This window comes from Puntigrus tetrazona, chromosome 15 (assembly GCF_018831695.1).
Source record: "Puntigrus tetrazona isolate hp1 chromosome 15, ASM1883169v1, whole genome shotgun sequence".
NCBI lineage: Eukaryota > Metazoa > Chordata > Actinopteri > Cypriniformes > Cyprinidae > Puntigrus > Puntigrus tetrazona.
In genome coordinates, this window is record NC_056713.1 from 14,146,724 (window position 1) to 14,275,869 (window position 129,146).

Below are 129,146 nucleotides of genomic sequence, written 5' to 3' on the forward strand. Positions count from 1 at the left end.
CAGAACAGGGATGTGACGGAGAGGATAAAGGGGAGGTGGGACAGGGTAAGGAGGAGGTGAGAGAGAGGACAAGGGCACAGTAGGGAGAAGAGGAGGAAGAGAGAGGGATTGTGGGAGGAGAGTGATCAGGGTTCCCATGCCCTGTGAAGAGGAAATGGGCTTCAGAGAGGCCAGACTGCATGTGTGAATAAAGAAGGGCGAGGGTGTAAGGGTGAATTGACAGTGATATGTGCTTTATAAGTACTAATAAACAGTCAGTTTGCCAGTAATATTTCAGCTGCACAAAAAGTGGGATGAATTACACATAGAAGTCATCAAATGTTCAGTGACAGCAAATCGCATGCAACAAAGTTCAGCCACTGATTTTTTTTTACCAATGTATTTAGTATGTTTCTGTTTTGCTGTTTTGTTATTTGATGTATATTTCTATTGTAAGTATTTATTTCTACATTTAAATACATTTTCTATCTTATTTGCACAGTCTTGGAATGCACCAAACTAACATTTCACTACAAGTTGTACTTGTACAAAATGTATGTGGCAAATAAAATCTTGAATCTGTCTAAGGATGATCACATAGCTCTCAGATTTTATCAAAAATACCTTAATTTGTGTTCCGAAGATGAACGGAGGTCTGACGGGTTTGGAACGAAATGAGGGTAAGTAATTTATGACAGAATTTTTATTTTGGGGTGAACTAACACTTTATACAATATCAAATGACTTTATTTTTAATGTGGCACAATTTGACCACTTGTCATTTTTTTCTCACACACGTGTGCTTCTCATTTAAATCTATCTCTCACTACATATGACACTCAGGGTCTGTTAGAAACCGTTAAACATGAGCAGTGTTCATGAGCGAAGGGAAACACTGACAACCAATTAGAGCGTCTGAGTTATGAGAGGTTCAGGGCTCTGGATTCTGGGAAAAGAGAGGCAGGTCTTGCTTGTGTCCTGTCAAGGGGAGGTTAACTCTAGCCCAGTGAAGCCCACAGAGGGCCTGTGATAAGCAAATAGCAATATGAATGACTTCCTGTGATGAGGGTCTGGACTGTGGCATCTGTCAGAGAGGATCTGCCGCCTTTGTACATGGAGCACAGACCACCGCAGCCCACTCGGCATACATTCACACGCACACTCACAGCCCTACCCAGAAACTCCCTGGTGACACTGATCTGAATAACATGCATTAGATCTCCCAGAGCTGGCCCCTGGGCACTGCCACCCACATAAACAGTCCTGCTGTCTCCCAGCATGCTTCACTCCCACAGCCAGGAGGAGGGGAGGGGGGGGCGTTGATATTGGCAGCGGCTCTGTGATGGCCCCACACTGGAAACTTCATCAGTGAATCATGCTCAGCTCCACTGTGCACAAAGAGAAAGGATAGCAATGAACTTCCTCCCTATCTCTCTTTCACAAACACAACACACACACACACACACACACATACAAACAGACAGACACACACGATCTGGTGTCCTCTGCATCAAAGTTTGCACTAAGAAGAAAAAACGGAAAAAAAAAACTTACGGGGAAAAAAGTTCTGCCACAGCAACAACAAAAAAATACCCCTGCTTACTCACTCTAGTACTCTCAAGTTCTCTCTTTCTCACACTCTGATATTCTCAACTGTAAGAAGAGGCCCAGTGAGCGCTGAATGCTGACACAATGAAAACGATCATGTCTGAAGATGGGAACCAATACAGCATGCATGAAAGGAAAAAAAAAAAACTAAATGCTGATGATATGAAAGGGATAGTTTATCCAAAAATTAACACTTTCGTTATTGACTCACCCCACGTTATTGCAAACCTGTCCTTCAAAACTGTTTTCCACGTAATGAAATAAAAAAAAAACCCTCAAAAGAATCATGAAAGTGTTTATAATCACATTCTTCTGAAGTGGTTTGTGTTAGAAAAAATATGTTTTTGACCCAACGTCTTGACATCTACTAAAGTGGACTCTGTCGAGCTCATGAGAAAAATCATTTCAAAGGAATCACTTGCAAAACTGGTATGGAATGATTCATTCAGAGTTTTTTGACCGTTTCTTGACTTCAGATCCAGTCACACTGCATAACTGTTCACTAGAAGGGTTAAATATCTATAAATAATGATTTTTTTTGTCTGTTCATCACACAAACTGCCACGCGGCTTTTAACACGCTTGGAACAGAATGCTTAAAAGCATGATGATATGGAAGAAGTGGAAGATGTTCTTTGCAGTACTTTGTTTTATCTGTTGATTTTATGATCAAAGAACAACTGTTTGCATCGCCAGAGAAAAGTCTTATATTTTCACTGCAAGACTGTTTTATGACAGTCTGATTTAAAATTACATGTTAAAAGATTGAAATGTCGAAATGTAATTTTATGCTGACCTGAAGTCAAATTAACCAACTATCTTTGATGCTTTAATGCTCCAGTCTCTATTTATGGTAACTGCACATGGAAAAATGAACAGAACAAACTATAAAAATTGTCTTTTGCTTTAAAAAGGCAAGTAAACAAAGAGATAATAAAAACGCATGATTTCTTCAAAACAATCAGAATGAACAAAAAATGTTCTAAAATATTGACAATATTTCAGCAAACAGCCCGGGAGACAAATACGAAACCTTGCCCAAACGTTGAACGGGGTACAGCAGCAAGAACATGCTTCCTGCCACTCTATAAATACAAAATGTGAGCTGAGAATGCAGTTTCTCACGGTTGTATTCTGAGCTAAGTGTTTACAGCACAAGCTAGGTTGCAAAAGTGTGTGTATATGTGTGAGTGGCTGGAGGCAGGTAGCTGGGTGCTGTGTGGTACGTGTTTAAAGACGGGCGCGTACGTGCCGACCTGCCCGTGTTGAAGTGTGTGAGTCTGCTGGTGCGGTTGGCCTGATACGTACGTGACCACAGAACATCATACGACTCTGAGAAAGAGAGCGAGAAAGAGAGAGAAATAGAAAGACAGAATGAGAAAAAGAAATAGAGAAACAGCAAAAACAGCAGCACAGGATCCGGCGTGTGGCGCATAATTCAGCGTGGGTACAACATGCAGCCCAGAAACCCACACACAGGTTTCACTTCTGCCTGCTGTGGCAGCAAGTTCACACTTCACACACCGGGTGAAAAGTTCACATGGAGGTCAGGGTCACAGCCGTGCACAAACACGGATGACTAGATTGTGTCACACTCAGAAAGAAACCTTATTTGACGCATAAGAATTGCACATGTATACACTTTAATTTCTCACCGGGAAACAGAAGTTTCTGTGGGTTGCCTTAAATGAACTGGATTGGCAGGAACTGAATTAAACCGTGGGCCTGCTGAGACAAAGGGAAAAAGAGACTTCCAGTGTAAAATGATTGGGAACAGAAGCTATCGCTATATAGAAGTTACTATAACAGTGATAAGACATGGCATTGTTTTTTCTGTATTAAATGTGTATGCGTTGCATTTAAAGAGAACTTATCGGGGGGGAAAAAACCCAAACAACCACTTTGGTGGGCCACAGAGGAAAAGGTTCATATCAAGAATCTATCATTTAAATGTTATTGCTGCGTGTGTGTCAGAGCGGCGCTCAGAGCGAGAGCAGCAGAAGGCAGCTGGGTTTGAGGGTGAGGGGGGTTGAGTCTTTCTCATGGCCTCTCGGCCTGCGCTGGCCTTTAATTCAGTCGTGCTATTGGTCAGAGGAGCTCAGTGACACAGTCACCACCACACACCCGAGACAGCAGCCACACAGGCGTTCAGGCATGCTGGAAGATAGCGAGAGAGAGAGAGAGAGAGAGAGAGAGAGAGAGAGAGAGAGAGAGAGAGAGAGAGAGAGAGAGAGAGAGAGAGAGAGAGAGAGAGAGCGCAAGATGTTGAGTGTCAGTGTACAGTGTTAAATGAAAGTGTCAGAAACTCATGCACCAGTGACTTAGCCAGCCAGCAGAGCGATGAAGCACGGAGGTCCACCGCGGAGACGGACATAGCGCCAGGCTGTTCTGCTAAAGGAAGAGTCTGCCCTCTGCTGGCGGAGATCAAGCCTGCAAGCAATGAGACAAGGCCATGTTCTGAGCTCATTCGTGCGACTTCTAATGTTTTTGAATCGTATGTCACTCGACGTTTGCATCGCAATGTTATATAGTTGTAATGACTTAAGCATGAATTTAAAGGTTCTGCATAGATTGCATACAATTCGCTTTTTAATGATGGTGCCAGCTTGACCTATTAAGAATATGGGAAGCTTCAACCAACAGCCTTGAAGAATTCTTTAACCTATTCATCATTTCAGATATAAAATTATAACTGAGTAGAGTTTGCTATATCTGTCCTGTTTGCTATTGCAGATTTGTGGACATTACAGAGTAAATAGCAAAGAAGATGTGTCTTTCCTTATGGGACGGTAAACATTAGCTATTTTAAAAAAACAGTAATTAACTGAATTCTACTATTCATAATTTCATATATAAATACATTTTGTGTACATTTATTTTACTATTGCTAATTATAATTATACCTTACGATTAACAATTAGTCAGTATCAAAAAAATTAACCCTGGCATATTGGCATACTGGCATTAAACCTATGAAAAAACACCAAAAACATACTTTTTTTTTTTTTACCAAACCATGAACCAACATGCCCACTCTAAAAATGCAACTTTGGGAAATATGAACTAACCTAACTGTGGGGTTAATTTTTTAAAATTAAAGTAGATTATTTGACCCAAAGACGGGTTGAAACAACCCAGCTTTTTTAACTAGTACAAATATACTATAGCAATATATCACCTTATTTCCTATCTAAACTATAGTCTGCTGTTCCGAAAATAACGCACACAAAACACACATAAAAAAGGTAAAGCGCCATTAAAATAAAAGTATGTTATAAAAATTGCCCTAATAACTCAATGTGAAATGAAGCATAAGTTTGCTTCTCAGCAGTATATCTTGAGTCTGATGGAAGGAAGCAGAGTCTCTGGGTGCTGTTTGAGCTCTGTTTAACGATCAGACCACCCTCACGTTCCTCATCAGTGTCAGGCTTTCTTTATATAAACCAGGGAGAAGTGGGCATTGGACCTTTGCCAAAGCAGCGAAGCTTTACAAGACAGTAGTCAGGTGCGCCGGCGATCCAGAAATGACTAATAGCGGCTACAGTGAATGTAGTCCTCACATATAAATACAGGTTTTTAATGGCTGCGACCCAGAACAGATGATTACAGTGCAGTAAGTGCTCTGGCTGGGTACAGTAGCACCTACTCATCAGTCATAAATCACCTCAAGTACTAACAAAGAGATAAGAGTGTTTCTCCTTATTATACACACACAAGTGGGCTGTATACATAAGCCCTTTGTTAATTATGAGCTGCATGGCTGTTTATCAAACGAATCACCTGCTAATTCCCGTAATGGGATTCCTGCAGCCCAACAAAATTCTGCTGTACATATGAGGCCCCCAAACTTTAAAAAGCACAGGTATGGCCGACAATACATTGTACGGGTCAAAATTTTGTGTTCCATGAAGATATCTGGTAAATTTCCTACCGTAGATATCAAAACTATTTTTTGTTTATTTGTAATATGCATCGTTAAGAACTTCATTTAGACAACTTAAAAGTGGATATCCATAATATTATACTTTTCCCAAGGATTATTTGTAGCTATCTTACCCAAATATTGTCTTTAGCTTTCATACAAAGTATAAATCTCAGTTCCACTTTGACTGGTTTTGTCGTCCAAGGTCACATCTAGCTCATCACATGAACAACCATTTAAAAGCCCAAACAGAGTGATGCAAGTTTTATAAAGTTAAAGCATAGCCTACGTACGGCTAAATGAGAGAATCAATTTTGGAATCAGTAGTGGGTGTGATTCAAAAGGTGAGCTCAATCTTGGTCAAAGCGGTTGTCTCGAATTATTTCGTTGAAAGAACCGATTCTTTCGAATCATTTGCTCGGCGTGTGCCGTTTCTTCTTGTGCGCGATGCAGCTCTGACGAGACGATCCCCGACGAAACCGCAAACGCCTTTCAAGACAATTCTAATCGCAGCCTCTTTATGAGAAGCATCTAAAAAAAAAAATAAATCGCACACATTCCCCTAGCAGAGCTCAAAGCCCATTGCAACGTGAGAAAGGGACGGTCGCCACACGACACGCCGTCTCAACGGTCTGAATGAAGCACGCGCGTCATCCCACTGCCCTTTCTAAGAAAACTCGCTCGACATAGCTGAGGACACCACACACCTCAAAAAGCATACCGGCTTTGTTCTACCAGAACCGTTCCCACACGGGGGCTGCGTGCGCTCGTGCGTGCGCATGTGGCGAGCGCTGACGAGCAGCGGTAACCAAGGCAACAGAGCGACGATAACTCCCTGCCCACCGATACCCATCTCTCTTGCTTTCACCTCCAGCAGTTGGAGTGAGTCATGATGATGCATTCACTATTTCCTGTGCAGAAACTCTCTCTGACCTCCGCTCAGACTTTCTTTTCCTGTGTCTGTTAAATACGGTGTTATATTTTTGTCTTTTTGCGCGCTGGGGGAAAAAAAAATCCCTATATCGATATTTGATGCTATGCTTATTTTTTCATCCTATTAGCCGTATTACGAATGTAACGACATCGCAATGAACCGCAGAGGTTGGGCCCTGTTGAGTTTCTTCATCCGATCACAACCACATCATTCATGAAGAATGCGAGTTAGCAGTCTTACTGAAAGCAGTTTTAATCATTTTTCGTATTGAAATAAAAGAGGCTAATTGGAACTGATATAATGTTAGAATGAAGTGACAAACAGCGATGCGACCTTGTTTTTTATTCCTGAATAAAATGTGAATACTGAGTTGAAGGGTGGGAACATTTCTATTTGGCCAGTGCGAGTATTTTCAGGTCCTTATACTGTGGGAAGACGGTGACAGAAAATAACATTAGGGGAGGTCCTAGCAGACAGCGTGACAGTAAGACAAAGAGATGTTCAGACAAACATCGAGTGACACTGGAAGGGGTGTGAGACAGGGTTACAGTGTTTCATTTATATGACTTATTTAGTTCAATGCGTATTGTATAGTGACCTCAGAATGGGAATCCAGGCCTGGCCCATCTAGTAGATGTCTACAAACTTTATCAAGCTTCGTTGTTCTGCAAGCAAAGCGAAAAACCTAGCATTGCATTTAAAGACGGTTCTGTAATTACGGTATAGACATATGTATGTACGACAGTCTTTTGTTCCTTGTAGCAGTTAAAAAACAAACGAGGGTTATCACATCTTATGATAAGATCACACACTCAGATTTGGGCAAAAACAACCTGCCACACTTCTCAGTCGCTCTAAACAGTTACAGATAGCGGACCAAGACGTACACAATGGTGACTGAGATGGTTGATCTTACTAATAATACTAGTGCTTTGCAGAACTTTGAGCTGATGCAGACTTTCTTTACACACATAAACTTTAGAAAAGAATGAGCAATGAACAAGCAAAGCTGGCCTTTGAATTTTTTGTAACGTCATAAACTTCAGAAGACCAGATCAAAGAGTAGCTATTTGAACCTTCTGGTGAACTGATGTCTAATTCGAATAAATTTGAATGATTCATACTCATTTATTTTTTGTGTTGTGATCTGCTGGTTGGTTTAGATTATAAGTTGATTTTTTTTTATGTTTTATTTTTTAATTTTTATGGGTCCGTATGAATCACATTGCAGGGTTGCTAGGTCTATGTAACAGAACCAGCTCAATTGGTAGCCAGCCCAATCACAGCCAAAACTAGGCCAAAGGTGTAATGGGGGAAATGGCTGTAAAATGTGGTCAAAAACAAACAAACAAAAAAAAAAAAATCACATTCCATGGTTGTCCCACCTTGGTTAAAATTGCGTTGCAGGTGGGCAGGGGGTTTCAGTGCGCTAACTACATAAACAGCCCGTAGAACGGTGTAAAAGTAGCCCAATTCGGCGGGAAAACCACTGACCTGGCTAAACCGTCACATCATCCAAATTCATACACTTCACATGTGATTGGAAACAAACAGAAGAGAAACTGGTATTTATAAACATTATTGAGAATGTTTCTTCATGTACGGATATGACTGCAATCCTATGTAGCAAACACAGATGTGTCAAGCTGCCATTTTTACACAGACAGGCACTCAGGCATTCACTTCCCAAAATTATTTGCATGCTATCTCTCTCTCTTTATCAAACACACACACACACACACACACACACACACACACACACACACACACACACACACACACACACACGTTTCCATTTTTTTATGGGGACTCTCCATAGGTGTAATGGATTTTATACTGTACAGACTGCATGTTATTGTCCTACATCAACCCTACACTTAAACCTACCCATCACAGGAAACTACTGGCATTTTTAGATTTTCAACATTTTTTTACTCTGTATGTTTTATAAGCTTGTTTCCTCATGGGGACCTAAAATGTCCCCACAAGGTCAAAATGTACTGGTATTCCTATCCTTATTCCAAACGTGATAAATACCAGATGCACACACACACGCATACAAATAACAGCCATAATAAGTTTACCAATAAGTATTGACTCAGTAAACATTAAAAACTAAAAAATATGGCCAGTTACTTTTCAATGCTACAAAGTCCTATACACAAAAAAAAAATCTGGTTTAAATTCCAATTCATGTTCAAATAATACTTATCTCTAACTATAAGATATAACAAGAAGCACATTATATAGCACAAAAAATAATTCATTTTTTTTATTTTATTTGACAATTTAGTTAAACATTTTTAATTAAGCATGAACATTATAATGAAAATTATAAATATTTCCTGTAGTAGAAATAATGAAATATGATAAGATGATATGAAATGTTTAATCCGACAAAAGCCCCCTTTTAAAGTAAATAACCAAATAAATATGAATAGCTCTTGACTTAATTATCGTTTTATTTTGCTCTCAACATTTCATGTGCTTACAAAACTGATTTAATTATATTATAAGCAAATGAAAATCATATTTCAGAGAACTATTTTAAACTCTAATTGGCCTGCTATTTCATTTCTTGTGAACTGCAACCATAGCTCTTCAACCAAGTCATAATTTCAATAACAAAGAGCCAGCAAGAGTTAATTATATACAAATGACACTTGTTTTCTTGAAAGATATGATTAGCACTGTGCCTGCTCCAAAAAGCTCCACTCCACAGAAGATAGGACACATGACAAGAGCGGCACTGCCTCTTTTAGATCATATCATTTGGCTCCAAATGTTCATATATCTTCTTAAAGAGTACTGTGACATTTACTGCAGGAAGGAGGCCTTCCAAAGGTTTGAGGGCATGGCAGAGAGTGTGAGTGGGAATTGGTACGCCGGCCTGGAACCAAGTTTTTTTCGCTTTGACAAGATGCAAAGGGTTACATAGAGACAAACAGTCCCCAAGATGACGTTTATTAATACACTAATCGCTCTCTCGAAGCAAAGCAAACATTCATCTTGATTACAACTTAAGTGATTGCTAAGGAAATGGAGCTTTATATATGCCATATATGTGTCATTTAAAATGATAACATAACATGCCTTTATTGCGAGACTGTGTTTGCTCTATATAGCTAATTCAGGTGATTACAGTGGAGCCATCTACAGAGACTGCTTGTTGTTGTTGGTATAGCGACGACTGTTAAAACTCTAAGCATGACATTTGTCTAAAGCTGTCAAGAGTCCGCCGAAAAGACAGAGGTATTTCAACATACGATATTGCAAACCGCTGATCTCACACAAACTTCTACATCCTCTAAAGCAGAAGTTTTAGTTCAATGTGGTGAAAAGAACCAAAGACAAATAGGAACAATAAACAGGGGAGATGTCTGACATAAGTTGATACGTGCATAAAATATGCTTCCCTCAATATTTTTAGACCAACGCACATTGCATGAGAAGTATCTTTTCTAACCGAAATCGGGTTAATTCTGTCCAGCAGCAACTGGTAAGTGGAAGCAGGAGGAACAGAGAGAGTAGGTTTCATCTGCTGGCAGCTGGTACATTTTCAGTTCACTTTTGTCACGTAAATATATTGGTAAGCTGGCATTTACATGTACTCAGAGGATGAGAAAGGAGTGTGGGTTAGCTCAAAAATCACCTAGATGCATACACATACACACACACATGTAGTGTTTCCATGTTTTATGGGGACTTTCCATAGGTGTAATGGTTTTTATACTGTACAGACTGCATGTTATTGTCCTACACCAACCCTACACCTAAACCTACCCCTTACAGGAAGCTATTGGCAGTTTTAGATTTTCAAAAAATTAAATACTGTATGTTTTATAAGCTTGTTTCCTGATGGGGACCTTAAAAATGTCCTCACAGGGTCAAAATTTACATGTGTTTACTACAGTAATAGCAATAAACTATGCATAAATACATATAATTACATATCAACTAACCCTAAACCAAGCTCTCATCCTAATCCTTACCATATAGTAATTAGATCATTAATATTGCTCAGTACTGAAATCTATAATTATACTATAGCAAGGACACCTTAAAATAAAAACTGTAATATTAATTAAAATCTAAAAACAAACAAACAACCAAATATCTGTTAACATGCATGTGTTCCCATGTTTTATAACAATAGGATGTCTGATTTAGAAACGGTTCTTTATCATTTTTTTCCATCAAAAAGATTCACAAAACAGCCTTAAAAAAAACTGATAAATTTGGGGTGAGCATTACCATGTATTACACACAAACTGTATAATGACCTAGATATCACTTTGTAAAGGTCAAAATAATAAGTGAAGCTGGAAAACATAATTTGCAAACATTACTAAATAAGATAGAAAATTCAAAGTTGGATATGCATGGGTTCAAATACATACGGTGACCTGGGGTCACTTTAAGTGTCTATGGTCTGTTTAAAGGACATTTCGCAATCACTAACATGAGTGATCACATCATCTGAGAAAAGGTCCAGAGGTTAAGTGAAGGCACAGAGTCTAAAACATGCCATGGATGAACTGAAACTTGTTAAGAAGATCACAACACCACAGAAGGAAGCAGCGATAGGTTGCGACCTCTGGGTCAGCTGAGCAGCACTGTGTGTGTATGACTGAAAAAACGTATCAGAAACCCCCACCCTACACAATGTGTTTGTGTGGCTTCCCTCTCACTCTTGGTTCCTTGTCTACAGGGGAAGCGGGACAGTGCCAGGGTGCAAAGTTTTATGAGTTGGTCTCGACCGAACTCACCACATTCCCACCGTCCTGCAGCCGAGGGACGTGACTCTAGCCACGCCGGAGCTGCAGCCAAACCACAGCTCACTTAAGGTCACACACAAAAACTCTCATGCTTTTTTTCCCCCCTCTATGCATATATCTGGCATTTTGACCAACATGTGTTGAGAGTCTCAACTTTCATAATCAGTTCTACGTTGGTTAACGATGACTCAACAATTCGAGTGAACAGACAATACAAAAACAATTAACATGCAAACAGAACCACTTCTGCAATATTTGGCAATATTGTGTAAAATACATTAATATCACAAAACAGTACAATACAACAATATCACTACCTTTTAATTTATCAGATGGTGGTGCCCAACCGAACAGTAGACATATATACTAAATTGTGCACAAAATGAGCTTATTTCAAATTTGCCTGCATCGTGCTGTTGCGATAAGCTGCAGTATGTGGTTTTGTATTGTCCTTCTGAAATACACAAGGCACTCTCTGAAATAGATGTCATCCGGAGGGGAGCATGTCTTCTTCTAAAACCTTTACATACCTTTTAGCATTCATAACGCCTTTCAAAATATGCAAGCCCATACCATCAAGAGACGCTGGCTTTTGAACTGAACACCGATGACACGCTGGAAAGTCTCCCTCCTCTTTAGCCCGGAGGACACGGTGTCTGCGATTTTCAAATTTGGACCCATCTGACCATAGAAAAATTTTCCACTTTGAATAGAACTTCTGGACCGTATTCACATATGTCTTCTTTTTGCATGATTTAACTTATTTAATTGGCAGCGACAGAATAATGCAGATGAATGGCGCAGTGTCGTCTGAAGGCTCGAAGACCACGGGCATCCAACAAAGGTCTTCGGCCTTGTCGCTTACACGCAAAGATTTCTCCAGTTGTTCTGAATCTGATGATGTTATACACTGTAGATGATGAGATTTGCAATACGACATTGAGGAACATTGTTTTTAAAGTATGCTTTAGCTAATCATGTTACAAACATGATAAATTAAATGATTTGCTAGATGTTTTTCCAGCTCCCTGGTAAAACTGGTGTAGAAGGACACTTCATAGTGACCATATCTGGCAAACTGTCCAAAAAAAAATGTCCAAAGACATGAGGCTAAAAAAAGTAATATTTCGAGTCTTAAATGTAATGCAATACACCTGTGTATGTGGGAAAAATAAAATAAGATTTTACTCACGTTCATATGTCATACAAATCTACTAAATAAACTACTTAACTTTTGGTTGTTTTTTTGCCATTTTTGAAAAAAAAAGTGTTTAGTAACAGCATACGGTTTTAAAACAAAATGAGGATGAGTAAATGATGACAGATCTTTAATTTTGGGGTAAACTACTCTAAATCGAGCAGTGTTCTCTCAGGGTCTATGAGAAGGTGGGCATCTGCTGAATCATAAACAGTCAAGCATGAATGCTGACCCCTTGCTGCATCATGAACGTACCCCCACAGTATGACTCAGATGATGCCGTTAATAAGCTGTTGGGTCTCGCTGGCCGAGACTGCTCACTTCTTTCGCAGGACCAATCCCACGCTTGGATCTCTCACCTCACTACGCCTGCAGAACGGCAATCCAGCGGGTCAGACTCAACGAAACCAACCTGAGCCTGCTTAGCTTCCGGAGCTACCAATCCAGATACTGTGGCCAAAAGAAAACTACAATAACGTTGCAAAAATGTGGCAGCAATACGACCCTCAAATAGCTGGAATCACATTAGCTTGACAAAGGCCAAGCAACGGTTTTCTCAGCCAACTTCAGACTCTGGGTTTATGAGAGCGGACATGAGGAATGTTTGCGGCTATGCATGCATGATTTACACACAATTAGTGGTGACTAATATAAGCATGCAAATTATTATACATGTAGATTAATATCAGATTTGCTGAGGCCAACATCTAAAACTGATTATCTGGATTTGATCTGTTTGAGACGGGCCATGTGTTTAATGATACATTGGCATATGCTCCCAGACTTTCATCAATGAGAGGTTTGACTTTTGAGGTGTGACTGTCAGCCAATGGCAGTTTGGATCATTATATTAAATTACAATATATTTGGCATGTAAGTGTTCCAAACCTAATTAAAATTCCCTGTACTACCCTATCCACAGTGATTTACGGTGTCCCCAAGGGCAGACATATTCGTCTTCATTAAAGAAGATACATATATCACACTTACTTCTTTATTGGCCAAGTATGCAGTTAGTACTCTTCGCGTCCTCTCTTTTTCCACAGGTGTAAATGATGATGAGTTTAAAAAGCTGTGCGTTGAGATGTTGTAGTTGAAAATAAAACTCCATCTTTCCAGTAAACTGACCGCTAAAGGGGGGAAAAATCAGAAAAAAAAAAACCCTCAGGAACCTGTTAAAATGTCACGAAAAGGACTTCCTTTTCCTTTCGCGCGATTAGACCGCCATCTTGTGGCGCCGAATGTCATTACTTAAAAGTACCGAGCTATATGATGAATTTCACCGAGACCTGTTGAACAACGAAAATATTGGAAATCAAAACCAAATATAATTTGACTAAGTGTACGCTATGTTATGGCCAGCTTAGGTAATTAATAAATACTAGTTGACCAATAAAGCAAAACCGTTTTTTATTAGCATGCTTTTATGCTACAATGCAGGCCCGTGCAAATATATACACATAATTCAGAACTTTAAGTATATTTATATTTAGTATCTTTATGTATAATTAAGTATCTTTAACGTCTAAATAAATATAGCCTGATGCCGTTAACAAAAAATACACGGATGAAAAAGAACATGTCTAAAAAATGTCTAAACTGCACGTAATAGCTTGAAATATAATGAAAAGAAACAGAACTGTTCAGTCATGAGGTAGCCGGTATGTCACGTTATATTCTACAAGATAAATTTACCACTTACTGTCAATTCATTCCTCAGATGAGCATTTTGAAAAATTGTATGTGTGACTCAGTTTTTTCGAACAAATCTGTAGATACACTTTTAGATCGTAGAAGCAGGCTATTTATAAATCAAAAAACAACAGAAGTCCAGAGAATGCCCATTTAGGTAAAGCAAACGTTGTTTATGAGTTGCTAATATGCTACAAATGGACTACAACAAGTTGTTAATTTGTCGTCAAGAATGCAAACACATCCTTTTAGTAATTTATTTAGCAATGCAGGCTATATTTTTAACAATACACACTGGCAGCAAAATTCTAGTTTGAAGTATCACTATGTAATTAGTTAAAGAACAAAATCTGAAGCAAGGCCTGCGTGAGGCCTGTGGTTCACATTATTAGAAAACCACCCTTATAAAATCCCATAGGAAATTCAGGAACCCAAAATGCTAATTATATAGTTTATAACTGCAAAGTGTGTGTGTGTGTGTGTGTGTGTGTGTGTGTGTTAAAATAGAACTGTAAGGAATTTCTATTTATAATAATTATAATACCCCATTACTTAAATTCATATCAAACTATATCAGTTTAAACATACATCAGTAAAAAAGTATACCTATTTACTCAAACACTTCAGTGTTGACAGAGGCCAGCAGTTATTCCATTTCTCTGAATCAAAATAAACCAGTTACGCCATGGACTGCAGGGTACCCTAAATAGTAAATATTTTAGGTCTGTCTGCGGAATATCACTAGATCTTACCTGGAGGTCCAGAGGAAAAGCCAAGTATAGTGGTAAGAAGATCTGGGTTTCTTGACGCCTAAACAAGAGCCTATAAAGGCCCTTGGGGCACAGCAGCCATCCTCTGTTTTCCCTTTAAGAATACATTTTCTTCAAAAAGAAAAATATCAATTGAATGATTCTTTACTAAATTACTTTTGCAGCAGAAATGTGGTTTTCCAAAAATTACAAAACGTATTTCGTGTAAACCATTATTACCTCTCAATGTTGATAAAAAGGACATTTGTTCTAATTCCCACCTGTCGGAACATGCACATTTCTCCTTATTTCCATTTATCAATACTATAGCACACACACAAATATGGAGATATAATTTTAAAAACAAATATGTAATTGAAAGAAAAAAAATCTTCGTCTTTCTCCATCTTTGTCCCGGTTAGACATGGATATAATACAATGATGTGTAGCGTGTGTGTGTGTGATAGAGGAGGGAAAGGGGATGAGTCACTCCTGTGAGTCATTAGTTCTATGGGGACAGCAGCAGCACAATCAGTGTGTGTGTGTGTGTGTGTGTGTGTGTTTTATAGGGGAGAGAGAATTTAAGATGCAGGGATGCACAGCTGATCGGGGACCTAAATAGATTTCCTAATTTTAGAAAGCATAATGTCTTTAGGACAAATAATATGCGATTTCCATGCATTATACAACATATTAATATCTAAATATTTGAAACAAGCATTAGGTTGTTAGGAGTTTAGTTGAAATGACAATTTTAAATCAAGATGATCGGCATTATTATAAATTCTGACCTAAATGGAATAGCCTACAGAGTAGCAATAGAATGGGTTCTGTCAAACCTTAAAGATTTAAAGCTCTCATCCACAAATCAAAGTCACGACTGTATGAATTAGATATGAAATCAAGAGAAGATAGCTTGGAGCAACATTAAACCTTTGTGGAGTGACAAAAAAAATCAACAAGTGGAGGGAAGGCAAACAAAGACCCTAACATACCAGCCCGTGTGGTGGGTGTTTTTTTTTTACGCCATGGCCACGGGCCTCTCATTTGGAGGATTGATATGCCATATAATGGCAGAAGCAGAATCAAACAGGCATTGGTATATCTTCTCTGCCTACGTAAGAAAACGTTTGTTCCAGCACATTCATGACTCACAAACCTGCCGCTGCATTCAGAGACCTCAGCATACGCAAACCCACAACGCACCAACATTTCCAGCCAATAGTGGTAGAGAAATATCTTACAATTAGGCAACACAACTGACATCTGCTTAGAAAGCAGTTAAAAATAAGTTATTTAATTGTTGAAATCAGTTGTCAGTTGAATGAACCTTGAGCTCATTTTGTGGCATATTTTATTTAAAATCTATCTATCTATCTATCTATCTATCTATCTATCTATCTATCTATCTATCTATCATTAATTACATAATTTATAAAGATTATTTTTTAATCTCAAAAAACTGTATGGAGTATGCCTTATTATAATACCAGATTTCTTGAATCTGATATACATGAAGCTCATATGGATTTAAACATAGGTTATACAAATATTAATTCACATATTTACTAATAAACTAACATATTGTAAATGAGTTAAGAAAGTACAACATATGACATAAAGCATATACAATTTATCATTTGTACTATTTGTAAATGTGGTATCCAGCATCGCTTCAAATCAAAACCAATAGAATATGCGATCTAACAGAATTAATGCATATTTATGACTTGCAGCTTTAAAACATGAGCCTTTTGAATTGTTTACTGGAGCTGTAGACACAGCAGATCTGAGTGAATTGAGATGATAAAAGTGGTTTTCATGGTGGAGTAAGTCTCGTTACTCCATGGTGCTTTTCCCGGACCTGCTCCTTTGCGCGCTGGCCCCTGGAGAACAGGTTAAGATGAAAGACTGACGCATTTCCCTGAAGCCTGAGATACGGCTTTGCATCTGCCTCTTGTTTTACGCTCCTTAACGCTTTTTTTTTCTTGATAAAGCACATCGCCAGTGACGCATTCTGTCAAGCTGTTTTTTTTTTTTTTTTTTTTTATTAACCAGAGTAGCATTTAAACTGATGTATATAATGATAAACCATTATGAAGTCAATGTGCTTTAATGCATGCTACCATTTCACCACTCACTAAATAAATGAGTCAGTCCGAAGGTTTTTGTAGTCAGGCAGTGAGTCATTAGAAAATGTTTTTTTTTTTAATAGTTTTTTTGGAAAGTGCTGTGCGTTTCATGAGACAAGCCAATAACACCTACACCAGCACAGGATGACATCCTTTCCAGAATGTCTTTGCTCAGAAAACATGATGACTGATGGAAAACTTCTGAATTAAAAGCCATAAGTCACAGGAAGATGTATGCCACTTGCGGAGGCACGTGCAATGTGTTTTCGTATATAAAAGGGGACACATGCACGGCTGGTTATCTCCTCAAGTGCCTCACCGTGGATGAGAATATCCACTAGGCTTTATAGATTCTGGAATCAGTAGATGGATTTCCGATGGTGAGTACATCTATAAAACATATACTGTATTTTCTTCTGTTAAAAATAAATAAAATGGTTTCTAATATCAACACACTGCAAATGGAACATTTTGATGCTCAAATTTCAGAAATCTCAAAATGTTTAGGTGTTTATGATTGCTGTGGAGTAGTGAAGCTCCATTTGTAGTATAATGTTAATTAGTAAAAAAATATTTTTATTTGTCCCTTCTAAAAAAAAAAAAAAAAAAACCCAAAATGTTTACACATGTACTGTTTTAACAGTATAGCCAAAAAATGTAGATTGTATGCATGTGACTGGAATTTTGGTGTCAATACATATCTGTTTTTAAAACTTAATCACCACAACATCATTAACTCTAAATTTACCAGCATTGCGGCTCAAATAATACACTATTTTAACAGAAATAAACTAAAAGCAAGCATTCTCCTTTTAAATCAAAGTGGCACAATTTACTATTGTAAGTGTCTCCTTTGGCCTAAATCTTTGCCATGCTTTTTTTTTTTTTTTTTTTTTTTTAAGAAAGCAAGGGATCACTCAAAATTACATTTTCTTTTTGTGATAAGCAATATTATGCAAAAGATACCATCTACTAAGCTACTGGAATATTCCTTTAAAGAACACTATTTTTTTTAAAAGGCACAGAAGAGACAAGGCACAAAAAGGAATGTAATACAGCTACAAATGCTATTCAGATTGAATTATCCACTATTTGTTAACATGAAAACATGATTTCTACTTTGTAAGACATGACTATTTAGGTTTCCCCGGCACAAGTCAAATCGTGTCATTGTTCTTTGTCTTGTAAGTTCAACAAAGCATCGCCAACTGAACAATATCAAATGATCCGACAGTTGTCATGCATGTTGTCTGCGTGCTGCGCCGCATGTCAATACATTTCAGATAGAGAGGGGATGCTCTGCACCACAAGGCAGATTGCACCATATCTGTCAGAGGAATGCCTCAGTGCGGCTCAATTTATGCCACGGCTGAGGAGAAGTGAAAGAGGGGGAACGACAGAGCGTGAGAGGAAGAGATGGAGAGAGAATACTGATGACTGACTGATAGGGGAGGAGGAGGCAGAAACTCTGCAGGTGGATGCTGAGCCCCATGGAGCCTCTCTGACAGATGCTGGGGCTGCATGGTGGGGAACCGGGCAAGCCTGCTCGGAGTGCTTTGGAGACAGCAATCCACAAAAGACACAAAAAGAGTGGGTATAGAGAGCGAGGCAAGGGAACATGCTGTTTAAGTAGGGCAGAGACTGGGGCAAAGTGAGGGAGATCAGGAGGGATGGAGGTAAGGCTCTCAATGACGTACTACTATTTCATATTTAATTCACAAGACTAATTATGCCCCGCTAGAGATGGCGGGAATCAATGGCTGCCTCTGGATCAGCATGACCGTGATTGCTTCAGAGTGCACATCTTTTATTAATGGCACTCTCATAAGTTTGCATAGCTCATGCTGCGTTTCTGCCTTGTTTTCCAACACGATCAGTTCGCAGCTACGGGAGACTCGTCTTTGAAGAAGTCTGTGAAGACTGAAGAGAATGGGGACTAAAGATTGCTGGGTTCTAAAACTACATCAGTTGTGCCGCCTTTGACAAAAAAAAAAAAAAAAACGGTCTGGTTTAAATGTATATTGTTACTATAATTGATGTCAAAAGGGCCGTTCATGTTCTATATGTAGAAATGTATACACACAAATGTTAAAACATATAAAAAAATGTATAAAAAGTAAACCAGGAATACATTTTTAGGCCCACTTACAGTACTTTTAAGTAGACTCAAAAGTATATATTATATACAAGTCTTCTTTGTCTACTTATACACACTTGTACAACTTCAAAAACCATGTATGTATTGGATATGTATAGATTTATAATTAAAAAAAGGTATAAAATGCATGCAAACACACACACACACACTTTTATAGCAAATTTTTCCAATTTACACACACACACACACACTTCACTGAAAGTTGAGAAGCATTACAATTACTGCTTTTATGACCTATACCTATATTAACGCAAAGAATTAAATTGAAATGTTGGCGAATGTGAACTTTGAAGAAGGCAGAACTTTTAAGAATGTCAGAATTATGTGGAGTAATCAGTGAAAATCACAGGTGATTCATCAGAGACGTATGCTGTGTGTGAGCGTAAGACTCCAATCCCAGGTACAAGGACGCAAATGAGAGCAAATAAATCTAAGTGTCAGGGAAGAGGTGAATGAGGTGGTTGTATGTGTGGGCGATCATGTTTAGCAGAGAGTGGGATCAGGAGAGTGTGGGTGGAAGTGACAAGAGAGGAGAGAAAGTGACAGGGGAAGTACGAGGGATTGGCATTGCCGACGAGAGCTGAAAGCCAATCGGTGTGAGGTGAATCATAGTGAGCAAAAACTTCACACCGACAGGCTGCGTGTTGGGCAAACACACACGCCATTCCCAATTCCCATTCTCTGAACGCCCGGCTGCTGCTAAACTCTAGTTAACGTTCAGAATCAGAATCAGGATATGAGACATAATCTATAACCTTCATAGCTGAATGAGAAAGAACAATACATTTGATTTCAAAACAGGGTGATACAAATCTGCTTTGAATCATATATGGTTTAAAACGCTTCTAAAAAAAAAGAATCCTATTTGTGATATTAGTTTTATTATATTTTTTTTTGTAAAATGCTCATGACCTGTTCTACAAAAATTGTATATAATAACTTTTAAAAAGTCCAGTAGCCTATGTAATAAAAAGTATTAAAATATGTGTGTTTTGAATGGATGTAACTATATATAATATAAAAAAAAGTTATTTTTACATTTTATAACTAAGAGGCTTAAGTTTTTATGTCACATGGCAATATAATGCTTTTCAATAAGTATGTTGGACGTTTTTCAGTTTTTCTTTCTTTTTTGTTAAAAATACTTAAAATATCATAATCCAGGACTGCTTCATTGCTTTAATTTTCCTTTATTGGCATACTCATTATTTTTATTTTAAAAACTTCAGACTTTTTTATCTTCCTTTTTTAGTCTTTAGACAGTTACACTACTTAGACATGCTAGTAAATATTCCAATTGATTTAGGTTCAAGAACATGAACAAATACACGTTTATGATAGAATGCACTCATACACTATACAAAACGCCGCATAATAGCTGAATTAAACAAATATTCATAAGATTGCTACGCGTAGTTCACCAAAAGACTGTAAATTCATTTTCCATTGCAGACCTGTATGCTTTTATACACCGAGACGCAAAAAATGATTTTTTTGAAAAATATCTGTTTTTTGTTCACACATCAGAAGACAATGAACAACTGAACCGTTGTCATTCCATAGTTCTTAAAAACATATTCTTGTGTTTCACAAAATAAAAAAAATAATCATAAAAGGTTAGAACGACCCGAGTGTGTGTAATTGGTCAGAGAATGTCCATTTTCTGGGTAAACCATCCCTTTAAAAAAAAATAAAAATTCCCCCCCAGATGCCATAATCCCACTCTGTTAGCGCTGTGACTCGTGAATAATTCAAATAAAAAGAATATTCTTCGTATCATCTGTGGACCCGAGTCGTGAAGGTCTTTTACGCATTTTCTGTGTGACCCTCTCCATCCAGCACGCGCAGCCCGCCGAGTGACGTCATGCAGCACGTCCGAAGCGCGAGGCTGCTGATGTTTTTCAATGAATGAGATCCCCCTCCCATCTGCATTACTATCACTACAGGCTGTCTATAAATTGCGAACGATGGGAGAACCCGTTAAATTTCACGAGTGTCATCGACGGCAAAAGAGTGAGTGGATACGTCCAGCGGAAGACGTCGCACCTGCCATTCGGCGTCGTTTCTCGTCGGCAGAGGTAACGAACGAGCCGCCGAAGTTGACAGGTAACGCGGGTACTTCGGCGATGCTAGCCGAGAAGTTTCTTGAGGTGCGTTCGGACCGCTTTAACAAGAGGTAAGTGACTTTTCTGGCGATGAATGCTAGGGATGGGATGAAACAAAAACAACGATTCTCACGTTGTCGTTTTTTGAAAAACGAAATAATTCAGGACGTTAGATATATTGAGATATATACGAGATTTGTGCTGTGTCGATGGTCTTTCCGGTTATATTTCATGGATGTGAGCGACTGAAAGTTACTGCAGTGTGACTCACTTTTGCGCACATGTGCAGTGATAGATCAGAAACCAGGGAGTCTCTTAGAAAGTCAAAGACACGTCTAGTCCTGCGTTAAGAAACCGTATCGTTTCATTGTCTAAATTGTATTTTTAATTCTTCGTATTCTTTAAAAAAAGCGTTAGAACTCACATCAGCCCTAACAAGACAACAAAAACTAACGACTTGCAATCTGAGCCATATATTTTTTTTTTTATCATACCAGTATAGGACTATTGTATCACACGAATGGTGGATGCATTAAATGTATTTGTTAAAGTCGTGATGTAGCCTACGAGGAACGAAAAAACGAGTCAGGGAAATTTTCAAGGTTGTGCGCTTTGGATGCTGTATTACTAAACGTGAACACGAACCAGTGCTTGAAATGTACGAGGCGGCCAAATGTGATAAATGTCATATTTCTAAAGCACTAGAAACATCTCTGTACAAAAAAAGATATTCGTATTTGCCGGCTGCTACGGGCTTATTTCACAAAGACCTTAAATAAGCGCAAATGATCGTTAAATAATTTCAAAACGTGAAATGCGTCGATATATTACATGCACTAAGATAAAGCGCTTAAATCTCAATCGCGTTCATATAACGCATGCATGTGGCCAGCTGTTCTTTTCCGCGCGACATGATTCGTGTTATCTAACGCTTGTCACTTGCCATTTCCGACTCGCACACACTTCCGTCGAGGGGAAAAAAGACGAGCCTATGTCGCTCTGTGCCTCTCTCCAGCTTCTTAATTTTGAATTTACAATATCGTGACGTACTTTCAGATGAAGTCAATCCTGCGTCATTCCTGCGCACACGCCGACGATTTCCAGCAGCCCGTCGGGATCTCTTAAAGAGGCAGCGCGCGTGTTGCGCATGCGCAGCTGTCCACCTAGCGCCCCGAGAGGGGTCGCATTGCGGGAGGTAGGGGGTTTCTGAGGGGGTGGGAACAACGTGGAGAACATCCAAAACTCTCCACACCAGCTTTGCAGAATAATATGGCTTTGAAATCACGCTTTTGCCATTATCTCCTCACTGGCATCACGCAGGGATTACCCCTCACGCTAAATGAACAGGAGACTGTATGAGGGAAAAGGCTAAAAATAAATCTCGTGATGGGTTCTAGTAACGCAGGCAAGCACAGATAAGTCGCTACTTGAACTTACTTCATTTCCAAAGAATAAAATTAAAGGAGTAGATTTAAAAGAACATCAAAATTTAAACTCAATCGCTTCCTCTTACTTCCCTCCCTCTGTGCATGTGCCACATGGTTAATCCTGACTAATCAAACGGACTTAACAGGGTTTATATATTATTATTATTACTAATTATTTATTATTTTTCATCACAAATGTTTTAAAGTGGTACAAATCTATTGCAAAATGAATCCCAGTCAGCACCATGGACAGCGCACCCAACATAAGCACTTCAAGCTGAAAAACAAAAAATAATCTTCACTTGAACCTTAAATGAATAGTTTACCCAAAAATGAAAAGTCTTATCAATTACATACCCTCATGCCGTTTCAAACTGGTGAGACTGTTTTTTTTTTGGAACATTAAATAAGATGAAATGCTTCAGTGTTTTTTGTTCCTACAATGGAAGTCAATGGTAACTAAAACATTTCGGCTACATTCTTTACAATACCTTCTTATATGTTCTGTAACATTCCCTCAAAAAGTTTTGAAACGACTTGAGAGCGAGCAAACTCTAGCAAAACTTCCCCCAAAACGAAACACTCATTCTCAGGTTCTGTGGCTTGCTTTCAAAATTACTTTTGTGGCAAAATAAAAGTGAATGATGACTGCCTCACATCTGTGTCTGTTCTACATAAATATACTTTTGGGTTTTTACAATGGGTTTGATTTGAAATAACCTCAAGATGAAGCAAAAAATCTATTATTGGCTTACTATTATACTTTAAAAACTGATTTAACCAGCATATAGAGAAGTCGCATTGTTTTCTGTCAACTAGCAGTGTCTTTCGTAAGTCATGTTTTTTTAAAAAAAAATCCGCAATGCAAAAGTGTTCTATGACTTGACGGCACTTTAAACCGCTCGCCTGTTTGAATGATGCAAATGAAGGCCACTTATAAAAGCTCACAGAGTTAGTCACAGTGCGTTGCATAAACAGAAATACTGAATAACACAACAGCGACAGCAAAACAATTCTATATAATGACTACGGGGTCAAAACCAAGCACCACCTCTAAGTGACACTTTAGTTTTTCCTCTCAGCTCCGGCGGCAGTCGGTTTATGATGTCACGACACATAACATCAAGAGCCCGGACGTCAGAGCGTGATACTGAATTAGGCTTGCATAACCCCTTACCATCACAACCACCAACAGCTAATATCCTGGGAGTGAGTCAGTCCGATAATCTCCACTGCAATCAATACAGAGTTGTGGAAGCAGGCCATGCCATTATGGACTCTCTGGGCCAGAAAAACTGCTTTCCTATTTATAGCTGCCATCCGAGATGCCTCGCTTATTGTTTAGAGAGATATACAGATAGTTATAGAGCTCTTTTGTGGATCGAAATGCCTCTTCTCTGATTTTAAAAGATTTTTTATTTGTTTTTAAGGCTCGGAAAATCAGATGGATAACAGTAAAAACATGCAAAAAGTACAATCGGAAAGCGTGCATTCGTTCAAGGTCAGTGCATCAATACCTTGGCTCTAGACTGCTTACTGCTAAATGTGTCTGAAAGTACAGTAACAGTCTACAGTCATGGCTACTGACGTCTGGCAACCTTCCACAGGCTATTCAGCTGTTGAAAGAATATGGAGAACCTTGTAAAGTCCGCCCGGGCCTGGTTAGTACAGCTTTAAGAACGCTGAGCAGGAATCTGTGTCATCTACCCTGGAAACCCCTGTGCTGAATATGTGAGCCGTGTCGTAGCCAGCCAGCCAATCAGGTTAGCTCGTCTACAGTTTCCATTGCAAACCCTTCTTTCCTCTCTTGCTGTCTCCATGGCGACCGTGGCATTAGATTGTTACTGTAGCAACAGCACTTCTGGTAACAGTCTACAGCCATGGTCGCTAGGGGGCAGAAACCTCAGCATCTCACACATCCATTCTCTAAATGTTTTATAAGCCACAAATGATCTCAATTCTGCTAGAAATGTGTTCTTGTTAATTGAAGTAATTTTTTGTCCTGTATTTAATACATTAATACATTCAATACTGTACAATAATGTATTTTTTTATTTACTCAATTCATACCAGTGTGAATTATGTATTTTATTTTATTATATTTGACTTTATTGTTATTTGATAGATACATCTTTCTATCAACTCAGACACTTGGTTTGATTTTTTTGACTTTTTTTTCATTTGTTATTTTAATTTTATCCAGTATTTAGAGCATTACTAAATTCACACTAGGGTGTGGTATTGCAATATATATATATATATATATATATATATATATATATATATATATATATATATATATATATATATTTCCATTAACTAGTGTATTTCCACACACTACACACAAAAGAGATATGAAAGTACTTATTTCTGAGTGCATATTAAGGTATCCCCAATGTAATGTAATTTTGCATCATCCCACTTAATTAATTTGTAAAAAAAAAAACACCAACTGACCTTTGACATTCTATTTTCATCATACAGTACATGACCTAAATGTAATTTTGCATATTAATTAGGATGGGTAGTGTGAGAACTGGGACACAGCCAGAGTGATCACTTGGGCGGTCAGCTCCTGCCTGTGTTAAGGTGCTACTTTCTGCTGTATATTTTGTTATTTAAAGGTTATTTACAGTAAAATGTAACGTTAACTCAAACGCCAAATCTTAACTCCTCAGATTTGGTCGCATATTTATACATTAAGTTCTGGAAAGACATTTATATATTATGAATATATATTACACTAATATACTAAAATTGCTACATGTTTGCCGGTTGTTAAATGGAAAAGTGCAAGTGTACAGTGGGGGCAGAAACATGGCATTCTGAAGTAGACATATTGAAATAATATTTTATTAGAAAAAATCTTTAATAATTGTTAAAAAATATTTTCTACTCAAAAATAATAGAACAAATACATACGTAAAAAAAGTTTGTTTAGAGCTGGAAGTAATATCTGTGGGACAGTGGCCTTCCCTGAGTTGCCTGTTCCCGATATAAGGAAGTAACTGTCTGATTTAGTTCAAATTTGGCCAATTATCAGACCACTACGTTTACTTTTTTACATACTGTATATCCAGCACTTAACTATGTTATCTGAATGTTTTGTCTATAGTCTATTTTTCACATGCACAATGTATAGAGTCTTTGCATGCAATAGATTTAGTTATATGAACTGTACTGCAATGTATAAAATACATGGTTATAATAAATAATTTCATAATTCAATGACATTCAATGATCTCTTTTGTTAATGCACAATTAATGATCAATTTGTACAGCTAGGCGAAGTAACCCCCTGTGAAGCAAATGTCAACATTATGCTTCAGAACACACACACACACACATACACACACACTTTTCTTTTATATTGAGCTAACCAAATGTTCTAAACACAAACAATTTTTAAACTGTTTAGTGCGTTTTTGTAAGCTATTTGGTTAATGAGAACACAGTGTTTTACACAAACACACATTCACATACACACACAACTGTGCTTTAAATGTGCTTCATAAATAAATATGAATCATCTTACAAGATTATTCCAGGGAAAGGGCATATTAATAAGCATTTCAGTAATATTAAAAAAAGAAAAGCATTTTGGTCTAATCCATTTCACTGTTTTTCATTAAACTAAAAAAATTGTAATTGGTTTTGACATGCATTCTGTATTTCTCTGTTAACTTAAGTCAATTAATTAAAGTCAATCAGAGAGAGTGAGTTTCTGTGAATCTGCATATTAAGTCTGGAGCGAATGGCCATAGGCTTTTTCATTAGTATGTTTAAGTAGACGCAGCAAAGGCATTTTAGTGAATTAAAATGAATAAACATGGTTTGAGATTACCGGGTTTACTACTTCTGCACCCTTGGAGGAACAATTAATGTTAAGTATAATTAGATGCGGTTGTACTGTATTCAGAAGTAAAGTCAAATCTGTAATATATTAAAATATATGTCAAATTGCATTTATATCTGTCTTGCAGGTGTTTTTCTACTAAAATGAGTATCTGAGATAAAGGTCATGCATTCTGCGTGCATGGAGCAGAAAAATCGCCAAATCATGACCAACCAGGGATGCAGTATTCGGATCGTCCTTCAAAAAAGCATCAAGAAGGATTGTTAACAGAAATATGCACAGTTCACCAAGGTAGTATTTCCAACAGCTGGCGATAATGCAAAGGGAGATGGTAAAGGAGAGAAGCAGCCAGCGGTGCTCGCCACTCAACTCTAGTACTGTTTGTTGGATTGTGGAGAGGTGTTTTTGGCCGTATCATACAGGACAGACTGACCTCCCACACATAATTACTCATCTCCTTTCAACACTTGATATTTCTCCCTCACTTTCACAGTACATTTTCATCATCTCCGACTACCCTCGTTTCAGCTCTATGCGTTTCACTTTAGCAGATTACAGTTGCTCTGAAATTATAACCCGAGGCTTCAGATCCCAAATCTAATGTTTCCTTTCATTCCTAACTGGACTGTCCTTTTGGTCTCTTTTGGTCCTCTAACTATATGGGGTAGAATTTATTTCATCCTTCTATGCTGTAAAACTAGAAAACAATGTTTCAGGTTTTACAGCACCATGTAGTTTGCAGTTCACGGGCCTATAACTAACTAAGGCCCAGATTTAATATGGATTCAAGATGGACTGAATAATGGCTAATAAACATTTATAGACCGCACACAGTTGCATAAGAGCAATACTATTGACATATTACCAAAATAAAATGACACAATAATGCATATAACTTATTGTAATGAAACACCACACTATTAAACACTACTTTAAAATTACATGTAGTATCATATTAAACCTAATGAAAAAAAAAGTATTATTTTGCACCTTAGAAATGTAATAACTATAGTTTTTCAGCCTGAATTACGGACTAGCTTTACTTTAGTAATGATTAAAGGGAACCAATGCGTTAGTTCACTTTAACAGTTCATTTATATATAGCAAATAAAACAATAAAAACACGATAACATAAAAAAACATTACATTTCGAAAATGCATCATTTACAATATACTTCAATGCATATTCAATAACACGTTTCACTGAGATTTTATGTATGTACTGGGATACATAGCCCACTATTATGCTAATCAAGTCTCGCTTCTGATTAAATAACACGGCAAATAACGATTCCCACTGGAAACCTTTATTGCCAAGGACATGGATTCATCTGATTCCAGGAAAGTGGTCTTAATTGTTTAACGGATAATTTAATGAGTCTGGAGTGCAAATGAATTGAGATGAAGAGTGGATCTAAAGCGATGCTGATGTTCAGCGTGTCTGCGGTCAGGTGTATCCCTGCTGAGAACGCTTCTGTTCCGCACAGTCACTGCGCTATGTCTGACAGAGATCCGGTTAATACATCCATTTTGTTCTTGTTTGTGGGTGGGTGAAGTGTGTGAAGATGAGTATACAATTAGGACATGGACGGTATACAAAAGAGGGAAATTGAGAAAATGGAAGCGAGCAAGACTAAGCTCAGAAACATGATAGCGACAGAGGTGACTCAGCGTTTCCTGTAGCAGGAAGATAAACACTTTGCCAGGCACTTGACGAAAGCGGCCCGCTCTCGCTCGAATCCGATCGCAACGGAGACAAAAGCCCAGATACAGATGTACACAAACACACACGCTGCACAATAAAACACACTCTGCCAAGATATAGGGCTTTTCATAGGCTAAGCATAGGCTGGATTTAAAAAAAGAAAGACTGGTTTTATATGAGTCACAGCTTTTACAAAAGCCATCATTTCTCTATTGTTACACTTACTGTCACATTGCTGGCACAATCGGCATAGTGTGGCGTCTTCCTGGCCACAACAGTTTCAGATATAGGGCTCTATTTCTAGAGACTGTCCTTATATAGGAACGCATGAAAAATCGACGGTCATATTAGAATTTTACAATAAAATTTACTTTTTAATGTTATCGGTATCAGTCTGACAAGTAAATAGTGCCAAAGTATTTGAAATAGTTTGCATTCAAAACATTTTTATCAAATGTTTAGTTAATCAGTAGGGGCCTATACAAAATATTTTCTTACATTTAGCATTTAAAGAAAGAAATGACTATATAATACTTTTAATAAAAAGTAACATTTACATGATGTTTTCTTAAAAAAAATTGTTATCAGTACTGATAAATTATAACTACACAATATTATATACTAGTAACTGTATAGTTTCTACATTATATTTTTAAATAAAGTTAATAATATAAGCGTCATACACACACACACACACACACACACACACACACACACACACACACACACACACACAGAATTTATAATATTATTAACTTAGCTTATTTAAATGGAAAATATACTAAAAAATGCAGAAACTAAATGCATTTATGTAATTACTGTACTGGTAAAAATGTCCATATTGGTGCATCTCTAAATAGTAGCATGATATTAGTATGTTTTTTGAAAATAAACCATAAACCTTCCCCACATCACATACAGAAACATAATAAATGTCTGAAGCTAAAACATGCTAAACAATACATGCAAAGAAAAAACCCTAAAAAGAACAAAATGAAAAAGCAGATAATTTGTGCAAATCTACTCAAGAAGGCTTGTCCTCTGAGGAACAGATGCACATATGGTAAACATCATGAGATTCTTGATGAACTTTTGCTAGTCCTCATGAGCTTAGCATGCATGCATTGGCAGAGAGACAGAGAAATCCGAGCATCTCTCGGCTCATCCTGTCAATTCTTGTGCCCTTCCCATGAGACAGGAAATGAATGCCTACAGCCACAGAAATGTGAGAGTGTGTGTGTGTGGAGGAAAGACGTCCTCATCACATCTGGAAGTGATCGCTACACACCAGCAACTAAAGCACATTGGGTTCTCATACACTGCCATGCAAAATAAAGAAATAAATCAATCAGCAACAGCAAAGAAGCAATGGCTGGACTATCAGGTAACACTGACATTATGATCAGGCACACAGCATCACCTAGTGGACATTTATAAATTGGAATACCTAACCTAAATAAAAAGTAAAAAAAGCTGCATTTAACACACAAGAAATCAAATAAAAAGTACTGAGCAAAACCTCCACTGATCCCTGCAGAACTTCAGCAACAAACTAGTCTTCCCTGCCTGTGGACGTGTTTTTATTATTTTGGTCAATTCTATTAGGTTAAAATACTACTAATAAATTACTACAAAATGTATGCAATGATAATTATTAGTAATAGAAATAAGTTTGATAACAAAAACAAGCATATTAAAAATATATAAAGATAATATAACTATTTTACAATTAATTTATTATGATTATTTATAAATTAATAACTAATAAATAATAATAATATTCAAAATATGTTGGACTAATTTAAAATAATAAATTAAAAAACAAATATAGTACAATTGTAAAAAAAAAAATTCCTATTCATTATTTTGAACTAATTCATAGCTAATGTTAACTATTCAATTATTCATATTTTATTAGTATTGTTGTTATTAATTAGAAATTAATAATGAACAAATAGTAAATAATAATTCTTAACAACTACCTTGGTATTAAAAATAAATAACTTAGGGATTCATTCAGGGAAAAGATGTAATTAATAGTGAATAGTGTTTCCTGTTGTAAAGTGTCCCCTTATTATTATTGATACTGTTGTTGCAATAAAAATGGCGACCAAATAAATGTTAAATCTACTGATTAGTAATCACATCCACATATAATCTTCTATTTACAAATCTCTTGATTTGAAAAGACAGATTAAACAAAAAACATATTTTTTACACATAGCATCTTTTCTAAAGAAATAATAAAGGAGACTGATTAAGAAAAGAAGACAACTAAATGGGGCTAAACTAGTTTGACAGAAGCCTGCATTGATAGTCTTACACGGAGTCAGCATCTTCAGAAACATGGCTTCTTTCCTGGACACAGATCATGTTTAGTCTCAGACTATGAATAATCACTACTGACAGCCAAAGTTCGTCCAAAGACCGTCTAATCCGCTTCAGGGAAATCGGCTCCATGTGTTTCAGTTGACCGCTGATCCATCCTGGATTTCATTGTTCAGTGATGATTACAAAAGACAAAATACATACTGGCATTCCTACAGCAGCAGTTAATCAAAGTCTGACAGCAAATTGTAAACATGTAATTTTATTTTGGGAGTAACTAAAACGCACCCTGCACAAAACATTCAAAAAGAGCTCCTTTCGCTTGGAGAACCTCTCATCCCGGCATAATGGGAAATAAAAAAGTCAGAATTGGAATTCAGAATAAGTATTATCTTCCTCCGCAGAAGAATAATTCTGAACATGCTCTCATTTCCCGCTGTAATTTTGAAAGGATGAAGGTCACTTATGCAAAGTGGCTGGCAGCTCATTTCTAAGTGAGGGACAAGATGATTACGTTAAACTAAAACCACCCACCCAGACATTGTGCATTCAGGGTCAGCGCTTCTTTTTCAACGGATTATGTCTGTCTTACACACACCAGTGACATGTCAGTGCACTAAACACACACACACACACACACACACACACACACACACACACACAGACTTCCTCACATTTTTGCATTTCTCTCTCTCTCTCTCTCTCTCTCTCTCTCTCACACACACACACACACACTTATTCTTTCTCACTTCAGTTTTTCCGTTTCTCGCCGTCTCGTGTCATAACGAGGGATGTGAAGTGTTGGGCTGGGATGTCAATAGTGAGATCTGATTGGCTCGCTTGTCTCCTGCAGATGTCCGCATTGATCAGTGGTTGGTCGTGCTGAAAGGGCTGCGTTTATTCCGGCTGGCAGCCGCAGGGGGCGCTCTTCTCAGGGCCACAGCTCCTCACCTGCTGACCGGCATCTGAACCCGCCTTCTGTGAGGAGACAAAGAGAGATTACTGGAAGTCCAGGAAAACTACAAAACAGAGGGTCATCGCCCCGCGTGGATTAAAAGACTCACACCGTCTTGTTTCTGTTGTACTGGTTTCTTGCTTTCTGACTAAAGCTATGATCTTGAAATCCTAAGCTGATTCTAGGTAATGAAAAGAAACGGCAGAAATGAGTTTGTCGCTGAATTCCCGGCAAATGCAACAAACTTAAAAAATGCAATTTTGTCACTTGAAAAGATTTTGTCACAGAAAGGCACTTGACCGTAGAAAGCAATGCCTTTGAGCTAGAATGCAGAAAATGTACCGCTATTAAATTCTGTCATCATTTCCTCGCTCTCATATTTTTTATTTTTATTTTTTTGGATATCCTTGATTTCTACTGTATGGACAAAAACAACTTCTTCTTTTATGTTCCACAGAAGAAAGAAAAGCATACAGGTTTGGAATGACATGATTGTGAGTAGATGATGATAATTAGCTCTCTTTAAGAAATTTAACATTTGTAAATTGTTAACACCTAATTTATGTAAGACACTGATAATTAACTTTAAACAGGCACTAACTGAATTAAAATTTATTAGAATTCATTTAAATTGAAAGAAGCTATTAAAAGCTATTCCGTTGAATTACCCTTTACCCAAATGAATTTACTACAGTTCATAGAATCCAATCTTTAAATGAATAGTATTAGTAAGACGGTGGTCACAACAAATAAACCATGGCCCTCATTACCATGCTTATGTGGTTTTTAAAATAAATAAGCAATAACAAACTATGGAATTTGTCATTAAAAAAAGTTGTAAATATATAGAAACTACTATTAAAAGTAAAATATTCCTCAATATTTAATGTCACTGTGTCACTATTTCCTATATGTCCTTACCTTTCTGGGCTCTGAAAGCGGTAGTTGCATTACTGTTTATGCAGGATCAGAAAGCTCCTGGATTTCATTAAAAATATTGTAATTTGTGTTGAAGATAAACAAAGGTCTTATGGGTTCAGAACAACATGAAAGTGGGTAATTAACGGCAGAATGTTCTTGTGAACTGTCCCTTTAAGAAATGTGTCAGACTATCTAATAAAGAAAATATCAACACTGACATCAGCTTTTCCAACACGAAGCATATTAACAAACCAGCTTGATGCTGAACAGTCCTATTAACAATGACCCTTCAGTATTTTAAGACAGGTGTATTTCACACATCCTGCTGCTTCTCACTGATGAGCCATACAGGCCTTGAGAAATCAATAACAATAAAAGTACCCATCTACACAAGCTCAAAGTGGGTTTTACTGCAAGAACAGATGCCCAGATTCTCTGTTAGCACGTCTTCACTAGGTGGCACTGTGATATCATTTTCATACAGAACAGCTTAGCATCAGGGACTATGTCTTGAGCTCAGCATTGTAGATGTAACTATGAGAATCTTTTATGTTAACAATAACAATTTACACACCTAGGTGGGGAACATTTGTGAATACGCATATATGTGACTCTGGAGCACAAAACCTTGCGTCTTAAAGGAGCACTCCACTTTTTTGGAAATAAGCTTCTTCTCCAAACTGTAAAACTCAACTTATTAACTCTGGGGGAGTTGGAGAATGAGCCTATTTCCAAAAAAGGGGAGTGTTCCTTTAAGTAGAATGGGTATATTTGAAAAAACAAAGAAAAACTCTTTTTTATATATATTCACAAATCATGCTTTTATTAGGCGATCATGTTTTTATTGTGTTAGTCAGCTGTATTTATCCAAATCAAATTAACCCAACTGCAGTTTGAATAAGATTAATAGAAATATACAATGAAAAATCTGTAAATCAACTCTTTATTTGTAGCAATAACTAACAATACATTGCATAGATTTAGTTTTTATGCCAAAAATCTCAAGCTCAAAGTAAAAACAATGACCCAAAAAGATATTTAGTAAATATCGTAAATATATCAAATTTTTTTTGATTAGAAATATGCATTGATGGTTTTTTTGCATCCCCAGCTTCCTGATTTTAAAATATTGTTCTTTCCTAACGAACAATACATCAACGGTAATCTGCTTATTGTAGACGTATGACATTGCAATTTCTCAAAGGAATTGACCTTTATGACTTGTTTCGTGGTCCAGGGTCATCTCTGCAAATCTCTCACAAAACATTTCTCTGCATACACACCTGCATGGGTTTGCGAGAAGGCCTTTTTGGTTGGTTGTCTGGGTAATTAGGAGTCCAGGCCCCCAGGCTCTGATTGGAATAGAAATCCATAGGATACACCTCCTGCCATCCCACCTGCTGCAGCGCTACTGCTGCCTGTAAGAGAAAGGGATTTTTAATTAAAGACATCAGACTTCAGCATCAAACGCTGTAGCTGCAAGCCAGAGAGGAACAGCGAGAATCTTGAGGAAACAACATGGCAGGGCTGCCAATAGCTGACGGGTCGATACACACATCAGCTATGAGCGCAATCGGATATCAAGGGAGCTCTAGTCAAACACGGCGCTTCTCGTCTAAGAGGGCAAGTCAGCTGACTCTCACACCGTATACCATCTCCCGGAAGGCTCCATGTATTACCGATGCACAAAGATCTTCCCCACTGGTGAAGCGCAGCAAGCGGAGCCTCCGAGTCGAGGTGAGATCCGTGCTGTTCCATGTGACCTACAAATGCAGACGAATACATCAGCGGGCCTCCAGAGGCATGCAGGAGTTCCTCGTGCATGTGGCTATATTACATAAACTCCGGCAGGATCTCACCCGTCAGACTGAGCTGCTTATATGAATAATCAATGTGCCGTGTTCGTCTCCGCCCGTGGGCACGTATACCCACTTCACAAGCAAGATGCGCTGTAACGTACGGCTCTAATACCGCGGGAGAAATGACAAACGCCCCCGCCTCCGGTGAAAGACTGTCTCTCTCCGCTGACAATACTACAATACCTCACAAACAAACGCTTCTTCATAAATCTCTCTTAAATACCCTTCAAAACCTAATGCTACAGTCACTAGCTTTTATTGACTGGAAAAGCGACAGTCGAGAGTTTCTTGCCTGAATGTTTTCTGTAGAAATAGAAGCTTCTGAAACATAGCAGGCTATGTATTTAATAATTTAGACTCTATTTTATTAACCCTGCATTTTATAATATTATTTATAATATTAAAAAATTTACATTTTATACATATATATATATATATATATATATATATATATATATATATATATATATATATACACACACACGTATAGCATATGTTTTATGACATAAGTAGATGTAGTGATCAAAAAATAAAACTATTTATACATTTGCAATTCACTATAAAGTCTGTAGAAAATAGTACAAATATATTTTTATTATTTCAATATTACACTTTTGTATCAAATATTACTAATTATTATTAAAATTAACTTGTTGGTCAATTTTTGTTAATTGTTAGCTATATGAATATTATTATTATTATTATTATTAATAATAATAATCATAATACTAAATTTATAATAAACCAGGAAATGAAACAAATGAAAGAAAAGGAATTATGCAGGGACCAAAAAGTCAAGAAATGTATAAATGAGCACTATTGAACTACTTAAATTTGTTTATGAAAATAAATAAGCATAAATATTTAATTCAAATGACTGAATATTATTAAAATATAAGTTACACTATTCAAATAAAATAATTAAATATTATTTATAGAATATAAAATAAAATAGGAGCTGTACATTAGTATTATTATTATTATTATTATTAACACTGATGTTAAATTATCTCAATAACATGAAATTAATTTATATGAATTTCTGTGTGAATAAAGTCAATTAGCAATGTTGAAAATGATGAAAAAAAAAGATGACATAATAAGATCTTGGATGAGCTGTTTTCTCTGCTTTGGATGTGCTGCCAACACCAGTCTTTCGTTCCCTCTTCTTCCATCCATCCTGTTCTTATTAACCCTGGCACATCCATCTCTCTTTCACTGGCTTTTCATCAGAGCTGTGCATAAGCCACCTGCTAATCCTTGCACTGACATGAGAGGCAAGTGTGTCATATTGACTATAAATATATCATGAGACACGCTGAAAATGACTGGCCTCTCTCTCTTTCTTCATACTTCACTTTCACACGTCCTCTCATTTCTTGACTTCACAGAAAGAGCAAACACAAGCAGAGATGCATTAAGGTAGAGAAGACTTTTCCTATGAACTCCATGTTTAAGCAAACCGGCTGGGCAGGAACACTGTTACCCCTTTTATTATGGGCTGAGCCTTCACAAAACATCAGCGTGTTATTGCTGCATTTTAATGTATTCTCATAATGCCATATTTGCTCTACGCTTCTACGACACCAAATGCGCTGAGCTCCGGCGTGGGCCAAGCGGCAATGAAAATGGATTACGGTGACGCGTAGAATATGAGAGCCACATATGATTATGCAGTGCTTCAATATGGCTCTACTGAGCATTATCATTATTCACTGAGAGATATGATGCCATAAAAACTCAACATAAATGAGCTGCTCCTGGTACATTGTTGCTATAGACCGATATATCGGGCAGGATGATTAATAGGCTGATATTTAGTCATTTTGAGAGGCGTCGGCAGATAACCATGCCTGCTTGGCCGATAAACTGAAGACTCCCCTCACGGCGTTTTCAAAATACTGCAAGTCAACAACATTGGATAGCGCTCAAAGTAAATATTACATAAGCTCCGCAAAAAAGATCTTTCTGTTGTAACTGATTATGTTTTAGGATTGTGGACGTAATGCTGCATGTATACAAATAATATAGTCATTGAAATTAACTTTCCTGTTTCAATCAAAACATAGTAATCCTAAAATATGAAACTGCAAATTTTTAGGTTTAGGTTTTTTTTTTTTTACATTCATTTAGGTTTTATATTTTTATAAATTATATACGGTTACACAGACATATATTTATTATATACAATACCACTTCAATTATACATTATGCAAATACAAATTTGTGGTCGACCTTTTAAAAATGTTAAAATAAAAAAAGCTACATTTTCTTAAACGCATAATGCTGCATTTGTTTGCATTTATTCGAGTAATATTGTCAAATATTGTTTCCGATTTTCTTCAGTGTCACACGATCCTTCAGAAATCAGTGCTCAAGCAAAAAAAAAAAAAAATCAAATCATCAATGTTAAAAACAGTTTTGCTGAATTGAACATTTATTAAAAAAATATTTTTTTAGCACCGTCAAAGGATTGTGATTAATCCCATTCAAAATGAAAGTTTTTGTTTACATAATAAATGTGCGTGTACTGTAATGTAACTACACACACAAACAGTATACATTTTCAAAATGTACATACATGTGCATTTCTATATTTATATTAGATTTTATATAATATATAAATAGATTTCTTATATAAACATGTATTTACATTTGCATAATAAATATACACAGTACACATTTTTTATGCAAACAAAAGCATTAAATTTGGATGTGATTAATTGCAATTAAACATTTGACAGCACTAGTACTTTTTTACTGTCACTTTTGATTTGTTTAATGTGCCCCTGCTAAATAAAAGTATTAATTTATAGATTTTTTTGAAACCCAAACTTTTAAACAGTAATTTATAACATTAATTACAAAACAAATACCATAAATTACTACCGTTTTAAATAATGTTTATACATTAAAGAGTAAACACAAATATTGTATATTAATAAATAAGACCCATCACTCCAGTCTACTAAGAATGTGCTAATTGGTACTCGAGAAACATTTTAATAGAGCTGAACATTTTTGTCCTGCTTAATAATAAAAGCAAAAAGTTGTTTCTGTCAAGTCACTGTACAGTATCACATTTTAGTTATAAAACAGACCAAACACAAACATATTTCAGAAATCTCATCAGTATGTTGTTCTTTTAAGAGATGAAGACTATTTCATGCACTGCTGTCTTGCAAAAAAGACAGCAAACTGGATCAATTTAGGACAGAGAGGGAAGAAAACAGCCCATGTGCACAACAAGAAGAGGACAAGCACATCAGAGCCTCAAGTAGAGTCTCAGCTGGCAGCTTCATTGAACAGTGCACACTAAACACCAGCTTTTGGCCTTTAGGCAGAGTTTCAAAGAAAAAGCCACATCTGACATTGGCAAATAAGCAGAAAATGGTAGATGGGCTAAAGAACATAAAAATAACACATGGCAAACTATTTTTATGGACGGGTGAATCTAAGTTTGAAATGTACTGGAAATGGCTTGAACTATTATTATGGATGGGTGATTCTGAGTTAGAAATGTTGTGGATATTGTTTGACCATACAGTAATTCAATCACACTTCAAAGTCTGCAAAACTGCTTTTGATGCAAGCTGGGAATTCGCTGTAACATTTGGAGAATACAGTATGCTTATTTTTTTTTATTATTTGTAATGAAACGTACTGTGACAAATATAATGCACACTTAGTAAATAAAAGCAAAGAAAACAAAAAAATAAAATAAAAAAATATTAAATGACATTGAAATGTAAGACGAATTTTGATAAATATGAAGCAAAACAAATGCTATTTTAATTACAACTGAATATATTTGAATAATTTTTATTGGATTTTATAAATAAATACATGTGTACTGTGTATATTTATTATTTATTAAAAATACACGTACAGTACATATAAATATATAAATATATAAAAAATAGTATAAATATTACATAATATAATATAAATATAAAATATAATATAATTATAAAATATAAATTATAATATAATATAATAATAAAATATGATATAAATCTAATATATATATATATATATATATATATAATAATAAAATAATTTTATAAAATTTTGTGTATAAAATTATATATTAATTAATATATTACATTTTCAACACTTGAATATTATAACAAATTACAGCGAATAATAATTGATGAATAAAACTATCAATTTCTTTCAAAATCACACAAAAAAAAAAAAAAAGGATTGTATCAGCTATCGGACAAGCTCAGCTCCAGATATCAGTATTGATTTTTGCATCAGCCACAGAAAACCCAATATCTGTCGACCAATGGTATATATTCCTCACAGACTAAGCAAGAAGAGTAACAGGCATCCTAATGAGGTCTATCTTCAGATAAAAATCCGCCAGATGTTTCTGTTTTGCATCTGGGAATGGGGAATAGGGATTTAACCGCGACACCTATCCCAGGAAAAACGCTTGGTGTGTGATTCTGGCTAAGTCCTGTTTTGGCATGACATGAATCGAGATGCGCTCTCGCTTCTAGTGATGAGAGAGACAGAGAGAGACAGAGAGAGACAGAGAGAGAGAGAGAGAGAGAGAGAGAGAGAGAGAGAGAGAGAGAGAGACATATGTTTGGAGAGGCGCTGCATTTAGTCGGCCATTGGGAGGAGCTACTGTTCCACCCTGAGCTGGACGAGTCTTCATGTCTGTCTCTGAGGAGAAGACACAACGAGTAAACAAACCCTGCTTCTTCACTAACATTAAAGCGTGCGCGTAGATGTTTGTTTGCCAGCACAAACACATACATGGTGTTCACATAAATGCATACACAGGCTTTATGCCCCAAAGGCACTCAGACACTGCCAGAAACGCTCATGACAAACATGACTGGCAGCATGTGGACTGACGGGGCAGAGGTGAACACCTGCAGCGTAAGTACAGCTGTGTGGCGTGTGTTAAGGAAAATGGGCAATTCTTAAGGTCTGGTCTATTTTTATGGTAAAGTACAGCAAACGGAGGGTCATGTATGCAAGACTTGTGTACCTCGTATGGAGACAGCAAGGGTTTGGAGAAAGCCGTTCCCCAGTCGATGGAGAGACGAGGACAAGCGATCTGCACCCACCTATAAAGGAAGATGAGTAAAGAGAGAGACTGAATCAAATCGAAAATTAAAATATTTGCAAGCCAGTGTACTTTACTGAGATATGTGATTATATCAGAGATGTGACAAAACGTAGGGTTTTTTACTCAGGAGGAAATGATTGGATGATTGGAAAAGTTGTCTCGGCAGGGTGAAAAGATACTGACAGAGTGGGTGAGCTATAAAACTTCATCAAAAAAATGAAATATAAAGCCTCCATAGGGAATTTTGTGATCAATAAAAAGGGGCATGATGTCTTTACTACTGTGACCGGTGTAGGACAAGGTTTAAAAAATTACATCAGACAAATAAAGAGTTTAAAGGTGTGAATATAACTGTTTTTCTTAATAATAATAATATGCACTGATGAATCAAATCACAATAAGACCAGGCATTAAATTAAATTAAAATTTTATGTTCAATGGAATTTGCATATTATTGCCCTTAATTAAGGATGTTCAAAATTATTTTTTTCAAATAAATTTCTCTGTATGAAATAAATTAAAGCTAATTGACCACTGTCACCCATTTGTGAATATTTAAAAATGTAATAAAATCATTGTTATTTTAGTATTATTTACTATTTACTGTAGCTATTCATATTTGGAATTAAATTTCATACAATTAAAAAATATAAATAAAATTTTTACAACTGTATTTTTAGTTTTAGTACTTTTGTTATTATTTATTTACCTGTACTTTGAAGTAGGAAAAATGTTTTTTAAGGCTGATGCCAATACCAGTTATTACACATTTTATATTTATAGCTACTTCAATTTGCTAATTAGCAATGATTTTTAATAGTATTAATTAACAACAGGTTTATTTTGATTTTAGTTAACTAAAAAACATTTTTGTAAAATTAAACAAAACAGGTAAAATGTTAACTAAAATAAAATGTAAAAAACCTTTTCTTCATCTAGTTGTCAAAAAATAATAAAATAAATGAAATAAAAAAAAAAACCTATATAAATCTTAATATGTTTAAAACCAATAATAGTATCTCAATGACACAAAAATGACATTGCTTAACACTGAATAAAATGTACCTTTTGCTATTGAAGATGTGTAAAGGAAAAGCAGGCCCCCCACACCCACACACACACACACACACACACACACACACACTTGAGGAAGCAGAGCACAGCTTGGCTCGCAGGGAGAATGTGAATGTGAATATGAACTGCATTGATGTGCAGTGCTGATGCTCTCTCCTGTAAATATGAGAGTAAATCTGCACTGGCCTAAAGCTTCCCTGCAAAGCATTATTATTTAGACAAGCATAGAGTCAAATAAAATAAAGAAAGAGCGGGGAGAGGAGGAGGAAAGAGAAAAGAGGAAAGAGGGTTGAGGTGAGAAAGAGGCAGCGATAAGAAAGGGTAGGTGAGCAAAAACAACTGCACTGCAATGCCCTAGTCTCCACGGAGCTACCCTACATAGCAGCCAGACTGGGCGGCAGAGAGAGAGAATAAGAAAGAGAGAGCGCGAGAGAGGAGGGACAGAAAAGAATAACAGTGACATGAGAGGTGAGGGAGGGCTCAGAGAGTCACATGAGGAACAGTATGAGTGATCGTTGGCAGGCAGAGCTAGAGAGTGTCTAGAGAAACTGCATTTGTCTTTTGAATGTGTGTTATGAATACAGAAGCGTCGGAGCTGGAGTTGTGGGTATTCGGGTGCCTAATGCTAAGTAAGAGAACACTCACTGGGCTTTGCACACCTGCAGCTAAATGCCAGACTGGGGGAAACCGACAAGACAGCATAAATGTATTTTAAGTGGGCTTTAGCAATGCATGCAGTCTTGAAATAAAAAATAAAAAAAATAAGCAAGATGTACACCTCTTACAAATAGTCATTTCACACATCATAAATATATTCATGTAAAATGTTTCTGTTGGGGAGTAACTAGTTACGTTAAACGGAATTATGTAAATAATTACAAAATAAATGTAACCGTAATCTGTTACGTATTTTAAAAGGACACTCCACAGCTGTCATGCTTTTATACTGTACAAACTGTAAGTGATATCGTCCTGCACCAACCTTACACCTAAACCTAACTCTGTGCATTAAAAAAAAATTAAATTACATTAAAAAAATTCTTTCAATGCACTGTTAGATTTCAGTGTTTCCTCTTATAGCTATGCAAACTTTTGGGGTCAGTTGCATAAACGTAGCCACCATGTTAAGACTAAAAACTAGTTTGATCATCTAGCAGTTTCCAAGAGGTAATTAGTCTTCCTTTTCCAATACAACAAAGAACAGTGAATTTAAAAAGTTAGTTGACTAACTTTTTAAGACTAGTCTAAACAGTTTATGCAACCGGCCCAAACACTATCCACCAGCATTACCACGTTTGGAAGACCCAGGATAAATTGTTAAAAAAGTCATATACACCTTCAACTATAGCATAATTTTCATTCCTTTAAATCATGGACATAACCTACTGTTTCCACCAGAATACATTCCAATTTTCTAGGCCTAGAAAATTGTAACTTCCCTCTCTCTTTCTCTCTCTCTCTGTGCACGCTATGGCTGAACACAAAAAAACGGTGCACGAGTCCCGATTTGACTTATTCATCCGAATGGTCTGAAATTGCTTGAATGTGTAAATAGGCAAGACAAAATGCATGCAAATGATAACTTTCAATCTATGATGGATGAACTTAACAGTTAATCCGCAAATCATATGAGTGTCCAACTGCGGGGATTGGCCCGTACGGATCATGGATCATCTATGATCTGTTGCACTCCTCATATGTAGGCTATATGATGTATAAATGCAAACAAAATCCCTACATTTTTAATTACTTCTATTTCTAAATGTTTATAGAGGTTGAAGAAGCTGCGTATTTTATCTGGATTGTCTGGCAGGTCTGTAGCTTTACTTGGAACCCTTATAACTGGGTTAAGAATGTCTTAGTGAGTAATAGATCCATAATGCAAATCATAGCATTGCTGGTTTGAATGTCTGTCAGTTGGTGCAAAGATGTTTGCAAATGCAACTGGTCCTCGTGACCCCTGTAATCTCAGCCTCGAGCGTGACTCTTAATCCTTATTTGCTCCAGGGGGTTGCATCATGGTACAGTTTACCCATCGCCAAATGATCCACACACCCTTAAGGCAAATAAATGAATGGCAGCACATTAATGAAATCCTTTCCCTGGATCAAGATTTCTTAAAAAGAAAAAAAAAAAAAGAAAAACCTGATTAAACGATGGACACATTTGTTTTAATTGGCCACGGACTCATGCAACAGCTGCCTCACTTGCCTACTGTGTGTGGGAATTTGGTTAGTTTCACAGTGCCAGACATTTGATCAGTCTGACCCATATTCTGCCTCAGGAGGATGCCTGATGGACATGTGAAAGACCAACCACAGTTACTGACGTGATGTTAGGCAATGCACACAGATCCCAGCATAATCAGGGTCATCTGACACTGATGGGGTCAAAGTTTAGCTGGTTAACTACATTATCTGGACTTTGTTTTTTTTCCACTGACAGCGATTCAAACAGGCAGAACACAATTTGCTTGTAGTTCATTATACCTGGATATGTTCGACAAAACAAATCAATCAATCAATCAATCTATCTATTAATCAATCACTATAGTCCTCCATGTAATATAGACCTCATAGGGTGGTTTTTAAGAAATCCCAAGCAAAAATCATGAAAAACAGAAAGCAGCAAAAAGCAAAGGCAGAGAGCTAAAGGCGACGGGAGTCTTCCTCAGAAGTCCTGTTCCAGACACACACAGACAGAGAGAGAAATGGGCGGTAAATGCAAATATGAACTTCGTATCTGCAGCAGAATCGGATTTCAAATATGCAAGAGGGCTGAGGCTGCATCGGGAACCTCAGCACGCCACCAAATTCAATTTACAGGCTTATCAGAGCCAGCATCTGTCCCCTCGCCAGAGACAGCCCTCGCTGCAGGGAGCCATACGGGCAGAGACACACTCCTCCGTCTGGCCGCATCAAGCCCATTCTCCCAATCCACTTCTGAGCCGAGGAGAAGAGGAGAGGTCAAAGACATGTAATGATGCCTGTTTTGCTTTTGCTGAAATGGCCCCATCAGCATGTGAAGGCAGACCTGATGAGGGCACGTTCCTGCTGATCCCCTAACCGTCGCCTGAAGGTGGGGGGGCCAAACTTCACATCAAAGAGTCTAATTGAAGGAGGAAGATGAACGGGAGGTCTGCGGTGACTGCAGGGGGGTTTTCCGCATGCTGGAGGGAGCAGAAGCCCCAGTCGACTCTCCTCTCTCGGAGTGGAAATAATGGATTTTAATTAGCCACTCGACCTGCAGCATACAATAGCACAATTAACCTTTTCGATCCACGGGGAAATAGGCACCGGTGCCTCCAAACATCACTTAAAGCCGACAGAGATGTGTAATTACATTAGGCTTACAATAAAGGGCACGTATATGCACCGGCAAATGCTGGATGGAAACTTTATGAAGTTTTCCAGAACACAGCCATCTGGATTTGCTTTAGATGTGCGAGCAAGTAGATGCAGGTTAGCTAAATCTTGTCTTAAATAAACACAATAATGTGTGATAATGAAATCTTGGATCCTAATCAAAGGTTTTTGCCCTATCTTGATGAAATAAAAAAAGCTAAAACGAGCCTAAACTGCTTGGCTGGTCTTAGCTGGTCTCAGCTGGAAGTAGCTGGTTTTACTTGGACTCCCAGAAGTGGTCAAAACCCCCCTAAAACCAATCTGCAAATCAGCTATGACCAGCTTATGTTGGTTTTAGACTCTTTTTCAGCAGGGATATCCTCAAATGCTAATAGCAAACATCAGTTAGTATAAAAATATTGTGAAAGGTAATCTGTTCTGGTGTGTTACTCCCATAGATGCTAAAATGTAGCCGTCTATAAAATCAGAACAAAATTCTTTCACACTGCAGTACAAAATTTTAGTTTTAGTTTTAATGTTAGCAGCATGCTAAGCTACCTGGCTTGCTCAGTAACTGCAAGCTAAAACAATGTTTATAAATGTCCAGATTGACTATTTATAGCAGGGTTCCTCAAATCATGCCATGGAGTTCCAATAAAACTCATCTACCTGAGATTTTCTAATGATCCTGCCAACACTGATAAACATGTTCAGGTGTGTTTGAGTTCAGGTTTTGGTTACAAAATGTAATATCGTGTATATATATATATATATATATATATATATATATATATATATATATATATATATATATATATATATATATATATATAATTATATAATTCTGAAGTGGTCTCGTGTCTGTGCATGTGTGGAAACACGATTCTTCAGTGTGGGCTGCCTCACACAAGCTCTCAGTTTCTGAATATATCTGAAATCCATGCTCACAGACAGTGTACAGTATACGTGCTGTTTTGCACTGCTGGTAAGATCAAACATCCAATACAAGGTATCTTGGCCCGACTGGAGTGACATTCCAGGATGTATATCTCTGTCTGCCTGGGCTGCCTGTTCTCAAACAAAATGCTCAGTGCAAGATGCTGAGAGGGGCGAGAGGAAGAGTTCAGAGCAAACGGGTCATTCTCCTCACATTTCTTTCTAGCATCTCTGTTGAACCCTAGCTTCAGGCTCCTGGGCCAATCCTGTTATGCAGCACATTTTTATGATCAAAAAGTACACTCCTACCTTTTACAAGTTTGGAGTCAGTATTTTACTTGTTTTTGAAAGAGGTTTTATTCAGCAAGGATGCATTAAATTGAGGGGAAATGCCAGTAAAGACATTTATACGTGGCAAATGATTTCAAATAAATGCTGTTTTTAGAACTTGTTATCCATCACTTTAAATCACGGTTCACACTAAATGTTTAAGAATCAATAATAAGAAGAATTTTTCTTTCATTGGCAACTTAAATCATATCAACAATTTTCGAATGGTAGTTAAACATATACATATATATATATATATATATACATATATATATATATATATATATATATATATATATATATATATATATATATATATATATATATATATATTAAAGGAAACCATGGTAGATTAGAATAATTTCACTGGTTTCAATAGATTTTCTAAATGGATCCACTGTATGGACAGATTATATAAATAGATATTCTATTTGTCTCAAAACGTCATATTCTGTAAAATTACTAAAACACTAAAAATCATACGATGAAAATTTCATACGGTGATGAATACATCACTCATCTTTATTTCTTTTTTTTATTTTATTTTATTACCATGCTGTCAGGCCATTGTGCAAATAGCTTATTAATAATATTTTAAGTGCATCAACTTGCCAAGAGCACACTATATTTCTGAATGTCTGGTCTTCCCACCTCCATATATTACAACACAGGCATATTCATTTTTCAAAAGTTACATGGTTCAAAAGGCACTGCATAACAGGAATGACCCTCCTGGCAGACATCAAACACTTCACACCAGCCAGAGGATCCACAAACACCTTACAGTATTAAAGTTGAATTGTATTTTCAAGTGCTGCGGTCTGCCGGTTTAGCCTCCACATTTCCAGGCCCGACATAAGCGCAAAAGGCCTCGCTACAAAACATCCAACTGAAGTATTAGAGCTGTACAACCTGACAACATTCACAACCACCGATTATTTCCCTTGATGCCGTATCTGTAATTATTAATTCAAATAAACAGAATGTACATTAAAGCGTTTATTTTATGTCCTGTTTTGATGCTCCCGTCTCGTTATAATCAACAATGCTGTCTAGTCAGTGCTTTGTTGATAATAACGGGAGCAAAGCGGACTGAATAAAGCGAATCTAAAACAGTTACAAATGATTGATTCTGAATATCTCATTCTCATTTTCAAACAAGCGGAAACCTTGCTCATTAGGTCCGTCTGTCATTATTATAGATTTTTTAGTTTTTCCATTGCGCAACGTACACGGGTGTGATTAATTCATTTGTTAATTAGCCGGGCAGCCCTACCAGGAATCATACTCCGGTCCACTCCTGTCTGGTCTCGCAATTCAACGCTGGACATTTCGATTAACCTTCTCATTATGGTGACGACTGCTGGCAGACCGCAGCTCCGTCCCTTATCTTATCGTCTCCAGGACGTCATATACATCATCAGTGCAGCATTAATCAACGCTCACGTTACGCTCTGAAATGTCTTCCTCTGCTCGGATCCTCATGTTTCTGCCAAGATGACACCAATCCGCAGCAGTCACAGCATAAGCGACTGACATTAATGGAGGAAATGAGAGAGGATAGATAGAGGTGTAACTTTCCTCTGGTCATGGTTATGGTTCGATTACATATGCGATGTCATTCACGTGGCAGGAGAGCGGCACGACTGATGGGGGCGGTTGATCTTCTCTCTCGTGCTCTCTTCGAGTTGTTTCACTCTCGTTCCCTTTTTTAACAGCCTCCACGCTTTCCTCCACCTCCTCCTCATTTTCTCTCAGACCTTTCTGTCCCTCGTTCACCCACTCATTTATTTTAGGGGGGCTTCGTGTCCGTCTCCTGAATTCAGATGCAGAGGGGCAGGAGTGTGTACAATACAGGGCTCAAACCAAATAGGAGTCAGCGAAGGCATGTTCTCTGTTAAATATAGCTCAAATAGACAACCGGACTGGTGAAACTTCACGACACTTAGAAAAAGAAAAATGTCATTTCAGTGGTCTGATTCGCTGCAAATGTAAATGATTTTACGAAGATGGAAATAAATTTTTTTTTTTCTTAAATGGTACCAGCCTATTCAGCATGAGTACAGTAACCGCCCCCAAACCAAAAAACAGAGCAAAGCAAAGCAAAAGACAAAACAAAAAAAAATACAAAAACAAAGCAGATCAAATAAAAAAGAGAAACAAAGGAGAAAAACATACAAATAAAAAAACCCTTCCTAGTTTTGGAAACATTTATGGAGCCTTTATAGTGTTGACTAGTGTTTATTTTTTTAATACAATTTAATAAAAAAAATCTTATTTTAAATTCTTCAATTATATGAATTTAATATTTTGGTAACACTTTTAAATATGGATAATTTTTTTTCTCTATTACCTGTTTTTCTATTGACTGTTTTTTGGATCCCATTGACTTTAATAAATGAACAATTTTCAGAATATCTTTTTTGTTTTATACAATATATTTATTTTATATAATACACTGATAATAAAAAATATAAACCTAAAACCATACATATATATTTTTTTAATAATTGCATTTTTCCATTTCTTTTCCAAGCCTCAAAACGACCATTTTAAAATTCCCTGATATTTGTTTTCCATGACCAAGGGAAAGCTCAATTGCACAGGTACATACATTGAAACAAAAAGCCCATAGAAAATTCCTTTCATTCCACTGAACTTCAATAATCTCAAAACCCACCACAGCAATAAGACTCATGCCACAAAGGAGCAGCTCACTAACAAAACCTGTGACCCCGTCTGATATATTTGCCACCGTCAGTGATATTTTTGTCGATCCTCGCCTTGTCCTCAGGGTGTGCTGAGACTCAGATTAATGTGCACCTTATGGATGAGAGTCTTCATATGATGCACAGGAGTTGATGTTTAATTGTGTGAAATGGAGAGCGTGACTGTGCATGTAGATGGGGGAGAGACTCACGCATCCACGTCTGCCAGAAGCTCCAGCTTGCCGGGGAAGATCTCAGACAGGAGCACACGTGTGAACGAACGACCCAAAGACTCCAACCGAGACTCTAAGTGCTGAAGAAAGAGAGCGAGGTAAAAAAGGATAGTAGTTGAATGCTGAACATTACACATATTTACATAAAAACAACTAAATTTCATGCACAAGGCTCAAGGTCACCAAGCACAGCCTACATCAAACAGATTTGACAGTGTAGGAGGAAAGCGAGCTGAAAATCATTACAAGCAAGAATTTTCAAAATCTACTGAAGAATAAGAAAACCGCTTCCTATCGCCTAATGAAAAATCTGAACGTGTGTAAACAGCTTGTGTAAACCCTTCATGTTCTTCAAAGCTTTAGTAACCACCATCAGCTCTGTGTTTCTAACATAAATGGCCAGTTTAGCTCAATTTTACTGCATTTACTGCATTAGTTTCCCCAAAGAAACAATCTACTGTGTCAGATGTGGAGGAACTTGACTGGTCCTCGTAAAGACCTGAACCCCACTGAAAACATTTGAGATGAATCAGAAGTAGGTACGCACAACATTTATTAGTATCTTTTTCATTTATCTGTATCACATAACATTTGCTTGCATATTTTATCGCTTATGCTCATTTCCTCTATGTATACATTAAGATTCTTTTTGCCACCATTTAACACTCTCGTAAATCGTTAATCTTTTATGCGCTAATAATTAACACTGTTAAATGCAGGCTTTAGCTGATCTCAAAATTAATGTTTCTCATACAGTACATCATAATGCTGTGATGTATATATTGACATTTACCATGACTGATTTTTTTAAAAATGGACAATTTTAGTAATTTTAGTAATTTTTTAAATCATAACAGTACAGATGGTTAGTATGTCAGTATTCTAATATTCTAATATTGATGCATCTCGAATTGAAACAGTAGCTATGTTTTCACGCACCTATTTTTTTGGGATATAACATCAAAAAAAAGAAAAGAAAAAAAAGTTGGATAGAAATGCAATGGTGCACATAACTTCTGCACATAAAAAAACTAAAACAAAAGCACAACATGCGCAAAAACTACAAATAAAAATAAAATAAACATAATTCCTTAATGCGCATCAAAAAAAGTCATGACTTTTGCCATCGGACTGCATACAACTGAAATGCTAGTTAGTTTGTCATTATAAAATGATTGAGCACAGTCTAGTCAAAGTGCTTCATTATAATAAACTCCCAGAACCAAGTTCCTAAAGAGCATGCTCCGAAAATAAGATAACACCGAAGCTCATCATTTACTGTATACAAAGAAATGTTAGTTTTCTTCATGATATTTAGTTAGATATTAAGTCAATAAGGAAGTGACTATTTTGTTCTCTTCAGCCCACTGGATGGAAATAGTGCTTTATTTCGCAAATGATTTATGTGATTCCAATTTTGCACATAAATTTAATACATAACTTTAGATGGAAATATATCTACCGTATTGTGGGAATTTTCTGATTGTTAATGAAAAATGCTTTCCTAGTCAGTATAACATAGATGTTTTTGATATATCATGTACAACCAGAGACTTACAGTGATTTCCAACTGAACATTTCCCAAAGCCCATATCATCTGATCATGATCCAGCTCAATTTTTGCCCAAGCCTGTAAAGCACATTGCTGTCCTGTTTAGAAGATCTGTCTTATCTGACAATCTACTAAAAATTATACTGAGATGATTCGCTTTCTTGCAGTTTGTCAGACAAAGGCATTTCTGATGTCATTTCAATTCCTACTTTGGTGTCACTGTGATAATGTCACAGCTGAAGTATAGAGATGAGGACAAGATGGACCACTGGATGGAAAATGAATAAGTCATTTGTAACTATGAATAAGACGCTTATATATACACACATTGTCAATTGATTTTTTTAAATAATAAAATGTAAAAATTAATGCAAAATAATTCAAAAAATGACCTGCATGCGCATTTTGTAAAAGTGTAAATCAAGCTGCATGCATAACAAAAAAGAACGAAGATTTTAACGGTTACTCATATAAGTTTTTGACACCCTTTCTTTGCAAGTTTGTAACATTTCTGGCCGTATTTAAGAGGAAAGAAAAGTGTCAAGTGTAAGCGTGAAAAAAGGAAGTCCTAGCTATCATAATTTTCTGGTAAATAGTTCCCTTTCGCAGATATCTGGTATTATTTTACCTTTAGGAAATCTACAAAATAGATGCTAAATTGTGAAAATTATTGTCAAGCACAAAGAGCGCTGTTGTGAAAACTTACTCCACTACCAGTGATGCTAGTGGTACAGAAATGACACACTTCATCATTTATTTAACAGCAACCGAAATCATAGGAGTTCCTTCCTACATCATGAAAACAAATGTGCATTTAAATAAATAAACACATTCTAATGTGCCTTTATTTGTTCATTAACCATCTATGCTAATTATTCATTCCCTAGTGATAGGCAGGAGGAAAGTGAATAATAACACGATTCTTGCTCACTTCAGGATAAAGTAATGCATTACCAGACTCTCCCCACACACTTTGAAGTGTGAAACCCAGTGGACCACAAATATTACCAGCAAAAACCTCCAGACATCAGTGAGGGGGTGTTCAGGTGAATGGGTGACTTCAAAGCACAAAAAAAAAAATGGGGTTGGGGTTTCGGAGACGGCAGAATCTACTCTTCTTCACCAACAAAAGTGTATTACATTTTCTGGCTTACAAATGCTCTTCACTGTTAAGCCATATGCCAAATACATAACATGCAGAAATGTGTTTCATAGACCCAGAGAGATTTCTTAAATAAAAGCACTTGATTTACTACTCTGCTTTTCAGCTATATTTTCTAAAACTGTGGCATACAGTATATATATACATATATATATATATATACACACATGCACTCATTGTATGTATATATATATTATTTCATATACATAAAAACAATAATAAAAATAGCTTTAGTGATGGAAAAAGCTTTTGACAAGAGCTACAGAGATGTCGCCCAGAATCACCATCCACTGTCTGTTTGTCTAGGTGCTGAATTCATCTCGCTCGTCTTCTCTATGCATACCAATTAAAAAAGGATGAAACTAGAAAAGGGGAAAAATCTGCCAAAACAAAGTCCAATCCAAATACATACAAATGAACAGATGAAAAGAGACAGAGAACAAAGAGAGAAGGATTTGAATGTGAAGAAGCAAAAGAAGAAGAAGAAGAAGACGACGAAGAAAAAGACGACCCTCCCCTCCCCAGCAATCGATTAACGCCCCTGGTGATCTCTCCTCCCGGCCAAATGCCGCAGGGTGTGTGTGTGTGTGTCTTTCAGCTAAGGTGCAGAAGAGAACAAAGCAAGGAAGACAGACATCTTTCTACTAACAGAAAACATATTGTATGATAAAAGTTAGCAGACGGTCTTACCTCCAAGATTTTGGGGTTGCCCTGACGGCCAAGGGTGCCGAGGATGAGGCCCCATCTCTGGGCTGAGCGGGCGCTCTCTATAGCCTGCAGTCTGGTGGCCCGCATTGCCTCATGGTCATAATACTCTCGAGAAAATACTTTACTGTATGGGTCATACCTACAGATATGAGGACAACACAATTACTAAGATACTAAGAAAACAGAAAAACTATCATAAACCAGATTTGTAACAATTTTCTGTAGAAAAAATTATAGTAGGATGTTGCTATTTTTGGTCCCTATTCAAAATTAAAATTTTGATCCATATTAATAGCTTGGATCCTTCTCTCCATGGCATTTATTTCATATAAATTTCATATACATTTTTTGTACATTTGTGTTTAAAATGTTTAAAGTTTAAAATGAACAAAAATGTATTACGTATAACTGTAACCAAAAAGGAAATTCCACTGAATGTTTCATTATCTCTCTACATTAAAGGGTCACATTTTAATGTAGAGACCTCAACTACTATGTGCTTGCATCAAAAAATAGGTACAATGCACTTATTGCGGTCATATTGTATTGCAAAACAGGTAAGGTTAGGGACAGGTTTTGTGGTCTCTGTAGGTTTAAGGGTTGGTGGTGCAAGGAATGGGTCAATAGTGTAATTATAAATGTAATTACCAAAATTAATTACAAATGTACATATAAAGTGAAACCTTAAAAAGTATTAAATCACAAGATGTTACCAAATGATTTGATTCAACAATAATAATGCATAATATAATATAATATAATATAATCATATTAAATGAAAACAATAGTATTATTTATTTTATTCTTATTTATTTATTTATATTATAATAGCAGCCAAACAGATGTCTGGTCTAAAAAAAAAAAAAAAAAAAGTGTACATTTTTTTAATTGTTTCATTGTGATTATGCAACGAAACATGCAGAATTATGGGAATCTCGTACGAGCTGTCACACAAAGCTTGCGCTCATTATTCCCAGCCTATAATTCATTCAATCACTGTGGCAGGTATTAGATATAGTATTATATGTTATTAATGGGATTAAGATTAAAAAAGGTTCAGTTTAAAACATTTGTAGACCAAATATAAAATGGTTGAAGGCTATTATGAGCTACAGCAATAATGATGCTTGATTTAGGAAAAAAAAAAAAAAAACTGCACAATTTCAAATCGGTTTACCTGTATGCAGGTATATCTGGGTTGGCAATCATGATGGATTCCAAATGAAATCTTCCGTCTCCGAGATAACTGCAGATAGAAACAATTTTATTAGTTGAGAGACTGAGTGGGCAGAAGGAAAAAACTCTGCTAACTCTGGGATTTGCGTAAGAAAATATAAAGGCCAATGGGTCTCGGCCTAAAGGACTCATAAACCAGATCAGAACCGTCCTAACATTCAGCAAGCAATCAAGACGAGACCTACTCGCTCCAAAGTCACGGCAACATTAGCCAGGCGGAAAGCGAGTCATAGACACGGAGGCTGATGGGCTACGATCCAGCTACTCCACAAATAAACCTGCGTGATATGATTAGGTCATGACGCGGACGGCACGCAAGCAGAACTCAACACGCTGATTATCCTCTGCTGTGCCGACAGGAGAAGACCTGCCATAGTTAATGGGAGTATAGATTAACCTGGCAAACCTGATGGATGCCCTGGGGAATGCAGCCGCAATTAGAAAGGCTAATTAAGACACGTTTATGAAACACTACGGAACATACTGTGGGTGGGATCCCCCTGGGCCCACCGGAGCAAAGGCTAAAGCAGCCATCTTTCACTCTCACACACACGCAGCGGCAGAAAAAACCCGCTTTTTATCATTCATTCTCCTTGTCCCTCAAACATACCGGCTGCGGTAGAAAAATCGCATTATAGTTGCAAAGGGAAACAAATAGTAGGGATGCACAATATATTTTCACTATATCAGCTCTCAGCTAATGATAGATATTATTGGATTAATTTAATATTTAGAGCAAATGTATTGTTTTACTTCGAAATAATCTTCAAAAACACTAATAACTTAATGACACTGTTAAATGCAATCTATTACAAATCTCATAGTGATATATTATTATTATTTTAATGCCTTAATTTTTCTTGTACTATTTAAAATGACTGATTAAATTTTAGTTTTATTTTATTTTCAACAGAACAGTTGTTTTTATTGGTTTCAAATGTTAAAACAAAATATCTTTTTTTCCCCTTTAGAAATTTCTGTTCGATAAAAGTTTGTAGCTTGATATTGAAAAAAATCATAATAATTATATAACTGTCCATCTTTTTTCTGGTCTGGAAATTCCACATTTGATATTTCCTTATTTCCAATAAAAATAAACACAGTTCCCAAGATAAAATAACAATTGTTGAAAGAACTAATTAAAATATAGATATTTTTTGATTTTTTGTTGTTTTAGCTTATTTTAGAAGTTGTTTTGTATATTGTTTTAAGTATTTTAAGCCATTTAAGCCCTTGGAAGTCTGCTGCGAACTCCAATGGTGGTGGTGCCTGCCTGTTGGTAAAGAAACACTTAAGTTAGAAAAAGGTAGAAACGGAAACACATACTAAAAAGGTGAAACAACTGACTTTTTTCAAGATCTCTGTCAGATACCATTTTAATTCTTTCCACCAACCATAGAAGCAAAATCACTGAACTATGGGCTACCTTTGAAAATGAATGCCTTTCTATCTCCTAGTGCAGTATAGTGCACTACCCGCAAAGGAAGATTTTTTTTTCCTTTTTTTTTTTTTTCTTAGCTGTTGGACACAGTCATTCACCCAAAAAAATTCCCCCTTCACACAAATTTTTCATTTTCCTTTATATGTTGCCATAATAAAACACAGCAATTTTCCCGGATTACTGCACTGTCTCTTTCAAGGGCCTCTATTACAAATATTGCATTTATAGCGAAGGCATTAAACGCTCACGGGTTTTCCGGCTCAGCTTTTAACAGTATAACTTAAACGACCACAAATTGATGCATTTCGTGGAGATGGCACTTTTGAGAATACAAGATTAGAAATGGCCCAATTTGCAGTTCTTAAAACCGCTTTTCGCAGCACCGACCCATTCACCCACAGTTCAGTTCATTATGCCTTCGGCAATGAGACGGAGCTCCCTCTTGTTTCAGAAGAAATCCCGAGTGGAAACCAGAGGTCTGCGTGAAGAGCTGTGGCGTTCGTCAAATTTGATTAAATACAGAGCCCTCACGGTCCGCCCAACTCAAAAGAGACTTTATGAAGGTGCTGCTCGGCCATGAACCGGTGTAATTTTTCAACACAAAGCTGCAATCATCTTCACCATGGGACTTTATTCAGACCCCCGGCAAACATATTACCTCTTATGAGAAAGCCAGGCTCTGTATAAGCTTAATTAGCTGTTAATTATATGGTGGCGATTCGGCTTTGCAATATAACATCACATTACTACAACGTAGGTGTCAGAGAAAGTTTTTAATTTGATCGCTGAGGGTGAGGACAAAAGTAAATGATCTATGAAAAAGGCTATTTGCATAATAGCCGTGTCATTTTGGGGGTCAGTGACATGACCACTTGTGTATGTCTAATGTTGACAGGCGCCCCGACGAAGAGGTGATGGGTGAAAATTAAAGTAAACACGCATCAATTCTCTTCTCCTCTCCCCAACACACACACACGTACTAACATTCATCACAGACTCTGCACGCTGGATTAAGAGGTAGAAAGCACACACACACACTGTACAGACAGGAGGCTTCCCTCTATCTCACAGGAGCAGAACTTGCTGCTCACAGCCACTGTGTGATACAGAGAATAATAGATCACACACACACACATATATCTGCTGCCTAATGTCTCGTCTGTGTTACAACAGCACTTGACACGCTTCTCATTAAAGACAGCTTGAAACTGCATTCGCAACGCATTTAACTTACGCAATGTGACATTTCAGAGAGAAACAATATTCCACAGGTAATAATGTGAGGCGGGTCTTGATGTTATCCATCGGAATTCGATTGGGTTTTGATAAGAAGCATATAAGATTAGTGGTTAGTGTTATTTTGCCTACACATTAAGGCCTTGGTCAAATCAGCGGTTTTAAACAAAATGAAAATGATTTTGGTGAGAGTTTACGTATTTTCTTGTTCTCTTGAATAACATGCGCTATTAAATGTGTGCACAATAAAACCAGTGATACGTATTAAAGAAGTAAACAGGGTCAATATTGCTTTCATACTGTATATAAAGGGCCATGTTTTATTGTGAATACAGGCTGTACACAATGTACACCTGAAATGATTTCAGCTGTAACCATACCAACAATAAAGCATAACCTTGAGCACCTTGGGGAAAAAATGCTGGGGACTATTTCAGGCGCTGCATAATATCATTGCGCCTGCAACAGCTATAGTACTGCAGCAAAGTTCTTTGCTAAGTTTTATTATTAGAACATCCTATTAGCCTGTTAGAACTGTTTTACTTACATGATGGCATTGACATGCTTCTCCAGACGAGGTGACGTGCATCCGAGGATCTCGCCAGGAGAAAGTGGTCGACACTGAGGTACCAACACCTCATAACCTGGCTTCAACTCTGCACTGGCTGCCTGAGAAGAGAAAGGAAAGGGACGCTGAGAGCAAGGAAGCAACTTTTTTTCCCACCAAAAAGGTGCACAAGCCTGTGCCCAATCTGGAACCAAGCCACGGGTTTTCACCTTTTTAGAAAAGGTGGTTCTTGGATGGAATATCCATAAATCTGCAGTTACTGAACCAAGAAACAGTAATGTCAAAGGTCCGAGGGCAGGGTTATGTTCACACTGAATAAAGTTTTAATTAAAGGGCAGACTTAATTTTGGCATTTTGTAGAGCAATTTTTTGCTGACGATTTTAAATGTCCAAATTTAGTCAAACACTCTCTCTCTCTCTCTCTATCTATCTATATGAAATAGGGTTAGTGATTTTTATTATTTAGGCTGCATTTACTTGATCAAAAGCACAGTGATAATTGTAATAATAACATATTATTACAATTAACATTTTCTATTTATTTAAAATACATATATTCCAGTGATAACAAAGCTGAATTTTCATCAGCCATTACTCCTGCCTTCAGCGTCACATGATCCTTTAGTAATCATTCACATATATAGTGCACGTGATATGAGAAAATGTTCACTTGGTACAATTGTATAGCCTGTGACCCTAAGCATTTTCAGAAATTGAGCCATTGCAAAAATCCCCCCATGGTTGCCATGGCCACCGTTTTACTTTCTGCCCTAACCAAATTATGTATTTTGTGTTGCATCTCCTAAATCAAACATTATAACATAGACAAGGTGATGTATACACCTATGTTTGAGGGTCAATGTTTACAATGAGACCACAGACAACAAAAAAAAAAACTGTTCGAGTGAAGAGTTATTGGTGAAATCAGCAATGAGAGCAAAAAAATGTGTTTTTATTGTGAGTGTACTCCCCAAATAATAGACATTTCAAAGTCATTTCAACTGATGTATTAGACTTAGCAGTATGATGCAAATCAACTGAGAATTTTTAATGTCTTTTGCACTGATGAAAAAAAGAAGCTGGTTACGCTGGTGTGATTTTCGACCCCTGGGAGTTTTAGTCAATAATACATTAAAAGATTGTTTTAAAGATATATATTAGTGGTGTCATAATTAGTGTGTTAATGCGTACGATTAATTTTTTCAGATTATTAAAAAATTAATTAATGCGATTAACAATGGCGAGGGGCTAGTAACCAAATAACTCACAACTGCTGCTTGTCACTTTTTCTCTTGACAAGAAGTGCATTTATTCAGTTGCAGAACGTCTTTACGACCACATCAACTGGGAGACATTTCAGACGCGAACTTCACTTCAGGGCCAGCTGCGAGTCAAAGGAGAGCACAAAAAACGGTACTGGTACGCAGTATGTGCTCTTCATCTACATGCACAAAGATACCAGGGCGCACTTTAGCCTGTATCCTTTCTTTTCAAAGTGCGGAATAAACAATGTGCATGCAATTTCTTGGTCACTTACATCATAAAGCTACCAAAAAGACAATTAAATCAGGATTAATATTTATGCGTAGGGAGTGGTGAGGGTGTGGGCCAGACCGTGATAAGCACATGTGGGCTGGGGGTCCAACAACCAAGACCAATTTGACTCTGTACACGCTGAGCAATGTAGCCAATTGCACTGCCACTCAATGACAGCTGTAGTGATTATATTAAAAAGAGCGCTCTTTGCTTGCTTTCTGTATTTAATCGGTTCACAATTTGAACAAAATTTTAAACACGTGAGTTTTGTCTACCTCATGTAGGAGATGCAATGTAAGTGTCAAATAGGTCGGATATGGGATTAAATCAGTGTTGTTGTCAGGTAAACACTGACACCGTTGGGTGTTCTGTTAATTACTGCAATTGTGGGAAGATTATTTCACCAGCCAGGAAAGGTGAACGAAAATAACTCTCCGTGATGTATTGTTTACTTATAAATTTCAGGGTTCTGGAGGGGGTGTACATTCATAAAAGTGAGGCAGAAGTAGGAGGACCTGTGGCTGTTTTGTAAGCAAACATTAATGTCTCGAACTTGATGCGAGCCACAACCAGTAGTCAGTGCAGGTAGATAAAGAGGTGTAACATTGGGCTCTTTTGTCTTGTTGAGGACCAGTTGTGCCGCTGCATTCTGAATCAAGAGCATTGCAATAGTCCAGGCTAGATGACAAGGGCCTGGGAAAAAACTTGTGCAGCATGCTCCATTTGAAAGGGCCTGATCCTCATGATGTTGTGCTATGCAAACCTGCTTGATTGAGCTGTCTTTACAATATGGTACTTGAAGGTCAGCTGGTAACCAAAAAATATTTTTTAATGAAACTAGGATGATGAAATAATGCTGTAGAGTTGAAGTGGCAGGGAAAACGAGAAGCTCTTTGCCAGGTTGAGCTTCCTTCATCTGTGCCAAGATGTTTAGCCTTAGATCATTGCAGCCACTATTGGATTGTATGAATTTGAAATAAATGATAGAGCTGTGTGTCATCAGCATAGAAATGGTAAGAGAAACCACATGCTTAAATAATGGGTATCAGTGATGTAGTGTATGTGGTGAAGAGGAGGGGTCACTACATACACTATATCACTGATCCCTAAGGAAACCCTGTGACCAGTTTATGTTCTTTGGATACCACTCCTCCTCAGGAGTAGGATTCAAAGCAGTGGAGTGCTGAACTGGTAATGGTAGACAGAAGAATCAGATGATTTACATTGATCTAGCAGAATAAGAACTGATTATTTGGAATCAGCTTTTGTTGTCTTCAGGACTACAATGACCGACAGCAAGGCAGTCTCAGTTAAATGGCTGCTGCTAAAACCTGATTGGTTAAAGTACAGTTGGTCATTCTGTGAAAGAAATAAAGGAATCGTCTATGAAGGCATGAACCAAATAGTCCAGTCCATTAGAATTAAATAAACATATTACGAATATCTTGTTGACTGCAGGATCTCCAGCGGGAAGGTCATAACATTATTGTTTTCTAGCACTTTTGTCTTCTGGTATAAAATGATATCCCACAGACAGGATTCACAAAGGTTAAGATTGATTGAAGGAAGAAATGCTAACATCACTCCTGAAAAACTAGTAAGATATTGTCTTAACAAGAACTTAAAATCAACCATAGAGGTGTCAGTTGCTGTATTTAGATCCAGAGATCAGGAATGGGTGGGTGAGGGAAGAGAGGGTGACACTACACAGAAAAGACACAAGTGTGAAAGCGTGCACAGATAGTAATATTTAGGTTAAATTTAATAAAGAAATGAGCAGAGATGTCAAGAGGTTTCATATTGTCTGTGGTACAACTGCATGCGTAAATTAAGTCAAGCTGGTTGCCTAAAGTGGAAGGCTTCTCCAGATGGATTTCAAAGTTACCAAAGACTACAGGTGGACTTTCATCCACAGAGAATGCGGACAGAAGCCCATACAGCTTCTCTAATAAAGGTCCCCAGTTGACCATGAAGGTGATAAATCATTACAATATGGAATTTAACAGGAGCTGTTTCCATAATAGCATGAAACTCAAAATAATTTTTATTGAATAGGGAAGAGTGGGTTGAATTTTTCCAGTTATTAGAAATGAGAAGACCAGTACCAACCTGATGTCAACCTGATGGTGTCCTGTGGGGGGTGCTCTGGGAATATGGGGTAAGGGGCCCTTTGCTAAGGGCTGTCCAATCCCTGTATGATCAGAGCAGGAGCTTGGTTCGCATTGCCAGCATTAAGTCAGACTTGTTCCCAGTGCATGTTGGACTCCGACAGGGCTGCCCTTTGTCACCGGTCCTGTTCATTATTTTTATGGACAGGATTTCTAGGCGCAGCCGGGGGCCGGAGGGGGTCTGGTTTGGTGACCACAGAATAGCTTCTCTGCTTTTTGCTGATGATGTTGTTCTGTTGGCTACATCTGGCCAAGACCTACAGTGTGCGCTGGGGCGGTTTGCTGCTGAGTGTGAAGCGGCTGGGATGAGAATCAGCACCTCCAAGTCTGAGGCCATGGTCCTCAGCCGACAAGGGTGGCTTGCCCCCTTCAGGTTGGTGGGGAGCTCCTGCCCCAGGTGGAGGAGTTTAAGTATCTTGGGGTCTTGTTCGACGAGAGAGGAAGGATGGAACGAGAGATAGACAGACGGATCGGTGCAGCTTCTGCAGTTATGCGGTCGCTGTACTGGTCTGTCATGGTGAAGAAGAAGCTGAGCCGCAAGGCTAAGCTCTCGTTTCACGGTCGATCTTCGTTCCTACTTCACCTATGGTCATGAGCTTTGGGTCATGACCGAAAGGACGAGATCTCGGATACAAGCGGTCGAAATGAGTTTCCTCCGTAGGGTGGCTGGGCGCTCCCTTAGAGATAGGGTGAGGAGTTCAGTCACTCGGGAGGAGCTCGGAGTAGACCCGCTGCTCCTCCACATCGAGAGAGGCCAGCTGAGGTGGCTCGGGCATCTGTTCCGGATGCCTCCAGGACGCCTCCCAAGGGAGGTGTTCCGGGCATGTCCCACCGGGAGGAGGCCCCGGGGAAGACCTAGGACACGCTGGAGAGACTATGTCTCTCGGCTGGCCTGGGAGCGCCTCGGTGTTCCCCCGGAAGAGCTGGAGGAAGTGTCTGGGGAGAGGGGAGTCTGGGCGTCCCTGCTTAGATTGTTGCCCCCGCGACCCGGCCCCGGATAAGCGGAAGAAGAAGAAGAAGAAGACAGCTGACTGACAATTCCAGAGACCCACAGAAAATGATAGAGATGATAGCAGCAGAAGAGGTGCAGATAGGATGCAGCTTAGAAAGATTGCGTTACCATCTGTGTGTGATGTTAAAGTTGAGAGAGAACAAGAGGGTACATACTACTGTATACACGACTAAATGATTGTATTCGTGATAATCTTTAATTGTACAGCTGAATGGTAAAATATTAGTTAAGCTGGTGTGTGGTGGGCATCCTGGACATGATTATTTTTTGCCTAAAAGTAGCTGACCAATAAAATGCAGGTATTGCACATAATCGTCCAATCGTGGCGTTTTGCGCTGAGAAAGATCAAAGTGATGCAAATACATGAAACTGTTCGTTCGACTTGAAGCTGCATACCAATCACTGTATGACACCAAAGTACCACAAGAGCGATTTGAAATCATAAACAGCCATCTGCTCTGCTCTCTATAGCTCTCGTGAAATAATGTCATACAACTATCTATCTGCACAGCTAACTGAAGTAAGCCTGGCTAATTTGGGAAACTTGTTTTATGAAACAGGACCCTAAACTAATACTGATTTGTTGCTCAAGAAACATTTTCAGTGCTAAAAACAGTAGTGCTGCTTCATACTTTGTAATATATATTTTTTCAAGATTCTTTGAATAGAAAGTTTCAGTATTTACTTTAAATAGTGAGATTTAATATTTTGTTACATATTTGTCTTTGCAATCCCTATCAACTGAACGAACAAACTAATTTTCTTTTGTGAATGCTATTAACTTTCAAATGCCAACTTACACAGCATGTGAACGGACTGTTATGGCTTTTATTCATTATAATGCTCCTCATGCCATAATACTGCTGAATCAAACTACTCCTGATGTTAAAATATATTCTTGAACTCAAGACTCGTAAACAAAGGCTGTTTGTTTGTGTAGTAATATAGTCAGTTTTGAGAGAAGCTTGCAGATCTGGCTAAGCTCTGGCTTTGGAACATATAACAACACCTTTTCAGTGGAAGGAAAGAGAGACAGATACAATCGGAGAAACAGATCATCTCCCAACACCTACAGGCTTTCCTTTTCAACAAAAAAAGGAAGCAAAGAAATGGTGCCAAATAAATTAAGGCAAGAAAGCCGCAGTAATGTGACGGGGGCGGAGACATTACGGTTAAGATTTAGTTTTTTGATGAGCAGATAAAATAACAAAAACACATAAAACCATGTGCAATCACACCTCTCTGACCCCCAGCACCCACCCAGAGCATGGGAATGGGCCTACACACACTCGATACACAGGCCGTGCTATTTCCAGGAATAGCATGGGTCATTTTTAGGCAGGAGGGTGAAACCGACAGCGAGGAGGAGAGAGCGAAACAAGAAAAAAAAAAGGAAGGGAAGAAAATCTCACACTTATGTAAGGTGGAGTGCTGAGTGCAACATGACTTCTGATAATTCCTCCTCTTGTGCAGTTCAAAATAACTTTAACTGCATTTCACACCCACATACACAAACACACACTATTATAGGAGCAAACACACACGGCAAGCCTTATATGCTGTCAGAGACCTTGAAGCAGGAAGGTAAGTGATAGAGAGAAAGAGAGACAGGAAACGAATCAGAGAACATCTTTAACCGCAGGGAAAAGTTATCATTGAGTAAGAAGCGGGGGTCAAAGGTCACCTGTAAAGCAGCCACAAACTGGATGGTGCTGACGAGGGCGAGCGAGTGGCCAGGGGGAAAGTTGAACCTGAGTGTGTCCAGGAAGTGGGCAGTGTCAATCTGGATGTCCACAAACACGTACAGCATCTTGATGCCCTCTGTTGAGTCTATAGGGACTGAAGACACAAACAACATTAGCATATTTCACTCATCATATTCGTAGGTTGACTTCCCATTTTTTCTGTAACCTGAAAAATCTAAATTTGGCATTCAACATTGCGCTACAGACTCAAATGATCCCACAAATCAAATGGTGCAATCAAGTCCCTCTGTCAAGTTTGTATTCATGATTTTGGAAGTCGCAATTAGGACATCAGATGCACTCAAATCACTTTGGTCCAAGAAAGATCTGTAAATGCGTAAAATTTTTTATATATATATATATATATATATATATATATATATATATATATATATATATATATATATATATATATACACATACACATATATACACATATATACATACACACACACACACACACACACGTGTTATAACGCTACCTCTACAATATGTGCAATAAAAAATTTTCATCAGCTATGCTTTTTTGCTTCTTTAATATTATTTATTCAATTAATGGAGGTAATGTAAATTTAATTTCTTAACTGCAATGTCAGTGGGGTCCAAATAATGCTCCACAGAATAAAGAACTCTTTGGAATGCCATTGAATGAGTAAAAGATCCTGGATATAAGAACCATTCCTTTTTAAATCCATCTGAAATTGCATACTGCATTTCTTGAAAAATTTGTCAACCAGTATGTAGTATAAATATATAGCATATATGCTGTATATATCAGTATACAGTACTAGATCAAACAAGCACGTAATAGCTCATCGTCATAAACTCTAAACTTACAACAATGTAAATAAATGTCTTGAAAACTCAGAAAAGTTAGTTCTAGTCAACCTACCTCTGATTTACCGATGACAGTAACTGAAGAAAAGAGAAAATTGCACAATTGCTATTAATGCCATTCATTTCACACCCCATTTAAAAGACAGCAGAGCTGAAAGAGAAAGGCGGGCTTCAGTCTTCTCCCATCTACATTATCATTTACTGCTGATGGTCATAATTGCTGCTCTTCTTGTAGCATTCTCTTTAAAGCCCCTGCTCTAATGGCCATTTCACTGCTATTAGGCAAATGCCACCTTTAGGGAATGTTTTAAACACGGAGCCCATATAACTATATAAGAACAGACGGCAAGAAAAGGAAGTAAATTTACCTCTCAAAGCAGTATGATCAACAGAGACGTCTTAGCAAACGCACATTGCTGAGACATCTATAAAAGAGTCCATATCTTGAAAAGCACTGCATATTTTAAAAGGAGTAATTTAACTGAAACTGAATAATTTTTATATAGTTAAAAACCTGTATGACTTTTTCTTCAGTGGAACATACAAGTAGTATGTTCTTTTTTTACCCAATGGTAAACAAAATGTTGTTTCAAAATCGCTGGAAAATAAAAATTCTGATTATATAGTAATATGCAATTTCAGTACTTACAAGTATTGTTAAAGATAGTTCAGTGTAAATACAATTTTTTATTTTATTTTATTTTTTTTTTTTACACAAAATGTTTGTGTGCTGTGATATCATTATGCTTTTAGAGTACTGCACTGTTAGCTTAGCGCCATGCTAACATCACAGCTTGACTGAACTGCATGTCAAGCTGCTTCTTTGAGCTGTTACCTATGTAGTGCCTCGAATATGTTTCTGTGGCAGTTAGGATGATCCCTTAGAAGGCATTTGCCGTCATAGGCAATAAACAATGAGGCAGCTAACGAGGTTTAAGAACAGAGCTACTGAATAGATGTCACAGACAATGTTTACAGTTAGTTACTAAAGAAAGTGGCTGAGTGGAGAAAGAGAGAGAGAGAGAGAGAGAGAGAGAGAGAGAGAAAGAAAGACTTCTGGGAGAGAGATTTTACAGACTGTGGCAATAAAAGTTTTATTCTTGAAAGTTTTGTACTTAAGTGGGTCACTGTCAGAATGCACATACATACAAGGCTATTTTCATACACGCATGAAACACACAAGAGGCAATAACCTCTTTCCGCAGGTGCTAGAAAACAAAAGAAAAAGACGTGGATGGGCCAGGGGGTTGAAGTTAAGTGGAATCGATCCATTTCCCTTATCCAATTAGCACAGCAGACTGAGAGCACTTACTCACTGCAATTACAGCTGTTGTCAATAAGAGTCATGAATTCAGTCACCGTCTCCATCCCCTTGTCTCCTTCCTTTCTCTATTGTTTTCTTAAATGGTTAGTTCACCCAAAGATGAGAATAAAGCTGTGATTAACTCACCTTTAAAGTGTCCTAGGTGTACGTGACTTTCTTCCTTCAGACGAATTCAACTGAAGTTAAAAATTGTCTTGGAACCTCTATCATTGCAGTGGGGTGGTGGTTTCCTTTCAACAGTTCAAATAAATAAAAAATAAATAATGCGCATGTAAATCTAATAAAACATCCCTCACATGGCTCTGGGGGAGCCGTGTAAATAAAGGCCTTCTGTAGTGAATCCATGTATATTTGTAAGATAAATATCCGTATTTCAAGTGTAATAAACATTCTTCTTTTACTTTTGCTGGTAACCGGAAGCAGTCCCAGCGAATGTCGTAGGACGTATGCCTGGGAAATGTAGTAGCAAAGGAAACAAAGTTTCTTTACTTTAGCAAATGTAAACCTCTTGGGTTATACTGAAACATTGCCACATTTTTATTTTGTTCTCTCTCCACACTCGTCACTAATCATGCAACGCAATACATCTTATGTCATCCGCCGGGACTGCTACAGTCAGAGGAAGTGAGAAAAAAAAGGTGTTTATTAAGTTTGAAATATGGATTCTTATTTTACACAAAAAACACACATTCGCTACAGGAGGCCTTTATTCACCCCCTGGAGCTGTGTGAAGGATGATTTTTTTTTATGGATGGTCTTCCAAAGTGTAAACAGCCAACACCAGTTTATCTCCATGGAAAGGCTTGGAGGGGACTAGACAGTTTTTAATATAACACAGATTGGATTCGTCTAAAAGAAGTAAGTCACATACACCTAGGATGCTTCGAAGATAAACACAGTCCAATTTTCATTTTGGGGTGAACTAACCCTTTAAGGAGGTTAAATATAAGCAGATATGACTGAGGAGCTTCTTAAAATTGTAAAAACAATTACAGAATTCTCAGACACAGTGTTTTTTTTTTCATTATGAAACCACAATTAACCACAAGCATATATACAGAAATGCGAGTGAGGTGGATCTCATGTTGGTTTGGCTTTCAAATGCAAATGGTGATCAACTATTCAACATCATTTTGATAGGATGTGAATATCTATCAATATATAAAATAGACTTAAATCAATATGTAGGTACTATAAATCACTGACAATATTTTCTTAGTGACAAAATGAACACTATTTTTGCTGCTTTATCACTTGCCAAAAAATCATCATACAAAAAATAAAAGCTAACCTTTAAGACTTGATTATTTAAAAACAAGAAAACTATAAGTATATGTCCCATACGTCAATCACCTGTATTTATATAGCGCATTTAACAGTACAGATTGTGTCACAGCACTGAACAGTATCAAATTTGGACAATAGTGTGTCAATATGACAATATTAAACACTCAATTTTCAGTTAAAGGCATTTCATTAATGAATGCAGAGACTTTATTGTCTAGATCAACCCATTTTAAATAGGATCTTTGTAATCAAATCTTCCACAAAGATTTGATTATTTTAAGTAATTCTGTCAGGTGTATCTCACTTCTCGGTAAATATACATTTATATACACTATGCACAGCATTAAAGCAGTTACACTATTATCATTTTTAGCAAACACTGACAATTAGCGTTTGACTGTGTATAAGTGTGCATGCTCAAGTTTGCAGGAAGCTTTGGCCCTCAGATGAAAGATTAATATTCCTTTGGCCAGCTCTGGTATTTGGGAGGATTGATTTAGCATTTCCTCTACTGTATGTTGTGCTGCTGACGGGCAGCAGGGGGTAAGAGAGCGGCTTCCTCTAGGCTTGCACGTCCAGGCCTTTTAAAGGACACCCTTAATGCATGTTCACTATTGATCTGCTGAGCACACGTGCAGGCAGGCCCATTCAAAACATCTGCTATCCCTTACACATAACGGCTACCATACTGAGCTATTGAGAGGAGCTTTGCAAAGCACTTCAAGAGTAAATCTATACATCTTCACTTCTCCTAACCCCGGCCGACTGTCTCCAACCTTTGCTCTTAGTAACTCCCACTGAGATTTCTTGGTCTCTTTCTGAATTATTATTTTTTTCAAACGTTCAGTTGCCCGTCAGTGAAAGACCCTGAAACCGCAGGAACATGGAAAGATGATAGATGAGATATCTTCTTTTATGAAAATTAATTTGTGGGTTTGTAGTCCATAAATACATTAAGGAATAAGGAAACATTCTAAAACCGAGCTACGAAGAATCCAAACATGTTTGCTACACTTTCTTCTACAGAACACAAAAGAAAAATTTCACACCTCTCTTATTTTATTTTTATTATTTATACATATTTAATTTTTATATTATTTAAACATACTTCAGTTTTATAGGTTTCTTAATTTTGTTCGGTGCTTTTGTCATTATTTGTTTTGTTAATGCATGGTTTTTATTTTAACATATACATACATATATATATACATATATATATATACACACACACACACACACACACAGTGTCAAAGCAACCATTCTGTCTTAAAATGAAAGTTAAACCTAAGCAAATCAGGCTAAATACAGGTTTGGAATCAAATGAGGGTGAGCAAATGATGGCAGAATGTTCAACTTGGGTGAACTGTAACTTTAATTCCAACTCACTGAGACAACTGTGTCCATAATGCACCATGAAGTCAGCTCCCAGTGCCCGGGCAGTGAAGTCGTCTACGCAGCAGGCCCCATATGTCACATCTCCCATCACCAGAGTGTCCGCCTCTGTGAATCTGACAAACAACACAATCAACCAATCAATGACCTTGATCACCACCCCATTGCAATTCAGATCAATCAGGATGTAAATAAAATGACGGTTCCACACAGTTGCCAGATCAATCACTCTCAAGCGGAAATGTCACTCAGACATCCATGTCTCCAGTTAAGTGGGTTCCCGCTAGCCATAAACCTGATGCACTCTGTGCAGTCTATAAAGAAAAAACAAACATCTAGAATAACCTTCAGAGATGACAGAGCACTGGACAATGACTAACAAACATTCGTTGATGGTAAATGTACCATGTTAAGGTTAATAGCTATGTGTGCACACTGTTCTATAAAAAAGTAGGTAAAATGGTTATTAAAAAATTCAAATGTAGATGCAAACCAGAGGTAATCTTTGAGCCAATGTGTTTCTTTATGGCAACCATAAAAGTCTATACAAATGTATTACATTTACAATTATATTTATATAAAAAAATAAATAAATCTGTTAGCATGTTAGTATTCAATTTATTGCAATGGCACTTGTGGAGCAAAATTACAATGTATGACAGTTCACGATTTCTACTTGCCCTGTAAACATTTTTACTGGAACCAAAGCAAAGCTAAGACAAAAAAAAAGACAAAAAACACTTTTAAAATGTATACTTTTAAATATATAGCCTATTTTGAAGATTTATTATTTCATAATTTTATTCAAATTAAATAAAAAAACGGATTATTAAAGTACAACATCCATAATTCAAATTATATATATATATATAAACTCAAGCTTACTTCAAAACCATGGCTTACAGTAAAAAAGATTGTTACTGATTACTTTGCAATTTTAAACTCCTTCTTACTAACGCCTTCTTACTACCTTCTGACAATTTCAACAAAGCTTATGTTAATGTCAGCAAGATAAAAATTTGCCTAGCAGACGATTTTAAACAATTTACAGAATTCACAGCCAAGCGTCGTGAAAATGGTTTGAATCAGCATAAAAATGAACCGCACATACATGATCCAAAACTGTGAGATACAGCGGTAACCCAACAGAGCAAGTGACTCAAAAATCCCATTCTGTCCTGCGTTCTTAAACAAATCACGGTCATTAAGAAATATTTAGTACAAATGCATTAATTCACCTGTTACTAGCAGGTGTGGCAAAGCTGTAGACTCTGAATATAAGAATTTAAATCTGCAAAAACATGTTTTACGACGCAGTGGAGGACATTACTGAGCCACCATCTCCAGCACAGCAACTCTTAAGAGACACTGCTACAAATTGTCCTTGGCTTCCTTCCTTTGCTTTGTAGGACAATGACAAGCATTCCAGCGAGGTGGATCTCTAAGGAGCTGTTTGAAGAACCAACGATCTGTTTTTGTTTGCTTCGGCAGGGGTCGTTAAGTGTTAGCACTTCTATTGACTGGCGTACTGCTGCCGCCTCTCCTCTGTGTGAAATTTAAATGCAGGATAAATATGAGACAGGAGCACATAAATTATGAGTGAGAAAAAACGAGAGAGAATGAATATGCGAGGAGAAGAAAGGAGGAAAAAGAGAGTAGTGGCTGTTGTATGGGAAGCTGGCTGTCTGGAAGCAGACATATTTAGGACAGGTTTTATTAATAGAACACAGGCACATTTTCTCTGCTTTTATACACACATACACACACTAGCACTTCACCCTCCACCCGATTCACCTTCTAACCTCTCATTCAGAAAGTGGCCAGTACAACTCCATGAAACATGGTACAGTCTGCACAGATCACTTTGTCTGGGTGCTAGCCTTTCTTTTTCCTCGGTTTGTCAATCTACGATAGCTCTGTTGTGAGCCTTTTTCCACAGCTAACTAAATGATGGGACGAATATCTCGAAAAACATAAGGCTAAACTGCACTTTATTTCTACATTTATTCTCAGTGGTCCTCTGGTCCCTGAGCGTATGTGCTTGTGGCACTGTAGTCAAGCACATAATCGACAGAGAAAAACATTTATGTGGATTTATAAGCTAATAAAGATCTAATTAAATGACAAAAAAATAGATGAATTACATTTATACTTCCAATGACCTCCTTCCAAAACACCTTGTTCTGCATGAATCTATATATAAATATAAAACCAAAAACATATATTTTTTTGCAATCTAAATGGCAAATTTTGCACATGCATACAAACTAGAGATGTCAATTTATTGTTGATAGGAGATACAACCGATTAGCTATCAATGGTCGATTAAGCGGTGTCATTTTGGGGTGCATGCAGCTCAAGCGCAAAACACGTGCAAACAGCTGTAAGTGACGGGCTGGATCTACGAAAATGTTGTAGTAATGTACAAACTATGCCTTGCACCTAACTTGCGTCATAATAGTCACATCAAAACTCAGTGTGAGTATTATGACGTTTTTTATAGAGATGTATTATAAAACTCAGTGTGTTTTTACATAGCACCACCGGTGGTTTTGGGAGCAGATCCCTGACCGTACACCACACCTAATTTTGAACTTGCATTAAGGTTTATAATAGTCACATCAAAACTCAGTGTGAGTATTATGACGTTTTTTATAGAGATGTATTATAAAACTCAAGAGTAAGGAAAAGAGTGTGTTTTACATAGCACCACCGGTGGTTTTGGGAGCAGATCCCTATAAAACACTGAAAATAATGTGACCAAAGGGACATAGGTGTGTCCACATCACACACACGCGCCTATATATAATAATTTGTTGTTTGGGATCAATGCAGTGAATGCATTTTGCAGTATTAAGGTTTATGATTAATCAATTAATTGACGATCAATTGTGGAAATTATCAAAATGTACATACACACATACACATCAATTTGATCATTCATATATATATATATATATATATATATATATATATATATATATATATATATATATATATATATATATAGATCATTTCAACAATCTCAAGATTGTCAATTAAATTAACACACACGGTTTAATAAATACATATATGTTAGGCCTGTTAACCTCAAAATTAATGATTTCTTTGCAGTTAAATTGTAAACAAAGACCACAACAGAGCTTTTTAAAATTCTAAATCCATTAACTGTTTCAAGTGCATCGAGAATCATTTAATTCAGACTGAGGCTTCAAAGTATGTATCATAAAAATCATATATATATATATATATATATATATATATATATATATATATATATATATATATATATATATAGGGTGGCACAATATGTGTATTTGTTAGTGCTGTGAAATGATTGATCACAATTAATCAGTTTTTGTTTACAAAATATGTTTATACTAATATATATGAAAAATACGAACACTTGCATGTATATATTTAAGGAAAAAGGTTACATATTAAATATAATCACAGAATTTAAAATATAATACGAATATATAAATGTAAAAATGTAAATATAAAAAAAAAATTGGAATATTTAATTATACACAATACTAGTGATCACACAAACACACACACACACACAAACACATCTTCCTCATCATAACGCACTCCCTGTGTTTGTGTCTCATGCATGGCTTACTTCTGTAACCCAGTGCCCTCAAACACAGCCTCTCCCCACACACAGTTATTCTCATGTGAAGGACGCAGGCAGGCAGCCGTTGCTTGTAAAGCAGAGAGAGATGGATGAGGAGAGCTCATCTGGTAAATAAATATTTGCAGTGGTAGATTTGATTCGCTCATCCTTTCTCTCATCAAAATCCCTCTCTTTCTGCCTATCTGCTACACATTTGCACATGCACATAAATGAGTGGGTGACATCATCACCGGTCCAAAGCGTTGAGACAAAACACGAATGAGACGGTTCAACACAACACATGTAGAATGGCCCCAAAAGTATTAGGGAACCAAAGTCACACTTAAAAATTAATGAATGTCCTTGCATCACATAACAAAACATCAACAGTAGCACTGCAAAGAGAAGCACAGCCCACACTAAAAACTGACTGCACCAAAATCCCTCTGCTCATGTTAAGCATCAAACATAAATGAGCAGACGGTGATTCCGGAAGCTGAGAGGTCTGTATTTTATGACAAATCCCAAAATTCGCAATTTGATATAAAAAAAAAAAAAAAAGTTAAAAAAGAAAGCACACACACACACACACACACACACACACACACACACACGTGTTTATCTGACACACAACTGTGAGCAAAAGTATTGGAACATGTGACTGACAGGTGTATTTTGTTGCCCAGGTGTGTCCTATCACAATGATTATTCAAACAATAACTAGCACTAAATATCTTCGCTCAGTTTCAGACTTGGGTTTTGCCTGTTCAGACTGCATTTATAGGTAAGAGGTGAAAACCAGAACATGAAAAATCACTGGTTTACTAGATAACAGGTAGATCAAGAAAACTGCAGTTAATGACAGAAACATTGTGAGACCCTAAAACAACTGTAAGTGTGCAACAACAACCTCCAGAGAGCAGTAGTGAAGGTATCACAATCTACTTTTCGCAGAAGACTTCAAGAAGAATATGAAGGCCAGGCTGGAATTTGCCAAAAAGTTCATAGATGAGCCTCAAAAATTCTGGGACAAAGTTTTATGGACTGATGAGACGTAGATTAACCTTTACCTTTAAGTGATGAAAAGGTTAAGTTTGGAGAAAGAAAGGATCTGCTCATGATCTGAACGTAGAAGCTCATCTGTGAAACACAGTGAAGGTAAAGTCATGGCTTGGGCTTTTTTTTAGGTTCTTCTGGGAACGGCACATTCATCTTCATTGATGATGTAACACATGATGGCGGCAGCAAAAACTCAGAAGTTTACAGAAACATTTTGTTTGCCAATTTAAAGAAAGGTGCAAACAAACTTACTGGGAGATCCTTCATCGTGCAGCAAGATAATGAACCAAAACACACTGCCAAAACAACAAAGGAGTTCACGAGGGGTTAGAAGTGGAAGGTTTTAGACCGGTCAATCTCCAGACTTAAAGCCTTCTAGAACATGCGTTTTACCTGCAAAAGAGGAGACTGAAGGAGGTAACCCCCAAAATGCCTGGAAAAGCATCACAAAAGAAGAATGCAACAGTTTGTTGACGTCAATGGGTCGCAGGCTTGATGCAGTTACTGAAAACAAAGAATTTACAACTAAATAATAAGTCTTACTTTAATCTATGTTCTATCTCACTTAGATTAAAGCATTCAGTTTACTTGATCAAAATGATTTCAGGCTTTTCATTCAATGTTTAATTCAAAGTATTAATTTCATGACTAGGAATTGAATTTAAGACCTTGGCATCAATAGACAGAAATTCTAAAAATATATCCATTCTTTCAATCTTTGAAAAATATTTTTTTTAACTTAAGACAGTCAAGCCAGTAGTTGAAGTTTATGATTCTTGTTAAAAATGGCACTTACAGTCATACATTCACTTAGATTTTGACGCATTTGGTTTGAACAGCTTAGGAAGATGTAATGAACAAGTGGATAGTTTATTTTTAATGGCACCCTGGATTGTGTCAGAGGATTGATCGGAGCATTTTGGAGCATAAGCAAGTCACAGTGGCATGGAGAAAGAAAGATGAAGTGCTACTAGATCTGACTGCAGCTGCCATAAGTAAACGATTTCATAATCCTCTGTCTGACCATTTTATTTTGATTTTGTTGTTAAAAAAAACACATGCAGTAGTGAGGAGGAGTTCATACTGTTTCCTCTGCTAAGATGTTAGCTAATCATTACAGCGGCCAATCACTGGGAGTCTATAAAACAGGTCATTTCAAAGAGAGGTTCAGAATGGGCATTTTTCAACATATTTATTTGTTTTGTTTATTTTTTTTGTGGAAAAAAAATATTAGGATAATAAGTAAACCACAAGGAACATAAAAAAAAAATCCATGTCATGACCCATTTTTTTTAATCCTGTTTGTCATCTCAATTCAAATTCAAGGCCTTACACACAAGATCCATAAGCAGGATGCAAATATGAAGCGCCTGTAACGATGACTACCCTAGCCTGCAGTGACAAAACACCTGCAAAACCTCATTGTCAGGTTTCCTTATTTGCGCAGTATATCCGATTAACACCAACTAGAAGGGCTTGCGGATGAAAAACGGAAATACATTCATATAAACTCTGAGCGTCAGATTACTGGAGCTTGTGCCAGAGAGAGAGAGATAGTACTCAATACCTGGGAATGGTGCTGTAATTACGAAGCAGGAGCGTGGATCAAGTTCGTGCTCCCACTGGGACTAAGGCTCAGAGCGAGTAAGATGAGGGGTTTTAGTCGTGATTAGTGCTTTGCACGCCCCTCGAAATATTGACCGCAAGATGGAAGAGTCAGTGTCACATATGGCCTGGTCTGCTTGTTACTGTAGATCTGCTCTTCTCCCGCTGAAATCAAACCCACCGTCTCTCTCTCTCTCTCTCTCTCTCTCTCTCTCTCTCTCTCTGTCATGCTATCTGGCTCCAGCTACAGCATCTGAGCTGAAATGTCATTAAGATGCAATTAAGATGTAAAAATGTCTGTGATCTCAATAACAGGGCTTGTTAATTAGTGTCTCTGTAGCAGCCAGCTCGCACAAAACAAAGTCACACTCACACAGAGCAGAAAAAATTATAAAATTAAATAAAATAAAAAATAAAAAAGATAAAATAAAATAAAAATAAAATAATTAAATTAAATTACATTTCTGAGATTTTCAAAGTGGTTTCAGTCATACAGATTTCACTGAACTCAACCGAGGCCAGGCTCTCCCTGTCAATGCGACTGTTTTTGAATGGTTTAGTTCCTTTCCCTGACAGATTCTCATAAACTCCACAGACAGTTCATGTGTCTCTCTGTCACGTCTCTCTCGCTCCTTCAGAGCAGTGAGATAGAGTCGCGCTCCTGCAGGACCGGTCAGCGCCTCTGCGTGTCTCTCACTCTCTCAGTTAATGAACATTAGGATGTGCTGTGTCTGGAAGCGGATCCATCCGTTTCAAGCTATTCCTCCTGTCTCTCAGAGGTGAAATCTTTACTTGGCTTTGACAGGACTTTCATCAAAGCTCAGCGTGAGCGAGGGGCTGCTGGCTCAAAGCTCTCCTGTTTGTGAACGCTGGAAGAAAACAGATCTTTCTTTTTGGCCACTTAATCAAAGCCTTCAAAAGCAAATGATTTCAAATAACATGCTTTTTTATGACTGCTAATTGTCTGGAATAGGGCAGCCAAGCAGAGTTAGAGAAGTGGTAATTATCATTATAAAAAGATGTTTCAGAAGACATGAGAAATAGAGCCAAGTTATGATTTTATAACTTGCACACTGAAGCTTAAAGATCTCAATCCCTGATTATTAAACATTCAAATATTGATTATTGATTTATGTTTACAACAGGTCACATACAATTTAGAATACAGATTAATATTATGTGTGACTGGTAAAAAGATATAATATAGCCATTTGCCAGAACAGCTTTTGATCAGAGTTCCATTTTAAGATCCGTGGTAACTGCTTTGCTCTTATTTATATCACTGTCAAACATGATAAGAATTGTAATACAATTTTACATCTTACTAGAACAGCAAAACAGCATTTGGTTGGAACAACTTGTACAACATAATAGTATTTGTATAATTAAGTGAAACTTAAAAATATATGCCTTTGAATTAGCAAAATATCAAAGTGGCAAGTGTTTTATTAAAAGACACATGCACACTCTTAAACACACATGCACACAGATTAAAACAATGAAACGTAATGAAAAACAAAACAATACAAAAATAGCACAAACAAAAAAAAAAAAAAAAAGAAAAGAAAAAAACTAATCAAAACCGAAAGGCATCAAAACAAACCTAACCAAAATATTCCTGGTAACTTGAGTAAATACACCCACTAAATATTACCATTACATCAGTGGGTAAAAAGATAAAAATGCCTCAGAAAAGTGAAACTAGTTAAAAAAAAATAATAATAAATTAAAAAAATGTCAAACTTCATTTGTTTGCACATGCCAATTGTTATTTAATTTGAATATGATTTGAATTTTAAATGTAATGATACTGCTAGTATTTTTTTGTTTCCAAATATTTTTGGGGCCACCATGCACATCTTCAAATACACAGCCAATAAGAACAAAGCCTTTTTGTTGTATCAGGTTGCAGATGAAAGCCCAGGACATGAGACTCTGAGTGATTCAATGCTGTACCCTCTACCCTGTTTCAGTTACTCTGATTGTGTGTGTGTGTGTGTGTGTGTGCATGCCCCTCACTTGACTGAGCTCAGTTAACACAAAGACTAATATTAGATCAGCAATGAGGGCTTGTCACAGAAAAGCCGTCCCTTCGGACGTTCCACATCCCAGTCCTGTTTCCCCACAGTCTACAAACTACTCCTGAACCACTTAGCAGAGCACAAAACACACCAGCCCACACAAATCACATTACCTGTACCTTCTCAACCTACACAACAGAAAAACAGCCTTAAATCTGGTCTGCAAAGCCATAAAGGTCCTCATTAGCAAAGCTTCTATACTTCTTTCTTCTTTTCGCAATGATACAAACCCACTGATGTCAACATGATTTATGAAAGGGAAAAATATTCTAATTGTCCAGCTGTGTGCCTCTGTGGATTGAGGTTTTCCCTCAGACTAGCTCAGAGGTTGCGATAATGTGCAAGGGTGTGCGAGATGAGCTTGTATGTGTTCCGCTCATTTGATGAAAAGCCTGAAAAGCTGGCCTCAAAAACGCTTAGTGGTTTTCTTCTTGTGTGAGCAGGTCTCAGTGTCTGGAGGGGATGCAGCATTGGCTGTGTGACACCGTCTATGAAATCCTGTTAGTCCACTTCAGGGCAGAAATCAGCCCAGGAGAGAGAGAGAGAGAGAGAGAGAGAGAGAGAGAGGATGCCCAACACCCTCAGGTCTCTCACACACACTACTGATATTGAGGCATGACCTGAAATGAACTGTGTCTGAGCAATTATTTAAGATTTTTTTGGTTGAGTCCAAGAATTTGTTAGTTTACCTGTGAAACCCAAAAACGTCCTGATATTTTTAGGCTGCTTGACTGATTTAAATTTTAATGAATAATTTTAAAAAGGTATATAAAGTGTAATACATAATTAACTAAATATATGGTATTAATAAAAACATACATTAATAAATGCATTGATTTTTTTTAAGCAATTTTGTTTTAAAATAAATGTAAAAATTGCATAACTTTGGAAATGTTGCAGGCCAGATTCAAACTTATGTCATCCAGATAAACATTTAGTGTTAACCACTAGTCCACAAACTTTTTTTTTTATTATCTAATCAGACATATTTTTAGACTTTTCAATTTGATGTAAATCTAGTCAAGGCAGTGTGCATTTATATCACCTGGGGGCAGCAAAACAATGTGCCAATGCTGCATCATTTTTACCACATTTGCCTGTTGTTTTTTTTTATTTTTTTATTCCTATTCACCCAAACCTGTAGATAAGGCGAGCAGAGCCTCCTCCCGTTACCACTACAGGATTCCAGCCAGGTCTATGACACGCATCGGATATCTGAGAGCTCTGTCTCTCTCTCGTTTTCTCAGAGACAGTAAAAGTGATGCATCATCCCACGAGAGCAGTAAGAGAGAGGCAGGTGAGCAGAGTAGAATAGAAGTGCTCTGGTGCATCTGTACGTGAAGAGCTGTCACGACATTCTGTATCTTTCACACACACACACACACACACACACACACACACACACACAAAGACATCTCCACGCATACCATTATATGCAAACAAGACACGACAGATACTTGGACATACATACAGCCATTAGTGCAGATACTGAAAGACTTACAACAACCTCTTGAGGAGTAATGGAAATTCTGTAATTATTCACCATCGTTTCAGATCTGTAAGATGTTCATTCTTCCACAGAACACAATAGGAAAGATTTATCAAGAATAACCTTGACACACTTGTACAAATAATGAAAGTCGAAGTCTAGAACTGTGTGGGTGAGAAAATTATTATTTCTTTTATACTTTGAAGGTAAAAATTCAGGTACACTTTGAAGATATATTCCAGCTACCCAATTATTCCAACTTATTTTTATATATATATATATATATATATATATATATATATATATATATATATATATATATATATATATATATATATATATATATATATACACATACACACACACCTACTTCAAACACTAGCTATGGCTTAGTGCTGCATTCTATTTATGATGTACTGACGCAAGTTTCAAATGATTTTCAATGGTCGCGTTCAGGACGGGCGTGAACAATGTGAGATTGGTTTGATGAGAGAAAGAACATTAAGATGGGCCAATCAGAGGCAGAGTAGGGCGGGTAGAGTAGGTTCCTATGCCAACAGGGGAAAAAAAAAAAACACTACAGGTGATGCGATACAGACAACTCTCAGATTAGTGCTGGGTGATAAAATGATTTAATCAATTAACTCGAATGTCTAGTTTACATTGACATGATCGAAAGAAAATTGTTTTTCTGTTTAACATCCGCCGATGCTCTCCTCTGGGCTCCCATAGTTCCGTGTATGGAAAGAAAATTATGTGTACTACAGAGCTCCTTAAAGGGAATAAATAAAAGATGGGAAGAAAATATATATTTTAACACTTTCTATCACAGTTTTATCATTGGGTAATCATACTGTATATAAAAGAAAATCGCTGGCATCAGGGAGCTGCTATTATGCCTGGCATTAAAATGCTTTTGAACAATCATTTTTTGGTTTCACTTTGACGATTTGCGTGGTTTCACATGCTATTTATATTACGGAGAGTCAGTATTTACCACACATTTTACAAGATTAGATGTTTGTCAGTGGTTCTCAGAAACCGCAAATCATTCATCACTGTCCTCATTCATCTCTTTTATACTAAGTATGAAATCTAACAAGTGAAATCTTATGTACAGTAATATAACTGTAACAAACAACCGTAAGCAATCTTTACTTATTCTTTCTGAATCTTACGGATTCACTGTTTGGGCAAAAGTATGTTTTGTTATGTTCTAAATTATATTTTCACTTTTTACAAATGGCAGGGCCCGCCATCTTGTCGTCTTTTAGCTTTGTTGTTTCTGATTGCACTTCCAGATCAAATCCCAGTAGGGAAAAATCTAAACAAAATAAGTTCAAACTTGTTTTGAACAGTTTCTTTGTCATCTGTAGATTTATTTTAAGCAGGGGGGAAACCTTAGTTTTTCTTAATTATGGTTTTATGTATATGGTTTTTAATGATATATATTTTTCCACATAACATTTTCAGTATGGTTTTAGTTTTGGTTGACTAGGTTTCCTATTATAACTCTGGTTTCATCCAGCACAGTGTTGTGGGCTCTTGCCTTCATTTTGTATTCTGCTCTCGAAGTGTAAAAAACAACAACAGACACTGTGATCTGGTCACCCGATATAATGAGTAATATCCCATGAATTATTCCACTCTGGGTCCACGGCAGAAATCCCTAACTTCTCTGCCCAAATCTTCACCACTCACGTCTTTCTCCTGCCCCCCATCTGTTTCGGCAGGGGCACTTAAAACTTTATTTTCTCCTCTTCACGTCAAATCCCTATTAGCATCCTTAACCATGGGAATGTTTCCAAAGTAGAGAGACAGATCTTGTGTGTGTCAAAATGCTGGTAAGTATTCTGAATTATCCCTCCATGTCTCAAAAAAATCTTTTGTAAACATAACCTTCTGCCTTAAAAGGTACACAAAACGCTCACTTTACGCATAAATAAACAAAAAACACCCTCAGTGAAATCCTGAATACACATGCTCACTCACACAGGTCCGGCCCAGCGCATAACCCTCTACACAACAAATCAGGTTAGGGATGTGAAATATTTATATGCTGCACCTGCTGATGCCTCATATTTCATTTGGTTGTGTGGCGCGTGGGCTCATCCCTCCTCTCGCTGGCAGACGCGCCTGGCGTGAGGACACGGGGAGAGAAGAGATTACCTCCAAGATGGAGAGGCTCTTCCCTTGATATCTGAGCAACTCTACAGAGGGTCTGCCTCATTATTTCCTCTTTAAACGAATTGAGTTAGAGAGAGAGGAAGACAGGAGAGATCGTGAGAGAGCAAAAAGAATAAAATGAAAGCAGCGGTGGGAAAATAGAGAAAGGCAGAGTTAAAGTGACAAGCTGTATGCTGTAAGGATTGCTATATTAACAAATCAAAATTTACCGAGGAACATCGTTTTGCACATTTCTCTTCCTGATCCGAATGGGGATGTGCTGCTGTTCAGTACAGATCGGTTTTAACTTGGTGTTTATCCACATAATAACTCGCAGTGTTTGGCATTTAAGTAATAACGCCTCATTCTGTAATTTATCTATAAATTACATCCAGAAGGGATGACTAAGAAACGTCATATGCGCTCCTTGCATGACAGAATTAATTATAATTGATGCTCAACAAGTATGAAATATCAGTTTTGCACAAATGTTAATGAGAAGACCATCATACAAGATGTCTTTATTAAGGATGGAAATTCATTATAGTATTTACTTATAGCAGAGCTCAATGTTCCATGCATTTTGTGCATAAAAAGAATTATAAAATGTATACTGAATTCTGCAATGGTCTCTTTGTATTTATGTATGCTACCCTTCAAAAGTGTAGGGTTGCTAACTAAGGCTTCATTTATTTGATGAAAACTGTAGTAAAATAGAAATATATTAAAATATTATTACAATTTAAAATTAAATTTTCTATTTGATTAAATTTTATTAACCTGATTGTAAAGCTGATTTTAGTAGTCATTACTCTAGTCCTCAGTGTCACATGATCATCTTCAGAAATTATTCTAATATGCTGTTATGTTTCTTAGTAAAAATCTTTTTTGTTGTTGTTTTTTTAATTAATAATGTTTAAAACTGTTTTGCTGATAAGTATTCTTATGGAAACAGTGATACATTTTACAGGACTTTTGATGAATATAAAGGTGAAAAGTAGAACATTTATTTAAGCTATATTTTTGGGAAAAGAGACATTCTGACCCCAAATTTAGCCTTCATACTATCTTTAGAAATTACCAATCAATTATTAACTGCAACAAAATGTTACTAAAGGCTGTTTATTTATAAAAAAATATAATAAATAAATAAATAATATAAAAATAAAAAATATATATATATATATATATATATATATATATATATATATATATATATATATATAATATATATATATATATATATATATATATATATATATATATATATATATATATATATATATATATATATATATATATCTGACAAATCTAAGTAGCACTTTATTCTAAGGTCCAGTTCTCGCTATTAACTGCGACTTTTGCCAGTAAACTCCTAATGTGCTGCTTATTAATAGTTAGTAAGGTAATTGTTCAGTTTAGGCATTGGGTAGGATTACAGATGTACAATACAGTCACGCATAATATGTGCTTTATAATTTCAAAACCTAATTTTTTTTTAGTTAGTCCAGCCATACTTTGCACACACAGAGTACAAAAAGTACCTTATCAAAAAACCTGGCTTCTACAACAGCACAAAGGGAAGCAGTAGGGGGGTACGACACTGCGAAGATCAAACGTCCTCCACTTCAGCCTCTGAGGGTTTTTTTTTTCTGTCCTATAAAAGCAGTCTCCCTGTCCTGATAGACCGAAAGGTCTCCGTACCCACACACACCTTGTAGAAACCGAGACGAAAGAGCATCTGCAGCATGGCCTAGCGCCTCCGCTAATGACTGGTTGAGAGATGAGTCGCGCCATAAGTAAAGTAAACACAACCAGTTTCCAGAACATGCAGACAGATGTTTTCTCTAATGCTGTTGGATAATCCCTTAACCCCCTGAAAAACAAGATCATTACTGCTATTCCGCACACTGGATTTCAGCCATTGGTCCTGACATGCTTTTAGCCTCCAATGGGTTTGTCATTATGCAAATAGGGGTTCTCACACGCACACCCACACAAACACACAAGCCAAGACGACTCAATCTGGTCATATGTGTCTATAAGCATCTATATGGATCTTTTGTGAATGGAAAGATGAACTGTAAGTGAGGTAAACTGAATTTTCAGGCTAATCTGAGGGGCTTATCGTGGCTGGACCTGGCATAAAGGCAGGAAAGGGATAACGTATGTCCAGTGGTGCGTGTAGGGCTTGAAAGGTCGGCCGTGAGATCTGAGGATAGATTTGCATGACTGGTAATTCATTCACCTGCATGTTGTCTCCAACCTGTATGATTTTCTTTCTTTTGTGGAACACTAAAGATAATATCTTGAAGATTGCTAAACTAGTGAATAGTGCGAATTGGTCCCTATTCTAAAATGTTACCGGCTATCCCTTTATATAATACACGTGGATGGATTGTTTTTCTTTGCACATTTGAGCTTTTACTGCTAAATCTTGCTAGATATGACAATACGATTCAAGACTGTAAAGAGAAGAAATATATTTAGACAAAAAAAAAGAGGTTCAAGTTCATTCATTAAGCAGCTTGATTTCAAAACCGCATCGCAGTGGAAATAAATGACCATCTTTATCTACATTTTGGTTCACTCAGTATGTCAATTGTGTCATTCTGCTCACAGAAATCTGTTCATCTCTCTATTCAGTCACTCCTCTGTTCTGTAAAGTCATTTTGTTCCTCTCTTCTCATTCCCTCTCTTCACAAATTTCTCTAATTTTGTCATTTCCTCTTGCTATGCACTCCCCAAAGCATCATTAAATGCATATTTTTCCCTTTTTTACACCTTGAAGGCTTTTGCCAACTGAGCTTGATTAAAAAATAACTACAAAAGTATATTCAAACAACAACTTTTTTGCAGCGGTGAATGTCCAACACGATAATGGTAAAATAATAAAATGTGAGAACACGGTTACATTTTCAATAAACGGACTGTCACACTACGTTTTCCACCGACATACAAATGTGACAGGAAAAGCAAGCACTGAAGTTCCCTCTATCCTTCTCACTAAGTGCGAGCAAGACACATACACACACTGGGTGTCACTCACTGGTGGTTAAAATCATTAGAACACTAGTATTTTCACCGGCTTAAAAATCAGTTATTTCCATCTTCGCTGTAGTATGCCAGTAGGAAATTTATTTTGCCATTAATTTTGATAATCCAGTGAGATATTTGTTTCCAGAAAAAGTCACAACAGCTAGAGATCTGATCTCACCATCAACATCACCATGACATGAAGAAACAGAACAAACTGAAATGATAAATAGTGAGAACATATCAGTATTAATAAATAGGTAACACAATGCAGTATTTCATTCTGAAAAACATGGTGCAAAAATAGGCCTTAAATCTTGCTTCCTTGTATATGTTCACTCAGAAAATGCTGAAAATGTCTGTCTTTGTCAAGAAGAGAGTGACTGACTGTAAGTGCTAGAGGACATAAAAGCGACTGGCCCACACATCCAATTCCAAACCGGAGGCACCTTCTCACCCCCTTCAGTCTCAGAGAGGTTCCTCACGGTTCTTTGATTTGAGGTGTCTCGTGTGCTCTGCACCTCCATTACCGCCAGCGAGTCTGTGAGGCTAAAGTGGTAACCACGAGTAGGGTTTTCTGAGGACAGGAAGGAAAGAAGACTGCACGGTGCAAAACCAAGTTCAGGCGCTTCGTATAACAAAAACAAATCAACACCCAACTTTGCTTTTAAAGCCCTGATAAATAATTTCACATCATTAGCGTGAAAATGAATCTGAAGACATTCGTTGTCAAGCACCACAGGCACAGAGATCATGGTGGTAAGTGGATGAGGAAAATATGCAAATTGGATTTGCAAAGGCACAAACAGTACAGAAAATTATAGTTAGATACTTGTCTGGGCATTTGTTCCTCAATTAAACCAAATACGATTAGCAAGAAAGTGTAAGTAGATTGTAACCTTGAGGAGAGAAGGTGAGCTAAGAGCCCACGTCGTTTCATGATCACGATCCAGAAAACCGATCTGTACTCACAATTCATTCAAAAACATTCCATAATATATTCACATATAGGCATGACTAAGATGGTAGAACGCTTTTTGCTTTAAAATGTCAATAACTCATTGATTTACTTTATCCACATCTGTTATAAAGTAATTAAAATATCAAATCTATGAATTATCCCTAAACTGTTTAAATCATAAAGTGCTGTTGTTACAAACTGGAATCAATTACAGTTTTCTTAAATTTTAAACATGTATCCAATAAACTCCCATCAACCCTTTTCTTGAACCTCAATTGGTAAAATACTACAGGGAAGGAACAACAATACTTCACGGGATGAAAAAAAAACTTTTCTAAAACTTTGAAAAATGTAAGGAAATTTGCAATTGTACTGCAAGTGTATACAATAATATGCTGTGTCCCCTATAAAGATTCAGCAAATAAAAATGAAAAAGATTATATAAAATCTTACTTATTTTCACATGTACATTGACATTTAAAAGTGTGAGTTGAGTTTTTGTTGAGGTTTCGAAATAAAAATATATTTTTTTAAATAATACTTTAAATTCAGCAAAGATGCATTAAATTGATCAAAAATGACATTAAAGAGATTGTCATTTTGAACTAAAATGTTAAATCTATCAAAGAATCATAAGAAAGTACTTTCCACAAAAGTCAATACTTATAACACTCCCTTAGGCAAAGTTTTTCTAGCTTTATTAATTGTATGTCATGTTTTATGTCATATTCTTGTAATGTCCATTAAGTGTATTATTAATATAATAAAGCAATAAATGATGGCAAAAAAGTGATACCTGTACATTTAAAACTAAAATTCGGCAGTTGGTGGCAGTAAGTCACTGTTTAAATGAGCAAGGCATCGCGTCATTCATTCATTCAGTAAGGAGCTGTACTTATGGGTTATCAATCACTCTCAGAGTCCGACTCAAAGCTACAGATTCACGATTCAAGAAAAACACAGCTGTTGCTTGGAGACGCACACAAATTCTGAAGCATTTGAATCTATTGTTATTTAAAACACTGACACAATATTTTTTTTAACTGAATGCTAGATATAAAATGTGAAATATTCACATAATATTAAATTTTTGTTGCTATTTAAAATCAATGCTAGAAGTGGCAGTTTGCTTGTAAGAAATAAATGATTGGTTTTAATGTTACTTTAAGTTGGAGAAGAATTAAACGGCTGCCGAAACTCAGTATTTTGTTCACGTACCCCCATTTGAGAACCACTGGTCTAGAGTAATGGCTGCTGAAAATTAATCTTTGCTATTAATGAATAAATAAAATTTTCAAATATATATATAAAAACTTTAGCTGAAATACAATTAATATTTTACAGTAATTTACTGTATTTTTAAATCAAATAAATAGTTGAGCATAAGGAGCTTGTTTCAAAAGCAGTTTTTTTCAATCTTATTGACCTCAAAGTTTTGAACAAGAGTTTTCTTTCTACTCCCAAATTATGCATCTAAGATTTAAGCAAATAATTAAGCAGTCCAAATCGAAGTTTCAACATAAATTGAACTAAACTTGCAATCATACTCTGCAACACTGCTGTGCAAGGGAACAGGATGTTTATTTTATTGTTTCATAAATAATAAAACCCAACGCCGAGGACCAATGCCGGTGAGGCGGTCTCTGTGTCTAATTAGCTAGGTCTGAATGCTACAAGGCACTTTTATATTTCATAACCATGTGCGCTCTCTCACACACACATGAATGAAACAACACAACCATGTGTTGACAAACTTCAATAAGAGACGGTCTCTCTCCAGAATGACATTCATGTCCAGCAAACAGCTTATGAAATTCCCAATTTACCGTCTGCTTTTGAAGTCTGCAAAAACCCAACGAGCTGCAATTTGCCATACCGACAAGACTGATCAAATCAAACCTTTGCCATTTCCTCCAGGCTTCTGTCTTTTTTTTTTGCAGCTGTTTTTCTTCAACCTATATTAAATTATACCAGTTTGAAATCAAAACTTAGTCCAGCCTTTTGTCTTCATCACGACAGATCCAGAGTTTCCTTTGACAGAACTGTGATCGCGGTCAGGTGCATTTGCACTTGAGGCTTTATTTAGTCGGTGTAGGCTTCAGTAGATAGAGGTTCCCTGGGACTTGCTGGAGGTAAGGTGATGTTCAGGTGCAACCTGCAGGTGCTGGTTCTCCTCTTTGCACCTCAGTGTGATGTTCACAGCATGGATCTAAAAGGCTTCTTTCCAGGCCAGAAAAAAAGTACATAAAACAATTTGCCCACCTGCTATTGCCTCTTTTGATAGACCCAACAGAGTGGACGGCAAAAGGAATTGAGGAAAGTTTACCGAGAGAATCTTTCAGCCGAAAATGACATGACAGCTTCCCTGCTAACATCTGTAAGCGCCGTTGTGGCCATCTGTAAAAGTGACTGTGACTGCAGAGGCGAAAGGTCTTCAAGAAATCACACTTCATTCAAATCAAAACCGAGAGCAGATGACTGTTGGCCATCTGGTTTAAAGTCATCTCAAAAATGGCTGAAAGAAATTCTACATGTGATTTTAATGATGATAAATGACAGGCAGAGCGATCCAATCCTTAGCGTGTTCCTTCTTATTATCTACAAATTTACAAAGAGTGTCCCCAAAATGGAGACTTTTAGCCACAAACATCTCTAAATGACATTGCGCGAAATACAAAACCAAATGCCATTTATTTGAAAAAATTTAAGTTTCTTTCATCTAAACTTTTAGAGGAACATTATCAATGACCTCAAAGCTAACAGAAATGGACTAAAAGCCACAATTGTATGATTTTGTCCATTAAAGCCAGGGTAAAAAAAAAATACATCAGCCTTGAACAATCTAACTGATGCGCAATCACCAAATAAATGCTTTCAGATTTATTATAAAAACAGGAGCACGATACACAGCAGATCCCGAAAGTCTTGAATTGAACTGTTCAAGGCGGAAAACTGTTCTATTTCCGTTTCTGACGGCTCGAGCACAGCACAGCACACTCTCTGAGAAGTTGCTGTTCAGAAGTAATCTCCTTTAAAACACTACAACGGAAACATCACACCTAAATAACATCTAAGTAAAGTAGATGGCCTGAAATTCTCTCACACTGAGCCCTGAGACGTCCTCAACATCAACTACTCAACTAGTCGTCCATCCACTCCATATCCCTCTCTATTTCCTTCACTCTTTCCCCCGCAGTACTTCATGCCAGTGAGACAAGGCAACACACTGGGCGTGTAGGCAGGTAACTCATTACACAGAATGGCTCGGCAGCTCATTAGTCATCGACACAGACCGAGCAAGAAAGACATGGCGAGTGAAAGTGAGAAAGGGGAGAGAGAGAATTGGCTTGTTCTTCCAGTGGCTGCGGGCCTGGTGATCTCTCCTCCCAGTACGAGCTCCTTATGTAAGAACTGAGGAAGACAGACAGCTGGGACTCACACACACACACACACACACACACACACACACACACACACACACACAATCATAGCCCTGCTCCTGCCACCTACAGCTCAGCTGTGCAGTGCGAGTCGGGAATGGGGATTGTCGGCCCCATGCCAGGATCTTTCCTCCACACTAACTCTGACATTTCCCCTACAGGGCCGTGGGCCGCAGCCTGGAGATATGAATCAAAGAAAGCGAAAATGGGGCCAGGCGTCAGATAGGAGGCTCTAACGACGGAGAGAAACTTACAACATTGTTGGATAAAGTGAGCGAGGAGGTATCTGTCACCATCCGCGTCTACCGGCCACAGCAGCACGCTGTGTTGATGGGAATGATTCACAGGCTTTTAAGAAAGAGTTCAAATTCAGAGTCCTAAAATTAGGAGTCTGTCACCCTCTTTACCCTCATGTCAATTAAAACCTGTAGGATTGTTGGTCTTATATTAAGCACAAAAGGAGATATTTAGAAGAATACAGAGGACGCTGATCTCATCTGTCGAGTTACAAAAAATATTTTGAATGTTTGTCAACTGAATGATTGACACCAGGGTCAGTCCTATTCCTCACAGTCTTGTTTCCAATAATATGAAGAGAGAAATACTTAATTTTATTTTGTTCAAAGAAATGAACTGTTCTATTATGCATGGATGCATACATTGAACAAATGTAACATTAAAGAAATTGCAAATGCTAAAACAATTAAATTTCGAATGAATGCCGTGTAATAAATGCTTAATACAAATTGTAAATCGTTGTAACTGTTTTGAACATTGGTAACCGTTTTAAAAACATTTTAAAGTGATTTCCAATAGATCATGTGACACTGAACCCTGGAGTAATGGCTGCTTGAAATTCAGAATTGCCATCACAGGAATAAATTACATTTAAAAAAAAACAGTCATGTTTTATTAATCTAGCCTATAGCTCTTACTCCAACTTCATGTAATGTGCGACTCTGACATATTTCACAGAAACAAAAATCAAAAGAAAACAAGACTGAAATTCAGTAAATCAAAGCTTATGTTTTATAATCAAAACATTCATTAATATCATAGGTGGTTTAATGTGTGTTAATGAAGCCCTTAATCCACGTTTGGCTAGAAATGTTAAATTTTTCCAAATTAAGGTGCCAGCTCAGAAAATTCTTCATTATCTTTATTACATAGTTACAGTTTTAAGTCCCAAATACCACACAAACAAAGTGTGAACAAAATCAGTGCAGCACTTTACATTGTTTACATTTGTTTTAACATAGACAGACCCGATTTTATTCCCATGTGTGTGCTGTGAAATATGACAGAAGCAGCCAAGATATTTTCCTAAATACATCCTCTTGAATTCTATGAAATAAACAGGAGAGACATGAGACAAACTTTCATTTTTTGGGTAAACTATATTCAATTACGACAATGAACTCAGATGAACTCAGCGAGAGTCGTTCTCTAAAGCTTGGAGTCATGCATCGCCCCGTATAGAAAAACATCAGGCGTATTATCTTCATACTCAAGAGTAGCGCAAACACATTTGCATAAATGTTGAAAGCTACAGACGGATGAAAATCACCTCGCTCAATAGGACTGCGCCAAAAGGCTACAGTTGCGACTATATGCCAGCATTTTTATGAAACATTATGAGCGACGATCGATACAATAAAAAGCCTAGACCTTTAAACAGGAAACTCAATGAAAAGCCTGTTGCTATTCTGAGATGTCTTTGCTGTGAAGGCGGCATTATCAAGAACATAACACTTAGTGACAGACAGCACAGGAGGAGGTTTCTCCACACTCCTTATGAGCCTCAAACATGACTAAAACTGCAGGAGTCTTGGCCCAGTGCTGCGTACATGTTCAATGGGGTTCACATGAGATCCTTTCACGCTTTCCGAATTGGCTGCCGGTGTATCAAAGTCAGACTGACGTATGCTCTGCTCTCGTGGTTTGTCACACTGTCTCTTAACAAGCCTGAACTCAAAGCTGAACACCAGAAAAAGATGTTCTTCTAAATGAGTTAAACAGCAGCTCGCTACTATAGCTGCTGTTTAACTCAGTGATTTTTTTATTTAACACCATATGCTGTTAGCATGACTATATTTAGCTGTAGGCATCGTGTTTTTTTTCATCGGGGTGGAGGTAGTTTACCCTTAGTAGTGTCTACCTGGAGATAAGTAAATGTCAAACAACCAAACAAAAGAAGTTTGAGGACGTGTCACCACATTGCAACTGTTATCTTAAAGTCAGTGCTACTTACAAATTGCAGTCCATTACTGATTATAGATTAACATGATTAGTTACAAAATATAGGCTACTCATTTTAGGTCATGTATCCTGACAACTTTTTAGATTACTTTTTTTTTTTAAACATACCACATATACATATACAAAATATATACTATATATACATACATATACTAAGAAAAAATTAAACCACAGTTTATCCACTATAATTTAGAAAATGGTAATACAATATGACAAGAACACAAATTGATCACAAATTTTACTGGTAGTGTTTGAAGAATTTTGGGGTATATTATAGTAAACAAAAAATTATGTCAAATGTTTGGTTTGACTGTACATTCCATGAAATATTTCTTTTTTCTATACGTCTGTCTTTGTGAATATAGTCAAAGCTGAACAACACTGAATAGAATTTTTTGAAAAAATGTTAAAAAAAAATGTTAAAAATAGAAATAGAATTAAAAAAAGAATTAAGGATAAATAATTTGTAAATAATATGTAACCATGTTATTCGTAAAAAGTAACTGCACTCTAATATAAAATATATAATATAAAATAAATATTATCACGTAACATATAGATTTTTTATTGATGTTTATAGCTCTGAACAGAATCTTCCTTGGTTGTGAGGAATATTAACCATCAGAGTGTGCTTGGATCTGCCCTTGGAATTGCCTTCTGAGTACCTTTGAAATATGATTTTAATACATAATTCTAGCTATACTATTTGAGATGGATAGTATGCAAAATGGGAGAGTAGCTGAATACCGTTAGTGTCAGTAGGGGCTTTTGCACTGGAGGAAACTTTTCATAGTTTCTAGAACTAATGGCAGAAGTTCCTGGTTGGAATTGGGAACTAATTTAATTCTAGCAAAGCCTTTTGGAGGAACTAAATTAGCTCCTAATTCAGAGCAGGCTCTAACCCAACCCAACTATTAGCAATTGTACTGTATGTTGATATAGGCCTGTACGATTAATAGAAATAAAACCAAAAATCATGAATTGGCTTGGTGTGATTTTTACTTAAATTGAAAGCACTGCCTGTGAGTTTGAGTCACTTCTGATGTGCATTTGAAACAATATGCTCATTGCCTTCATGGTTAACAGGTTTAAATCTTTCTTTAATCCATATTAGAGACATTTTGTCCGTATTAGGGAGTTGCAAGATGACCAAGTGGTTACTTTTAATGTGAGCAGTGCTTGCATGGTTACATTACTGACAATGGAAACCATTTTTTTATAAGACAAATATTTGCCTAAATATGTACCCAAGCATAAGTACACCTTTAGTTCCAACATAAACACGCCACCCATATTTCCATTCCACAAGAAGTCTGTAGCTGCGAGTGTACCAGAGACATATGTGATAAATTATAGCATGAAGTGTGTGGGAACCCACCACTAAGAAGGTATACGCACCTTTACCCTGCGTAGGTGTTTTCAGAAGCATTCGAGGAAATGCAAGTACACTGTGTGAGAAAACCTATAAAATTTAGTGTGTGTCAGATGTGGATATATAACGTGGAAATGGGTGTGTGTAAATCAACTGCAGCTTTTGCTGTAATACACAGCAGCTTGCTCTCATTAGAGCTTAAAACCTCATCTTGTTTAATCAGCTTATATTCTCGCTAGATTTATACAACCTCTTTCTGCACTGACATGGAGCTCAGTCTATCACAGATCACAACAGTCACATCCTGTGCAGTCTCCAATCTCCAGGGCTCTTCTTAGTCCCATGAAGATTCCAGTACACAACATTGTTTCTAATCAATTCTAGTCTCTGTCTGATGTTTTATCTCAAACTTGGGAGCTGTGCCTATAACTGTCTGCAGCGTCATGCAACGACTAATCCTTTCCCATGACACTGGGTCAGACCAGCATGACCCTGAACAAACTATAATCTGGGGTCACAACATACACATGAAACAATTGGCACTGTTTACCTGGTATTAACATTTGTTTAGGTCGATACGATCCAGAGCATTACCAAGATCAGACCATTTTGAAACAATATATATGTATATGTATTAGAACTGTCAAAACAATTAAATAAAAAATAAAAAAAAAAAAAAAAAACACATCCATAAAAGTTGTTTACATAATGTATGCGTGTTCACGGTGTAAATTTATTTTAATTATAGTTGTATTATATAATTTAATTATTAATTCTTACAGTAAATTCTGTATATACAAATAAAAACATGCATGTACCCATTTAAGAAAAATATGTTGTTTATATATGTAATAAATTTAATATAATATAACATTATGATATATAAATACAATGATACAATAAATATGCAAATGTATTAATACAATAGTATTTATGCTGAGCTCCTAAATTTGATAAAAATGAATTAAAATCCTTATTAATCACTGGGAAAAAAACATATACATATACATATATACATATATATATTATATATATAAAATAATAAATAACTTTTTTCTTTTTAATCACCAGATCAGCCACCAGATCAGTTGTTTTGTTTCACAATATTAACGCATTTGACTTTACTTTCAATTAAATAAATGCAGTCTTGGCAGCTTTTAAAGGCATAGAAACCTCTAAAAACAAAATTGCTTTAGCTAAAATACTAAAAACAAAACAAAAAAAAAGTTCCAAATGACACAACTCATGTTACTACAAAGTGTAAACAGCAAATGTTTTTCATTCAGTCACTTGTGATCAGATCACCTGAGACTGATTATAACACCAGATGTAAACAGGGTGTGTGTAATCTGTGGCCTCCTGCTCAGGTTTCATCACATCGTTCAGCAGAGCACAGTCTAATGAAGAGCATTTCTTTCCAGCAACTGCTTTATGCTTTATAACAGCTGGAGCCCTAAACACCAACGAGGAATAAATGTCCTATGCAAGCCAAGCTAAAGGCCCTCAGAGAAACTGCAGATCGAAGAAATCCTGCTGGCAGCGATCCAAAGATGTGGCTGCGAGAACGAGGGGGAGAACATGCAGAAGAGGGATGGAAAGCTGTGGCTGATGTCAGGAGGAGACGGGGGCTTTTGCAAAGTTAATTAACGGACATTAATTGCTCTCATTAAACACTGACTGGTTTCATTGGGTTTCCGAGTGTCTGGACATTTGTGATGCTAAGCCCTGCTAGGATGAGAAAGAGGCAGCTCTTTAGCTGAGAGCACTTCGGGCATCAGATAAGGAGGGTAGAGTACACATTACACGACAGACACACACTCAAAGCACTTCTCAAACACTTAAGTGGACACGGAGACCGCGAGAGTGGGGTCACACCGTGATATTGTGCTGTAGTTAATCAGGAAATAAATTGATGGTAACACCATGGTAATTATTAATATATGACAGAGTATTATGTAAATACAATAAGGAGAAGAATATACCAAATAAAAAAAGTGGGAAGACAGAAAAAAAAGGAGATATGGCAAGTGTTTTTTTTTTGGCAGTTTAGTTTTTTTTATGAAAATGTCTTTTCAGTGTAGTCAATATTTTATCATGTCATATTTATAAAATTATTATTTTAGTCATATTCATTTATTTTATTGTTCACTTCAACTGTGTTTTTTCGTCATTTTTAAATTTAAATGTAGTTAATATTTGATCATGTCTAATCTTACTTTAAATCTCATACAACAAAATTGCATGTCAAAAATTTGTAGATTCATGCATTAATGTAAATGTAGATTAGCATTCAATAGTTTGGGGGTCCATAAGGCATTTCTCAAATAATGGTTTGTTTTTGTTTACGTTAACAGAAAAGTCAGTAAAGAGTTAGAATGTTCCAAAATCTTGTCTTCCTAATTTTGTCTGCTAAACAGTTATTTCAAATTGTAATAATATTTCAGAATATTCCAGATTTTTTTCATGTAATTTAAAACTCCTATCAACCCCAAACTTTGGTAGCGAATCAACACCGGAAAAAAATACTTTGTTAACAGTATGTTTTAATTAATCTGGCCTTCATCATCTTTTACAGAAATGTACTTGTCACTGGACTTGTAACTAGAACAACAGCAAAAAGTAAATAAGTTAGAGGAAGAGGAAGTTGATGAACACAGGATGTAATTGCAAAAGTGCTGACAGCAGAACTACATCAAACAGAGGGATTTGTGTTAACCAGGAGAGTCATCAAACAGCGAGACTTTCACACGACCCGATCAAAATATCCAAAGCCGTTCGCTTCAACTCACTGACTCGATGCTCACCTCCAAATCGAACCGGCGGCCCTGAGTGAGAAGGAACCATTACAGTCCCATAATGTTTTTGTAATACAGATGAATCCTCTGGGAATGTGACACTCTGAGTGCGGTTCCCGAGGCTAAACATATCCCTCAATGGAAACGCTCACCCATCTCTCCTCAGCCGAGAATGTCCCTCATTAGTATTGAGCAGACATCCGGAATAGGACTCTGCTTATTCGGAGGAAAGTGGGAACATACTTTAAAGAAACAGGTGGAACATTCATCCCAGGAGACGGTGGAAGAGAAATGTAATGTTTAGTATAAAAGGAGGCAAGGCTCTTAATGGAACAGCTGAGCCAAAACAGACATTTCTGTCATTATTTACGAATTGTCGTGCCGACATTCTTTCTCTGGCACAGAAAAGTCTGTTTACTCTGCTCCACGCAATTACCATTAATGTGAACTCTTTTCAGGCTTTAATGAGGACAAAAAAGGACCCTAAGTATCGTGATGACTCATTTTCTATGTAGCTTTGCGTGAGAAACAGATCAAATCTACATCATCGTTTGCTTAACATCTCGACGCCCATCTTGACTTTGCTTAACAGATGTAGAAATGTTCAATTTATGAACAAAACATTTGTTGGAGTCAAATATTTTCAAGAAAACAGTGGATCTGGTTTACAAAAAGCTCTATTTGTAAACCTCTATCACATTTGTGAGAGTCAAATGATTCAAACTATTAATTGTAAATGTATGGACAGGAAAGACAAATATACACGATCTTAAACATAACAGTATTACTTTTTGCATTTCATTTGTGTTACTAATCATCTTTTTGTTTTCACAACATATTTTTTATTATTAGACGGAGCTATTAGCGTTCATTAGCATTAGCATTAAACCCAACTGAAGTGGGAGGTGTGGCCAGACTCTTTTTTTATTTATAAATTTTTTAACCTACGCCGGAACAAAATCTGCACTTTGGCATGCTGCTTGCTCTGCGCAAAATTGTAACAAGACGTAATTGAAAAGAATAATGGTTTTGTCCACTTCATGTCGTTAACTAGCGAGACCATGATAGCTAGCTTGTGTCTGCAATTGTGTCTAATTTTCTGCTGAGCCCCAGATACGGCCACGGCGGGGAATGATGATAAGCATAGAGTTTTTTAATGAGCACAGGGTCTTCTGCAGGCTCAAACGCTCTTCCTGTTTAAGCAAGGTCCTGAGGAACGCTGCGTGAGTTTATGCGGTACCTACCTTTCAATGATGTCAGCGATCACACAGGCAAACATCTGCAGACCCTCGGGCAACTGCAAGGCCACTGCAGGTCAAAAACAGAGAGTCCAGTCAGTGCAGTATAATACAATATAAATGACAGTTGCTCTGGCCTCCTATATATTAGTCTGGCCATGCAGGCAGTCTGATGTGCAAAATATAAACTAGGGATGTGCCAATATGAAAGATATGGCAAATACCTATAAAACCAAACAAACAAACCCAAAGAAAACCAAATCTCAAGGTGCTAAATAATAATGTTTTTAAAATCTTTATGCCACAAACATTTATCCATTGTAGGTCTATAATAATAATAATAATAATAATAATAAAAAACATTGTACTCAGAATTTAACAACCAACCAAAAAGTCTGTGTGGATAAAATAAATGAATACAAATTGTTAAAATAAATAATTAATTATCAGTTAAATTTTTTTTTATTTTAAATTAATTCATAATAAATACATGAAATAGAAAGCATTTAATTTACTAAAAATAAATAAACAACTAAACAATAAAATTTGTAATTGTGTGTTAACTAAACGTAACTAAATGAAGCTAGGGTTCTCAGAAGCAACTGATTTGATTTATTCTATCAATGCATGCATCCCTATTACAAACGGCTGTCTTTCAGATTTTTCTTTCTGTTCAGTTTAATAAGGAAAGGATGTTTGTGTGTCTGTGAACTTTTGAGTCTGGCAGATGTTTTCCTTTAAACAATAGGCAAGTTTGTGCGCTCATCAAATGAGTATGAGGCTTTAACCAATTAAAATAACTGTCAGGATAAAAACCCACAACTGTACCTTCTGTTAAGCATAAATAACGGTTTGATGTGTACTGAGAGACATTACTGAAACAGATCAGAACTAATTATTTATGAAACCCACAGCACAAAAGTTTAGAAGGGGTTGCCAACTCTCACACATTTGGTGTGAGACGTGCTATTGGCCTCTGTCTCGCATATTCACAAAAGTCATGCCTCATTATGAGACACCAGCTACAATAACGAAATGCAGCCAAAAAAAAAACGGAAAAATTAATTGGTTCAAAGGCAAAGAGCACTGGCTATTTCTATCTGGCACACCGTTGAGGTTGAACACGAATCCAAAAATGTCCATCGTTTCTGTGGAAAAACAACATCCTGCAATATTGCAGCAGTGAAGCATAAGGAAATTCTGGAACATCTGCATTGTTACTTTGTCATTCTCCACACTGACTATTGCTCTTCTTTTAATCAGCATTTTAATTAATTACTTTTGCATCCACCGTCGGCCTTACAGTCACAACTCATATGTTAAAGAAAGGAAGAAAAGTAAGTCTTAACTGATTTTAAGCTGTAACAAAAATATGTAACAAAAATAACATACATGACAAATTGTCATGACATATAATAACAATAAGTGTCCTTTATTGAATTATTTATTCATTTATTTGTATTACAATACCAGCCAAATATAATTATACAATGATAATACAATATAATATAATATAATATAGACTATTAAAATAGAACAGAAGATTCTATTAGTATGCCATTTCTCTTTGCCACATGATCTTTCAGAAATAACTTAATTACTAAAGGTGATTAATAAAATGTTATTGCTAAATAAAAGTAATATTTTTTTTTAAATGCCACTGACCAGAAAACTAAACAAATATAATATAATATAATATAATATAATATAAATAATTCTGTGCATGTACTGAAATACGTTCTGAATAATATGCACACATTTATATGCACACCAGACTTATTGCATATAAATTAACTTAAGCAGCTGGCGAAATTGGCATGAAGCATAAACGCAAAGTTGGCACAGTTTCAGACATGCTAACCATTTTAACAGCTGCAATAACTTCCTAGTCACGCTAAATTTACAGCATATCTAAAACAGTGACAAAGATGCACTTTCTATTTCTCGAGAGCTCAAACACAGCGCAAAACAAAAAGTCGTTTTTGAGGGTGGAAATGCATGTGCAGTTAAATGCAGTGAAGGAGGAGTGCATTAAATCAGTGTGAAATTAATGTGCATGGAACAACAGAGAGATGATAATAGAACATGGACATGATATGAAAGCGTGGTATACCACGGATGTTGGATCCGTCACAATGTCTTAATCCAAGTATCAGTATCAATGCATTATGCCTTATTGAGGCCACTGACCTTTCGACACAGCCATACAAACCATATCTCCACTGTTAAATTCAATTAAATGATAATAAGAGACTACATATTACAAAAACATGCAAAGAAGTTAACCTCAATGTATTAACAGTAATGGAAATATTAATGTTACTTTACAAAAACACAGGCTGACATGATACTCCATATGATCGTTTCTACAGATTTTTATATTTTCTTGCATCAATATCTTTACTGAATTAACTGGACATTACTTAGATCAGCCTATTCTAATTTAAATAATAACATATTGACAGACAGTTTGTATATCATTTCAGATAACTTCACTTCATCTGTAAGCTACTAAGAAGCTATTATTTTCCACAGATGCAATATTAACCCGTTAGCTGATATGAGATCATGCTTTTTGTGATGTGCTTGATTTTAAATAATCCAAACTCTTTAAATGATGTGGTTGATGAACTTAATAACATTAGCCATGTTTAAAGACTGTGATTTTTTTTTTTTTTCGGTCCTCATTGTACGCGGCATCATGCTTAGATATGCTGCACTGTTGTCTTGAAACAGACTCATGACCTAAAATTGGATCAGTTACATGTACTATACAGCCTAACAAGTGAACAATAAAAAAGGAACAGTGAAATTTCCAATTATCACCATTCTACATCAGATCATAATGATTTCATACAAGTGTGACCTATCCAGAAGCCTTTTCTTCAGTCAATAAAATAGTTTGAAAAAGGATGCAGCAACATCTCATCTCATCTACAGTCAATTTTTTTTTATTTATCAACTGATGCTATCAACTTTTCACCGTTCCACTAATTATACAATATTTGAAATCAAGCCAATATTTGAATATTTTCTGCATTTTTTCATTACAAATGCCACATTTCCGGCCTCTCCTCATTAGTGAAATACATGTGGCCTACAGTCTGCCGTATGAATTATTAAAATATGCTGGATCACAGCAGAAAAATCAATTACAACCATAATCATTCCATCAAAACATGGCATTCCCTCCATGGTGAGAGAATTTCTGGCCAGTTTCTGACATCTGGATAGTGATGTTCTTACGTTTTGAAAACATTTCATTTTCTGTGAAGTACTGAACACTGTTGCAAGTTCTGTTTACTTAAATATATAAACAAAGTAATGTTTTAATTGTGGTTAACTACATATAACAGGCAGCGCTGCTTGATTTGTAAGAAAATTACTGTGCAGTCTTGTGAGAATCGGTTAACTGAAGTCATCTTTGTGCCATAACGAGCACTGTTTTGCACTGCATGTCATCATTTTCCAGACGTTTACATATTTATAGCGGACATGGAGTTAAATGAAAATACAGCTTTTGGCCATTATTGCAATTTAAAAACATGATACTTTTTTGTTTTGTGTAAAGTTTTTTTTTTTTTTTACATGAGTATATTTTTAATATAAAGTTTTTGTACATTTTAAAATGCACTGAAAAATTACAAACAAGAAAATGACATAATATTACATGAATCATATAGCACAGCCTTGTATACAAATTATATAATAAGAAAATTATAATCATTTATGCTATTACCATTTTTTGTGTTTTGATTGAGAGGCCAATACAACAAAATGTAAAGGGCAAGCCTGAACACGTTAAAAACATTTTAAGTCACTATGTATTATTTGAAAGTTTTTGTAATAAATATATATTAAAATGCACTGAACAATCAGGAAAAACTAAAACAAAATAACGTAACATAATATTACAATTCTGACACATAAAACACAAATTTATATTTTATGTCATTATCATTTATTTATTTATTTATTTTTTTATTGTTACCCAGGACCACAAAATCATTCTTAAATAGCACAGGTACAGTAGTGTGAAAAATTGTTCCTGATTTTGTATTTTTTTGCATGTTTGTCACACTTTGTTTCAGATTAAACAAATTAATTAATGAAATATTAATCAAAGATAACAAAAATGGAAAACAAAATCCAAACCCACATGGCCCTGTGTGAAAAAGGGATTTTGTTTTCCTTCGTAATAAAAACCTCATTTAAAAACTGCATGTTGTGTTTACTTGTGTTATCTTTGATTAATATTTAAATATGTTTGATGATCTGAAACATTAAAGTATGACAAACATGCAAAAAAATAAAAATCAGGAAGGGCGCCAACATTTTTTCCCACCACTGTATATTTGTAGCAATAGCCAACAATATGTTGTTTGGGTCAAAATATTAATTTATTTTTTTTTAAATGCCAAAACCATTAGGATATTAAGCAAAGTTAATGTTCTTTGAAGGTATTCTGTCATTTTTCTGACATAAATATATCAAAATGTAATTTCTGATTAGTAATATGCTTTGCTAACAACTTAATTTGGACAACTTAAAAGCATCCACAGATCCAGATATTCATATTTGTATACTACATTGTCGTATCCTAACAAACCACACATCAATGGAAAGCTTATTTATTCAGCTTTCGGGTGATTTACAAATCCCAGTTTTACGGTCCAGGGTTACAATTGTATACTGGTCGAGATGCCAGTAATAGAAAATTTACAGGGCAAGCCTAAACGTGTCTAAACAACAACAAAATTACTTTTCTCCTCTTTGAACCTGCTTTTAAAGCATAAAGGCTACTTCACTGTGAGCTCGGGATGTGCTCCTACTTAGAATTCACACCTCTTTTAAGAAATGGTGAACTTACATAAATATGGCTCAGCTGCGAAGAAATGAGCAATAAATGAGATGGAGGGGGAAAAAAAAAAATAGAACGTAAGCTATTTGTTCTGAGAGCGGACAAGTTAAAGAGCGGCCAGGAAGAGTGATGGATGAAAGGAAGAAGGGGGAATACAGCTGGGCTGAGTAACACTCTGATGAAAGGTTAAAAGACTGGCCCCCTTCAGTCCGGACAGACACAGACAGGTCATTACCTGGGAAAGGGCGAGTTTATTAACAGTAAAAGGTTATTCAGCTCAGTACAGCCTTGCCTGACAAATCTCTCCATCCATCCATCCTCGACCAGCCACTGACGAGCTGTTTCTCGCTTAGGAGGCCCAGTGCCTGCCCAGAGCTAAGTGAGCACACATTTGTACGCCGCACATCCAGAAATGTCATTGAAGCTGAAGGAAATGCCAAAATGCCAGAACCCCTGACTGACTTGGGTGGGTAACACACACACACACACACAGATAAATGTGCTTAGTGTGTTCAGTTACACCTGTTACCACGCCACAAAGGCTGACAAACAAAATGTTAGCCTTCATCAAACTATCTGAATGACTGAAAGAGCACGGCTGCTACAATAAAAGCTAAACAGATGGGAAAAGGTGCGTTATGATTGGGTAAATTATTATAAATGATGATTAGGCAACAAAGCATTTGAGTCGTTCTAAAACACATCGTGAGAATGGGGTGGGGCTACTTATTCAACCAACCAATGACAGAAAGTGGAGGGTTCTAGGAAATTTATTTTAAAACAGTCAGTATTGGTAGAGAAACAAATATTTTACCTGTAAAAAGTCATGGCTTATGTTCGAAATACAGTGCATCTACAAAAAAGTTTTTGTGGACGGTTCTAGGGGAAGTTTAACAAATGAACAAACATCACATCTTCACTTCTTTCTGTACTTCAATCAGTTTGTGTGTAAATATAAACAGACATCCCTGCACAAAGAGTTTGCATTATGATCGCATTTATATCGAGACACCGTGGACTAATTATTCAAACACAAGAATGAATTAATCTGGGAGGTAAGTCATCTCTACTATTGTCTGCATTCATCATCTGGCGCCCTTAGGCCAGAAAAACTCACAAATAATCAGTCAGGCAAACTGATGCATCCTCATTATGTGAAATGAACACAGAAACAGATATTTGTGCAGCTCTGATGAAGCCTACTGAGCCAGAGAGGAACAATAAGGTGACAGGAGAGACTGAATGGACTCAGAGACGCTAGACCTGGGCAGAAGGGGTCGAGCTCTGGGTTGTACAGCACTATGCTATAGTTCATAATTGCAATTTTTTTTTTTTTTTTTAATTACAGTGTGTGTATATATGTATATATATATTACATTAACTACAGAAATTCATAAATGTTTTCCGGTATACTTAGCATGAAATAAATGTTTTTCAAATACACTTTTGTAAATTCATTTTTTCTGTTTGGTCCAAAACCCCAAAGAAAATTCAATGTTATCTAGCAGTTATCTATTGCTGAGCTGCTCCTTGGGGTGGCACATCTCACTGCTGCTGCTTTCTTTTTTAGTGGAAAGAAACCTCTTGACCTTCTAAAAGCCATGTCACTGCCATATAGTTCAACTAAAGTTTATTTAATGGCAGATTAAAATGCACCTTGGCTTCTAAACATTTATCCTCTGATATGAAGTTGCTTTTTCCTGCTACACTAAAAAAGTACATATACAATGTACAAGGTCTTTAAGCAAAATAATGAGCTGTGCAACGTAATTTTTATTTATATCAGTATCCTTTAACAGACTAATTATGATATTTGTAGACTCTCAGGATGTCGTTTATGTCCACTATCGCATCATGAATGAATCATATCGATTCATTCTTAAAATTTACACACAACCAGGAAGCAAGCACCTCTCACCATAGACTGAAATGTATCTCTGAAAAGTCTCTAGAGCAATGACTACATAATGTTCAACAAAACACTGTTGTTATGCACTGTGTGTTTGCGTGTTTGTGTTGTGTGTACACACACACACACGCATACACGTGTGGAAAGGTGTGTGGAAAGCCTCGCCTATATATCAGGCGTGACTCATTGGTCTCATTCTGTACACTAAAGTCAAGAGAACATTACAGCATAACACACTACATCTGTTACGCAAGCATCCTTATCATTAAGTTCTCCTTGTCATAACAGGAAATGAAAGTAGATGAAGTCTGTGCTGATGCCACAGTGCAAGAAATATTTGATACTGATCTAATATGACACAGAATACACAGTGACCAGACACAGGTAATAAATACAGATGCAATTCCAGCCTACAATAAATACATCAAATGGACTACATAAAAATTAAATAGACAAGGCCATGCAGCTCTAAACAATAAAGGTTTTTCAAATCAATTTCTGGATTGTCTTCCAGAAAAATGATTGTGTAGTCAAATCATTACTTCATAATGTGGCCAATGCATCACACTAAATCAAATGTTTACATTAGGAACACGTAATGAAGAGAAATGTGTGCTAAATGAAATATTTTTAGAAGAAATATATTTTAATAAATATTTATTTAGATAAGCATGTATGTGTGTGTATTTATTTATTTATTAGGGGTGTGCGATATTGACAGAAAAATAATCTCAATATTTTCTGTGATTTTAGAGACAACAACAATATTTTGCTAAGTGTTATCGTGCTGGTATCTTAAAGGGGTCATATGATAGGGTTTCAAATTTTCCTTTCTCTTTGGAGTGTTACAAGCTGTTAGTGCATGGATAACGTTGCACAGATTACAGTTTCATATCCAGAGAGATATTCTTTATAAAAGTTATTACAGCCTAAAACGGCTTGTTTAAACACTCTCCTAAGTCACCAAACACTTTTCTACATCACAGAATGGGTTTATTTTATAACATTGCCCAAATGTGTAAGCACATAAAAAAGTGGATCTATCATTCTCACTGTAGTGTTGGTGCCTGTTGCCGGAGATGGAGGAATGCCGTGGACTTCTGAAGTTTGAGATATTCTTCATATTCTGTGTACTGGTCCATTGACACTGATAGACATTAATTTTTTTTCGAAAAGCTTTAACTGACATTTTTATGGCCATTTTTATCTTTATAAAGCCTTTTTTCTAAAAGTGTCCATTGTTTTTTTTTTTATACTGATATTTGATATATTAATATAAGATACTCTGAATGTGAAATTAAAACTACCAGTAGATGGACGTAGAGTCAATGTAAAGAAGTGGTCATTGTGACTGAACTGAATCATTTAAACAGTTGATTCATTCAGAAACTGTCATTTATCTCATAATGTTATTATTACATCAGTTCAATAAAAATTCCATCACATGTGTAATCATGGTCATTTTAAAAGAAAACTGGCCCTCTTTGTATGAAATTGATTAAATAGGCTATAAGAAATAATGGATTTCTTATAGCCTAGTGGAATTTGTCTTTAATTTAAAAGCATTTCATTAGACTGAATCATGCAGTAAAAGAACACTCTAAATATGCACAATGTGTAATATATATATATATATCACGCTTTTCAATATTTAAGAAAAATAATGATGAAAAACATGAAAGTGTGGAAAATGATAGAAATAAAAAACGAGAGTGAATCTGGCCAAAATGATCTTTGCTCACTCAGTCCAGAAATAGAGGGGCTTTAAAATGAAAACCTCTACAACAAAGAGCCCAGCAGACTGTAGCATTCTGTCCAATCCCCATGAAAGTACTCCAGCACAAGCCACCTGCTAACACATTGAGCACATCAAACACTTGTCAGTTGTCATTCACATCAATAGAGGTTTTGAAACGGGGCATTTTCTATGCCACGCTGCATTATTAGGACTTTTTGTGATTAAAATTGACATCGCTGTAGGTCTGAACTCTACAGACCCCAGCTTCCTTATGGTGAACATGTATCTAAATACATTGAAAGCAACCTCTCTCCTTGTTCTCCTTCATCTTACTGTGTAATGAGACTTCATCCTGGAGGCTCTTTGACATCTGCACTAGAATGATGGAGGACAGGCCCTTGGGACGAATTGCCATCAGACAGTGACGCATGACCAAAGTAAGAGGATAGGTCAGGTGAAATTTAAAGAGACAAATCGCAATTCATAGCCCAAAAAGGTCACGTAACAATGGCGTTTCTTAAAACCAGACTTTGGGTGTTCATACGACTGCACTACTGGACTATTTTGACTCAGCTGTTCTGACATGTTAGGGACAGTGTCATTGGTATAACATCTCTGGCTTGCAGTTCACAGCCATCCCAATGCTTCTGACAGATTAAGAACGCAGGCTAAACAAGCAAACAGCCAAAGGGTTGCTGGATCAAGACCCACAAGTCTAAGCCATAGCATTCACGACAAGGCCTTCAAGCGGAGTCAATTCATCATCAACAGCAAGATAAACAGCTCTTGATTGGACGCATCAAACTAAATGAGGATTAAATTTGCATAGCGATAAATGATACGTACTAATAATAGGATTAGCGAGCTGTTTGCTATGATTTCACCATCTTTTTATGCTGTGATGAAATTCTCTGAGGTTAGCTTGAGGAGGTAAAGCACTGGAATAAGATGTAATTTCTTCCATTAAAGTGGATATTCTACAGTAAAATACTATAGCGAGATAGCATGGGGGCGACCCCGGGAAAGTCTTGACCACTTATAATTGCTAAAATCTTACTACGAAAGCTTTATGACATCTCATTAGAGTGGCTTCAAATGATCCAGACGTGTTGTTTCCTTAGGAGAATAATTTCACACCAATATGAAAGGATTTCTGCAAATACCACTTACGGAAGTCACTACAGAGGGCATAACATATTCTGATGCTTAAACACTGGCTGTTGTGGACACAGATTAAAACATCACAACAAAACAACAAGAAACTTTCATTTATCACATATTTCTCCAAAGAATAAATTGAGATTTCAATAATCGTTAGAAATTAAGCAACACTTTACAATACGTTTTACTTCCTCAGCTATAAGTGTTACGCATTAGACGCCATGAGCTAATTACAAAACAACAATTTTTAAACATAATTTATTGACACAGGTTTTCTTTTTTTATATAATATTGTTAATTGCTAATTCATGTATATTCAACATACATTATTTAAATGTTAAAAACCTAAAACGTTTAAAAAAATCCATATGTAGAAATACCCAAGCTAAATTCTGTAATGTTCTGTAAAGTGTTACCAAAAAATGAATAAAGATCAAATGCTAAGCTAATATTTCAAGCTGAAGTGCTCCGAAGAATAATAGTCATTTTGTACCGTGGCACACACGTCCTTGTTAATCAGCAGGATCAGTTGATGGTTAATAGAAGCTAATAACCATATCTTCCGCATTTCGCTGAACCAAAGTCCCGATAAAATTAGGTAATTATGCCTCTAAATGTCATGAATTGCACCAATTTTCCCAGCTGATTTAAAGCAGCCCTCTGCAGTCATTTTAAAGTTTGCACTTTGTTCCAGGGAACAGCAAAAAGACCACATCTTAATTTATGCCTGTGGAATCCTCCGAGGCAGTTTTTCCTTTTCAATTTGCTTGACTGTGTCCATACAGCTAAAATAACACAATAGTGAAGAACATTAATCTATATAACGCAGCCTGTGCGCTCTTAAAAACAATGAGCTCAAGACAGACATTATGTAATGCTACTGCATTATCCTGCAAACAGAGATGAACTTAAAGGCAATTTAATTCTCTATAGGCAGACAATCAGAATGACTAATGTTCTGGAACTGAAACTGTAAGTCTAATAACAAAAATACAACATATAACCATTTTGCAGCTACCCATAGTATATGGCAGCTTTGTCCCTTTTGTTGAAAGTAGGCAGCAAATCAAACGTTTATTCGCACACAGTGAAAAAATTATATCTAATGTAAATAGCTCAAAATAACATTAAATGCATAACAAAGCAATTTGTTTGTGTTTTTTTTAAATGTACTCACCTCTCTTGGCTTTGGCTTGTCGTACCCTCCATATTGTTTTGTGGACCTCAAAATTGTAGTTAGCTGGCAAAGCCTTAATGGCTTCATTGAGCTCTGGATTTTTGAGAATCTCATCAGAATCTGATTGGCCACTCTCTCAGTCCTCTCACTAAATTAAAAAGACTTCAGTGAAGTTTGCTGTAAGCATTACTCAACACAAGTGTTTCAAAAAAAAAAAACCATACAGTGCGGCAAGTTCCACTAAAAATAATTTTTTTTTATGAGAAATTGATTGAGCACGCAGTCTATGTAAGACAAGAAAAAGCCCATGCACAAAATGAATCATCACACAATCAATCAGTGCGCAGTCAGCACAGCTGCTTGAACTGAGAGGTCAGTCATCAGCAGAATGAGTCTGTCAGCGATGTCCATTTATTTTTGAAGTCTATGACAGACAGACCATCTGTAATGTAAATCGAACTATAGTAGAGTGAATGGTTATATTCCTACAATATCAGTTAAAAGTTTGGAATAATTAAAGATTTGAAATGTTTATGAAATTCCATATCAGTTATATCCCATTACTACATTCTAAAGCATATTTAAATACAAATAGTGTTTTAAATTGCAATAATATTTTTGATTAACTAAATGCAGCCATTAAACATAAACATATTTAAGTACATACAGTAGTACCCACACTAAAAAAAATATGAAAATAATCATTTTACAGGCAGAACTGAATCACATTAGTATATTTATATCTGATTAGCAAGAAATAACAAGAAGTGAAAATATTATGCATGTAGACTAGGGCTTTCAGTTGGATATAATATACATACTTCCAAGCTCCACAATACACAATAATCAAAAAACACCAGTCCAAATAGCTAAGAAGTCAATAATTAAGAGGAATTAATAGAAAATGTTTTTCACAGTAAACTTATTTCAAATAAATCTACTTATTAAAAATAAAAATATTATATATATAAAAAATATTATACACACACACACACACACACATATATACATATATTTATATATGTTTGTGTGTATGTGTATGTATGTGTACACAAAAAAATGTAAAGCTCATCTTCCAAGTCGGTGGGTACATTTACAAACCATTATGTGAATAAATGTAATGTGTTATTATCTATTCATTCATGTATTTACAAAACATTCATTAGTATTATGACAGTAATAGCCATTCAAATATAGGTTGATTGCCTTAAGAATAACCTCAAATGAGGTGTATAACCTTTTATTAACATATATCAACAAGATGACAAAACAAAATCAACAAACATCACAATCATTCTTAAAATAAGTTGCATTTTCTCTTCAATTTACAGACTAAAACAGCACTGATATCAAAAGTTGAAACTATTTTCTAATTACTGCCAACCAGTGTACATACATTCGTGTTAGAACGGTGTCAAATTCAATTCCTGGAGAGCTGGAGGCCTGCAGAGTTTAGATGCAACCCTAATTAAACACTCCTGATCCAACTAATCAAGTCCTTCAGGCTTAATTGAAAACTGCATTGTGCGTGTGTTGGAACTAAACTCTGCAGGGCTCTGGCCCTCCAGGAACTGAGTTTGACACCCCTGGTGTAGAACAACTCAATTACAGTTCTACAATTGTGCATAATGTTCCAAGTGAGATTATTTATTAATCATCTAAAACAACTTGGTAACTAATACTCATAGACCATATAAATATACAACTTTCTGTATAATGTAGGCCACTTGTTACACAGAACACACACACACACACACACACACACACACACACACACACACACACACATATATATATATATATATATATATATATATATATATATATATATATATATATATATATATATATATATGGCTAGTTTGTGTGTATCAAAATATGAAGGTACTGACAAATAAGCATCTGTTCTTTTTAACTTACAGGCCAGATATTTAATGTATTTCACAACATTCCTGTGTGACAACTAACCCCGGTGTTAATATGTAACTGCAGTAATGCATACTACAGTTTAAAACACATAAGAACTCTTCTGGAGTACTAACAAAGTGTCAGCAATATATCTTATAATGCACCACATATTTGACACAGCATCCGACAGAATTAGCTACTGCAGATTTATCGCAATGTTACTTGTATATTACAGCTAACAAACATCGCAAACACGATCCATTTTTAAGAAATTAAACTATCGATACTCACCATTTGTTTTTTTCACAGCGATGACTTCAATCTCGCTAGCTGGAGCCGCCATCTTTCCCCAAACAAGTGCACGTGGAGTGAACCAGGCATTACTCATCGAACACAGAGGAACAAATCAAGTGTCGATGCCATCGATATAAGCGTTATATTTAGTCGCCAAGAAAAAGTTTTTAAACATGTTATGCCAAGGTCCTAAGAAGAAATTTCGATCCCCTTGGAAAGGATCTCCTTCTAAAAAATAAAAAAGGGATATTTATGTATCAAACAGCATTTATGCTGAGTGCGAAAAAGTATTAAGCATACATTTCCCTCCTTTCTGTGATTAGACTGGTGGTTGTTTTTTTTGTTTTTTTTAAAAAGTAATTTAATCTAACTAAAAAATGCTTCTCTTTAGATATCTCTCAGGGAAGAAAGGTACAAAACTATCTCTGGGGCCTTACGCTTACTTTTTTAAAAGGTACTATACGGTTTAGCTAATAATACTATACTTAGGTAATTATACTAAACATTTTCAGTTAAATACCTTTTAAAACAGAAGGCAAATTTATAAAAATGTACATGTACATGTATAAAAATGGTTATAAAAATGTACATGTACGTGTAGATTTATAAAATTATGTACATTTATAAAATTAACAAGTAAAATACTTTTTATAATTATTCAAAAATTTATATGTAGCCAATATCATAACATTATACTATACGTTAGGAAATATCAGGCCTATATGTACCTTTATAGGTACAACCAACCTAATGACAGCTTTTGTACAGATACTTTTCTTTTTACTGATAGTGTTTAGCCTCGTTAGGCTCCACCCCATTAGCCTACATCAGTTTCCTGAAATTAAAATAGGAGTTTTTATTATATATGTTTTACTAGAAAAATGTTACTCTACTTTCTAAACATGAACAGGGTCGGTGCTTAGGTGCGGTTGTCATTCTCACAGCCTGCAGTCTCCTCATTAATCAAATTTAAAAAGAGTCTTTCATGACTCCTCATCTCCATCTGTGCTCTGTCGCCTGGTGTGTATCTGCCTGTGAATGGAAACAGAAGTGCTATAGCTTGAGTCACCAGTCTCCTTCACAGTGAATGAATCAGGGAAAGTGTTCCTGTGTCTCAGATGCAAGTAAAAACTACACATAAAGGTGATAGAGGCCATAAAAAATAAAGAATTAAAAATCTATCTATCTATCTGTCTATCTGTCTATCTATCTATCTATCTATCTATCTATCTATCTATCTATCACACACACACACACACACACACATATATATATATATATATATATATATATATATATATAGATAGATAGATAAATATATATATATATATATATATATATATATATATACACACACACACACACACACACACATATATATATATATATATATATATATATATATATATATATATATATATATATATATATATATATATATATATATACACACACACAATGTTTTATATCTAGTTTTTCTTTTTGGAAAAGCAAAGCAAGGTTGTATTCAAGGTCTGCCAGCCTACTAGAGACAGTAGGGGAGAAAAGCAAGACACAAAGGCACACACACACACTTACACACACACAGAGAGAGAGAGAGAGAGAGAGAGAGAGAGAGAGAGAGAGAGAGAGAGAGAGAGAGAGAGAGAGAGAGATTAATCGAGCTCCACACACCAAGAATATATCAACCACTAAACCAACACATGGTAGTGTCAGATTATTTTGGGAGGGAGAAAGGAAAACAACAGTCCATAAGTGGATTGAGAGCCCCATCAGCTCAGAGGCATCACAGGCACGCGCATCTCTCAGCTGGAGCGCATCATCTGTCCATTCCGCCACTCACTCACCGCGCACGATATGTGAAGGTGTAACGCTCACACATGTGATTTGTCTGTGTCCCGAGACCCGCAAAATCTGGTCGAAATGCTTTCAAGAAGGTGGATTGTTGGAGATTTTGTATGGAGGCAGCGGGACACCTCCCCATAGTTCGGCGTAGAGTCTCTGTGAAGAGTGCGCGAGAGACCGACACCGGAGTTGCCGCGGCTCGGATTGAGGACCATCTGCTGATTTTCCCCAACAGTCTGTGCTTCAGAGGGATAACCGACTCTCAGACGCGTCAGTATCTGGCAATAAGAGCTTTTAGAGCTTTTCGGGATAACATACCACAATACCGCTTGCTCCTCGGCGGTCGCTGAGACCTGAACTACACCACCAGGTGCCCCCGCTTAATCTATTCACAGGATAACAATTAATACTGCAGAATGTGTTCGTCTCCTTTTGGACTGCTCTCAGTTGCATCTAGTGAAATTTGTGCTCGGGACCGCACAGGATGAAATGGACATCAGCACTGAAATAAATTAGCCAAATTGAAATTCAGCGAGAAGTCTCATCCGTGCTAGGAGTACATACATTTATGTATTCTGATTAAATCAGACAACGTTTGATAGATCGCCTGGCATCTTACTGACAGTGTGAAGTCTGGAATACAAGAATAAATGAACCTGAGTGGACAGACAGAGAATTAACCATATCCAACATGTTTAAACGGGGTAAGTGCAATTTACAACTTTTATTCCTGCTGCTTTGAAATAGACATAAGTTGAATTTTGATGTGAGTAATATTCATAATTAATAATAGAATTTAAAAAATTGGGAAAAATGTAATCTTGTGTGGAATCACAGCATGGTAGGTTTATTTATAATTCTAAATGATAAATGCTTAAAAAGAAATGTATTTTTATTCATTGTTGAAAACAGTTTTTTTTATTATATATAAGGATGCTTGTTGTAGTTATAGCAACAATTATAAAGTGATATATAACATAATTCTTAACATATATATATATATATATATATATATATATATATATATATATATATATATATATATATATATATATAAGCAAAAATGACAGAGGTTTTATATACATAAAAATGCTTGTAGCAGTAGGTTTTGAAAGTTTATGTAGCAGGCTGTTAAGTTGCTACAGCTCTCATCCATGATTATTTCCCAGAATCATGTGTGTCTGCCCCCGGGTAAGCTCAGCGTAAAGCAGATGTGTTTGAAATATTCATCATCATATCATGAAATATTTTCTTAAGATGCTAGTGGTGGGTGCCGCACTGCAGTTTATGGCCGGTTTTTCATCAGAAAGCATTGTGCTGTCTGCCTGGCTCCAATATATTTCTCTTGGTGGCTTAAACAGGTTTGGCTCAGACAGTCTGTCACATTTATTTATGGACAATGTTTATGATGAAATGGTGAAGTGTAAGGAGTGAATGGTAAGTCGATAGATTAACTGGTTAGTGCTAAAGATGTCGGTGGGAGACACTTGAATGACCTGAAGATTGTTTTTGTCAGTTTGTTTTTGCTAGATCGGTGGTTGTCAGTCCTGGTCCTGGATACCAGTTGAGCCTTATTTAACACACCATCAGCTCATTACTAGAGGCTCCAGGACCTCAACAGGGTGTGTCAGATAAGGGAGACATCTAAAATGTGGGATCAGAATTGACAGCCATAGCACTAGATCAAATCATACACAGTTAAACAGATCATAAATAGGATCCTACTGCCCCATTTACTGCACATTTAATGGTCTCTAGACCTTTTGCATGCCACTATCACAGACGCTGAAGCTCTCGGGTTGCTGACTGCATAACCATATAGTGAGTCAGTCTGGAAAACCGAATTTCCTCGGAGGAGGCCCAAAGCTTAATGCAGAGACAATTGTTATTTCAATAGACTTGGCGTAGGAACAAAACACACCTATCAAGCCTCTCACAGCACACTAAAGACCCCTTATGAATGCCTGTAAGGAGCCTGTGGTGCAGATATAAGAACAGTGGGTTGGTTTTGAACTGATTTGGATCTGATTTTGAAGTTCACTGCTACAGTGTGGTTTTGCAGTATCTTTTTGGAGATATTTGATCCGGCATATTTTGGGATACACTGTATTTCCTTTTTTATGTAATAGTAGAGTTGTAACCACAGATGAAAAGTTTTCTGAGTATTATATATAGAATTCTAAAGTCAGGGGGTCCATAAAAATGCATATTCTTACCAAAACTGCATGTAATTGATCAAAAGTACAACGAAACATTAATATTGGGAAATATTATTGATCCTTTATATGATTTTTAATCAATTCTTGTAATGTGCTAATTGCTGCTTGAAAACTGAAAACATCTTATTATCAGTGATGAAAACATTTTTTTTTTTTTTACATTATACACTCAAAAATTGGGAGCGCAATACAAAAATGAATGTATAAAAAAAAATAACTGAAAAGAAAAATCAGGATAAATTCTTCCTGAATAAATGAGCATTGCAAATATTTAATATCTGAAAAAATAGGAACTGTTTTCTTTGTTTAAAAAAAAAAATCGTCCAACTTTTGAACAGTAGCGTGCACACACACACACTTTATATATTTTACGCAACAAACTTATTTCTAATTAGTTAAACTTACAGTTATACATCAGCCTCAGTCTTCCCAATAAATGACATCAACAAAATGATCTAGATTTGCCAACAGCTGTCAGTAACACCACAAAGGCCGTAATGGAATACCTGTTTGTGTGTGTGTGTGTGTGTGTGTGTATTTTTTATTTTTTTAATTCATTTGGTTTGGGTTTTTATAATTACGAAGAAAATTTGTTTTTAAAAGTCAGATGAGTTGCTTTTAGGCTAATGAGGTTTCTTTGCTCTGTTGGGTATTAATTGGCCTTTCACTTCAGAGTGCATCAGAAATTACAAAAATTCTGCAGCTTTCTGTTGTGTCTATGAAACATAAATATAGAAGAGTGAGATATAGAATTTATCAGATGCTATGCACTAGTATGGCATTTTCCAGAAACTTCTGGTCTGTCTGGTTTTGTGGCAGTGTGCTTGGTGCCAGTGTCAGCAGGGCTGTGCTTTTCTCCTAGTAAGAGGTCCAATTTCCTGAAATTTCTTCCTCAATTTCCTCCCAAACTCACTTAAACACACACAGGCATGTTTTGGTCTTGGCTGTTTTAGAAAAAAAAAAGGGCAGCCACACTTATCCTGCCCATCTCTTAGACGGCCTCCTATTTCTCTGTCTCTATCTTCTGCTTGCACTTCACAATTTCTGACAGGCGTTTAAATTGAAACATGTATATATGACGCGACATGGTATATTCAGTTTTCAGATGCTTATCTGAAAGCAGTGCTTCAGACCATAATTGGTTTGTTGTGCTGAGTTATCAGTATAGAGAATGGCCTCGTTTTAAAATTCAGCCTTGAAACGCTGTCAGGTCCGGTAATCTACATCCGGTGACAAATATATTCCGTGTTTGAGTGGATCCAGTTCATTTCGGCTCAAAAAATCAGGCACAACCCACACCTGCAATCCAACCAGAAACATTTCCCTGCAAAACCCCTGCAACGAAATGAGAGAAATAACTCTTTTGTGGATTAGCTATGATTACACAGCTGTGAGTGGAGAAACTAGGTATTCAGACGTGATCCTATACAGCGCTGTTATGGGCAGATGGATGGGAAAAGAGAGCGGCAGTTGGTAAGCAAAAGAGGCAACACCTGTGGCCTGACACCACTCTCCTGCACAGCTGCTCATATTCCCCATTTCTGAGGCCTTCACTCATCACAGCAAACACCCTCAGACTGAAATATAGAGTAACTAGAGACAACCTTTCCAGCCTGCACCTGCTCAGTACTGTTATTTGGGCTACAGGATACCCCTTATTATTTGTAAAAACCTGATAGCGTAATTTCCAGCAGCAACATTTTGAACAGGTTTCTGAAAAACTTGCACACTGTTGGTTAAGCCTGTTAACCAACTTGCTTATAACTGTCACTTTGCAATAAACTGGGCTAGGAATAAATATTTTAACATTTAAAAAAAGTCACACACTTCACATTTAACACTTAAAGTGCCCCTTTTTTTGAAAATGACCTTTCATGCAGTGTGTAACACGGTGAAAACATCCTGCTTTAAATCTGAAAGTGCACCGTGTGTACAGTTATTGTCTCTTTCAAAAAAGGAATTGACTGAATCATTGAAACGAGTGTTGGTCTGAATGAAAATGCAAATTCATTCTTTGCCCCTAGGTGCTGCTTTTAGAGCCGTAAAATAGCTGTTTCCCTGGTAACGCTGTACACAAAGCAGCACCGTGCTCACAAGCTCCGCTTTATCACGCATTACAGGCATGATCAAATGAAAATGAGAACAATCTAACAAGCGTCACACAAAGGAGGGGTTTGAAAAATGAATCTCTGAGCCAAGTGTTTGGCAATGAGAAAGTAAGGTAAAAATCAATCAATATTATAAGTATGAAAGTATATGAAAGTATTGTTTGACTTTGCATGCATGTCAACCTGTTATTGGGGGACTCCCAAAACCAAAATATGAACCTTTCATTACCCATAATAGGGACACTTTAAATGTTTACCACAATTAGCCATATTTATTTTCTCCATAGGGGAACTAATATTTACCAATAACTTCTAAACATTTCAAAGCAGACCTACTGTGAGCTACATGGTTGCTAATTGATGTTATATGCTTTCACTGAAGCTGCATAATTTAAAATTATTTTTAAATAATCATGTCTAACAGCTGAATTCTTGGTAAAAAAAAAAAAACAAAAAACAACAACATTGCCCATGATTATGCAGTGAAATCTTGACCGATGAGAGAATTGTGACAAGCACACTTTAACGCCTACCTGCTCCTATGAGACATTGCAAATAACTTTGATTTAGATAAATTTGATTGTCATCTTGTATTGAATTTTTTTGCTTTTTGCACCTTTTTTGGCTTTATTAATGTTGTGATTTACTCGTCACATAACTTATAAGTAAGATTTTATTAAAACTTGAGAAATGGGAAAAATATTGACAGAACTTAGGCTGCTGGAAAAGTGGGTGGCCAATGTTGACTCTATTACATGATCTTCTGACAGTCTGATATTTGATAATATTGACCATCATCCACTTATTGGATACAGGCTACTGAAACAGGCGCTGTGTTCATGCCTCTAATATAACCCTGCATGTGGACTTGCTTTCACATTTTAAACAAACATAACTGTTGGCCTCTGACAATTATCAAATGTATTGAAAATAACCTCAGTAGACTTTAATGTATTGCTTTAATATTGTGGCGGTTTTGTATTGTTGCTAGTCTGATTGTTTAGTACATTGAAATGAACTACTTTTTTTGCATATAAATACGTAGATAAAAATACAGCGTAAAATAATTTTAACTCACATTACACATTATTCTTTTCTCAGAAAAAGATAAAACGCTTTTGCTGGGGATCAGACTTGCTTTGCTCAAACTTTATAGGAACCCAACAATATTTTAGTCACCGTCATGTTGTTGCAAACCTGTAAGACTTTTGAGAGATTTTTCATTAAATTCAAGCATTTTCTGCCTCTTGAAAGACAGCAAGGCAACTACCAGATTCAAGGCCTAGACATGATTCAGGATCATACTAATCCATGTGACATCAGTGGTTATAAGAGAAGTATTTTCGCTTCATAAAATTACATTTGAACCACCGATGTCACATGAACTATTATAACAACGTCCTTGCTACATTTCTGGGCTTTGAACTTGGCAATGCTGTCTATGCACCATCGAAAAAGCTCACCGATAATAAAAATATCAAAATATAAGTTGTGTTACAAAGATTTTACTTGTTTGGAATGACGTGAGAGTGAGTCATTGATGACAGATTTTTCATTTTTGGTGAAGTATCCCTTTAAATAAAAGACATGTTTTAAGATCTGTGCAATTCAGTAGTTTTAAGTAGTAATACACAGGCTCTGATCACATCACTGGACTTCAATTACCACACAGTTATGAAACATGCCTCAGACCTCTCTGCATGCCGAACAGCTCATTTCCTGAAGGACACTCACTGAATGACAAAAAGATGAACGTGGAGGCCAGCAAGCGCCATCGCCTGTCATCCTACCCCGTCCCAAGGGAGATAAATTCTTATCATTCCAGCTTTCTGTAATTATAAGTAATTAGTAGCACAGGAAGTGGTATTTTAATGAGAGTCATTCTCTACTTATGTCCTCATCTTTGTGCACCTTTTCGAGCAGTTCAAACCGAGCACAGGATGCATTTGGTACGGACCAGAATGCACGGTTTTTACTTTACGAGTGTTTTGTTTTCTTCTCCATGAAGCTGACTTTCACTGGCACTAGACTGATGGCGGTACGTTGTAATAGTTAAGACGGAATGAGTTTGCAATCCGGATGCTTGTAGCTGACATTTCATCTTGCAACAATGTTCTCATTAACTCGTAATTCATACACAAACTATAATTAAATACACATTTCCTGGCTGCTGTGGTGTCCAGAAGGGAGGAAGTCTCCAGCGTAGCATGTGGCGTCTCTAAATGCCCTTTACCAACACCTGAAATCTCAGCACAAATATCTTTCCTCTGTCTTTGGGTGGAAATTAGATGCTGGCTTGGTCATTAGTGGATGATAATGAGGTAAGAAAGACAAACAACCCTAAGCCCTGTTGGTTTTGTTAATATTAATAATTAATTTCTGATTAAGTGGCTAATTGCGGTGGAAAGGTCAATGTCAATGTAAGGTCCGTTGATGTGAGAAGATGAGTAGAGTAGAAATGAAAGGAAATTCCATTTTTATTTATTTATTTATTTAATAATAATGATAATAATAGTAATAAAAGTAAATTCAAAGTGAATTAATTTTTTTAGTTAGCGTAATGTACATTAAGATCACATTTATATGTAATTTTAATTCAAATTTAGTATATAGTAAACTGATAAAAAATGACAGCGATACAGTACAAAATAATTCTGTTTTTAAATAAACACTGTTTTTAGAAATTTGTATTCATTAAATAGTCCTTAAAAATCTTATTTTCTTTCCTCAAACATTTATTGCAAAGGATTCTTGTGACAATGAGGACAAATGCAGCTTCGCCATTACAATAATAACATTTAAATATTTATTTATAAATATGTTAAGACAGAAAATATTTATTTTAATTTTAAACCAACTACCACAGGTAAGTTGTTTCTTTGGTCATGTGTTACCTGGCCTATAGGGCAGTAAGTAAGCCAGAATTATCACTGGTGGCCCTTCAGAAAAAACTACATGATGCTCTGAAAGGATATTACAGTGCGACTGTGTTGACAGTCATCCCAAGCGTTCTAATACTCCACTGACAGACCCACCTGAGAGATTCTTTCATTCCCATAGTGCCATGACCAGTGAGTGCTGAGACAGAGATGTTGTCCTCCCTGCAGGCCTTGGCTGGCATCTGTCACATTGCACTACTAACACATGACATGTGGATGGCGCTGGCTGAGGAACTGGATAGTCATCGGGGAAACACATAAATTCCAGAGAGAGCACGCGCGAAATTGAAGCAGCCATGCAAAGATATACGGTACACTGCATAAATCAATGTATATGCAAGGATAAACTCACACACAGCTACACGCATAAACCATGCTTTCTCTTAACTGTGCTCTTAATGCAACCTTCAGAATCTGTTCATTTACTTATGGTACATCATGCAGGTTTTATGTTCCCGCTGTGTTTAATGCAAATTATGGAAACAGTATCTGCAGTCCAGTCCATTTTGGTAAAATCTTTGCCTCTGATTGAAGTCTCCTTTATGGGTTTGTTTAATTATAAAACTCTCAGCATGGAGCTTATAATTGCAAGATTACGGTCATATCATAGTTTCTGGCTGAGTCGTTTTTAGGCTCCGTCTTGTTCCCCTCCTTTACTTTTTCTCTCTGGCTGCTTCTCTCCTGGGTCTCTACTTCTATCAACGCTTTCTTCTGTGATCTAGTAATGGGACATAATATAGAAACTGGAGATGTGAATGGGATAATAGTCACTTTCTTTATGTTGAGACAAACCCTATAATAATCTTGAATCGAGGCCATAGATGAAATCTCTGTCATTGCTGGGCATCTTTTCACATCTTACACTCAACTCAGATTGAATGAGAGATTGAGGCGCCGAGAAAAAGCACCAAATAAGAGACAATACCTCGGTGTTATAAGGCCTTCTCTTGCCTGCAGGATCTTCATTGTATGATTGAAGCCAATTCAAAGATCAGCATTCCCTCCAAGATATTCTATCAATAACTCTACAGTGGGGTGTCTGGCACACAGTCCTCCTGGGGGCAGAAGGAGCCTGTTTATCTCCAGTTAAAAGCTAATATGGCCATATCTATGTTTAACCTTATACACGAAGGAAAATAGCTGTACGAAAGAAAAAGCAGAAGTGAGATACATGTAAAGTCTTTGTTTTTTTCTTCTAGAATTTATTCTAGACATAAGTTAGATTAAATAGAGATCAAATTGAGATTTTTTTAAATAATCAAAATCTAGAGAATTTATATCTATATCTTTTTTTGAGAGTGAAAGATGACATAAAAGCAATTAAATTAAGAATAATTATTTTTAAAAAATCAAGAAAACTCAGATATTTTATTGAATAACTTACAGATTTGAAACATAATAAAAGGTACAATCTTCAGGTACTATTATGTACATTTTAGGTACAAAAGGTACCTCCCTAGTGACAGCTTTTTGTACCTTTATATATAGCTTTAAAAGCAATTAATTTTGTCGTAATTATGTAAGAGGTACCGCAAATCGGGGGAATGGAGTTCTTTGGATATGGTTTTGGACACATGTAGACCTTGAAGTCATAAAGGACCCCTTCTCTAAACGTTTAGAAAAGATTTTAACAAGATATCTGTGATGAGAGACAAGATCTAAAAGCATTTATTTTAATAATAAACTGAAAAGAACAGAATATCAGGGTAATAGGGCCAGGTACAGGAAATCAAAACACACATATCACAAAGAAGCATGGGGAAACCAGGTCTTAAATATAGAAGGGATAACAAGGGACACCTACACCGTATAAAGACTGGCTGTAATTATGCAGCAGGTTGCAGGTTTACTGTATTTATTTATTTATCAAATTTATTGGCAACAGTTTGTTCAAATATAAATGAACGTTAAACATAAACAAGTATTTATCTTTGCAAAATAAAACTATTGAAAACAGCCTCATGCAATGCATTCTTGGAACCAGAAATCCTCACCAACCTTTTTCAGTTTTTTTCTGATATTGGTTCCCAAAAATGCTTTGCATGAGGCTGTTATTTTATTTATTTTTAAAAAGACTTTTTAATGTTTAATGTTCATTTATCTTTAAACAAACTGCTGCCTGTAAATAACATAAATTTAAATCTACACTAAGTTACTGGCATCCGGTATTTTCTACAGATTTCTTTTTTACAGTGTAGAGATATAGTCAAAGTCAAACCAGTCAGAGAAGAAACTACAAAATGACTACAAACTGGCACAAGAAGATAAAAAAAAAAGTCCAAGGCCAAGCTAAAGGCAAAACCTGAAACAATGCTATAGTTGTGTTTGAATGTTCCTTAGATAAAAATCTGATATAAAAAAATCACATATTTTAATATGAAGACATTCTCTTTTATAGCTCTTTACTCTGTCAACAGTTGTGTCAAAATTATTTTTGCCGAAACATCTGCGACTAAGTTCTCTGTTAGATTCCAACTCTTCTGGAGATATGAAACAATAATCTTTGAGAAATAAAATTTCCTTTGGGCATCTATACAAGGTTATCACAGGTTTTTACAAGGGGCTCGATACACTTTACTACATAAAAGACAGAAACACTAATATATTTACTTCAACAAAGGTACTGCTGCAAACATCCACTCCGTGATTGTCTTGACAGGGCTCTGCACGCTTGTGTGTCTCATACATTACCGTTTTGACATTAGGGCAGGTCATCAAATGTTAAACTGCTTCCTGTGCAAATAAACCACAGATAAATCTCCCAAATCACATACTGAGTTTGGCAAATATTGTCACTCAGAACCAACCCCCCTTGAAACCTCTGTGCCCTTTACACACACAGTTGCGGTGTGCCTTCTCAAATCTATGTTCTAGGCAAGATTTTAATTTGTATTCATCTCTGCATCCTGTTTGGTACTTTTGCTAATATAAAAGACATTTTTAATTAAATTCTGAATGCACAACCCTGGCCTGAATAAGTGTGCACAATGTCAAGGTCTGCTTCTGAATTAGCCTCTCAACAACAGTGTGAAGGCCACATGTGATATTTCTGCATACAATTCAACAACAACAAAAAAAATACGGTCTGATTTACTATTGACTCGAAATACAACTGATGAGTCAATTTTTATTTTGACTCCTAAAAACACACATTGCTTTATGTCAACAGCAAACAGACCTGTTGGATTCCACCATATATATATAGACTCCAGAAATGTATTTTTACAATTGGACCTTGACTGGTTTTCAGGTTGCCCGTTCAGATTCGATTTCATTGTTCTGCATATCTAATATCTTGCATCCCATTCTCTTTATATCTCTGTATCGTTGTGCACTCTCAAACACCTATTAGCTTTTAATAAAAGACACATATCAGCTTCTGTGATGAAAATTCACATCTCTTACCTTTTCATCCTAAACAGCATTATTCTCAGAGCAAAAAGCCATTAAAATAAAATGTGTACATGCATAAAGTTTCTTTCCCTGGATTTGGAGTAGATTGAAATTGATATACAGACATGAAATCAGCTTATTAACACAGGAGGCCACTCAGCTTGAGTGAGACCGCTGTAGTTGCTAGAACAGTGTGAGACATTCAAAGCACACAGTGCTATGGGAATGCAAACCTCCCAGTGCTGCCTGCAGCCCACCTTAATTGCCATCCATATCTGGTGACCAAAAAATCATAGAAACGTGTGGACTGGCTTTTTGTCATGGGCCAGCAAGCAACCACACAGAAAGGGACAATTTATTACTTTTTTTTCAGCTCACCCTGACAACCACACATAACACACTAGCATTACATAGAGAAACCAATGGTTATTTTCTTTAAAAAAAAAAAAAAAAAAAAAAAAAAATATATATATATATATATATATATATATATATATATATATATATATATATATATATATATATATATATATATATATATATTAATAATTTAATTTAGTAATAATAATTATAACAATAAATATATTATAAATGATTTAAAATGGTATATATTATTTTATACAAAAACAATTTAGTTGAATTTAATTTTGCGACCGGACTGCATGTGTTGAACACTAAGACTCAATTTTAAATACTATAAAAAGAGATGACCTAGATTGTAGCTGTAATTGATTTGTCCAGTAGTGAAGCTTTTATTTACTTTCATGACTCTGAAGTCTTTATGTTCTATTTCAGGAAGTGTGATTGAAGCTTTTAGTGTCAAGACAACCTCTGGGAGAGCCGTTGGTTTAGCAGATTTGCCCTTGTCTCTTGTAGCACAGCCATGTCAGTAATTCATCTAGTATAAACAACAGAAGAGCAAGTGAACGCTTTGTGCCAAGCAGCTCATTTACACTTCCATATTCCCCTATGAATGTTGTGCTTTTAGGCCACAATAAACCCTGTTTCATCCCCCATCTGTGTCTCTTCATTTAAAACACATACTCCCAAAACCTTCTCACCAGAGCAAGAAAAAAAACGAATGTTGTAATGCAATAAAAGAAAAACATTGCAACAAAAGAGAGATGCTACAGAGATGAATATTTTGTAGTGAATTAACATATTTTTAGAGGATACAAGGAGAATATATGTAAAATGTAAATTTAATGGAGAGAGAAATGAAAATGAGGTATAGGCTGCAGCTGCAAAGATAGGCATTAGCTTATTTCAGGATATTAACGGAGGGAACTGGTTTTCTTTGTCACAGCTGCTCTCTCCCATGATAGATCAGGATTTTTTCTGAGAAGCCCAGCAACCAACCTCAGTCGGCCAATCGGAAGGTCGTATTCACGGATGCCTTTGTGCCAATCTTTGGGCTAAACATCAAGACCTCACGTTACCAAGGGAGCTGGAACTTGATTTCAATCACTTTGATTATATTTGCATTTTACTTTGCTTAATTCAAGTCTTTGAGAGCCTTCTTTAAAAGCTCACTGCACAAAGAAATGATGAGATTCACTGGAGGATCTTCCATCAGTTGAGATTTAAAGACAAACTGCTGGAAAAATCAGTGGAGAGAAGTGGAGGAAGTTCTGATTACAGTATGCAGAGGCTGATTAAGGAAAGACAGAAGGGCAGTTAAGGTTATATTTACTGTCAGTGTGGTCAAAATCATGCAGGTTACCAGCCTAATATTTGTACGTGTGTGTAAAATAGCTTTCAAGATGGCTGCCATGTCAACTGTAAGCACATAACATTAAGCAGGCTTTATACTCATCCTGTACTTCAATGCATTGTGCACATTTTCTTCCTCCAGAGAAGAAAAGCAGTGTTTTCTATCCTTCAGTCCTTTCCAGGTCACATTTTTCTCTGTAACAGTTTCATTATTTAAGCTTCCCTTCTATTGCTCTCTGCCTTTGGCGTTCAAAAGAAGTGTACAATGCTTTAGTAAAGAAGAACTACCTTACTCTGAAACTATACTATACATTATTCACAATAGGTTAGGGTCATAGAAAGGGGCTGTTTAAGCTTTTACACGTAAATGGAATCAAGACATGACAATGCCTTCACAGAACAAAGTCTCTTTTTCTTTAGTTTTCAACATGTTTACAGTTAGCACAGTGCACAGGTGGCCACGGGAAATAGTGTTGGATCAAGGAAAATATTTTTATTATAAATATTATATATATTTTTATTATGAATAAAGTTGCTGTGATACAACCAGTTTCCAATAGTAGCTGGTTTTATAGTTGAAGCCGATTGATCAGTTAATCAAATGGGCTAAAGTCATCCTGACAAGACTAACCTCCAAAACAGCACATGTACTGTATATCTGCAGGATGTCTGTTTAAGAGCGCTTCATCTGGAAAGCATCTGCTGTGAAACATCTCATAGATAAATTTAAAGGGTTGGTTCACCCAAAAATTATTCACCCCTCATGTTGTTCCACACCTGTAAGACCTTTGTTCATCTTCAGAACTCAAATTACATATTTTTAATGGAATCTGAGAGATCTTTTACCACAATCCTTACTGTCTATGGAGGGTCATAGAGCTGTCAGATTCCATCAAAAATATATTAATTTGTGTTATCGAATATGAACAAAGGTCTTACAGGTGTGGAACGACATTTACAAGGGTGAGTAACTAATGGCAGAATTTTCATTTTTTGGTTAACCAACCCTTTAAGATGCCAGTTTTACTCACATTCTACATTGAAGACATCTCAAAACATCTTCCAAATTTGACACGAGATAGGAAGCTTCCTATGTATTGCAGATGAACTAACAACGCAGATGGCAAGCGGGGACTGGTTTACCATATTCCTTCAAGTGAATTACAAGCGATTTACATTTAAAATGCTTACGGTTTTCAAAGATATTGTCCAAACCCTGCTAATATTGTTATGCTAATAAGCTCACACAACCACTAAAATTCCCCACGTCCCTTATCACTCTTCTAAATAACAGCACAAATAAACAGCAAATACAATAACAACCAAGACAAAAACGCAGCAGAAGGCCTTGGTCCACACATGAAGTCTCACAACTCTGCTGCAATTATCTTGCTGATTGGCAAGGCCGCTGGCTCTCACGCAGACGCAGCTGTGCTGGAGCAGGTGCATTAGCTGCGTGTGTGCGGCTGCGCTGGTACGAGTCCATCCACAGACCCCTACTTCTGCAGAACATGCCAGAAGCACAAAGCAGACACCGCAGACCGCTGCTGCTCTGAGAAGCCGTCACTTGGACAGGTGCGAGCGTTTAACGTAAACAAATGCTTTTACCTACTCCGTCATATGCGACTCACCCTCATTCGATATCCATTAATGGCTGTTTTTGGCAGTTTTTATTGGGTTCCATACAGCGGCCTAAAACATAAACAGGCTTTCATAGACTTCAAGAGGTGCCATTGCATTAAAATTTAAATTGTTTCGAAATGTCACACTGTGACAGTGAGCTTTAGAAAGCCTTGTTTGTGAAAATCTCCCTTTAGCCTTTGCTCATTAGCCTGTTTTAAGGTTACGCATAGGTTTGCGAAGTTAACTTTTGCTTGAGAACGATCCCTGTAGACGTCACTGTGGGTACCATCTAGACTATTAGAAACGCTGGAATGATGCGTCTGTATTTCCATCCAAAGCCAAAAAACTAAAAATTCAGAAAAATGGCCACTGTCTGCTTGTGCTAAAACATCAACTTGACAGAAAACGTCTTTGGAAAAAGTCATTTTTGGAAGTGTAATTAATATTTTAGAGCCCACAGCCTATTTATTTAGATGGACAGGGCGGAGTTTATGACCTATAACGCAACCAGCCACTACAGGGAAAAATAAATGTTTCAGCTTAACTTTTCAGAATGTGTGCAGCACACTTGTTGGAGACATCTATGAAAAAGCTCACAGCGGGGATGTATCTGATACAGCAGAAGCATCTTCGATTGTCACTTCATTAGTGTCCGTTAAAGAGGCGACACTGCTGGAACTTCTTGTTTTTAATGTTTTGCTGAGTGATGGTTACGGCTGTCATGAAATTGTATACAGTGTCTAAAACTGACAACGGCAATGTTATTTCTAGCAAATTTACTGTCACTCTAATCTTTTTCTTTATATTACTCTATTTGTTTGTTTGTTTACTGTTTCAGAAAACAAAATCCAAACAACTTTGTCAGAAAGTTATATTAGAATGGATTACGACTCAAACTGAGGTCTAAATGATCAACTTTATACTTAATTATTACTGTCTTACTATATATATTTTATTATATTATATAAATTCGAAATAAAATTATGCATTCACATTCATATTGATTTGGAAACATTTACCAACATACCTGTTCTCCTGATAAATGCATTACTTGCACCCCAAAATTTTTTTTTAACAGTAGTGCCATAGAAAAATAATCTGGGTTCCCAAAACGAACCTTTCAGTGATCATCTCTTACAACAAGAACATTTAAATAATTCAAAATATCCTTTGTGCTATAGAGGAAAGTTGTATGGATAGAGTTTCTACATTTCTAGGTTATTTGTTTATCCAAACATTAAAGGATCATAGTAAATTATTTAAGCATAACCTAATTAATATTCATGAGATAAACCCTCTTTTTTGTATTCCATTTGTATTTTTTGTTCTTCTTCTTGTGAAATCACAAAGCATATCATTTTACCATTTTATCATTTGAATCTAATTAACTGATATTTTGAGATGTATCTATTTACATGACTAACATTAAAATACTACAATTATATAAAATTAAAAAAAAAAAAAAATTTTTGACGGGAAATTTGAAAATACATTACTACCTGTTCTCCTGTTGAATACATTTAATAAATTATTGTTTATGAAAACCATAACGATCTTGGTACAATACTTGAGTATAACCTAATTAATATTTATTAGCTAAGCCTTCACGTTTTGTAATATCACAACCAGAACATGTTTCTTTCACCAATTGTTCCCTCCACTATTTAAAACAGAGTGCCTTGATTTGAAAGTGCCAGAGTGATTTCTCACAGACATCTACCACTCCTAAGAAAGGTCATCTTTTCCTTTGAGTAAAATCATGTGTACTGTGCAGTTACACACACTTCAGCGTCACTAAAGTTTATGTCAAACTGTCCAAAAACGCATGATGGCGGAAAACATCTGTCACTGTGGATAGCTAATTATTATCTGAACGTGCCTGAAGGTGTGTCAGAAACTCTGTGTTATCTTCATAAATGATTGCCAGCATGTCTCAAGCAAGAAACACAAGACAATCGCCAAGTAAACACATTGCAATTCAAAATGATAAATGGGCTGAAACAGAATAAAAAGGGAGAGGAGAGATGCGATTGATGCATTAATCAGCACCATACAGACACATCAATCTAACTGAAGAACTGCCCATTAATCCCAACCTTGATGCCTCTCAGGATTGGGATAATAGCAGATGGACAGTATGGCCCATCAGGCCTAAAGTCTTATGGTAGTGTCAATACTACTGGAGTCCCTTATGCCTTCAGAAGTAATGAGACAAAAGCCCCAACCCTGAAAGAGTAATATCATTCATTATCCATGACTAACAGGCTCTCTCTGGCTCCAGTGAGGGGCTGTTCCTGCATCCTGAAGTCTGCTGTCATTAGCTGGATGTCTTTATGGACCCCTGATGCAGAGACATGGACGGGACAGTGGAGGAACATGTCTCTGGTGGTCTTGACTTGACAAATGGGTCCAGACCTCTGCACATGGTGTCCACGACTACAGCTGCTGCCTTTTGTCACCTAAAATGCACCTAGGTGGTAGCATCCAAATGAACTGAATTCATACAGATTTATTAACCTCCCTGGAGAAAAATGACATCTTAATAAGCCTTAAATTAGTATATTTTGACATGTTTTTTTTCTGCAAAAATATCTACATTTCTAAATATAACCGAGAAGCAACACTGCATAATGTTTGCTAGATTGTCAGTCTAGTGAGAGAAATTACACTTCCATTCAAGACACAGATTATTGTCATATATATAACTTGTGAAAGAAGAAAACAGAAACACTATCTAAAAACGTGTTATATATGTTGTTTCAGTGCGGCTGATTTACTTATACACTTAGGACAAATATAATTTATATATTTCTGCATCTATTTTGCATAGATGTAGATATAGAAATGTAGATAGATATAAACAGAGGGCTAGATTCATTTAATTCATTTAAAATCAAATGTAAAACATGTTCGTGTTCTAAACCATCATAATGTAACTTTTAACATTTGTTTTGTTTGTGATTTCACCAAATAAAAAATACAAGGCTTATGAATACTAATTAAGATATGCTTAAATAATTTAGCGTGATTGATTACAATGAAATCTGTATATACATACATTACATGACTAAATCATTATGACTAAACTGCATTAGGTTGCATCTAAGAGTGATTTTTAGAGGTGAAATGTATAATTTCTTACCCGTCTTCCATTGTTTGGACAGACACGAAGCCCTGAGCCGAACGTTCTGATTGGCTGAAATACAGAGGCCAAACATTTTTCTGGTGTTTACAGAGCCTACGGCCGTCAGAGGCACAAACATGACTTAATCCCATTCCTGTGATATCTGTTGTACTGGATGTACTGCCAATATATATTTCTTACAAGGAAAGAAACAACTGCTCATTTTCAGTATTTACAGCGAAAACACAAACATAAAACACAAATTATGATACTACAGAAACATCCCCACAAAACATGCAACCCACGTGCTTGTAAACCTTCGGGAAGACCTCCCACACGCATACCCATACGCGCACACCAAAGCGCATAGTAGGTGAACGCTAACCTCCGTGAACATGCAGAGGTGCTATAAACATTTGCACCCACTCATGCAAGCAAACACACAGCAGTCTGGCAACAGCAGGCACTGCTTTGCACTGATAGAAAATAAAAAGGAAACTTCTGTCCCATGACCCGTGTATTTACATGTGTCCTTCACTTGAGTGAGATGTTGCTCTCATAATGAGCAGACGTGAAGAGAGAGATACAATGAAAACACGGACAACGCCATATTCTGCTTAGCTACTTCCTCCGCTTTCTGGCAGGCCTCCGCAGGGATATCGCGTGCATGCGCACGAAAGCGAAGCGAGTGTGCGTGATGCGCAGTAACGGCCTCGAAATAAATAATTGATGGAAAAGGGAATTGTTAGCAAGTGCAGGATAATCACAGGGGCTCGGACTAATTGGAGAGTGTTTTTCACCTTGTTGCTGGTGCAGAGCATTAAAAACTGTAACCTGAGGGGATGTGAAGTATAGACCAGAGACAAGGGAGAACGGGAACGCAAGACGGATTGTTCCATTTATGATAAAAATTCAATTAACGTTAGACTTCCTTCAGAATGAGGGGGAAAAAATAACAGTCACAGATGAAAAGCTAAACTGAGCACTCTAAGGCCCAAAAAGGCTTTGAGGAGGGAATTCACTAAAAATCAATTGCGCCGCTTATTTGCACATGCAGCCTGCATTGTTTTAGCACTCAATTCCAAAAACGAATTATGCAAGTAATTTAAAGGAGCAAAATGTTTACTAAACGTCATGCAAAGTGCACAATGCAATTTGCATGCCGCGTGAATATCGCTATCTCCTGTACTTCACAGTGTCGCTCCACTACTGCAATCCAGGCACCTGGATAAACATTATAATATTAATAAACTAAAAATTTAATAAAATAGAGCCGTTATGTCAACGAACTGGGACATTTGGCCATCTCTAGTGGCAAAAGTGTTCACATTTACTTGTTTTACACATGACATATGCATTATTTTAAAGACATCTCAACTCGCATTGTAAATGTGTTAAATGTTTTGGCACTTGGCACGAAGAATCACAGATAAGTACAGCATTTGTTGCATGAATTTGTTTCCCTTTTAACACATTTAAAAGTGTTGATTTGGGTGAGAAACTTATATTTGTATCTTGTCGTTTAATAAGATTAGTTTAGACAGAAATTGCCTTTATGAAGACGTTGAGTTTTGACTGCTTGATGATGTGATGAAAATCTGGCCTTCATAAGCATAGCTTACAGTGCATGTTAGATACTATGTGTACTCCATTTTGACCGTAGAGCAGGAAGAGCGTGGTATGTGTTGTGGGTGAACTACAGCGCGCGCCCCTGAGAGTTCAGCTCTAACGGTTATTGTGTCCTTTGCATTTAAGACAGCTTGTTGATACAGAACGTCTGATGTTGCAAGCAGAGAGTTTTCCCATCGCTGTGTTTTCTTAATCTGTGCTTTTGCCACTGCCTGCTGGCTTGCTGCAGGATTCTCTCTCTTCTCTCCTCTTCATGCTGAATTATTAAAAGTGTTTTGATTCACTGAATGATTGTGAATCTGGGGCCATGCCTCTCAGCAGCGCAGTCGTGACTACTTGTTTTTTTCTTCAGCTCCCCTGCTTTCCGTGACCCTGTTTAGTCACGAATCAGCCTTTTTTTTTTCTCTTTTTTTTTTTTTGTGAATTGCACTACCTGTCGAATGCCGGGGTAGGCGTTTTCTCCTCCAAAGATATACTTGATGTCTACACCCTGCTCTGCGCGGCTGAGCTATTTCTCTACATCTACATTCAGGTCAGCCTATAGTGAGAGAAAGAAATAAATAAAACAAAACAAATAAATAAACAAAGTAAAGAGAGAGAGAGAGATCTTTTCATTCCCAGAATGCACTGGGAACTGCTTCCAAAAATGGTACAGGATGCTTAAGTACTGTCCCTGGGGATGTGAAACTCCCTTCCCAGACTTTCGATGAAAAAGAAAGAAAAGAAAATAGCCTCAAATATTCCAAGCTTTCTCTGTGAGATCTATATATCCATATCCATTTCACCTGTACTCCAAGAACACAGAATACATATATAAATTTGCACTTGAAAAAAGGTCTGTTTTTTTGCGATTCCAGTTTGGTTCATTCAAATAATTTGGGTGGTTTCTCACCCAAAATATTAAGGGTTATTTATGAGGCAGAGAAAACAAAATAGCACTGGATGAGGTGGATATTTATCTATAAGCATTGAAGACAAAACTTCTCTATTTTGTTTGTCTGTCATGTAGTATTATTATCGCATGTGTGATTGTCATTTAAAGAGCGTGGGCACAGAATTTTGATGACATCATCCATCCAGTTTTCTGTATACTTTACGCAAATATCTGTAAACAGATAGAAGTATGGGTTGAAAAATGATTTGTATTTGTTGCAACTGTTCA

The 129,146-nt window shown here is 36.6% G+C and overlaps 1 protein-coding gene and 2 long non-coding RNA genes across 3 annotated transcripts; 1 reads left to right on the top strand and 2 right to left on the bottom strand.

Annotated features, from left to right (window-relative positions):
• Nucleotides 1–765: 765 nt before the first annotated feature.
• LOC122359546 lies at nt 766–13,536 on the bottom strand. The gene is made up of 4 exons (XR_006252717.1): nt 13,409–13,536; nt 3,901–4,016; nt 3,242–3,314; nt 766–1,367 (listed from the first exon to the last, which is right to left on the bottom strand). It is a non-coding gene; the product is annotated as an uncharacterized LOC122359546 (long non-coding RNA).
• Nucleotides 13,537–20,337: 6,801 nt separating this feature from the next.
• LOC122359060 lies at nt 20,338–27,825 on the top strand. Its single transcript, XR_006252681.1, has 4 exons — nt 20,338–21,325; nt 24,112–24,182; nt 24,289–24,444; nt 26,665–27,825. It is a non-coding gene; the product is annotated as an uncharacterized LOC122359060 (long non-coding RNA).
• A 2,991-nt stretch (nt 27,826–30,816) lies between these two features.
• On the bottom strand, nt 30,817–105,319 carry LOC122359057 (2-(3-amino-3-carboxypropyl)histidine synthase subunit 1-like). Its single transcript, XM_043259177.1, has 11 exons — nt 105,190–105,319; nt 94,350–94,413; nt 67,218–67,339; nt 62,323–62,477; nt 55,902–56,023; nt 52,619–52,687; nt 51,424–51,580; nt 47,999–48,099; nt 39,314–39,392; nt 33,730–33,864; nt 30,817–31,548 (listed from the first exon to the last, which is right to left on the bottom strand). The coding sequence occupies exons 2-11, from the start codon at nt 94,382–94,384 to the stop codon at nt 31,468–31,470; spliced, it is 1,056 nt and encodes a 351-aa protein (XP_043115112.1). The 5' UTR covers nt 94,385–94,413; nt 105,190–105,319; the 3' UTR covers nt 30,817–31,467.
• Nucleotides 105,320–129,146: the final 23,827 nt, after the last annotated feature.

Coding starts and splice junctions, on each gene's coding strand:
- LOC122359057 (XM_043259177.1), bottom strand. CDS start 94,384: ATGTTTGCCTGTGTGATCGCTGACATCATTGAAAG. Junction 52,688..55,901: donor AAGCATGTCAATGCCATCAT/GTAAGTAAAACA, acceptor TTCTATCTGCAG/TTATCTCGGAGACGGAAGAT. Junction 33,865..39,313: donor CCTTGCTGTCTCCATACGAG/GTACACAAGTCT, acceptor TTTCTCTTACAG/GCAGCAGTAGCGCTGCAGCA.